Source organism: Pteropus medius, unplaced genomic scaffold (assembly GCF_902729225.1).
Source record: "Pteropus medius unplaced genomic scaffold, Ma_sr-lr_union100, whole genome shotgun sequence".
Lineage (NCBI taxonomy): Eukaryota > Metazoa > Chordata > Mammalia > Chiroptera > Pteropodidae > Pteropus > Pteropus medius.
In genome coordinates, this window is record NW_024351543.1 from 225,222 (window position 1) to 369,400 (window position 144,179).

General features: G+C 36.1%; 3 protein-coding genes and 1 pseudogene across 23 annotated transcripts in view; 1 reads left to right on the forward strand and 3 right to left on the reverse strand.

Annotated features, from left to right (window-relative positions):
- The window catches only part of CFAP44 (cilia and flagella associated protein 44), a 112,168-nt gene extending 64,125 nt beyond the window's left edge, over nt 1-48,043 (reverse strand). For 2 of the 4 annotated variants that reach the window (XM_039842997.1, XM_039842995.1), the window contains exons 1-15: nt 47,937-48,043; nt 40,627-40,766; nt 37,281-37,436; nt 36,598-36,757; nt 35,036-35,198; nt 31,168-31,270; nt 26,076-26,292; nt 24,309-24,423; nt 21,490-21,654; nt 19,449-19,604; nt 18,962-19,009; nt 18,270-18,369; nt 17,609-17,703; nt 14,229-14,438; nt 13,502-13,612 (exon numbers count right to left, since the gene is read on the reverse strand). In XM_039842997.1, the coding sequence (XP_039698931.1) occupies nt 13,502-13,612; nt 14,229-14,438; nt 17,609-17,703; nt 18,270-18,369; nt 18,962-19,009; nt 19,449-19,604; nt 21,490-21,654; nt 24,309-24,423; nt 26,076-26,292; nt 31,168-31,270; nt 35,036-35,198; nt 36,598-36,757; nt 37,281-37,436; nt 40,627-40,726 (1,899 nt within the window). In that variant the 5' untranslated portion in view covers nt 40,727-40,766; nt 47,937-48,043. Of the gene's footprint in view, nt 1-13,501; nt 13,613-14,228; nt 14,439-17,608; nt 17,704-18,269; nt 18,370-18,961; nt 19,010-19,448; nt 19,605-21,489; nt 21,655-24,308; nt 24,424-26,075; nt 26,293-31,167; nt 31,271-35,035; nt 35,199-36,597; nt 36,758-37,280; nt 37,437-40,626; nt 40,784-47,936 lie in introns of all 4 variants that reach the window. The other 2 variants (XM_039842996.1, XM_039842998.1) reach the window with 2 other exon arrangements.
- Nucleotides 48,044-53,057: 5,014 nt separating this feature from the next.
- Nucleotides 53,058-111,792, reverse strand: SPICE1 (spindle and centriole associated protein 1). Of its 17 annotated transcripts, none has more exons than XM_039843019.1 (18): nt 111,680-111,792; nt 103,769-103,867; nt 101,144-101,191; nt 97,741-97,884; nt 93,488-93,590; nt 92,352-92,458; nt 90,275-90,393; nt 74,354-74,496; nt 74,009-74,146; nt 73,380-73,645; nt 71,679-71,810; nt 67,510-67,654; nt 66,381-66,605; nt 60,706-61,196; nt 58,865-59,045; nt 56,613-56,715; nt 55,541-55,628; nt 53,058-54,321 (listed from the first exon to the last, which is right to left on the reverse strand). In XM_039843019.1, exons 2-18 carry the CDS (start codon nt 103,865-103,867, stop codon nt 54,268-54,270), a joined length of 2,586 nt encoding a protein of 861 aa, XP_039698953.1. In that variant the 5' UTR covers nt 111,680-111,792; the 3' UTR covers nt 53,058-54,267. The 17 variants fall into 17 exon arrangements, 16 of the variants coding, with proteins under 16 accessions (XP_039698953.1, XP_039698949.1, XP_039698954.1 ...); XM_039843015.1 differs by having other exon boundaries at nt 101,144-101,209; XM_039843020.1 differs by having other exon boundaries at nt 111,676-111,792.
- On the reverse strand, nt 109,705-109,822 carry LOC120586855 (uncharacterized; annotated as a pseudogene).
- Nucleotides 111,793-125,407: 13,615 nt separating the features above from the next.
- Nucleotides 125,408-144,179, forward strand: part of LOC120586635 (SID1 transmembrane family member 1-like) — a 20,765-nt gene continuing 1,993 nt past the window's right edge. Inside the window, exons 1-2 of one of the 2 annotated variants that reach the window (XM_039843029.1) lie at nt 125,408-125,643; nt 125,854-126,421. In XM_039843029.1, coding sequence (XP_039698963.1) covers nt 126,212-126,421 — 210 coding nt within the window. In that variant the 5' untranslated portion in view covers nt 125,408-125,643; nt 125,854-126,211. The remainder of the gene's footprint in view (nt 125,644-125,853; nt 126,422-144,179) is intronic. The other variant, XM_039843030.1, reaches the window with a different exon arrangement.

Below are 144,179 nucleotides of genomic sequence, written 5' to 3' on the forward strand. Positions count from 1 at the left end.
AGGGAATATGGGGCATTCTCCACAGCTGAGGTGACACTGCCCCTCACAGATCCAAGATGCCCTAGTAGAGCAGGTAAGAGAAAATAAAATCTTGTGCTTCAGTACCACCTTTTAGAAAACAAAAGAAAAACCTCTACTTATCGACCTGCTAAACAGTGAAGAGTCAAATACTAGAAGGAGGAAGAAAGAGGAAGGAGGAGGGAGAACACCACCAAATTAAAATAACAGACAGAAACACAAGGACAAAGAAACAATGGAGACACCGAGCTATCAGAAAAAAAAAAAAAAAAAAAGATGAAATGGCTACATAGAAACCGAATATTCAATAATCACTCTAAATGTAAATGGACTGAACTCACAATTAAAAGGCGCAGAGTAGCAGATTGGATCAAAAAACAAAACCCAACTACTTGCTGCCTTCAGGAGACACATTTCAGCCGCAACAAAAAAAAGCTCGAAGTGAAGGGGTGGAAAATGATACTACAAGCAAATGACACCCAGAGAAAAGTGGGTGTAGCATACCAATATAAGATGAAATAGATTTCAAAATAAGAAGGTAATAAGAGGCAAAGATGGACATTTTATAATAATAAAGGGGACAATACATCAAGAAGACATAATACTTAATATAAATGTGCCCAACTTGAGATCGCTAAAATATATAAAGCAACTACAAACAGAACTAAAGGGAGAAACTGACAAAAATAAAGTTATAGTAGAGACCTAAGTACGCTATCGACAACAATGGATTGTTTCCTCTAAACAGAAAATCCGTAAGGAAACATCAGCCTTACATGACACAATAGACCAAATGGACATAATCGATACTTACAGAGCTTTCATCCCAGAACATCAGAATATATATTCTTCTCTAGTGCATAGGGAATATTCTTAAGGATAGAGCCTATGCTGGGGCACAAAACTAGCCTCAACAAATTTTAAAAGATTGAAATCATACCAAGCGTATTCTCCAACCACAATCTTTTGAAATTGCAAATCAATAGCAAAAATGAAAGCTGGAAAAAACACAAGTATGTGGATATTAAACAACATACTACTAAGCAACAACTGGGTCAAAGAAGAAATAAGAGACCAAAGATACATAGAGACAAATGAGAATGACAATATGACATAAAAATTTGGAGGATGCAACAAAAGTGGTAATAAGGGAAGTTTATAGCATTACAGACCTACCTGAAGAAACAAATATCTCAAATAAACAACTAAACATTTCACCTTAAAGAACTAAAAAAAGAACGAATGAAGCCCAAAGTCAATAAAAAATAATAATAAAAATTAGAGAAGAATTAAACAAAAACGAGAACAAAAAGACAATAGAAAATATCAATGCAACAAAGAGATGATTCTTTGAAAAGATTAATAAACTTGACAAACCTCTGACTAGACTCACTAAAGAAAAAAGAGAAAAGACTCAAACAAAATCAGAAAGGAGAGATGTTACAACACACCACAGAAACAGAAAGGACTATACAGGATTACTATGAAAAGCTATTCACCACCAAATTTGATAATCTAGAAGAAATGGACAAGTTCTTAGAAATATATAACATTCCTAGACTGAATCACGAAGAATTATAAAATCTAAATAGACTGAACAGTAAAGATATTGAAACAATCATCAAAAACTTCCCTGAAAGTAAAAGTCCAGGACCAGATGGCTTCACCAGTAATTCTACCAAACATTCAAAGATTCAATACCTGTCCTTCTGAAACTCTTCCAAAAAATGGAATCAGAGGCAATACTTCCTAATTCATTTTATGAGGCTAACATTATCCCAATACTAAAACTTGGCTAAGGACAACACACAAAAAAAGAAAATATAGAACAATACCTCTAATGCATCCAGAAGCAAAAATTCTAAACAAAATACTAGCAAATTGAATACAACAGTAATATTAAAAAGATAATTCATCATGATAGGGTGGGGTTATTCCAGGGGCACAAAGATAGTTTAACATATGCAGATCAATTGTTGTGATATACCACATTAACAAAAGATAAAAATCATATGATTATGTCAGTAGATGCAAAAAAAGCATCTGACAAAATACAACATCCATTTATAATTAAAATAATAAAACGGGTATAGAAGGAAAGTACCTCAACATAATAAAGACCAAACATGACAAATCCTCAGCTCATATATTCAATGGCAAAAACTGAAAGCTTGTCCTCTAAGATAAGGAACAAGACAAGGATATCCACTCTCATCACTGTTATTTATTCAACATAGTACCGGAACTCCTAACCAGAGCGATCAGGCAAGAGAAAAAATAAAAGGCAAATTTTATTTTTTATTCCCAAATTGGGAATGAAGAAGTCAAATTGTCACTTTTTGCAAATGACATGATTCAATGTATAGAAAATCCTAAAGACTCCATCAAAAAACTATTAGAAACAATAAACAAATACAGTAAAGTTGGAGAATTCAAAAATCAATATACAAAGATCCATTGTATTCCTATATACTAACAATGAAATATAAAAAAGAAAAGAAGAAGACAATTCCATTTGCAATTGCAACAAAATGACTAGAATACCTAGGAATAAACTTAGCGAAGGATGTGAAGGACCTATACACTGAAAACTATAAGACATTGAAAGAAATTGAAGACACAAAGAAATGGAAAGATATTCTGTGTTTATGGATTGAAGAATTGACATAGTTAAAATGGTCACATTACCTAAAGCAATATACAGATTTGATGCAATCCTCATCAAAATCCCAATGGCATTTTTTCAAAGAAATAGAACAAAAATTCCTCAAATTTGTATGGAACTGCAAAAGACCCCAAATAACCAAAGCAATCTTGAAGAAAAAAAAGAACAAACCTGGAAGTATCAAACTCCCTGACTTAAAATTATTCTGCAAAGCTACGATAATCAAAACAGTATGGTATGGTATTGACAGAAAAACAGACACACGGGCCGCCAGTAGAACAGAATTGAAAGCCCAGAAATAAACCCACATGTATATGGGCAAGTAATTTTCCACAAAGGAGCCAAAAACATACAATGGAGGAAAGAAAGCTTCTTCACTAACTGTGCCAGGAAAATAGGAAAGCCACATGCAAAAGAATGAAACTAGACTGCTATCTGTCACTATACAAAAAAATTAACTCAAAATGAATCAAGACTTAAATATAAGATCTGAAACAATAAAATACATAGAAGAAAACATAGGTACTAAGCTTATGGACCTTGGTCTTAGAGAGGATTTATGAACTTGATACCGAAGGTAAGGGAAGTAAAAGAAAAAATACACAACTGAGACAACATCAAACTAAAAGCTTCTGCACAGCTAAAGAAACAATCAACAAAACAAAAAGGCAACCAATGGAATGAGAGAAGATATTTGCAAATGATACTCCCAATACGGGGGCTGAAATCCAAAATGTATAAAGAACTCATACAATTCAGTAACAACAAAAAGACAATCCTATTTTAAAAAGGGCAGAAGACCTGAACAGTCATGTTCCCCAAAAAGATATACAAATGGCCAACAGATCCATAAAAAGATGCTCAACTTCACTGTTATAAGGGAAATACAAATCAAAACCACCATGAGATACCTCCTCTTCACACATGTTGGAAGGGTTATCATCAACAAGACAAGAAATAACAAGTGTTGGAGCCCATGTAGAGAAAAAAGAACCCTCATACACTGCTAGTGGGAATGTAAATCAGTACAGCCACTATGGAAAACAGAATGGAGGTTCTTCGAAATTTAACAGAGCTACCTAATATGACCCAGCAATCCCTTTTTTGAATATTTACTTGAAAATTTTGAAAACATTTATTCGTAAAGGTATATGTACCTCTGTGGTCATTGTAGCATTATACACAGTAGCCAAGACATGGAAATACCTAAATGTCCTTCAATGGATGACTGGATAAAGAAGATGTGGTACAAATTTACAGTGGAATACTACTCAGTCATAAAAAAGGATGATATACTGCCATTTACGACACCATGGATAAATCGTGGGAGTATCAGGCTAAGTGAAATAAGTCAGACAGAAAAAGACAAGAACCATATGATCTCATTCATATGTGGAATATGAAACAGAAAGCAACAAATAAGCAAACAAATAAACTCATAGACTCAGACAACAGAAGGGTGTTTACCAGCCAGGGAGAGGATGAGAGAATATGAAAAGGTAAGGAGGTCAAATATGTAGTGATGGAGGAAGACTAACTTTGGGTGGTGAGCACACAATGCAATAAACAGATAATGTATCATAGATTTATACACTCGAAATTTACATAATGTTTTTAACCAATGTCCTCCTAATAAACTTTCTTAACCCATTTCCCATTTGCCCCAAGAATACTTGCCAGTGGCACTTGTGGCTGCAGTGTTTACCCCAAGATACCTCACGGATTGCAGTCCTAACCTTATCCCCAATGTTTGCCATGAAATATCTCACTTTTATTATTTTCACATCGCTCTAGTATATCGATAGTCTTAGGAAGCAAATGATATCATTCTATTTATAGCATTCTATTTTTAGTAGTGGTATTTCCATTGACAAAATACAGTAATTTTCGATCACTGAAAATGTCAAATCCAAGAAAACGTAGCATTTCTACGCATGATGTTAACGTCATTCTCAAACAGTTGTTAGCTGAAGATTAATCTGATGGATACAATTTATGTATACATTTCTCTTATATTAGGATTAGAGACAAGTTCTGTTTAGAAATAACTCCAAAAACAGTTTTTATATTTTATGTTCATATTGAAAACCAGTCAGATTTTCTTCAGCCTCAAAGAGTGTGTTTATGTAAAATTAAATTAGCTGGCACTGAGCTGCATTTTTTTCTAAACAGGAAAAGGGTTAAAAATTATACTTTGTATAAAGGCAAAGCTAACTGTTATATTTCTCTCCCCAGCCCCAAACAGATACAACAAATGCTAAGAGGTTAATGTGCACCCTTCTAAATTTTTCTCCTCAGAATAGAATTTTTTTTAAGAGAGTAAAAGGGTAAGAATAAGACTAAGAAATTCTAATACCTACGTGATCAGGGTCTGAAAGAAAGTGTGGGGGAACAAAAGGAACATTAAGAAAATTGGCTAAATTTTTTCCAAAATTACAAATCAATGGATTCAAGCACCTAAATACATCAGAATAAGACTGAATGACAAAAACGTAGAAAAAAATCCTTAACAGCCAGAAAAGACAAATTGCCTTCAAAGAGTAATCACACCAACAAGTGGCAGAATCAATGGATGCTAGGAGACATTGGAATGACATCTTGAATGAGCCGAAAGAAAATTACTGCTATTTAGAATTCTGTGCCAACAAAGAATATCCCTCAATAATGAAAAAAAATTCCAGAAAAAAATAAAAACTGAGAATTTACCGATAGCAAACCTGCAGTAGGAGAAGTTCTGAAGAATGTATTTTATACAGAAGAAAATATTTCCAGATGCAAGAAAGAATAAAGAGCAAGGAAGTGTTCAACATGTGGATAGTTCTTAGGAAACACTAATTGAATATATCTTGTGAGATTTTAACATATTTATATTTTTAAATCACACAAGATATTGTTATTTGTAAAATACACGACAATAGAATATCACTCCAGAAGAAAGGTGGTAGGAAGATCCTGAAGTGGTTGTATTGTCTGGGAAGAGAGTAAAGAATTAACATTAAACTTTCTTGAGTTAAGGACATGTTAAAATGTAAAGTAACCACTGAAAGAATAGAAACAGATATTTAACTTCCAAACTAGTAGAAGGAAAAGTAGAATGATTTTTTAAAAAATCACTTCAAAAGAAGGTAAATAAGGCCAGAAAAATAAAGAAAATAAAGGTCAAAAAGAAAATATAAGATGGTAAATTTAATTCAAATCATACCAGTAATTACATTACTTACAAATGAACTAAATGCTTCAGCTAAAAGACAAAAGTTATCAATTTGGATATTTTTTAAATCCAAATGTTTACAAATGACACACCTAAAACATAATCACTAGAGATGAAAAGGTCACTTCATACTAATAAAGGTTTAATTCACCAGAAAACTGACAATTTAAATTTCTATGTACCTAATAGCATGGCTTCAACATATAGAAAGCAAAATGTAATCGAACAACAAGGGAAAAAATATGCAATTGAAACAAAAGATTTTTAAAACATCTCTAACGAGCAAATAGTAAATCAATAGACAATTTAACTCTACAAATAAAAACTTAAGATAATAGACATGCACTAATAGAAACTGCACAGACTTTTAAGAATACATATTCTTTTCAAGCACATGAAGAATATTTCTAAAATTTACCTTTATCATTTTCAAAAGATTAAAATTATATAGTTTATTCTCTAACTAAAATACAATTAAGCTAGACATCAGTAATAAAAAGCTAACTAGAAATTCCATGTGTTTCAAATTTTAAGAGAATATTTCTAAATAGCCCATAGGTCAAAGGGGGAAAAAAATGAAACTGAGAAAATATTTTTAACTGAGTAATAATGAAAATACTACATTATCAAAACTTACAGGATGCAACTAGAGCCTACAACTGTGTAAGGTGCACAAAAGATGTATATAAAGAAGATTAATAATTAATGTAAGTATCGATTTCATGAAATTAGAAAAAAACAACAAAATAAACCTTAAGAAAGTAGATGCAGGAACATACTAAAAGAATATAAATGAAAAAAACATAAAACAGAATAAAATAAAAAGTTCCTTGAAAACATTAATAAAATTGAAAACTTCTAGCAAGATTAAGCAAGCAAAAGGGAGAAAAAAAGAGAAAGAGAGAAAGAACAATTAACAAATATAAAAATGAAAAGAAAACCACTACAGATTCTGTGACCATTAGGATATTATGAATTTACAGACAATACATTTGAAAATTCAAAGGAAATAAACAAGTTGATACATAGAAAGATGCTCAACATAATTAATCATCGGGGACACGCAAATTAAAACCACAATGAAAGATCACCTCATACCTGTTAGAATGGCTATTATCAAGACAAAAAATGCTGGCTAGGATGTGGAGAAAAGAGAACATGTGTGTTTTTGGTGTGAACATAAATTGGTGCACCCACTATGGAAAACGGTATGGAGGTTCCTCAAAGTAAAAATAAAACTACCATATGATCCAGTAATCTACTTTTGGGTATTTATCCAAAGAAAACAAAAACACTAATTTCAAACATTATTTAAAATAGCCAAAAAATGGAAACAATCTAAGTGTTCATCTCTAGATGAATAGATAAAGAAAATGTGATATACATATAGTAATATTATTCAGCCATGAAAAAAAAATCTTGCCATTTGCGACAACATGGATGAAACTTGAGGGTATTATGCTAACTGAAATAAGTTGGACATAGAAAGACAGGTATGCTCTCACTAATATGTGAAATCTTAAAGCAAAACAAAACCAAGCTCATAGTTACAGACAACAGATTGGTAGTTACCAGAGGTGAGGGGTGAGCAAAATGGGTGAAGGGAGTCAAAAGGTACAAACTTCCAGTTATAAAATACATAAATCATGGGTATGTGACATATGGCATGGTGACTATAGTTATTAATACCGTATTGCATATTTGAAAGTTACTAAAAGAGTAGATCTTAAAAGTGCTCACCACAAGAAATAAAATTTTGTAACTGTATGGTGGCAGGTGTTAACTAGACTATTGTGATGAAGTTAAGCATCTTTGTATGGATCTGTTGTCCATTTGTATATAATTTCACAATATATACAAATAATGAATCATTAGTTGTACATCTGAAACTAATGATGTTATATGTTAATTATACTTCAATAAAAAAAAAGAACTAGATCTGAAATATCACTATAATCATTAAATCAATTCTTTAAAATCACCTAAAAAAACTACCCCATGCTCAGATGGCTCCACTACTAAGTTTGCCAAACATTCAAAGTTCTAAAATAACACAAACTCTTGAGGAGAATAGAAAAAGGAATATTTTCTAACTCATCGCAGGAGAGAGAATAACCTTAATAACAAACCTGATGATGAACTACGAGGACAGAAAATAGCTCAATCTCATTTATGAACACAGATGGAAACTCCTAATAAAATGTTAGCAAAGTGAATTATGAAAAGTTTGCTAAAACAGCTAGTTCAAGACATCAGAGAGAAACCAGTACAGCCACAACTCTAAAGGGCACGATTACAGTGAGAAGGAAGCTAAGTGAGGGAAGCCAGCCATTCTCTGCAACTTTCCTAAGGATATTGACCAACTTACTGCATGGGACCTAGAAGCCAAACAGAATGCAGTATCCTAGACTGCAGGCATTCTTTTAGAGTTGAAGAGACAAAAGTCGAAGTTCAAAGAACAAGAAAGTTAAGACTCGAGGGGACATGATCCCAGAGATAAGAGAAATGCAGAAAAGTGAGCCTGACATTCTGTTGGGCCTTCAGATTTAAAGCATTTACATAACCCTAAACTGCATCGGAACAGGATTTGTTCACGTCATGCAAGTAGTCACATTTGTTTTCAATTTAACTTTCAGTTTTGAAAGATACTGCCATTGTGTATAAAATTGGGAGTTGGGAGTTATCTTCTTTTAGTACTTTACATTTCTAGATCTATTGAAATTCTACTCATTATTTAAAATCCTCCTACAAAGAATAACTCAAGTCTGAAGAATAAGAATAAGGCCTTTTATTTTTTTAAATGAAATCAGAAATACCTTGATTCCAAAACTGGCAAGAGCATTACAAAAGGGGAAAATCATCACTGTTATAAACTTGGATGCAAAAATCCTTAATAAAATATTAGCAAAAGATGTGTGTGTGTGTGTGTGTGTGTGTGAAAATACAGTGCCAAGATGATGAGAGAGGTCATTTTAAGCAAAAATCAAGTTCAAATCATAATGTATGAAACAATGAGGAACAAAGAAGATAAAGAGGAGACAGACTTAAGAGATGTTTAGGATGCATAATCAGTATGGTTTGGTGAATCACTGAGGGGCAGGGAGATTAGAGGTAGGGAAGAGACTAGAATGACTTTCAAGATTTTCTGGTTTGGGTAACAGAGAGAACAGTGGTCCTAGACTACAGTAGGACAAAAAACATCTTAGAGAAACTAATGGGTTACATTTAGACACCTCGAAATACCTTCAGATATTCAGAAGATTGCCAAGTTCTGTCAAGTCTACCTTCTACATATCTCTTGCCCAGTCTTTCGTACCTGGTCACATCTTATCTGGAACACAACTGCTTGAGAGATTTGCCCCACTCTCCTCTGTAACTTCACTCTGCTACCAAAGTGATCATGGTAGTGACTATGGTTGTGTGTGTGCTGGTGAGGCACACTTATGGGAAACACTAAAAATAATGGGCAGAAGCTTAATGTATTCAGGCAGGCAGGAGGCCTGGCCTCTGAGCTGATGGGGGCTAACAGCTATTGCTATTTAGACAGTCGAAGTGGGCAGCATATCAGTTACATATGGTAATTTACCTTTTTCCCAGCTTTATTAAGATAATTGATATAATATTGTGTAAGTTTAAGGTATGCAGTGTGATGATTTGATACATGTATATATTGTGAAATGAGAGTAATCTACTTTGACATTAGTAATTCCCAAGTACTAGAAATACAAGGGCTAACTGCTAGCACTGCTTATAATGACTTTTGAATTATGTTGGAGGTTTTTGGTCTCTTATGCCTACTTTTTATTTTCTTAACTTATTTTGAAACAATTATTCACAAGAAGTTGCAAAAATAGTACAGAGAGTTACCATATACCCTTTACTGAGTTTCTCCCATTGGTTACCTTTTATGCAACAATATCAAAACTAGGAAATTGACATTAATATAGAATATGTATATAGTTCTGTGTTATTTTATCACATATATGTAGATTTGTGTAACCATCCACAGCAATCAAGATGCAAAACTATCCCACCACTGCAAAGATCTCCTTTGAGCTGACCCTTTATAGTTGTACCCACCCCCTTCCCACCCACCATTCCTAACCCCTGGCAAATATCTGTTCCTTTTTTAACTTTATATCTAGGGAAGTGATTGAAAGTTGGACATAATTTTCTATGCTGTGATATAAATGTTCACACCTTAACACAGAGCTTCCTTTGCTGCTCTCATTCCTTTCCTCTAAACCACTGTATCCAACTCCTCTCCAATTCCTGAAGATTAAAGAATAGTACATAATAATTACTTATGTTTACTTCTCCCTTTCTTGATATTTCCCTGCTTCATATTCCCAGCACATATTGTCTAGACCACTAATATTTGTCACCAATTCTCTTGTGGAATCTTGTATTTTTCTATTACAAAATTATTAATTTTTAAATATGTGTATTCTTTTCTCCTTCAGAAGAGACTGTTTTGTACTGCATATGACTCCATTGCCGATGCCTAGCAAAGATGAAAGCAATGATTAATTTTAAAAATACTTTTTCCAGGGGGGAGGGAAAAAAATGGCATAGATGATAGGGGCTCTGTTCATCCCTCTGGCAACCAAATCAAAGCCGTGATGGAAACAAGGAGCAAGCAGCAAGGAAAAATTGCCTAGTATATAGATGAACAAGCCATACAACTAGGGAGAAATCCAAGAAAGCACACTGCAATGGCAGAAGGTAGGACAGGGCAAGGACGCAGGGCTGCCCATTCCCGAGTGGCTGAGACAGAGGCTGAGGCAGTGGCAGCAGCAGAAGCCTCTAAAAGGGGCCGTGTCCACAAGCAGAATTTCGTGGTGATGGATCTGCTGGCTCTGAGTACCAGTGCTGATTCGGCTGTGCACAGGGGGCACCAGGAACTTACAGGGAGACATTGTCAGAGTGAGGGCCAAAGCGAGACTCGCTCTGTATAGAAGTGTCGGTGATATCCATTTTTCCCTGTTGAGCTCTCCCTACTCCCAGTGCACGGACACAGCGCCGCCATATCCCCAATGTCATCAAACTGGATAACAGAGGTCACTCCACCCAGAGGATTCCCTGAAACCCCACCTCCCCCAACTCAGCACCCCACCCAAATCACATCCAGGTATATCCTCAGTGAGTCAGGTGCTCCTTGCTGAGAAGTACCAAGACTCACCCTGGAGGCAGCTGACCTCGGTTTCTGGTGTGGCCTTTTGAGGCAAATATAAACACAGCATTGAGGATTCCTTGCTGAATCTTAACAGGTGGCCCTGGAGGAGCAGAGGCTTGGGCTAAATTTGGCCTGCAGCTAAACCCCTCTCAGGACTGTGCCACTGGACACCTACTTCACAAATCCACACTAATAAGACCAGGGGAATTAGGTGCTTTGCTTAGTACATAGAAACAGACACGGAAAAGCAGCCAAAATGGTAAGACAAAGAAGCAGAAACCATATGAGAGAACAGAGCAGAGATCCAGATATAATGGAGTCAAGTAATCTAACAGATGCAGAGTTCAAAACACTAAGATACTCAATGAACTTTTGAGAAGTGTAGATAAATTCAGTGAGAACTTCAACAAAGAGATAAAAAACATAAAAATGAAAATGGAAATTATAAAAGAGAACCAGTGTGTAATGAAGAACACATTATCTGAGATGAGAAGTATATTAAATGGAATAAATAAAGGAATAAACAAAGTGAATAAAGAAAAGGATCAAATGCCCTATCTAGAGGATGAGAAAGCCAAGGACACTCAATCAGAATGGCAAGAGATAAGATGCCAAGACTATAAAAATAATTTAAGGAGCATATGGGACACTATTAAGGGTCCAAATACCCATCTGATTGGCATAACTGAAGAAAATCAAGATATTGAACAGCTGTTTGAAGAAATAATGATGGAAAACTTCTCTAACCTGGTGAAGCAAATGGACATAAAACCCCAGGAAGCTCAAAGAATTCCAAAAAATCAGGGATTCAAAGAGGCCCACACCAAGACGCATCATAATTAAAATGCCAAAGGCTAAATACAAAGGGAGAATATTGAAAGCAGCAAGAGAAAAACAGATAGTTACCTCTAAGAGAACACCCATAAGGCTGGCAGTTGATTTCTCAAAAGAAACTATGTAGGACAGAAGGGCTTAGCAAAAAATATTTGATGTGATAAAGACTCAGGATCTACAACCAAGAATACTTTATCCAGCAAAGTTATCATTTAGAGTTGAAGGACAGATAAAGAGCTTCCCAGACAAAAATAAGCTAAAGGAATTTATCAACACTAAGCCAGTATTACAGGAAATGTTGGAGGGACTTCTTTAAGAAGAAAAAACATATACCAAAAACAGGAATAAAGAATGGTAACAACTACATTCCTATCAATAAGTATCTTAAATGGAAAAGAATTAAGTGCTCCAACCAAAAGATAGAGTGGTTGAAAAGATTAAAAAAAAAAAAAAAAATACCACCTCTACATATGAAAAGGAAGGGATTGGAAAAAGATATTGCTTTGATAGACCTAAAAGGAATTTAAGTCAGACAGAGAAAGATAAATACTATATGATTTCACTTATATGTGGAATCTAAGGAATAAAAAGAACAACTAATCAAAAACAGACTCACAAATATAGTGGACAATTTGGTGATGGACAAAGGAGAGGGGACTTTGGGGGGCTGGGAGAATGGGGTGAAGGGTTAAAGAAGTACAAATTAGTAGCAGATGGATGGTCACAAGGATGAGGAGCATGGCATAGGGAATGCAGTTAGTATTAATATGTTGGCTGGGTAGAAGGTCAGGGGAGGAAGGGAGCAAGTAGGGGGTCATTTTATGAACTATATAGATGTCTAACCAACGTACTGCATACTTAAAACTAATTAAAATAAATTTTTAAAAAATCGAAAAAAATACTTTTTTCTAGATACTACTGTATTTCATAGGCTTTTTCTTTAGAAGAAAGAGCTCAAAATAGATTAAAGAGGTTACCCCAATATTCCTGACAGCACTTCTATGCAGTTCATCAGTATCATTATTATCTTCCTGGAATCTAATACAGCACTAGTTTAGACATTCAATCACTATTCACATGACTGAATTATCCTATGCTCAAACTTAGGGAAATTAGAGGCTTTAAACAAGATTAGTAATCAATACTGAATCACCAGTTGTGGTTAGGAAAGAGGCGACGGAAGAAGAGAAAATGGAGGTGTAATGGGGACAGAAGAGAAGTAAAGAGATAAGGATGAGGACAAGTACACTCAAAACTTAGAACTGAACTTCTGAATGTCAGAAGGACTAACAAACCCAAGTCAACACGTTCTGTCATGTGTATCTGGCTAGAGGCACCATTGTTGAAGCAAAGCCTGATATAACCCAGTGTTTTGAGAGGGGACTGTGGCCAACTAATTAGAGTATGGGAGATAGAAGGTAGAGAAGGGGATGAGGAATTCCTGAGGGTGCTCTATTAGCCAAGCTGAGCAGCATCCTGGTCCCTCAATGCGGGATGCAGAAGTAGGGCTAATAATTCCACTTGCTGCTCTTTCTCTTCCAGATCATTTCATTATGTAGTTGAGACTTAAGCATGAAGACAAATAATAATTACTTACATGAGAGGCTGTAGACCATACTAACTGGCAAACAGGTCCAGGAGTAGTAATAAAACCAATTGGTTTATAATCCTTTTCCACGTCAAAGAAGAAGACAGTTTTATCTTTACTCTAAGAAATTGAGAAATGCCCACCAAATACATATTATGAAATCTATTACATAGAGTAACGAAACATTTACCAGCTACAGTTTATCCACCATACACTTATACCTATAATGGTCACATATCCCAGGTTATTCTGGGAAAGTTCTTATTTCAAATATTTACTTCTTTCTCCCCATGAGAACACTTGATAAATCATGTATTCCAGTATGTGGTTCTGAAAAAATGATCATCATCTCTTTACATAAGATTATTTCAGAAAAAATGCATATGTTCACCTATTAATGCACTGAGAATTTACCTGGTTATTCGCTTCATTTATTGAAGTTCTATACGTATATACCTACACTATAAAATATCGATTATACATAAAACATCTTGCATGATTCTCAGCTGAAATTTTCTATCCATTTAAAATAAGTGTTAGAACTCAATTTGTAAGAATATTTGTAAATATCATGCATAGACTACACTAAAAGAATATGACTACAAAGAAAGCAAAATATGGATATGTTCTCAGATAGGAGTATCAACAAATAAGGCATCATTAAATAGGAAGACTAATAAGAGGCTAGGTTAACCATGAAAGTTCAACAGGAAACAAAAAGAAATCTATTACTCACCCCTGTGGCTAGAATTTCTCCATCACGTTCATAAGCTAAAGCAGTGATATGAGCAGTATGGGGTTTGAAAACATATTTCAAATGAAGATCTGCATCCAAAAATTTCTTCCGTCCTGCAAAAATTGTGAGCCCTTTTGGATCATAAAGTTCAAGAATGCGAACAACCCCATCTTCGAATCCAACAATAATCTGTGCTCCAGTGTAGCTTATCTTGAACAAAAATTAAATACAAGGGATATGAAATTAGTTAAGAAAGTTTTCCTACATAATAGATATCTCTGTATTTTATTTAGGCTAATTTAACATAGACTATCCATTGGTAATTCCTTGTACAACTTTCTGGTAACCTCCATCTATTCTAGGACAGATCCTATCACTGCTGACTATGAGACAGGTACACTATGGCAATTCAAACACTCGATGAGCAAATGTGGGTGGAGTGTCTGTCTCTCATGTGACAGGCATCTATCACCAGCAACCCAAGTGTGAGAATAGTCTCAACCTGTTTTCACAGAATTAATAATCTAATGGAGATGACAGACATTAATCAATCACACAAATAAGTGTGGAATTATGAACTGAAATAAGTAGTAAAAGAAACATATTCTGAGAGCAAATAACAAAGAAAGCTGATCTAGCTGACCCTCCTTAAAGAAGAGATGGTGGAGCTGAGATCAGAGGATGCCCAGGAATTAACAAAGTACAGGAAGGTGGGGGAAGCACTCCTCAGAGAGGATATAGCTTGTGCAAAGGTCATGTGGCAGGGAAAAAAGCAACTCATGAAAAAGTTATAGTTTGTCTAGAGCAAATTGAGTGAGGGAGCAGTGCTTCCACAAGGAGCTGGAAAGGGAGATAAGCAGGCACCAGGTCACAAAGTGGCTTACATGTCACATTAGGGATAGTCTTCATTCTGAGAGCAGCAGGAAGTCATTAAAAGGTTTTTAGTTGGGGGTTGGGAGTAGGGAGGTCTCATGATCAGATTTGCTGTTTCAGAAAAGTCATTCTTGCTGCCATGTAGAAAGTAGGTCTGACATGGCCTAGATAGGATGCAAGGAAAGCTTTTGGGAAGCCTTTGAAGAAATGGCTGCTATACTCCAGGAGAGTGATTGTAGTCACTTGGTCTGAGGTGATGTAGTGAAGATGATGGATATAGACATATTTTAGTAAGAAGTATAATAACCCTATTTGGTAATAAGTGGGCATGGGGGATGAGGCAGAGGGAGGTGTCAAGAATGACTAAAACATTTACTGAGACAGGAAACTCTGGAAGGGAGTCAGGTATACATGTGGTTTGTTGTTGCTATTGTTTTAGAGTGAGGGGTAGCTGGGAGTGAGCAGAAAATCATGAATTTAGTCTTGGACATGTTGAGTTTGAGGTACCCTAGAGATCTCAAAATAGAGATGACATATAACCTGCAGCTTAGAGAAGAAGTCTGGGCAGAGATATAAACCTAGCAATGTCTGAATGTACTAAATCTTTAGTCTTAAAAGGCATTCAGGAGAAAAACAAAATCCCTATTATTCTTTAGAGCCGAGTGATCATCCCTGAGGCCAGGCAATTATGAAAATCTTGGGAATAAGAAAACTACACCACATTCAATTCCAATTGAATGTTGTTAATTCAACAAACATTTACTAAGTGTCTAATGTACGTGTAACTGTAGAGGCACTGGAGGTACAAAGAATAGTTATGGTTGTCACATGAAGAGCAAACAGTCAGATGGAAAGATAGACAATAAAGCAAATAATCTTAGTATGCTGTGATAAGTACTATAAGAGGGGTGTATGCAAAGTCTTTAAAAAAAAATGAATAGCAGAGGAAGGAGTTCTTAGCTCTGTTTGAAGGTGGGGTCACAGAGGGCTATGCAGAAGAGATGATGTTTGACCTGAGCTGAGTTGTAAAGAATGATGCGGAGTTTTCCAGAAGGCAAGAGAGCGTTGAGAAGGGGCATTTCAAGTCTAGTATAATATCCATATGATCATTAATTTGATATAAGGCTGAAAATGGAAATATTCTATGGACATCACACAACCATCTGAATAAATGATTCAATTACTTAGGCTGTATTTTAAAGACTTCAGGTAAGAGTGTAAATAAATTAGGATAAAGAGTAAGCCAGGTTTGGTAGTCTGCTCTGTGCTTTCTATTTGTTCTAGCCTCATCATTGTTCCACCTCTATTCTCTGGCCTGAATTCCCCTTCTGGTCTTGTTCCCATTATGAAATTCCCCTCCAGTCCAGCCATCTCCATATCGATTTTGAGCCTGAAACATTTTCTCTTTGATTTCAACTCAAAATGGTAAGGATAAAACATTCCCAAAATACTCCCAAGACATTTTAAAAACATGACTACAAATTCTTTGACATGCCTCCCATGAAGAGATGGGGTTCAAGTGCCCCCTACTTTGAATCTGCTTCACCCAGTGGATGGTAGAAGTGACGTTATGTGACTTCTACCACTGAGAAGGCCAGCAGCTTCTGCCTTGTTTGTTAGAACACTAGGTCTTGGAGCCCTGAGCTGCTGTGTAAGAAGTGTGTGAATGCCCTGAGGCCAGAATGCTGTGATGAAGCCCAAGCCACACGGAGGCACTATTATGTAAGGACTCCTGCTGACATCCCAGCTTGGCCCAGCCTTCAACACAAGTACCAGACTTGTAATACAGAAGCCTTTAGATGATTCCAGGCCCCCACCATCCAAGTGTTCCCAGTTGAGACCCCAGACCCTATGAAGCAGAGATAACCCATCCCTGCTGCCACCCGTCTTGATTCCGAATCTATAAAACATATGAGCAAAATAAATTAATTGCTGTTTTATACCACTACATTTTGAAGTAGTTTATTATAGAGCAATAATTAGAACAACTCCATCTCTGCCTAATTTTTTCCCATGGCTCTTATTATCTAACGTATCACATATTTTACTTATTTTATTTATTGTCTGTCTCTGCCTTCTGTCTCCCACTCGAGTGTAAGATGTGTGAGAGCAAGTATTTTTGTCTTTTTGCTCATTTGTGTTCCCAGAATCAGAAACAAGGCCCAGCACCTCATAGGTATGCTGGAAATAGAAATGTAATGAATGAAATAACAGTCAAAGGAATAGAGGACAGATTCACAAAGTTCTATTGGTTGATTACTGTGTAACATGGAACTACTACTAATCTGCAGGTGGTTTAAAAATAGATTTTCATTAAATCAGGACCAAAACCATAACAATAGCAAGGTCATGATGATGTCTACCACATTCTAAGTGAATAAACTGACTTAAAATTTTTATTCTTCTCTAAAATCCAGAGTCAGAAAATGTCTATATTTCCAAGAAACGGCACTGACATACTATATCTACTAATAGAATCTGGGAGAAGTTCATTATAATAAACTTACCAGTCGGGGTACCCAAGCAAGAGCAGTACCTCCTTGTTTGAATTTCACATGAGACAAAGGAGTTTTGCTAGCAAAATCATAGATTCGAATAGAACCTATAGAAAGACAGTTTTAAAAGAAACAAATGTATACATAATCCCTTTTTAAATAACTTTGGCTCACTTTACATATTGAGAATTATAATAAGAAATTTCTTAAATAACTAAATCAACTGATAATCCAATAGCCCTTCTTTAGTCAAAAATTTCTATGGATACCTTCAATCATTGATAAACATGAATAAAACATGAAAAATAAACATGAAAAAAGTCATTGGAAATTGCTAAACATGAATAAAAAAGACAATTGATGATTGCCTGGTGTATCTATTTCTCCTTGCATGATCCCCATAGATTCGGCATAAGAAAAGAGATGGAAATAAAAAGAAAAGCACAAATGTGGATAATTTTCATGAATGACTTACTGTGTCCTTATTTTAATCTTACTATAACCACAGCTGGTACATTTTGTGCCCTCTCCCTTCCACGAATACTTGCCTCACTTGCACTAAGAGGCTTCCCTTTTGGAAAAATGTTCAAATGCTTTCAATCAAATACATAAAAAATGTGTTGAAAACAAAACAAAAAGGCCACATATATTGTCATTAAGAGTTCTTACTTACAGTCCAAGCTAGTAGTGGCCATGAGGTAAGTGATAGGCGAGACGACCAAGGCTTCGATGGCTCCAGAATGGAAGTAGAAGAGGCATTCTGGATCTTGGGTCTGATAATAAAAAGACAGAAATTCCAACAGATGTCAAAGAAAAGTTAACATAGAATTAAGGTCAAGTTTAAAGAAATGCAAATAAAACTCTGTAACATATGTATGATTTTTATCTGATTAGAACTTTTAAAAAAAGCATAATAGGTTAGAAATAATGTTAAACTTTGGAATTAGGAGAAGTAGAGTACTGGCTTTGCAGTTGATGGCTGTGTGATTTTGCACAAGCCACTTAGACTGCCAGTTCTCGTTTCTTCATCAGTAAAATGAGATGACAGCAACTGCCTGTCTATTAAACAGGGTAGCGATGAGATTATAAATGCAAATGGCTTATGTTTATGAAAACTGTAAAGCACTATATAATGTTAGCCACTGTTATTGCCACTTTTCTGGTAATTTTTGCTATGAGATAGGCCTTTAATGTAAAAAAATCATTACAGAGAAAATATGAATTCTCATGAATCAGATATATTGAGCAAGTTTTTGATGGGAGCAATGATCAAATATGGAGATAGATAAAATATCTTTTAAGTAAGAATAACAAAGATTTTAATTATGAAAATTAGAAAAAAAATAAGAAAAATAGGCAACTTACGATATTTGAAAAACTAAGGTCAAGCTTCCATATGGCTCCATTGGCATCCTGAAAAATTAAATGCCTAATAATATTTTGTTTTATCATTTTGAACTTATGTCAAATTAAAATAATTTTCTTCCTATGATTTAAAGTAAGGGCAAACAATAATACCAAAAGCTTACTTGTATTTTAAAGTGCAATTGATGAAAGCAACTTCTGTATATCTTAGAACACAACCATACAATAAGTGAAGCAATCTTGTTATACTTATAGTTAAAAATAATTAAAATGTTCCTAATAGGTTTTTTGTGTATAAAATATAGGTTAATTAAAAATTTAGGAAGTCTTCATTCAGGTATCAATAGTAGTCTTAATAATAAAATGAACTTACAGTAATGATAACTTATTATTTTAGTGCCCTCCCCATCTATAAAATGATATTATATTATTTTAGTTTTGTGTCCAGATAACTTTAAAAGAGCAAAAAAAGAAGACTGCAACTCACTTGAGCCAACCAAAAGTTATGTCCGGTTTCATTCATTTTTATCATAGAGAAGAGTTTGACATTCTTGTCTACTTGAAGTTCATTAATGGGCTCAATCTCTAGCAATCCAGACTCATCTATAGCATCAGCAGTGTCTATGGTCTCAAAATCCCAAATCTTATAAAATTAATAAGAAAATACTTTAATCATACGGCAGTTTCTGAATTTATATTTTCTAAGCCAGAAAAGAAATACAAAGCAATTTCTTTATATTTACAGAGATTTGTGACTAAATACAGCTATAAATAAGAATTCTAATTTGTCCAAAGAAATCTGTATTTCAAGGTCTTTCTGCACATAGAGTGGCCATAGGAGTAAATGGTTTGCTTGTTCAATAAGACATCATAATAAGCCTTGTTTTATATATACTAGTTAGCTCCTGGAAGGGGGAAATAGACCTTCTTGCTTAACAATTCAAGCACTACCTTAATTATAAGCAGAGAAAGTATAGATGATGTCTTCATCAGAAAATGTTTCTCTTACTTATCAATTTAAACTGTACTATTCAGATAAGGATTGTTGTTCTTGGGATAGGAGACCTGAATGCTACAGGATGGTTGAAGGAACACATTTCCACCTCGCATGACAGAGAGATCCAGATGGACCTTTCTCTGTGATGTGCCAAAGCCCACTCCGGATGGTTCTGTTGACACACCCTGCCATGTTGTCCTAGACTCAATAACTTAGACTCTGAGAAAGTAACTTCAAGGAGAATTGGTGTTGTCCCATAGATTAGCCTTGTGGACAAGAGGCCCAGGTCCCAGGGCCCAACTAACACCTGGTAGTTGGGATAAGTTTTTCCTAAAGCGTGAGAGCTAGAGATTTACAATGTAAAGAACTGTAGAGATGAGAGTGGACTGTGAAAAGGAAAGTAAGCTTAGAAATCAGCAGTGTCCATGAAAGGTGAAGGGGTCCTCTGTGAAATATTTAACTTCTCTTCAGGATTTCTTCCACTGGTATTTTGACATTTTGGGGTAACATATCTTGGAATGATTGTGAATTTATTGTATGATATAATAAAGGACACAAAAGATTCTCAGAGTAATGAGTAAACTCTAACAAGATTAAATTTAATTTGGTAATTGTAAAAAAATTATACTTAGGTTCAAAAAGCCAATGGTAAGAGGGCAGACTGTGGGAGAGATATGGCCTAAACAATGTATTAGACATATTAAGCTCAACTAGTGTCAACTTAATGGGCTCATTAAGAATGACCAGGATATTAAAAAAAAATACAGTCTTTTTTCTGATAATACTTCTTTTTTTTTCTGATCATACTTCTTAAAGAATATCCAGAGAACACTACCACTTACAAAAGGCCCCAGAAGAAATACATCCAAGGGGACTACAGGATGGTTGAAGGAACACATTTCCACATGACAAATCAGGACGCTCCAGATTTGCTAGCAATAGCAGGGTACACATGCAGAGGTGTGGCCGTAACAAGGGAGACTTAGATGCTGAAGCAACATTCCAGCTTAGCTAACGCTATGGGCAGAAGAGTGTCCACAGGTGAGGACAAGTGAGTTTACTCGTATAAGGTGCAACGAGGCAGAACCGTCCATAGGCAAACCCTCTCAGCTCGCCTTTGAGTATATTTCTGATCAGTAGCCCCAGTAAAAATAACTAAGAAATGTTTAGCATTTTTGTTCCTAGAAAATGACCTATTCGTATAAGGCATTTTGGAAGGATATCTGTGATCACTGTTTATATTGTGCTAACATGGGCTTTCTTTTGAAACTACTATTTCAACAGCAGAATTTAAATAACAAATGGTCCCCTCAGAAAATTTTGATTCTGAGATACTATAAATTAATTTTGACTAGAATTCAAATATTTACAAGAGAAGCATTATTTAAAATGAGTCAGCCCTAGGACTAAATGACCACTGATCTTCTTCATAAAATAAACTTTGTGAGAAATAAAAATCTGATAGAACCAACTAGGTGATTCTGCAAGGCTTAGATGTGGGTGCTACTGTCTAAGTGTCAAGAAAACTTACCCTAATGCATCCATCTGACCCGACAGTGATAACTTCACCCTCATCCAGCATTATCTGGTTGATGGGACCCTGATGACAACTTATATTTCCAGCTCGACAGAGCTCGACTTTGATGAGGCCAGCTTCCCAAACCAGCATGTTGCCCCATTCTGACCCTGAGAGAACCTTGCAGGTGTGCAGAAAGGAAGGAATGTGCATTAAAACAGACAAATACATATATTTATGCCTCAAATAGCAGGTGAGAATTATTTTTAAAGATTATTTTCTTGACTATGAAAGTAAAACATGTTAAATACAGAGAAATAAAATATAGAAATGAAAACTCACTACCATAGAAACAACTACTAATCACATTTTTTATGTATTTCCTCCTAGTGTTATGTACTGTTGCCATTATTGTGACTAGGCTGTATGCCGCTAATAATTTTGCAAACATATCCATTATATATTTCTTTGAACATCTCTTAAGGAAATAATCCAAGAACGGAATCACTGGGTCAAAAGTTAGAGGTATGTTTAAAATTCTTGATAGATGAGATTCAACTTTTTAAGTGTGATAATATGAACTGTTATGTTTGATAAATTGTGAGACCATTATTGAACTCAGAGATTACACATAACAATATCCAATTTTGAACAAGGATACTCATCTAGAACCACCTCCTGAATTAATCCATTTAATCCAGCACTTCCCAAAGTACATAGCACCAAACACCAGTTCTTAGGCTGTTTAACAAGTGTTACCAACTAGGTAATACTAATGGGGTACTGACTCTGTGCCAAGCATTGCTGGAGCACTTTGCGTGCATTAAGTTATTTAATTCTAAAAACCATATAAACTTGGTACTTTTACTGGGGACGCCATGTATGGTTGTGCAGGTTGGGCACTTTATTTTCCCAGAAGAGAGTTTTTCTCTTTGCATAAAGGAACCATATGGGCCAGTGGAAGCCCCTACTGTTTTCATGCCCATTTTACAAAGGAAAAAAATGAAGCACAGAACAGTTACTATCTTGCCCAAAATTACCCAGAGGAGTCAGGATTCTAAACCAGGCACTGTGGCTCAAAAGCTCCTGTTCTGACTACCACTGCCTCGGAAGACAGATGCTAGGATAAACAAAGTCAAACAAATGTATTTTCTCTAGGACCTCTTGGACGCTGGAACACAAAATTACTCACTGAGCATCAAGAAGATTTTCGCGATATGAAGGAATTAGACCAAGAAAGTCTTATTTTCACAGAGCTTCTGTTTAGAGTAACATTCCATGAAATGCTCCATGGGACACCTAGTTCTTGGCAGCCTGCTCTAGGAGTCTGCATCCCCACCTCTCTCTCACTTAAAGTAACTTAGGACCTTAGTCTTTTCTGCCTCTTTGTCTACCTATTCTTATCTATTCTACCTATTTTACCGATTATTAAGCTCCAGCCAACATGTAGTGGAGTCTTTATTTATATTTGGTTTCTCCTGTCCAGTGACTAAAACCACCAAAAGTCACCAAAGCCTATAAGGCATCCTTTCTGAAATGTCATTCATGTCTAACTTTCCTCTTCTATTTGTCCTGAGAAAAGTCTAGGCCTTTATTGCCTCTTCTTAGAATAAAGCAATATGTTCCTTCTTAGCTCATTTCCTTGACTCCAGGCTTTCCTTTTAATTTGCGTGGCATTTTGTGGCCAAATTTATTGATAACTTCTCTTATTTACAACCTTACACTTCCAAAATATAATAGTTCTGCCTGGTTGTTATACTCTTTGTACACTAGGACCCAACCATACTTCTCATTCTAATTTCCTAGCATGAATGCTTTATTCTAATTAGCCCTCTAAATACCTGATATTCATTTCTAACACTAAACATTTCTTTTTATGTCTCTCTTATTTAAAAAGGCTTCTTTTCTCCCCTACATCCTCACAAACTCTACTGAACCTTTTTAAGATAGATCTCATATCATGTTTTTAATGAGAGTTGTATTATCTTTATTTTAGCTTAATTCTTACAGTATTCAGAATTTGAAGGTGGAATGATTTACAATCATCTTATAGGTTTGGATATATTATAGGTTAGCCAGCATCCAACGCTTATTTCCTCCTATATGTCATGATTTCAAATTGAGACTATCCCAGGAGGTAGAAGACTAGACCATTTGGTTCCTCAGAGTAATATTTGTATGCTGGCCTTTACTTATGATTGAGATGGTCACAAATAATATTACATAACTCATCCCAATAGGAAATCAAATACAATATTAATGGAGAACTGATTCTATAGTCAATATGTCTATAAATTTTGTAAGAGGAAGAGAGGGAGTAAACTAACAATATTTAAGAATAAACCAACAGATTAAAGTTACAGGTTTGAGGTGTTATTGTAAAGTGGCTCAATCTTGCTGAACAATAATCTGATAATAAAAACAAAAGCCACAAGACAGAATATAACCTTGAGCCTAGTAAGTCTTCTTGAAGCATCACAGCACAGAAAACACGGGAGAAAAATGAACATTACAAACATTGTAACTCCATGACATAATTAAAAATGATAAGTATGTCACTATGTTAATATAAGAAAATGTTTGTATACTTTATATGTGTGTATAATATTTAGTAAAAATAACACAAAATGATATGTACATGTGGGTTATAACAATTTCATACAAATATATTAATTCAAATTGATTATTTGAAAAGGCAAAATTAAATGTCCATTATATTCACAGTTATAGTATCTCTTATTGCTAAGATTGACAGTGCTTTTTAGAATGTATAATGTGTTTTCATATGTCACTTGAAAACAATTTTATTATTGTAGAATAGTGGCTGTATTCACCTTCCCATCCGGGAGCTCCATATAACCTTCTATATCAGTAGTGGCTGTTTTGCCAAATCGACCTAGTGAACCCTGAAGCTTGAGACCAGTGAATGTTAGAGCCATTTCCCAGAATCTGCAAAACACAAGAGTGAACGTACCTCAATGACTTTTTAAATTTTAATATGACTCAAGAATTTACATATTTCATAGTCACATATATTTCATTTATTCATCTATCTGATTTATATGTATAAAGTATCTACTCCCTTTCAGGCAAAGTTCTAGGTAATATGAATTCAGCATTGAGCAGAATGTATTTTAGAGCTGTGCTGTTGTAAGCAGGAGCCATTAGCCAAGTTGAACTATTTTAATTTAAATTAATTAACTAAAATTTAAAAGCCAGTATCTCAGTGAAGCCAGTCAGTTTCAGGTGCTCAATAGCCACATGTAGATTGAACTGCACAGAACATTTCCACCCTGGCATAAAGTTCTACTGCATAATAATGTTAACAGGATGTAAAAGTTTTCCCAAAAATTCCAGTTTACTTGTTGTGTAACTTAAGTGATTTTCTTGATCACACTGTGCCTTCATTTTCTCATATATAAAATGGGAACACTAGTAGCACCCATCTCATAAAATTGCTGAAAACCTCTTAGAACAGTGCCTACCTAGCACATAAAAGCAATCAAATGATGTTAGCTATTACTAACACTTTCTTATTAATAGTCTAAATGAATGTACAGTCAGAATGATGAAAACCATGTAGAAAAAGAATCTGGCCTGAATATAGATAATAAAAGGTATTGACATGACAATAATATGAAGTCTAGATGACCAACATCCTTCTCTGAGACCACAGTAAGTCTCCTGATCATTCGTTTCCATATACTCTGTATTTCCTTTATAATAGCTCTCCATACATGAAATTGTTCAATGTTTATCTTTCCCCAAAGATACAGTGCACAGAAAATATGCACTTTACTAAATGATGGGAAAATGTAAGAAAATGGAAATTTATAGCCTATAGCTAGCAGAGAGTTACTTGAGCATTTCTCCAATATTGCATTTAAAAACCTGTTCAATTATTCTATATTTCTAATGAATGAATAAGATGAGGTTTCATTGAAATAAGAGAAATGTAGGGTAGATACAATCATCTTTCATAAAGAGACACTAGAATCAAGTTACGGGCAGCTTGAGGGTGGTGGTAGAAGCTTGTTAATAAATGCATGAGACAGGATGGAACAAAAATAAGGACAAAATCATTCCATCCTGGACATCGACCAGGGTATGATATAGTGAAAAAGATGTGGAATTTAGAGCCAAAGCCCTGATATCGAGAGACAGCTCTGCTACCATTCAGTATTAAGGGATCTGTGTCAGGAACGATTCTGTGGTAATTGTTTTAAAAAGAGTTCAGAGATGTCAAAATGCCTTATCCATCATACAATATTGCTATGGACAACAAATTTAATAGTGAATTTGAAAGCTCAGTATGAATGTGGAAACACCATGCCAATGTTAAAAAGACATTATACAAACTCTTCTAGGAAATGAAGCCTCCAGAAGGCAGCAGGCTAAATTTAAGTCTTTCTATCTGTGCGGTCTGCAGTACTAAATCCCCATATCAAATTAGAAGAGCTACTCTACCAGTTAACTTTAAAAAGAATAATTTAAAAACTATCCTACTGTTAACATCAGCAAAAATGGCTCCAGCTGGTCCATCCTCTTAGACAATACCCTTAGGATAACCTACTAGTACCTGTATCAGTCAAACGACCTACTTGATGTGGCCTGATCCCGACGTAGTAAGCTGCTCATCATTGTCAGGATTGAAAGTAACCTTAAAAACCTCCTGGGAAAAAGCTTTGGTCCTCAGTATAGGCTGTTCTTCTTTCCAGTTCCAGATGGTCAGTGTGTGATCAGGGTTGCCACCAATAGAGGCCAGCAACGTCCCATCGCAGTTGAAGTCCACATAAGCATAGGCCAGGTCAGTCCCATCTGAAAGGATGAATGTGAGTCCAATGAACAGGGGCAACATTTATTTCATTTTCAAAAGTGTTTTTAAAGAAAAGAAAACAGGAGTAAGAGAGAATGTGCTCCCTTGATGTGGTGAATTGATAGAAGACTGCCAAGAATCTTCTAAAAAATAATTCTAAAATCATTCATCACCCTTGGCTTTAGAAAGCATCGCATGATATGAGGTGGGAGGGTGAATGAATCTTAATCATATTTTGCATGAGAAAAACACATTGAAAATATATTCCATTGTATGCAATGAGGGAGGGGACACAAAAGAATTTAGCAAAAAGAAATCAATCTAAATTTAAAATTTGCCACTGGAAAAAAAAAAATCACAAAATAAAAATTGATGACTTCAGGTTTCTGGTTACACATGTAAGGAGCTCGTCCTAACAACATGACCCTGTCCTAACACCAAGTTAAAAGTTGAACAGACTGAAAAATTACTTCTTCTTGAATACATAAGAGAGGGAAGGACACTGGGCAAATGGCTACTCCCAAAACTGAGACCTACTGGCAAATACAGGGATGTGCAACTTACCGGAACAGAGACTCAAGGACAGGAACAGCTGAAACAGTGGAGAGAGCCAGTACTGGGAGTAGTAAAACTTGAACTGTAACTGATGAATTGCTGAAGGGTCAGTGTGAACAAGTCTGAGAGTTAAAACCTCCAAGGGGACCCCGTAATAAGGTGGCCCCAATAATATTGTGCGATTTACCTCCAAGAGCTTGACCAGGTTCCTATAGCAAGTATCTAGAAAAAAAATCGCTTGGGCTTCCATCAGGGGGAGGAGAAAAGGAGCAGTTCAGAATGTCACAGAATACCTTGTTCTCCTTCATAAGCCCTGCCCTCAGGAAAAACTGATTAACCAGAGTCTAAACTGTGGGGTATTATGGAAATGTAACTGGCATGGGGAAGGAAATACAGGCATATTCATTTCATTGAGCTTTGCTTAATGCACTTCACAGATGTTGTGCTTTTTACAAATTGAAAACAAGCCCTCCACCAACAAAAAGATTACAACTCGCTTTATTGCAATACTTGCTTTATTGCAATGTTATGGAACCAAACCCACAATATCTCCAGGGTATGCCTGTATCCAACTCCAGCCCACTCAAGCCATCTTGTCCCACCCAAAGAAAGAGAAAAATACTGAAAAACATTTATGAAGTTCACAGTCCAGAAGCATAGGCTCAATAAAAAGTTAAGACCTAATCACAAGACTATAAAACACTTCCCCTCCTCCCACTCCTTACCTCCACATTACTAAAGTCCTATCTACACTTCCTTTTACCCAGTACATCATGTCTGGCTATCAAGAAAAAAATTATACAGCATTCCAAAAGGCAAAAAACACAATTTGAAGAAACAGAGCAAGCATCAGATCCAGACATACTAGAGATATTGGAATTATCAGATCAAGAATTTTAAACAACTATGATTAAAATGCTAAGGGCTCTAATAGAGAAAGTAGAAAACATGCAAGAATTAATGGGCAATGTAAGCAGAGAGATGGAAATCCTAAAACAGAACCAAAAAAAGAGATGCTAGGGATAAACATACACACACACACACACACACACACACACACTAACAGAAATGAAGAATGCCTTTGATGGGCTTATAAGTAGACTGGACACAGCTGAGGAAAGAATCTCTGAACTAGAGGGTATCTTCACAGAAACCTCTAAAACTGAAAAGCAAAGAGAACAAAGTCTGATAAAAACGGAGCAGAATATCCAAGGACTATGGAATAACCACAAAAGGTATAACAAACGTGTAATGGGGATACCAGAAGGAGAGGAAAGAAAAGAACAGAGACATATTTGAAACAATAACAACTAAGAATTTCATCCAAATTAACATCTGACACCAAACCACAGATTCAGGAAGCTCAGAGAACAGTAATCAGAATAAATGCCCCCAAAACTACAGAAAATGAAAGATAAAAAAAAAATCTTGAAAGAAGCCAGAGAGAGAAAAAACATTTTACCTACAGAACAAAGATAAGAATTAACCCAACTTCTCCTCAGAAACCTTGCAAGCAAGAAGAGAGTAGAGGGAAGGGATTAAGATGTACAAATTGCCAATTATAAAAACAGTAATGGGGATGTAAAGTACAGTTTAGGGAATACAGTCAATAATATTGTAACAACTATGTATGGTATCAGATGGGTACTAGACTTTGTAAGGTATTTAAATGTCTAATCGCTATGTCGTAGACCTGAAACAAATATAATATGGTATGTTGGGCTTCTAATCAAGATGGCGGAGTAGGTAAATGCCGTGCTTGCCTCCTCTCACAACCACATCAAAATTACAACTAAACTATAGAATAGCCATCAATGGGAGTCGTCTGAAGTCTAGCTGAACAGAAGTCCTACAACTGAGGACACACAGAAGAGGCCATCTCAAGATTAGTAGGAGGGGCAGAGATACGAAACATGCTAGTCTCACACCCACGTGTGGCACTTGAGAATCGAGAGAAATATCTCAGCTGCAGAGGTCCCCATTGGAAGAGCGAGGGGTCTCGGCCCCACAGCGGACTCCCCAGCTCAGAGCTCGAGTGCTAGGAAGAGAAGTTCCCACAACTTCTGGTTGTGAAAACCAGTGGAGACTATGGCTAAGTGAGATGAAGGGCTGTGGGACTCACAGACTTTCCTCTTAAAGGGCCCACTTGCAAACTTACTCAATGACAAACTCAATCACTCTGAGCTCCAGCTCTGGGGCAGCAGCTGAAAAAGCACCAGGGACATACTGGGAGGAACTGAGTTGTCTGGCTTCATGGCAAGGGCTAGAGAGGTGGCTTTCTCCCAGACAGAAGTGCTGGCAGAGAGCATTGTTCCTTTGCTGAGCACCTCCAGCCCAGCTTGCAGACTCAGGCAGCCACCATATCTGAGTCTCCATCAATGTAGCTAACACTGGTCGCCCCGCACTGGTGATTCCCTGAGACCCCACTCCACCCAACATGCAGGCCCACCCAAGCCTATTCTAATTGATTTTGTATACAAATGGCCTGTCTTGGCTCATGCTGCAGACTTTCTCAAAATTTCTCAAAGGTTCACAAAACCTAAATAGCAGCGACTGTGCCCCGTATCTCTTGGTGAGCAGCCCCAAGCCAAGCACTAGTGGTATCCAGCCTTGGTTTGCGGTTTGGCCTCTCAAGGCACTTCCAAGCCCAGTGTGGGGACAACTGTCTGCACATTGCTTGGTGGCTCATGCCAGGTGGCTCCCAGGCAGGGAGTGGGGGAGATAGTTGAAGGGGAGAGAGAATTAAGAGGTACAGATTGGTAGTTACAAAGTAGGCATGGGGATGTAGAGTACAGCATGGGGAATATAGTCAGTAGTATTGTAATAATTATGTATAGTGTCAGATGGGTACTGGATTTATCAGGTGATCACTTCATAAGTTATATAAATGTCTAATCACTGTGTTGTACACCTGAAATTAATATAATAGTGTATGTCAACTATAATTTAAAAAGAAAATACAAAAATTTAAAAATAAGTTGAAAAATATATGTCAACTGTAATCAATTAAAAAATGTTTTTTCTTTTTTTTTTTTTAAAGAAGAGACTGGAGTGAAATATTTAAACCATTGAGACAAGAAAAATGCCAACCTAGAATTCTGTACTCAGTGAAATTATCCTTCAAAAATGACAAATAAAAACTTAGATGAACATAGAGGAAATTTGTTTCCAGTAGACATGCCTTGCAAGAAATGTTCAAAGAAGTTCTTAGAGGCCAGAAACTCAGATCTACACAAAGAAAGGAAGAGCATCAAAGAAGGAATAAGTGAAAGTAAAATAAAAACTTTTATTTTTTAATTTTAATATAACAGATAACAATTTGTTCAAAATAATAATAGCAACAACGTATTTGCTTATATGCATGCTTATATATAAGAGAAATGAATGTAAGATTGTATATAAGTGAAATAAATGACAGCAATGACACAAGGGACTGAAAAGAGGAATTATGATTATTTTGTTATTATAAGGTATTCGCACTAACTGCAGTGGTATACAGTTATTTGAAAGTGGACCTGGATTAGTTATATATTACAATCTCTAGGGCAGCCATGAAAGAAAGGTAAAGAAGTATAGCATATGCTAAGAAAGGAGAGAAATTGAATCATATAAAATGCTCACAAAAGGCAGAAAAAGAGTGGAAGACAAAAATAGGAACAAAGAACAAAGACAACAAATATAAAATAGTAACAGTATGGTAAATGTTAATCCACTGTATCAATAATCACTCCGAATGTCAGTAGTCTAAATGGACCAATTAAAAGACAGGGTTATAGCGGATCAAACCACAAGACCAAACTGTATGTTGAATATAAAGACCATGTAGATTAAAAGTAAATAGATGGAGAAAAATATACCACACTAACACCAATCAAAAGAAAGTAGGAGTAGCTATATTAGTTTCAAACAGATCAGACTTCAAAGGAGAAAAAATTATCAGGGATATGATGGACACTACATAATGATAAAGAGGTCAGTTCTCCAAAAAGACATAATAATTCTTGACATGTATGCCCCTAACAACAGAGCACCAAACTACTTGAGGCAAAAACGGATAGACAAAAATTACAGGAAGAAATCGATGAATCTGTTTGGAGACTTCAACATCCCTCTCTCAGAAATGGGCAGATCTAACAGGCCCGCCCTCCAACCTTCAGATCTGCCAGTGCCAACAATTGCATAAGCCGATTCCTTTAAATAAATCTCTGTTCTAACTACTACCAGTTGATTCTCTGGAGGACCCTGACTGATACAATAATGCTACATGTTTCCCAGAATGTTAACCTTGCACATGTGTATTTTAAAGATTCTACTGGACTCACCTCGAAGGATTCTATAGGGCTTCAGAGAAGGATATTCATAGATGATAATCTTTGGGGAAACTCCTTTTTCAGCTACTGTGAAGTAAGTTTTATCGGGGTGAACCTACAAAAAATAAAATCTCACTAAAATCATAAAACAAATATTTTCATACAGTCTTATTAACATAGTATTTAACAACCGTTATTTTATAATTAGTTTATTAGGACCCACTCCAATAGAAAACTCAAAAATGGGCATCTTAGAAATATTTGATGATGATTTAAACTGAAAACTAGAAAAATACTCATTTTAAGTTTTACTCTCATTAATAGTCATATCTAACTCAAAAAAAAATTTTAATTGCCATCAGAGGAGCTAGAATAGTGATTCTCAATCTTTAGCATGCACCAGAATCACAGATTGGAAGCCCTACCACTGGGGTTTCTGATTCAGTATATCAGGGCTGAGGCCCGAGAATTTGCATTTACATTTCTGACAAGTTCCCAGGGGATGTTGATGCTGCAATCTGGAAACCACCCTCTGAGGACCATGAATTTAGATGAATTGTTTACCCTGCATATAAATCAATCTAAATTTTTTTATAGAAAAATTTATGTTTCCAGAGTAGTTTTACATCCCAATTTTTAAAATTTTGCCTCAGACAAACTTACCACAAATGAATGTAAACTTATTAGAAATGAGAAAGATACAATATCTCCAAGCCAGACACAGAGGAAAATATAGTAAATATGCCCTGGAAAAATTAGTCACATCAGCATTTCAAATGACAGCCATATAAATTGGATAGAATTGTATGTTTATTTCTGTTATTTTTGTTCACTGGTAATGTGCAGGAAGGGTAGCCAAACGGGTAACCAAAAAATGAAAATAAAAATAAGCTATTATAAGAATAAGCTACTTAAAACACATACTGTACTTATAAAATTCTATTTTCAGTTACTGTTTTGGATCTCCTGATTACATACCTAAAAGGACAAGCTTGGTCCTGATATAGATTGCACAGGAAGTCCTGGCACTCAAGATAATGTAGCTCTTTTTTCTTCCCTCCATACATGTGGCAATAAGATCTATGATAGGCTGTCTTCCTACTGGGAAATTGCCTCTTATTCTTCCCCTCAAGTAAAAACCTATCACTTCAGCTTGAAACAAGGCTTGGGTTTATAGAATGGACACTCAATAAGATAATGATAACACTTAAAAAAGGTAACACTTATTGAATGCTTACTATGTGCCAGACACTAATCTAAATTTTACATGAATTAATTCTCTTAAATTTCACATCAACCTTATAAGCTTGTATACCATTATCATTCCCATCTTATTGATGAAGAAACTGAGGCACAGAGAGGTTAAGTAACTTGCTTGAAGTTCTACAGCTGGCAAATGTGGGAGACAGGATTTAAGCCAGATGTTAGGGCCAAGAAGCGAATGGACCTAACATACAGGAGATATCAAGGACTTAGGGGGAAATGAGTTAAGACTATATCTTTCTAGATCTCCATTTACAAAGGAATATTGTGTAGGATATGTGGTCACAGAAATGTGAATGGGGATTCAGGCAAATCTTTTACCCTTCTAGGTTTTATCTGTAGTAAGTGAAAAAGTTTCTGCCCTCTCAGATAGGAAGCTGCTGTGGGGTTGTATTTTGGTGTTTTGCTTTATTTTTGGTGGAGACCTGGAATTTGTAAGTCATTTACTCTATATTCAGTATATAGATTCACCCTATCTTTTCTGGAAGATAGTTATATGCCCCCAAAAGACATTTCTCACAGGTTTTTCATAACCATGCAGAAGTCTTTCTCATCCACAAATGGGTAACTGTTTCAGAAAAAAATGAAGTGACGTGGGCAATGGAGGAAAGGCCCCTGTCACTATCCAGGTACCGAAAAGGTCCAGCGCACAAGGAGAAAAGCCTTGGGGACATACAACTGCTCAGAGTCCAGGTGGATGAGGATGAGAACTAGCACTCTCAACCACACTATTCCTCTAACCACTGACCTCAGACGAAATTCTTGTATAACTAAACAGAAAAATAGAAATTTCGAAACTATTATTGGCCATGAAGTGATAGAAAAATAAGTGATAGCTAGATGTTGCTCAGTTCTCTAAAGATGGTGTCGACCTCAGGGCTCACGACACCTCAAGATGGCCTCTGACTGACTTCCCTCCACAGAGCACAAGACCGTCACACTGGGGCCGTGAATATTTATTTGCACAAAGCTAGTACCACAGTATTATGTATTTGTATACAACTAGTTTTGGGTTTTTTTTTTTTTAATGCTGTTTTGGTCTCTTTAGATGGATTTTAAACTCTCTGAATTCACAGAGTTCATGAACCCTTCTTCATTTAAATCCCTACATGTTCTGACTAGTGTTGGACACTGAGTTTTATATAATAAATTCTTGCTGAATTCATTAAGTGGTCTTAAAACAAACTCTTTGAGGACAGAAACTTATCTTGTACACATGCTATATATAGACTAATAATCAAGTAAGGAACAAACATGAGAATATCTTTTACTCTTCCTATTTCCATAGCCAATAAGATCTATTTGTGAGCTTCAGGTTTTCCTCACCTTCATTCCTATTGCCCTGTTCTTGCTTCACTCCTCAGATCAAGAATCCTCAAAACCTCCTCATTCACTTTCACTTTTAATCTAAGTGTCCTATCAGGTTCCAGGTTATCTAATCAAAAGTATGTCTTACTACTCCCTGATAACTTGGCCCAGTCTCTCTGCTGGAGACACATCAGCCTTTCTGCTGGAAGCCCTCTGCCTCAGCAGGGTGTTCTGAAGTGGGCCCTGTACCTTCTAGTTCTGTCTGGTCTGCTCACCCTTGACAGATCATGTCTCTTCTAGAAACCCTCTTTAGCGTCTCATATAGAACTGCTGCTTGTGGGAGCCCACATCCTCCTTCCCCACATCACCCCACAAATCATAATCTGAACAGATGCCCCTCTCAAGACACCACAGACACCTAGAAGTAACCCCTCAGGCTGTTTGTTACTGGTGACAGTAGATCTAGGGGACACCTACTTTTAAAGAGCACAGAGTAGAAAAACAGCCAAAGGAAAAAGCTCAATCACAGGCCAACTGTTATGGAGAGGTCAGGTAAAATATAGTTAAAAAGGTATTCTTCAGATCTGGCCACCAGAGGTCTATTGGTTACCTCAGTAAAGACAATTTTAGTGAAGTAATGGAAACAAGACAGCAGAAGCTTGGCTTTGAATAAAAGATCAAAATTCAGTGGATAAAGAGAATGCATGGTAGGAGAGGGGGCTTTTAAAATGAGAACAAATTGATTCACAATGCTTTTATGCTGAGGATGGAAAGCCTAAGGAAGTAGAGGCTGAAGATATAAGAAAGAGGATGACCGATGGAGACAGACAGCTGAGCAGGAAGAAAAGACAGGCTCCAAATTACACACAGCCCTTTTGTCATACGTTCGAAACTACTGAATGTACATCTATACTTCATCTCCAAATGTTCAATTATATACTTACATTTTATTTGGCATTTATCTCTAATTATTATTTGAATTATCACTTGTGTTATTCATATCACTATTTTTGCAAAATAGCAAACAGCATTCAATGTAAAAAGCCTGCATGTCTAACTTCCATAAGTCCCAGTGTCTTTATCTGCAAAATGGGATGATAATATTACGAATATAATATTGTAATATTGCACAGAGATAATGTCAGTGAATATTGTGTTTGTAACCACTGAACTGAGAGTGCCTTAGAATAAAGATTGCCATGCATCTCATGTGATCCCACAACACCGTGCATGGGATTGATACCTACCTGGCTGGTCCACAGAACAATCAAAAATAGATAGATTTTATTCTAAGTGACTAAAGACATACCCCAATAACACCAATTCCTCTACCACTGCTACTTCGCAGGTAGAACTGTTCCTTAGTTTTCAAATTCAGAAGGATCAGCTGGTTCCCAGCTATGTACGCCACTGTATTGCTGTCCAGAAGTTGTAGGTTGGCCCGCCTTCTACAGTCATAACCAAAAGAATGTCTGCGAAAAAAATTGCTAAGGAAACAAAGTGGAACAACATAACCATCCTAGAGACAGAAAAAGTAACATGAAATAAACATATTTTTAAAATCCATACTCGGGTAAAGATTCAAGGTTGAAGCAATTAAATTTTACTCTGAAACTCAGAATTTTTTATGTATTAGCAGTGCAATTTTATTCTTAAATTAGGTGTAAAACCCTCATACTATGATTTAGTTAGCATTTTAAATTTCTTAAGAGAAAAATCACATGGGGAAGCTTTGTCAAAGTACGTAAGCCCAAGCCCCTCTGCACATGAAAATAGGTCCGGCAAGGTATCAGGGCATGTGTATTTCAGGAAAAGCTTCTGGTAACTCTGACATACCACTCTATTTGAAAAAAATAGACTAGAAGAAAACTAAAAGCATAACTTTTGTCAATAACTTGTTCAAAGGAAAAAAAAAAAATGCCCCCAAGAAAGAGAATTCCAAGTCACAAGAATCAGGGTGAATTGGTTTTAGTTACACCAAGGATTGAAATAAAGTTAGAAGCTATAAAACAACATGTTCTATTTCTATCTAAAAAAGCAAAATTGAGTCAGGAAGTACACCTTCCTACCTCTGTATGCACACCTTTCATAAGAGGCCAGTCAGTGGTGAGGGCTAGGCAATGTGGTCGTAACCACTGCCCATCTGAAATCAGGCATACTAAATTGCTAGCCAAGGGCCTTAATGAAAATTGTCTCCTAACTATCTATGCCTTAGAAACCTAACACTATAAAGCAATGGTGAACACTAAACCCCCTTGTCAATCATCCCACCCTTACATTTCTTCACAGACTCTTATGCTCCAGACCAATTATAGCCTGTTTTTGTGCCCCACTTCCTTGGGGATGTCTTCTTGAATAACTCATCTGATAAATAATGTGAATGTACTAATGCTTGAAAATGGCTACATAGTATTTCGAGAAGGGAAATTAATGATTTTAACTTGATAGGCATGAAAAAAGGGATGCCAGGCTGGTAGAGGAAGTAAATGGAGATAAAACATAATTTCTCTTTATGTTTACTTGATATCAAACAAAAGTTTAGTTTAAATTAAGATCATGCATTTCTATCTCACCTTCTCTAAGGGCCAAGTTTCTTAGTATTACCTGAGGCAGGGTTTGCAAACCTTTTCTACAAGGGGCCCGGTAGTAAATACTGTTGGTTTTGTGGAACAGATGAGCTCTATTGTAACTAATTCTGCCCTTGTTGTGTGATGGCAGCCATGTAAATAAATAAGCGTGGCTGTGTTCCAATAAAACTTTATTTAGGAAAACAGGCAAGAGGCCAGATTCGGTCCACAGACTATAGTTTGCCAACCCCTGACCTAAGAAGCTGTAATCCCAAAATTATACATCTGTAACTGGAGTGGATACACCAGTGTGAGAAGATCCAGCGGTATGTTCGAATCTGGAGTCACAAAGGGCATCGAAACCAACTCCTTATAATCATAGAAGAAGCTCTGTGATATTTTCTTCTTAACTTCCTTTTCTGCCTCTTCTTCAGCTGAATGAGGGGTTTCCATATACTGAGATTCTAAAAAGTTAAAATATTTTAACTAAGAAGAGTGTCTAATGAATCTTAAAGTTGTATTTCACAGAGACAAAAGGAATGTACCCAGCCCGAAATACCCTAGCAGTATGTACCACACTACTGGCCCCGAACATAGGCTGCCACCCGCCAGTAAGCACAGGAGGAAGAGCCAACATACTTGTGTTCATCGGCGTGAATGCTGAGCTTGGGTCATGGTTTCAGCAGTATCAAAGGGCAACTCCTACTCAGTTCCAAGGGAGAGTTATTTTCACTAATCTGGGGCAGAGCACTTCCGAGACCATCCCACTCTCCAGAAAACAGAACACGAGAGTTCTGTTTGTGAGCCTCAGAAATGGAGAATACAACTCCAGAGCTCCTAAACTGCTGTACAGAATATATTCTATGCTTTCCCTTTTACCACCTCCACACATTCTGCAGATTTGTCTTTCTATGGAACAACCGTTCAATTTGGGCAATTTATTTTTAAAACAGTGACAATTGCTGGTAGAAAACTAATAATACTTACTTCCAGTGCTTTCCACATAATCATCTTGAATTGAACTTGAACTTCTTTCCAAATGTTCCACATATGAGTCATCCTCCTCTACATACGATTCTTCCTCTTCGGAAAATGTTTCATTTGTGGTATCTTCTAAGATTCTGTCATCTTCTTTTATAGAGGCTATTAAAATTATTTGTTTTAATAATTTCTAAATTTTGAATTAAGCATTTTCTTATTTCCAAAGTAGCTACTACTTTCAATTTATTTGTGCTCTAAATTTAATTTCAATACTCAAAATGTCCTAGAAAACTCATTTTATTTGGTCACTCATAACTTTACAAAAAAAAAAGTTTTTCCTATGTGATTAATCTCCATTTTCACTTTATTTCCACTCTATTTCCTATCACTGTATACTTTACAAGAAAGTAAAAGATAAAGAAAAAAAGATCGATTAGTATGCTGCTATCATTTCTTCCATTTCTTACCAACATTTATTAATATATAGTTGCTTCAGGGATTATAATATATATATATCCTTAACTTTTCACAGTTTACTTAGTTAATATTATAATAATACATGTCTTTTATCATTCAATAGAACAATTAGTCAATAACTCAGTAAAGACACAGATGTTCTGAACAACACTATAAAACATGACAACCTGATATTTATAAAACACTACACCTACCAATATAAGGTACACATTCACATACACATGGGCCATTCACCAAGGTAGATCACTTGCTGGAACATATGATAAGTTTCAATAAATTGAAAAGGACTGAAATAATACAGAATATGTGTATTCTTTGATCACAACAGAAGTATATTAAAAATAAATTATAATAAAATATCTAGAAAACCTACAAATATTCAGAAATTAAATGACACACCTAAAATAATATATGGGTCAAAGAAAAATCAACCAAGAAATTAGAAAATACTTCAAACTAAATAATAATTAAAATAAAACATATCAAAATGTGTGGGATACAGCTAAGGCAAAACTTAAGAGAAATTTATAGCTTTTACTATACATATAAGAAAAGAAGAAAAGTCCAAAATTAATGACTTAAAGTTCTACCTTAAGAAACTAGAAAAAGAAAAGCAAAATAATAATAGAAATAATTTTTAAAAGAGGGCACAAATCAGTGAAATAAAAAGTGAACAAACAATAGAGAAAATTAGCAAAGCTAAAATCTTATTCTATGAAAAGAACAACAAGATGGATAAACTCCTAGCTAGACCAATCAAGAAATAAAAGAGGGACAATACAAATCTTCAATATCAGGAATAAAAACAAATCCTACAGAGTTATACCAACAAATTTTTAGAATAAATGTACAAATTCTATGAAAGAGACAAACTTACCAAACTTACCATAAAAGAAATAGACAGCCCTCTATTTATTAAAAAAATTGAATTCATAGTTAAATTTTTTTCCAATAAGAAATTGATAGGCTCAGATACTTCACCGGTGAATCCTACCAAATATTTAAAGAAGAAATAATACCAATTCTACACAAAATCTTTCTGAAAATAGGAGAAACTAAAATACTTCCCAATTAATGATATGAGGTCAGCAATAATTTAGTCCTTTGATAAGAATTAGCAGAAATGCTAGATGATTTAACTAGTACTTTTGTCCAGAATTTCTTAATAGGATTCAGTTATAACAGAAACTATTTGTTGAGTAAGGCAAGAGTCCACTTTAATCTCACAGCTTAGGTGGAAAACCAGGAGGTAGATTCACTCTCCATGAATCCTAAAGGCTAGGAAGAAGTTGCTCAGGTATTTTACCAAAACTGAGAACAAGGCAAGGTATCCAGAAAAAGAGAAAAAAAGAAAAAGCAGCTACCAGGTATGTGGCTGAACCAGGACAGAGACCTCTTTTCACAGCACCAAGGTAGAGGATTTCAGAGTGCCAGCAAATTACTTCACATTTTTCATTTGTGATCCTAAAACTCATGATGTGTGAACTAATTTATGAGCTGAGCACAGGGCTAGGCTGCACTTGATAAGGCCTGCCCCCAAGAGAGCTGACACAAGAAAGAAAGATGTTGAGGCAAGGCTAGACAAAGGATCATTATCATTCTACCCACCCATCCAGGAAAATGCTACAAAGGACCGTAAACCGAAAAGCAGACAATTTGATGTAGAAAGTGGAGAAAAATGGAAATGGAAAAACAAAGAAAAGCGCACTAAAGTTTTTGAGGAGAATGATATAATCATATATTTTGGAAAGATAACTCTAGGGGTGGCATGGAGGGAGACTTGATCGGGAAGACCTGAGTGGAAATCCTTGTTGTAAGAGTCCAAGCAAGAGGAGATAAACATCTAAAATAAAACTTGGTATGGAGTAATCATGAATTTACGAGACATGTCTTAGATTAAAAGAATTTAATATAAATTTTGTGAATGAATTGATTTACCCAGGATCTTATCTTCTCTAGATGAATAGTCAGACTTAAATTTCTGAACTACATTCAGGATTAGAACTAAAAAAGTCAAGATTTGGGTGGCCCCATAGTGTAGTGGTTAGCACGTCTGCTTTACACGCAGAAGGTCCTGGGTTCACGCCCCAGGTGGAGCCACGGACCATACCCTGGGTGTACCAGCCCCATGCCCCCCAAGTGCACCGGGGGTGCCAGGCCTTGGGGGTCCCAGGTCCTGGGGCGCCAAGCTCCAGGGACACACCTTGAGCACATGGGAGGAGACACTCCGCCTTCAGAGATCCAGTTCTTAAGGGGAGACAGCAACATCCGTAGGTCAGGGGTGTAAGTAGGGGGAAAGGGAATTAAAAAGGAGGGAAAAAATGTCACGATTCTACTAAGATACCTAACGCCATGATTCCCAATCGGTAAGAGTGAGCCACTTTTTTAAAATCCTAGGACAAAATTCTTCTCTTTCTCTTCTATTTGCAGCCTATATTATTCTTCCACATGTTATCCAATTTAATCCTCAAAAAGCTCACAATTAATATTTTAATGAGTGAGAAAATGGAGCCTCTATATTCTATCCAAGATCACACATCTCTAAGTGGTAGACCCAGGACTCAAAACCAAAGTCCAGCTCTCTTCCCACTGCACTGTATAAGAAAAGTCCATTAAAGACTTTGTAGACCTCACAAGAGAGAATAAGACCAGATACACAGGTAGGTAATTATCAACACAGAATTGTCTGTGTGGCAGAGGTTGGAGATAAAATGATTAAAGCACAGACTCTGTTCTTCAAAAACTTAAAGTTGTGTAAGGGAGTTATAGAAGTAAACCACTTCTGCCATATAAACTTAGATATGTGCTCTTTAAAACTAATTTCACCTAAATTTAATAATAAAAAACCTAAGCACACAGTATAATCTTTACTTACATCTTGGTGCAGACTGCGAGGACTTCAGAGATTGCCTTCTACTACTCCTTGATCTGTCTGATTCCCTTCTATCGGTATCCTGATCATCTGGTTCCTTCATTTTGTCTCAGAGCAAAATTGAGACAGAGAAAGGGATAAAGCTGTAAAACAGAAATCACTAACAGATTTTTATCCCCTAACAGAGTCCACAAGCACCAAACATCATGTGTATAAGTAATCATATGCTTGCACAGTATCTGAGATGACTTCACCAGCAGGAGGGTCCACCATCAGAGACCTCGGCAGAACAGCAAAATCTAGTCAGATACTCCCTTTCTCCAGGCAAACTTGTCGTTGTGGTGCCCTCTGGTTTTTCAGAGGTCTGCAGTGAAATACCATCCAAGTCATCTTTTCCCTAAATGCTCCACCATTAAAATAAACCCCCCTCCCCACCATCCTTCCTTTGGCTAATCCTCTCCTCTTCCTCTTCTCATCATCAAATTACCCCAGTGTTACTAGCCAATTTCAATTTAAAAATACTTATTGAGGGCACCTACCATGATTCAAGTCCTACATTAGGCACTGAATTACAGTATTGGATTAGAGAGCTGTGACCCCTAACTTTGTGGAGCTTGTTGTTTAGAAAGACGGATATTAAATAAGCAATTAAATATAATGAGTGCTACAAAAAGGAAAGAAAACGGTGCCGTGGGCCTGTATATCAAGAAGATAAACTATGCCTGGGTTTCAAGGAGAGCTGTTTGAGACACAGGTGATGAGTAGAAGTTGGTAGGGCATAGAATGGGAGGAGTATGTTAGGCAAAGGGAACTTCAGAGAGAGGGTTGTGTCTATGAAAACAGTCTATTGACTTTGAAGAGGAGGGAGGTAGCAGATCATAAAATTGTCTCTCTTTGCTAAGGAATTTAGAACTTATTCCTATGGTAATTGAAAGCCACTGGAGGGTTTTAAGGAGTGGAGTGACATCATAGGTGTCCTCCGTCCTCTCTATTGCAGCTGTTCCTGGATTTAAAAACACCTACTTGAAAAACTAAGAATTGATATACCATATGATCCAGCAAATCCCTCTACTGGGTATTTACCCCAAAGACTTGAAAATCACAATTATTTACTAATGGAATATGTATTAATGGAATATGTATACCTATTGGGCATTGTACAACTTTTTAAAGCTTGGAATCATATTGGACACCATCACTCTTATACCCTATTCCACAATAATTTTTATGCAGTATTGCTTTTTGGCGTAGCAACTACCAAAAAGTCAGCTTTGTGAAGATATGACGTCATCAAAAGGAATGTACCTCAATCTAATGTTGAATCTGTGAACTGCCTCAAGCTAGTAGTTCACTGGTGCCTGACAGATGTTAAGCATCAGTGTTTCCCTCAAAAATTTAAAATGTCCTGTGGTTACTGGGTATTTACCCCAAAGACTTGAAAACTCATATCCCAAAAGATATTTGCACACCAATGTCATAATAGCATTATTCATGGTAGCCAGGACATAGAAGCAACCGAAGTGTCCTACAATAGATGATTGGCTAAAGAAGCTGTGGTACATATATACAATGGAGTATTACTCAGCCATAAGAAGAGATGAAATACTGCCATTTATGACAACATGGATGGACCTCGAGATAATCATGCTAATGAAATAAGTCAGACAGAAAAAGTTGAAAATCACATGATATTACTTATATGTGGGATATAAACCTAAAAGCAACAAATGAACAGTACAAACAAACAGAGACTCATGGATGTGGACTATAGACTAGTGGTTACCAGAGGGTAGGGGGTGGGGGGAGAGGGGAGGTAGATGGGGTAAAGGGGGTCAAATATGTCATGACAGAAAGAAATCTAACTGTGGGAGGTGAACACACAGTGTAAACATACACATGCCTTACTGTTAAAGTGTATAGCTGAAACATTGGATTTTGTTTACTAATGTCACCACAAAAAAAAAAAAGTTAATTAATTTAAAAAAAAACATCTACTGTATCTTCCTTCTAAGTCCTTCACTTTTCTACATTAAACAGCCATGTTTCCTCAACATGCTTCTATGACATGGCTGGATAGAACAGTTCAACTTGGATCATATCTGTAGTTGGATTCAGGTGTGAATCCCAGTTTTGCCACATAAGTAACTAATTAAGCGTTACATCAATTCCTCAACTGTAAAATGGAAATAAAGGAAAAACTACTTATAGGGCTGCTATAAGAATTAATTGAACTAGTGCATTACTAATTTTCTGAAGAAAGACTAGTATGCCAAAAGCAGATATGACGCCACTGGTGGAGAGTGCCGTGTGACTGCTACCTCCCTTCATAGGGACACTAGGGTTCTCCCAGCTGTTCTCTTACAGCAGCATCATAATTATGCCCTCTCTTGACTTAGGGAACAACAGTACATTGTCCAAATGTTCTTCCTGTAAGCTATTATGAAGAAAACTATGTCCTAAGATGATCTGATGTTATTAAGTTTTATGTTTAGTACTTTGGAGCTATATTTTCTGGATTACCAAGATGACATTTTACCTTTTAAAAAGTGCGTGTGTCTGTGTGTGTGAGAGTGTTGCTTTTTTCTTTTTTTAGTTGTTGTTCTCTCCTTCCTCCCTTCCTTCTTTCTTTCCTTCCTTCCTTCCTCTCACCCGATGCCTGCTGGGTTTGGGGAAAGTAGCAAGATCTTTTAAAATCTAAATTCTATCACCTAATACATTTCCTATTTCTTCGAGTTTGGATACACAGTCTAACTTTCTATGTTTATACAAGTTGCTGAGTTAAAAAACAATTAAATAATTAATTATAATAACATTTTTTAAATAATGGGCATTTCAAGGCAATGTCAGTTATTGCAGCTTGGTTGCAGATCATCACGTACTGTGGGTAAACTTGTTCAGATAGCTACAAACATACTAAGTGCCATTTTCTTCCTTGCTTTCAAGGTTTTTCATAATTTAAATCAGTTCAATTTTCAAAACTTTGAGCGTATTTATATACAGATGGTATCACGCTAGACACTGAGAGGATACAAAAATGAGCAATGCAGAGCCCCTGACTTAAAAAGTTTACAATCTAAGAAGAAATTGACAGTTATCTATTAATATAGTCTTCTATTAAAATTCTCTTCTCAATCACTGATTCAAATCCATCTGTGGTTAAATAGAATTAGGATGGTCTGATAGTCAGGACTGAATTAATAACTATGGATAAAGATTTCCTTGATGAAAATCAACATTTATTGGCAGGAAACTAAACTACTCTCTAAGTTGCCATGGTGCAGGTCCCAAATAAGTAGAGGCAAGACAGTCACTCAGATTCATCAACCAAACTGAACTGATATTGTGAAGAATTAAATAAAAACCTTTTTGTCTTCAAGTTTCAATAACACTTTAATCTATAAACAGGCACCGTTTTAGTTTTCTATTGCTGTCACACAAATTTAGCACCTTAAAATAACGCCCATTTATTATCTCACAGTTTTGTAGATCAGAAGTCCAGGCACAGTTGTGACTCAGCTGGTTCTCTGCTTACAGCCTCACAAGATCAAAATCAAAGTGTTGGCAGAGCTACCTTCACTTCTGAAGACTCTGGGAAGACTCTATTTCCAGGCTCACTACTGAAGACTGGGAAGACTCTATTTCCAGGCTCGTTAGGTTGCTGGCAGAATTCAGTTCCATGTGGTCGTAGGACTGAAGTCCCTGTTTTCTTGCTGGCTGTAGGCCAGGAGTTGCTCTAAAGCTTCCAGAGGCCTCCTGTGTTCCCTGGTTTTTGGCCCTCAAAGCCAGCAATTATAGGTCAAGCACATCTCACTGATTTAAATCTCCTTTTCTTTTCTACTTCTTACCAATAAAAGCTTCATGAGATAATTTTTTGCCTTTTAGTCTTCTCTTTTCTAAATATATTTATTTTTAATATACTATAACTGAATGATAACTGGATATATAGTCTAATATAAAGCCTGTAAGACCTAATAAATTTACTCATAAATTGATCATAAGGTGGGTAAGAAACAATTATAGTAAGTGAATCACTCTATAAACAAAGGAATTGAACCACAACAAAAGGTAAATTGGTATCAAGACAAAAGCACCACACTTTATTCTGTGCTATCATAAGCAATATATTCCTCGCGTGTCTAATACTATTATGCGAAAGCTTTAATATCACAAATGCAGTTAATGTCAGGTCGTATACAGTGTGTACAGAAAATACTGGAACCCAAGGAATCTAAGCTAGTGAAAAATACTGAGATCCTTTCTTAGTTTTTCTGGATCATTAAGATGACTGATGAATTTGTAAAAGCAGTTCAGCAGATCAGGGCGCCTGGTCTCCTGGAGATTATCAGTATGATTGGTGAGATGGAAGGAGGTGGTTTTTGTTTGTTTTGTTTTTGTTTTTCAGAATGAAGGGACTGAGAAATTGTTTTGAAAACTGATGAGGCTCTGGAGCCCGAGGGACTGGGTTCACATTCCAGTTAGGCCTCCTTTTATATGTAAAATGGGGATGATAAGGTTATCTGGCAGTTATTGTAAGTATTAAATGAGATCTTTTACATCTATAGCTCTCAATTCTGGCTGCACCTTTAGAAAAATCAGTTGGAAAACTTTTTACAACATACCATTTTCAGGGTCTGCTCTCTGTGCAGTTCTTTTGTGCAGCCGAGGATAAGAACCAGGGTTGAGGATCATGGGTTTTTATAAAGCACCTCATAGGTACTCTAAACTAGTAGTTGTTTTTACTATAATTACTTCATATTCTCTTTTATACAGCTAGAGACCAATATATATGATCATGGAATCTTCAGAGTTAAAAGAGATCTCATCTAGTCCAACCTCCTACCCAATATAAGCCACATATCTATAACATCAAACCCAGCACCACTGGAAAAGCAGTTTGATGTGTTGATCAGGCTGAGAGTACTGGCTAGAGTCAGACTCGCTGGATTTAATGCCAGGCTCTCTTAATTGCTGAGAGGCATTAAGTATTTAACCTCTCTGTGCCTCAGTTTTCTCATCCGTAAAGCACAGTACCTACTTCATAAGGTTGTTCTCAGATCTCAGTGAGTTAATGCAGTCAATAAAGCTTAAAGAACAGTGCCAGGCACATAGGCACTCAGTATGTAAGATGGTTGAAAGGATGAATGTTTTACTTCCTGAATAAATGAACAAATGAAGGAACGTTTCAAGAGATGATCAGTTTCAATTTCAACATTTCAGGTAAGAGGGCGAGCAAATTCTGTTAATTCTCAGCTCTAGTTCTTACTAAGTTCATTTTATATTACACTAAAGTCTTCGTCCCTGCAACTTGAATCCATTTGGCCCCCGTTCTTCCGGGGACACATAGAACAAGTTTTTCTGTGTACTATTGCCATTCAAATAATTATGGCCAGTTCACTTTTCTCCCCAAATCCTTTCTTTTCCTAACTAAAGCATCCCAGTTTTTTCACTTATTCCTCACTAACATGGTTTCAACTCTTTTCAGCATCCTGATAGCTCTAGAAATTAAATCCTAATGCATCCTATGTGCCTCCCAATTTTGTATTTTCTTTGAAGGATCTGTACACTTTACAGAAGAGACAAACTATCACTTTTCCTGTTGGGGACGTTGAACTCCTTTAAGGCAACCTGATAGTACATTATCTTGGGAGGTGGGGTTGGGGCAGGCTCATCATATACTGACTCATCATATACTGACTCATCATAATTAGTTTGTGACCAACTAGAAAGATTGAGCCTTATTTGTGTGTTCTTAGTCATGTCCTAAACAACTGAACTAGCTAGGTTTAGGAGTCTATTTGCAGAACTATCTTAAACCTACTTACACTAGATTCAGGCTCATTAGTCCAGCTTTTGGCTAATTCTGTTAACTAACTCATTAAGTAGTTAACTTAGCAGACTGTCATGTTTTGAGTCAATCCTAGGAAGTGTAAAAAGAAAAATTATAGCGCAGTGATGCAGAAGGTTATCTGGAAGCCAGACAAAAAGCTCCCGAGGTGACATAACTCATATTCATTCACTAGAATTCAGGGTCAGTCCTCACTCTTACAAACTTAAACACTCCACCTCAGCAGTGGGCCAGAGCTGGTCACGTTAAGACTCACCGAGATTGTTGCATAAAAACACTCAGCTTTTACTTTACAATGTGAAATACAACTGTGGAAAGAATAATAATAGCTCATGTTCTCTGAATGTTATCCATGTGCAAAGCACAGTTCTAAAGATTCTATGCATACCGTTTCATAGATTTCTCAAAACAACTCTGCGAGTTAGGTACAATTTAAGATGAGGAAGAAGAGCAGTCACTCTTTGAATTCTTCCCTCTCACCTAGTGCATACAATGGGTTTGGAAGTCTTGTTGCCATGTGTACAGTTATTAACTAAGCCTTTTGCATTCATCCCCTTCCTTCTATTCCCACTGTCACCTCCCTAGTTATGGTCTTCATTGTCTCAGTTCTACCAAACCATAGCCTCATGTTTTGTCTTTCCCTTCTCTAACCCATTCTCTACACTGCCTCTTGTATTTCTAAAACACAGCTTTTAATGTGCTGCTCTTCTTTTTAAAAGCCTTTAATGGCTCCTCATAGCCATAGAATAAGAACTCAGGATTTCTTGGCATGGCACAAAGGTCCTTCATGTTAAAGTCTGTACCTCATCTCCTGTCACTTTCCCCCTCCCTAATTTCTCCTCAGCCCCTTCTTCTCAAAAGTTTTAGTCAGTAGCCACCCAGGACAACTCACAATTGACTGGATACACTGAATACTTGTACGCTACTATATCTACTTGTATGTAACAAGTATTTATAGTGCACCTACTATGTGTCACCCATGTGTTCACACTTTACCTGTTCTATCCTATTTAATTGTAATAAGCATTACCATCTTCCTTTTTAGAGATGAGGAAACTGAAGTGCAGAGGGCAACTTGCCAAATGAAACACAGCTAAGTGGGGCGGGGGCAGAGGGGAGGTGGCTTTCTTGACTCTGAAAGCCAGGCACTTTCCCATCAGACTCCCTGCTTCTGGCTTAATACGGTTAAACACCTACTCCTAATGCCTGTCCCCGCCGGATTATGAGCTCCTTGCAGGCAGGAACTATGTCCACTTTGTATCCATAGTGTCTAGCTCCTCGCCTGCAAATGGTCACTCCACATGTTTGTTGAATTGATCCAAAGGACTAAAATATATGTCTTAGCAAAGCCTAAGGGATATTGGTTCAGCCTAAGAGAAGTCCAAGCGGGGTTCACTGCTCCCTGACTCGCTAACAGATTGAAGGGGGAGGTTCTAGGAACTGCCCAGCTGCCGGGGTCCAAACTTACCTAAGGCACCGATCGCTGCCGGGCGTTTGTAGTCCCAGCATCTGTCCAAGATCTCAGTTTACTGCGGTTACCACGGCGACGCCGTCCCACTTCCCGGTGAGCGGAGACCGGCGGGCCACGAGGCGCATGCGCAGCCCAGAGGCCACGAGGCGCATGCGCAGCCCAGAGGCGGCGTGCCGGGAACCCGCGGCAGTGCCACTGGGGCCTTCAGTCTTACTTGCCTTTTGGTCCTGGCTATTTCGCTGCCCATGACTCAGGTTCACAGCCAAACAGAAAAGCCCAGCATTCTACCATTGTATTATTTCAGTTTAAATTTTATATCCAGTTTACATAATTATTATAATTATCCTAAGGATGTTATTTGATAGTTAAACGGAATGACTTTTGAAAACTTTCAGAGTTACCTGCCCAATAACAAAAAATGGCCCAAAGGAGCCCTGACCGTGCACTATCATCAGCAAAGATCCTTTGCAGGCGGGGAGGCTTTTTTTGTTTTATTTAGTTAGTTATTTTACACTTCATTATCTCTGTTGACTTTTTAGAGTAAATAAGATTTTATGCTGCGAGCCCCCTGCAGGGCGCTGGGCACGCACAGAGTAAGCACAGAGTATACAGCCTAGCTAGACAGATTTCTAGCTTTAGCAGTTTGCTCTTTCAAGTGCTCAGTGGTACCTCAAACTGATTTTTAAATAACTAATGTTATAGTTATAAAACATTGTTTTATTTTTATTTTTTAACTTTATTGGGGTAACATTGGTTAATATGATTATATAATTTTCAGGTGTACATTATCATTTGACATCAACATAGTCTATTGCGTGTTTACCACCCAAAGTCATTTCCTTCAGCTACCATATATTTGAACCCCCTTTATCCACTTCACCCTCCTCTTACCTCCTTTTATTTGACCCCTTTTACCCGTCTACCTCCCACCTATCCCCACCACCTATACCCTCCCTCTGGTAACCACTGGTCGATCGTCCATGTCCATGAGTCTGTTTGTCCTGCTCATTTGTTGCTTTTGGGTTTATATCCCACATATAAGTGATATCATGTGATTTTTCAACTTTTCTATCTGGCTTATTTCACTCAGCGTGATTCTTGAGGTCCATCTATGTTGTCGCAAATGGCAGTATTTCATCTCTTCTTATGGCTGAGTAACATTCCATTGTATATATATATATATACCACAGCTTCTTTAGCCAATCCTCTATCGTAGGACACTTAGGTTGCTTCCATGTCCTGGCCACTGTGAATAATGCCGCTATGAACATTGGTGTACTAATATCTTTATGGATATGATTTTTTAAGTCTTTGGGATAAATACCCAGTAGAGGGATTGCTGGATCACATGGTAGATCAATTCTCAGTTTTTTGAGGAACCTCCATACTGTTTTCCATAGTGGCTGTACCAACCTGCAGTCCCATCAGCAGTGTATGAGGGTTCCTTTTTCTCCATATCCTCTCCAACATTTGTTATTACTTGTCCTATTGTCAAGTAATTCTGTTAGCTATTCTAACAGGTATGAGATGGTATCTCATTGTGGTTTTGATTTGCATTTCTCTAATAACTAGCGATGTTGAGCATCTTTTCATATATTTGTTGGCCATTTGTATGTCCTCTAGGGAGAAGTGTCTGTTCAGGTCCTCTGCCTATTTTTTGATTGGATCGCAAAACATTGTTTTAAAATGGCTACTATATCGCAATAATATGTGACAAAGAACTTTGTATCCATAATATATAAAAGACTCATAATCCAATAAGAAAAAAACTAACCACTTAATTTTTTAAATGGACAAAGGACTTTGAATACTTCACCACATCAGATATATGAGTAGTCAATAAACACATAGAAAGATACTTAACAGTAGTCCTGAGAGATGCATACCACAGTGCACACACTCCACACTCACTGGAATGGGTAAAACTAAGAACTGCCAGCACCGAATGAGGATGTGGAGTAACTGCAACACTCATACACTGCTGTTGGGAATGTAAAATGGCACAATCACTTTGGAAACCTGTTTGGCAGTTTCTCCGAAAGTTAAAGAAATACCACGCCATTCTATGCCTAAGGTATTTACCCAAGAGAAAAAAACTTATGTTCAAACAAAGCCTGTACAGACATATTCATAGCAGCTATATTCACAATAGCCCCAAACTGGGAAAAACCCAAATGCCCATTGACAGGTGAATGGATAAATATCTATACGATGAATACTATTGAGAAGTAAAAAGGAAGAAACTGATATAACATGGATGAATCTCAATTATGGCAAAAGTAGACACAAAATAGTATGTGATATATGATTCCATGTATGTAAAATGAAAATAAATCTATGACAAAAAGCGGATTAGTGGCTGCCTAGGGCTAGAGCAAAGGGAGGAACACACTGCAAAGAGACAGGAGAAATCTTTTGGAGATTAAGAAATGTGTCTTAATTGTAGTGGTACTCTGTATTTACAACTGCCAAAAGTCAATGAATTATTCTCTTTAAACAGAGATAGTTTATTGTTTATAAATTATTTCTCAATAAAGACAGAATAGCTGTATTGTATTTTGTGTTTATTGGTTTCCATAATGTCACATGACAACTTCCCCAAAACTTTATACCATGCATTGGTTAGTAATATTGTTCTCTTTAGGCAAGCATTGTCCAGGATTAAAAAAAAAAAAAAAGACCATTATCCTTGCTACTATTAAATGGTATATCCAGGGTGTCTAAAAAGTCAGAAAACATAGAATAAACTTACTTTTAAATAGAACATTAATTACATTTTCAGATAATATGCCCAATATATTTTCTTTCAACCTCCAATATCTTTTCGGGTGAAATACCTTGAAATTTAAAACACTGGGTCCAATTGTTAACCTGGCAAAAACACAATAAATTCACTACAGAATGTCTTAAAATCTGGAAACACAGAAGAAATAGTTTTATTTATACACCAAAAAATTGGCAGTCACCATTCCTGAATGTTTATTGAGTCAGATCCTGTTCTTAGCATATTTATTTACATATATTTACCTCACTTAATCCTCATAACCCTGTGAGAAAGATATTATTATTATCTCTGACTTTCAAATGGAAAAGATAAGATTAATTTGCCCAAGGGATACAGCCCAAAGGGCAGAGGTGGCATTTGAATCCAATCTTTCTGATTCCAATACTTGCACCCTTAGCCATTATGCTGTATTAGTTATTTCTATATTAGTTCTTTCTTATAAATTAGAAGTCCAATGATTATTTTAAAAAAGAGCTTCAAGTCCTGGCTTTAGTTCTTACAAGTACTATGACATTGGCAACTTACTTCACCTCTAGGGCTCAATTTTCTTCTCTATAAAGGTGGGTAGGTGGCATTTAACATCTAACTCATAGGTTTACTGTGAAATATGAGATAATAGGGACACTGCAGTTTGGCACAGTGCCTGCCACAGAAATGGCTCAATAAAAGATAGCTATTATTATTAATGGTGCTTCCATACCACACACACTGCAAGGTGGCAGCACAGCATAGGCTTTGGAGAAAGACTGACTATGTTCCCATTGTAGTGTCACCACTCCCTAGTTGTGTGACCTTGAAAGAATCCTTACCTCCTTGTACCTCAGTTTCTTCATCTGCAAAATAAGAATAACAGTACTTATCCTCATAAAGGTGTCATGAAGTCATGTAAAGGGGCTATAACAGTGCCTGGCACTTAGTAAACAGTAAATTATTGTTAAATTCTCCTAACCCAAATGATTTCACTATACAGAGTGAGAATGATTATATCACAACTGTGGATTTAATTATTGATCTAGTTTCTCTCCCGTGCTGCAATTTGGAGAACTATGAATTCTATTAAAGTTTAGCAAGTGATTAGCAGTTTTCTGGGGCATACTGGTGAAGTTATATGTTATCCAAAAACTTGAGTCTAGACACAAGAAACACAAGTAATCTGAGTTTGGACTCTTAAAGGAAGTACAAAGTGCTGCAGTACTTACACAGTCAAATATAGCAGAGATTCACCTCTCTTCAATGCTATAGATCAATGTTTCCCAAACTTGAGCCTGCATCAGAATTACATGAAGGCCATATTAAAACAGACATCAGATTTCTGATACATAGATCTGGAAAGGGCCCAAGAATTTTGATTTCTAACAAGTACCCCAGGTGATGCTGATGCTGCTGGTTGGGGTTCATACTTTAAGACCCACTGATGCAGTTGGCTCTGAAAGCTGATAAAGAGGGCTTTTAAATAGTTTAACTGTTAACCAAAACCAAACATGCATCAATATATGATTTGGGGATGATAAGTAATCTTTGTAATGATTTTTCCCAGGCTTGGCTGTACGCCAGAATCATCTTAGGAGATTTTTAAAAAATACTGAGGTTTGTGTCCTGCCCCCAGAGATTCTAATTTAATTGGTATGGAGTGAGACTTGGGCATTAGGAATTTTAGAAGGTCCTCAGATGACTCTAATGGCAGTCAAAGTTGAGAAGCATTGGTTTAGAAGACCTAGAAAAGGCTCTTTTCTCTACATCTAGTATTCTTGGAGTTTTTCAATCTATTTTTGGACTTTATCAGCAAAAACAAACATGAACAGGATGAGTACTTAAATGTCAGTCCCACAGGTTGCCAGTGAGCTAGTGGTAAAAGTTTTTGACAATGGTTCTCAACTCTGGCTGCACATTAAATCACTTTGAGCGACTTCCCCCACCCCGCCCAGCCCCAGTTTTGCATTGTGTTTATTACTTCATTTAAGTAGGGATGAACTGAGGGGGCTCTCTAAGGAACCCCTATTTTTTTTAATTTATTTATTTAAGTTAGTTTTGAGTATACAGTACATTAGTTAGACATCTATATAGTTAATAAAATGATTCCCCCAATTGCTCCCTCCCTTGCTTTTTAAAATACCATGTCAAGGGCTCACCCACACCCCATAGTCAGTGTGCCACTTTTTAAATGCTCCCAAAGTTGAAAATTGTGGCTTTTCGGGTTTAAAAAATATTAGATTTAAAAAATAAAGAGCCAACCAGCTGGAGAATATTAAAGAAAACGCATGTCAAAAGAATATTCACAAACCAAGCAGATAATCTAACTTTCCAATAATATAGGATAGGGGATAACACCAAAATGGTTTATATCCCAGACAGGGACCGTTATTTATTAAATACAAAGTTTCAAAACACGCAATACAAATGGAAGAATCTGCAATAATGCAGATGAATACAGAAGACTTCACATAAATAAAATCAGTAATATCAGAAGAAATTATTATTTTTTGCCACCACGACAATGAAGAGGCTCAAATAAAAACTGCGAATGACACTTCTAGAACAGTGACTTACAATTTCAAGAGGAGGGAGGTTGTTGTCTCAGAAAGCTCTCCAAGTACAGAGCTTGAATTTGCTTTCCCCACCCCACTCCCACCTCACTTAGGTTAAGAATTCCTGTCACAGAGCTGAGGGGCAGAGATAATTCAAAAAGTAAGTTTAAAATAGAAACCAATGTCTGAGAGACAAACAGGTGCCTTGAAGAAAAACTTACCCCGAATGCTTAGTAGATTCTGGGCTAGGAAAATTGATAGCAAATTTTGGTATTCAATTCTGTTTCAAACTCTAAATACACCAACAAATCATTGTTACTGCATTTAGACATCCGAGCTCTACGATCATTATTTATTTGATGTACATTACCACTATTGATGACATTTTCACATCTAAAGACTGCATAACAATTTTACAATATATACAACCACTCTTACTTCCTGAGGCAAATATAAACAAATAACCCCATGCCTACTTTTTAAAGCTAAACATTCTAGTTGATGGAAAAAGTAGTAGACTACAGTGACTGGTCCCAAAATAAAAAAAACAAAGGAAGTGTTAAATTTTTCTGAAAACCAAACTTTAATCACACAGAGGCTTTTTATTTCAAGTCACATGCAAAGCAACTTAGTTCTTCAGAAAGAAATAAAATAAAAATAAATAGATCGACATTTAAGATACACTAGATTTTTTAAAAACTAAATAAAGATGATAAAATAATGTACTACTCGGAAAACCTTAAAATACATATGAAATTATTAGAATCTAAAACTTTAATTTCCCTAGAGTCAAAATTTTATTCACAAAGAGACTGTAGGTTGTTCGTTAGTTGGAACTCTATTTTAAAAGGTCAAAAATAAAATAACTGCTTTATTTCTTTGTTCTATTAGTACTAAGTCACAAGATCTTTGTAGGTTTTATCTGAAAGAAGGACATTAAATACTTGCAAGGAGGAGCAGGGACAGGAGAGTGAGTTCTAGAGTATATTACTGAGAACAAACTAAAACTCAACTTCACTTATGACACATGGGTAGAAAGAGCAAACCATCCTTCTTCATTCTGTTTCTCAATCTGTTGAACAAAGATGCAAAAAAGATATAGAAAGTAATCAGAAACATAAGACCATTCAAGATTTACAATTATTTAGACCAAGCACATAGAACCAAAGTTATCCTATGCCACTGAATGACCCTGAAAATAAAATCGCTACTGGCAATATTTATTCTCTAACAGAGACACTCCAAAATAACTGAATCCTTGAGCAACAGATATCTTTATTGATTTAGGAGACCTAATTTTTTTAAAAAGGGTAAATCCAGTGCTTTATACAAATCATAGGTACAACTTTTAAAAATAACAAAAAGAATTAGTTGGGCTTGTAAATTAAATTTGTTACTAAATTCCAGAAACTAAGGGCAAATTAGATAAAATAGTTTACTTTAAAGCTTTTTTAGAATATAATTAACAGCAAGGGACAAATCTTCTAGTCCTGGACAACTAGGATATTTGAGCCTACCAATTAATTTGGGCTGTAAAAACTCAATTGTTAATAAAACACTCACTATTTGGTCTAATTACTAAAGTTAATGGCAAGAAGAGCAAAGAAAACTCCCCCCATTTCAGACAGTTGTTAGCTCAAGTTTGCAAGTATAATGTTTATGATTTTAAAGATATCTTCAAGTTTTGCTTTGACTAAACACTTAGGGGAACTATATTTTGTTATATTACCAACAAAGAAAAATGTTTTTGGCAAAAATTGTGGATATATTGTAAGATGCTTAGTTTCTATACATTCCTATAGCAAATCAGAACGCATGAAGACTATGTAAGACATTTATTTATTCTTTGTGCCATAACTACTCTAATCAGTGTCACACTCAGATATGAGACACCGGGGTAAGTGACACATAAAGTGACTGGCCTCAAGGCTCCAGCTATCCCAAGCTCCACCCAGCCACAGCAAGGACTAAAGGAACCAATATCTCAGTATACCTACAGCCTATTCAAGGCACACCTGAGATGTCCTGCCATACTACTTGGGAAGCTCTGTCTAAAACCAGTAAGTTCCAGTCTTTAACAGCTGTTGAAATCCTACTGAATTTTATCTTATTCCTTAGTTATCCTAGAAAACAAAAGAAGTGTAATTTGTTTTTCTAACAAAGTTGAATTAATATTTTTCTTGTGAGAATTTTCTATCATCTTTAGGATAACAGGAATAATAAAGAATGGAAATCACTAAACATCCATCCTCACCCTCCTGCCCCTTCACACATTATATTTGATCACATACCTTTGCTCTTGGATTAACAGGTGTGAATCGTCCACTTCCCGAGGTGGCGTTTAATGGAGAACAAGAATTACTAGTAGCCCCTGAAGATCTATTTGTGAGAAATAAAAGAGAGTGAAAGAGTGAGAGAGTAATCTATCATTAGTAATCTTCAAAAATTATTAAGACTGACAATTCTCAATACTGGCAAGGGCTTGAAAAGAAATGGCTGACTTAGGTCCAAATGAGATCAAATATTTGTAACATATTTTTACCAACCTAAGTCTTTTTTTTAATTAATAGACTTTGTTTTTTTAGAGTAGTTTTAGATTTACAGAAGGACTGAGTGTAAAGTACAAAGAGTTCCAATAAATTCTCAACCTCTCCTCCCTCCCCAGTTTCCTCTATTATTAACACCTTGTATCAGTGTGGCACATTTATTATAATTGATAATATTGATACATTATTATTATTAACTAAATCCATAGTCTACATTAGAGTTCATGCATTGTGTTATACACTCTATGGGTTTTGACAAATGTATGACATGTATCCACCATTACAGTATCACACTGATAAGTTTTTAGCATTAACACGTACAGGGGAAAAAGGCTGAGGTAATGGAAGAGAATAACAAGAATTGGAGCAGCTCAGTGCAATAGGAGCCATGTAGAGTGGAGACAGAAAGCCGAGGACATATTTAGCGTCAGAATTTACCAACACGTGACCCTAGATATCAAGGCAAATCACACAAGTAGTTCAATGAGCTTCAGTTTCATTATTGTAAAGAAGGAAAATATTACTGGTCGATTTACCCACCCTCATTTTGTAATCCATAAATCATTCTATATTTGTGCTATTAACTGATTTTTGTTTTCCTTAGCCAACCCATGCTTTTCTACTTAATGAAGGCTTGTTCCTCGTGCCTCTTCTTTTTCCTCCAAATTTCTCCTCTCCCATTACTTTATTTTCTCTACATGGGTGAGTCTGTCCAAACCTAAGTCAGATATTATGCACTTTCTTGTTTCACAAAGGGAATAAAACACATACCACATTCTTGATTTTTTTTAAGTAACTATTCACATTGCAACCCTACCTTCTTGTATTTATCCCACTGGTAGGAGAGATAGTACTGCATTTTGAGCTTTCTGAGGCTTCTACTCCTGGAATAGATACCTCAATTGTCCTCTTTCCTCCTTCTAAAATATAAAAATAAATATTAGTTTCATTACCTTTCATTAAAATTAAAATTAAAATTTTTAACTTGATTTCTATCTTACTGCAAATTTTACATTATAAATTTGGGAGTTCTTTCTATATTTTATCATTATGGCCCACAGATAACACTTGAAGGATTTTTCAACAAATGAACTGTGAGACAAGAAACATTAGTTACTAGTGTCAATTCAGTAGCATGCCCGTTCATAGAGAGCCAGAATCTTCAGACAAGTAGTATCATGTCAGATCTGGAAGTGAAAAACAGAAATTAAGAGCTAGCCCTAAAGAACTTGAAATTTTTGTCAAAAACAGCTTATCTAAAGTTTTCCCAAAAGAAGGAAAAAGAAAGAAAATTTCTGAAGTAAAACTTTAAGTCTTCTTAGTCTATCACATTATTACTGTTACTGAAGACATTAAATAGGAAGGGAAAGTTAGCTGAAGAGCTCATACGGCCAATGGCAAGTAGAATTATGTATATTTTCAATTTTCAGAAGTAGGTTATCAATCAACAAATATTTACTAAGTATCTATGAATGAAAGGCTTCATGTCTATCCCAGACAGTTTCACAGAGGCTCCCATGAATCACTGCTTTAAATCAGTGATTTCTGGGCTTTAGGGGGTAGTGACACCCTATTTAATTTTATAACATATACCTTGGTTCCCTAGAAAATAAAAGAGTTTCTGCATGGCATATGATTTACTTTTATCTTTAGCATTACAGCCCACAGAGGTTCCTGTAAAACCAAGAATTTTACTTAAGAAAAGAGTGGCAAGAACAGTTACAAATTTACCGATTTGCTTTAGAACTTCAGACAAATCATATAACCTACATGCACATCAGTTTATTTATCAAACAGCTTTAATATCGGTTCTGTCTATTCCTAAGGTGCGTTGAGGACTAAATGAAAAAACAGAAATAAAAGTATTTTTTCCTTAAAGAACTACTGAAACAGAAGATGTCTCATTTAATTAAAAAATTATTCTTAAGCGTGATCTGCTATATTTTTCTCCATTGTACTGAGCAATAACTGACATTATCCCATACATTTATTTGATTATTTCTTTATTGCCTGCTCCCCAATCTGGATACTAAAGTAGTCAAGCTGAGCAGGGACTTGTCTTATTTGATGCAGTATCACCAGTCTCCAGAACATGGCAGGCACGTAGTAGGTGATCATACATATTGAGTGATTTAAGTTACTCATTCTAATCAGAAGTTGCCTCTAGACTTCATGACTGAAGAACAGCAGACAAAGTTCTCATTTGAAGAAGTCTAGAATAAACATGTCCTCTTTTATTTTTGGGGAAATGCATTATCTGTCATCTCCAGTAATTTCCAAAAGAGTCTGCTTTCTCAGTCTGTAGTTTCAAAAAGGAAATAAGTTCTGAGAGAAAACATCTTATTGGCAGATATCTTAAAGGTAACCCACTTCGATCAGCCAAAGGACATATGAATCTTTCTGAAACACCAAGATTCTTAAACACTTGGAATACACCACTTCCTGATACAGAGCTTTTTCTATTCTGGGCCACTAGAAAACTCTTAGATGGGGCCACAATCAGTCTCTGTAGCTCTACCCCTTAAGGATCTTAATAATTCAAATTTTAGCTAAAGCACAACTTGAGATCACCTTTGTCTCATCAGTACCTTTTTGAATGTGAATACTATGACAACTAATTTTCTGGTTACTGTTCTATTATTTAGAATCCCCTCTAGCTTTTCAGTCCTAAATGTAACAACAAAAGTTTAATTTACAAATAAAAATGTTTTAAATGATTTTAACAGAATAATAATTTGTAATTTGTTGCTGATGAAATTCTAAATTCTCATTCTAAAGCTTATATTTTATAATTAGTTGCAGCATATGTTCTAAGTGAATCATATACTGTAATGAGTCTCATTTCCATGTACGGCAACTTAGAAATGCAGACACCGAAGACTACAGCACGCATCACAAGAAAGCTTTCTAACAGGAGACTGGCCTTCTAGTCTTATCTCTATATACTGATTCTGTAATTTAGTCTGTTTCTTTCTGTGTAAAATTAAAGGCACTGAATTATATGCTCTCATATAAAAACTTTCTAGCTTTTAAACTGTCTACTTTTTAAATCATGAATTTGTGACCAACCAGTCCAAGCTCTGAGAGGTGACTGAATAGGTGATACTGGTGGAGAAGGATTCAAACCAATAAGTTTCTGCTGCTCTATTAACTGCAAGAGTTTTCCACGAGCCTCCATACTCTGCCGGTTCAATTCTGCAATCCGTTCCTCCATACTACTTGGTGTTAGGGGTTGTGCTGCTGGAAAATTCTTAAAAAAAAAAAAAAGGCACAAATTCCATATTAAAAATAATCCAAAAATTTCTGACTTTTTGTAAAAATAAACTTTTCTACTAAAAGCCAACAAGTTAAGTATTCATGGCCCTTGCTATTTGCAAACTTGAATAGTGGATGAAAAATTGAATTTACAAGTCACTTAACTGAAAAATTAGGGCTTAAAGTAAAGGGATACTAATCTTTCTAATATTGGTGTCACGTAAGTCTTCCAGTCCCTCTGTCCACAGAGAGTGACTGTGAGATGAAACTTTCCCACATCTTAGTGTTTACTGAACTGCACAAAAGATCACACAAGCAAAGACACTATTTCTAGTGACCTGGCTTTTAAGTAACACACATATTAATGCCAGATCCGGAGTATGAATCACAATACACAAAGGAGAATCTGCTGCAGTTGAAAGAGATGCTTCTATAATTATAATCTTCATACATGCACCATGAATTATTTGGCAAAGGTTTCTAGGAACCTTATCACTCCTTCTGACTGTATGTCAGCCTCCCTAGGACACGTTTGGCCTAAAGTATCTGATTCAGGACAGTTAGTGACTATAAAGGAATATAAGAGGTTAAAAAAAAATAGCCACTGAAGGAATATAAGTTAAATTTGAAAATTCCTTAAAGAAATATATTATTTCATTTAGCTAAATATGTCCCTTTGGGAAAAAAACAATCCTTAATAGAAATCAGCAATTCAAAGCTTATGCTCATTAGTTTAAAAAGAGATAAGCAAAACAGTATTAATTAAAGATCATTTTATAATTCTAATGATAACAAAAAAGGCGGTAATATTAGACTGTCATCTCGGCCTGATCTATATACTAGTTAGAAAAAGAGGCAAGCTCAATTGTTAACTCTGTTATCTTTTTTAAACTAAAGAGTTATCTGTTTCAATAATCTTCAAAATGCTACAAACATAGAAATGTTTCCAGTGACTCAAAACTAAGGCAATTCATACTTAGATACATCTGTACTGATGGATACTGCCTACTCCTAATACTCCTTCCAGGCTCCTCTTCAGCCAGTCCCTTCTGACTACTATTTCTGTTACTCAGTACCCATATTGCCCTTATTCCCCATGAGCCAGTGCTGACAGATGTGGCCCTTATCCTCTAACCTTACTATCCCTCATCTCCTAGCCTTCCTCATGGAAGCCCTCGGTCCACCATCAGTAAAGCCCTTATGGAAACAATCACCCCTGGAAACTCTGATCCACGATGCTGCCAGGTCCTTCCAACTGCTAAAACTCTGTTCTGTCCCCTATCAGAACCTTGACAGGATCTACTGTGGCTTATAAAGAAGTAAAAGCAAGTCTCGCCCATCACTGTGAACAGCATGAGGATGGGTTATAAACTTCATTCCTAGCTTAATTTTAGCTTTCCTATACATTTTACCTTTGTCCTCTTTTCCTCATCCATTTCTGATTTTTTATTTTACGCTTTTTTCTTTTATTGTATGCACGCTATAAACTGACAAATAACTTCCACTTATTTTGTAATGAGGACATGACAAAACATAAGCCATCTAGTAGCAGTCAAAGATATCCCGGATAACTCCTGGAAAGAAGTCTCTTAAGATGTTCCACCAATGTACTTAAGTTCCTATATGTCCCTAGTCAATCTTTAACTGGTACTCACAGCAGTCATGTCACTTGTATGACTTGTCTCCTGTTTGTTTAACTCCCGAAGTCCATCCCCTTGCTCTCCTCCTGGCCCAATAATATTATTCAGATGTGCCTTGATAGCTGAATTCTGCAGTGTCAACTCAGCGATTCGTGCCATGATGTCCTTTCTTTGTATTAAAGCTTCATTTGTCCTAAGCTGTTGTCCATCTCCCAAAACTGAGGGCCCTTCTGAGAATGTGGGGTTTCTTGTCTGCTGAGTATCTGAGTGGGAATTGCACAGGGGCTGTGAGAGGCCAACGACAGGCGCCTGGGTCTTGTTCTCCAGATCTTCTCCCATGTGAGAGACCCTCCACCTCTGAGTGAAGAGATGACTCTCCTCACTTGAATTCTGAATATCTATGCTTATAGGTAAGGTCTTCTCTTCCCAATTTTGTTCCTTCTCAATTATTTCCACTGTTGGAGGAATTCGTGGAGCAGGACGAGTTTGAACAGTCCTCCTCAATACTGTAGATAAAATTTAAAAATAACAAAAACATGTATTATTATTTAGCCATAGATTGTATTACAATCATCATGGTAGTTAAAGAAGTATTTCACTATTTCTTTAGAAGGATTTGGCTTCCAAATATCTAAATTATTTTAGCGGGGAATATACTCACAATGCTACCTCTAACGATCAAGTTTGGAGACTTTGATATTCCTTAAAGCTTTATCACTATCCTTGTGAAACTGCCTGCCAAGTTCACATTTTAATATGTATATTAATTAACATCTGGGCATCCTGGGGGTGGAGACAGTATAGATAATTATATAACTGAAGATGATCAGAAAAGGCATCTCTGAAGAAGTAAAAATTTTAAATGATTACATATGTGGCAAAAAGTAGAGCAAAGAACATTACAGGCAGAGAGAACGACATATATGAAGGCACAAAAATAGGAGAAAGCAAAGAAAAGAGGCCAGGGTAGCTGCAGCATAGCAACGAGGGGAGAACTGGAAAAATATGAGATTGGAGAGGCGTGTGAGGGCTATTTATTGCAGAGGTTTTTAAGCCATGTTAGGAATTTGCTAATTTAATTCAAGAACAATAAAACCTGGAGAAATTTTGGCAATGACTCAATTTACATTTCTTAAATGTTATGGATAGTTAAGAAGTGCAGGAATGGAAGAGACCAGAAAGCAACTTTGGTAATCTAGAGGAAAGATATGGCAGCTTTGACTAAGGTATGTTGGCTAGAAAGATGGAGAAAAGTAGACAAATTTGAGAAAGATTTTGGCAATAGAACTGAAGCGATGAACTAGAAGTGGGGGGTGAAACACACGGATCCATGCACAACTGAAGTGATGGTGATGCCATTTACTGAGATGGAGAAGATAAGAACAGATTTGGGGGAAGGGAGGTTATCAAGAATTCAGTTTTGAACATGCTAAGTTTAAGGTGCCTTGTGGTTCACTCATATATCCATCCAAGCAAATGGATACATGGATCAAAACTCAAGAGAAATATCTAAAACTAAGATCCAAAACTGTAAGTCACTGGAGTATAGAAAGTATTGGAAGCCATGAGAATGAGTGAGATTATCTAGAGAGAAAGAATAGAATGAGAAAAGAAACAGTACCAAAACATGAAGAACTTAACATTTAGAGTCAGGTAAAGGAGGGGAAGCAAGCAAAGCAGATAGAAAGGGAGCAGCCAGAAAGATAAGAGAAATATTACAAGAATGTGGTATCAAGGAAACAAAGAGGGAGTGGTTAACTGTGTATAATACTACTGCTGAGACCTAGAAACATAAGGACAGAAAAGTGCACACTGGACTTAGTAACACAGAGGCCACCAAAACCTTTAGCAAGAGTAGTTTAGGTAGAATGACTTAATTAGGAGTAACTGGAAGGACAGATGCCTCAAGTTCAAGATTATAGAGTACAACTTTAGCTTACCTCCTTTCACTGATAGCAAGGAAATATAAAAGTAAATATAAACCACATCGGTAAAAATAATGGTCTGGGGAGATGCATTAGCAAATTAGATATTTCAACACATTTCTAGAAGACTGAGAGTAGATGGGAAGTGTGTAAAAGTATGAAATTGAGCAGAAACCACAGTCCCGAATATATTTCCTCCGTCCTCTCTATTGCAGCTGTTCCTGGATTTAAAAACACCTAGTTAAAAAACTAAGAATTGATCTACCATATGATCCAGCAATCCCTCTACTGGGTATTTACCCCAAAGACTTGAAAACTCATATCCAAAAAGATATTTGCACATCGATGTCAGAGCAGCATTATTCACAGCAGCCAGGACATGGAAGCAACCAAAGTGTCCCACGATAGATGATTGGATAAAGAAACTGTGGTACATTTATACAATGGAATATTACTCAGCCATAAGAAGAGATGAAATACTGCCATTTGTGACGACACAGATGGACCTTGAGATAATCATGCTAAGTGAAATAAGCCAGACAGAAAAGTTGAAAATCACATGATATCACTTATATGTGGGATATAAACTTAAAAGCAACAAATGAACAGGACAAACAGAGACTCATGAACATGGAGTATAGACTAGTGGTTACCAGAGAGTAGGGAGTGAGGGAGAATGGGGTAAAGGGGGTCAAATATAGGGAGGTAGAAGTGGGTAAAAGGATCAAATATATGGTAGCTGAAGGAAACTGGACTTTGGGTAGTAGGGGGCGGTAGAAAGGGTAAAGGGGGTCAAATATGTGGTGACAGAAAGAGGAAGTGAACACACAGTGTAAATATATATATGCTTTATTGCTAAAGTGTACGGCTAAAACATTGGATTTTGTTAACCAATAGCACTGTAAAAATAATTAATTAATATAATTTTTATATTAATTAATTATATATATATATATATCTTCTTTTTAAAAAAGCACATTCTTTTGTAAACAAGAGAGTAAAAGCAGTCTGAAACTCCAGGCAAAACAAAAATTGAACAAAAAAGTCACAGTATAAATATAGGACAAAGATTCTGAACAACTTTAACTAATTAAGTGAACAACGAATTCACCTTGATCTTCATTCTAAGAATGCTTTCCTTTCTGTTGGCACAAGATTAACAATAACAACAGATCGAAAAAGAAAAGGTGATTGTTAGTTGTTCTCAACTTTCAGTATCCATCTATAGATAAGACCCAGAAGACATAATTATAGTAATGGCACAATGTAAATGTTATTAAACTTGCTACTGTAACAGGAAAGGCAGAGTTGACTGGTGGTGGGAGGTGGAAACACAGGAGATGTAGAAGGAAGGGAAGGGAGCTAGTATTCTCATCTTACATAGTGGAAAGCCAAGAAATACACCCTGAAGTTAATGAAAAAGAAATAGAAAGTATTTAAAGTCACAAAGTTAGGCATTAGATGAATTAAAAATAAAAATATAATTACCCAAATTAGATAGAAAAGGGAAGTAGGTGTTAATTGAAATGAAACCCTCTTATTTAATAAGGAAGAGTCTATAATAATTGTGTAAAGTTGATATTTCTAAAAGAGATGTATAAATATTTTATATTAATTATGGAGACTACCTCCAGATAAACAGAATTCAGTTTGAGATAAAAATGATTGTCTCTTGATGTAGGCCTATAGTGAGGAAGAAAGAAACTCTTGCATGTGCTTTTTTTCTCGTTAACCACATGGAAATAGGAATTAGAATTAACACTTTAAAATAAAGAATAAATGGGATATAAGAAAATGAAAACAGGAGATTATATATAATATATTACTCTTTCAAGAAGTGTGGCTATAAAGGAAAGCAGAAATGAATTAGTAGCTAAAGGAAAATATTCATGATGGAAATTTAAGAATATGTGGTAGCCTCTGGCTACATGTGGCTATTCATATTCAAACTTAAATTAACTAAAATTAAATAAATTTTAAAATTCAGTTCTTCATTCTCACTAGTCACATTTCAGGGGCTCAGTAGCCCCATGAGGCTATTAGGTAGCCACCGCAGTGAATGGAACAGACATAGAACATTTTCATCATCACAGAAAGTTCTACTAGACAGAGCTGTCTAGAGTATAACTGAACGTTCATGAAGTATCTTCCATCTTTATTTACATGTTCAATTTAACTGAATAAGTCTTTACATGCGAGCATTCTAAACAAAATCCTGAAAAATGTAATAATAAAACTTTATCAATTCAGAATACATATTCAAAGGTAGTTCTGTCTGCACACTATACAAGAAATGTGCCATGTCATTTTCCGTGCAAAACCCTCTGAAAATACTAACAAAATGTTGTCTATAGCAACATAATTTGCTTTAATGAACATTTAGTATATTTGTAATCAGAGTAAAAATATTTATAGTAATTGTTTCTTTAAAATAATGTTAAGCTATTTTAGTATCACCAATTAAAAACAATTTACAGTATCTCAAGAGATTAGATAATAACATGCAAATATTTGAAAAATTACTTTAAGAAATGAAATTCTAACCTGAACAGAAACCAGATTTGATATCGTATTTCCTAAATCACCAGAGTTAATAATACTTTCTAGTCTTCTAAAGAGGAAATACTGAATCACAAAATTATAGAGCTGGAGGGGCATTAAAAATAAAGGAAAACTGAAGTCCAGAAAAGGTAAGTATCTTAGCCCCATGCCTCCCATCTAATCATTGGATGGGGAGACCAGGACTCTCACACTCAGCCTAGCACTGTCTCCATACACCACGCAGATCTGACAGACTCTACCTTTGCATTACAAATGCCAAAACAATTTTTATAATAGCAAAGATTTGTCATTTTCCTCAATCCCTGATGGCCTCTTCATGTTCTCTATTGAAAACACACATAAAAGTACAGAAAATTTGACAAATTTGTATATCTCAATAGCAAAAGTTCTTCTGTCCCCCTATATAAGAAGATAAACACTATTTTTAAAGAAGTAAAAATTTAGGGAAATTAGGGCTAACTAGTATTTTTCTAAAAACTTTTGAGGAGATCTGTAGTCGTTTTTTGATTGAAGAACTCTTTTGAAAATGAAATGAAAGCTATAGCTACAGAAAAATGCACATGTGGACAAATGAATATAATTTTCCAAACAATAAAGTAGTCCACAGAACTTGTGAAAACGACCTATAAACTCTAAGAATTTCCGAGCTAAGGATTAACAATAATTATTTTTAACATTTTATTCAAAACTCATAATATGTGCTTCAAAAGTGACTCTAAAGCTATTTTTAATTGTCCATAGACTTTCATTATAAATTTCCTTCAACTGACTGAGCTAAAAAGTTTTGATGAGAAAGAGGTTAATCGCCAGATCTGACTTTCAGTTCTCTCCTTTCCTTGGTTAAAATTTCATTACTCTTTGGAGAATAATCTCCACTCGTTTCTTACTCTTTCCTAGGCTCCTGGACCATAGGGACAAATGGGATTCCCCTTACTCCGTGTCTTAATGCTGAAGACTTTGATCTCTTGATCTGAGCTTAATGTTTACAATTTCTAATGAAATAAATATATAATAAAATTCAATGTCATATTTCACCATAGGAACAACATGCACGATATAAACTACCCAATCTTCCTTCAGCTTAAAGGTTATATATGGTTATCAATATCTTTTTTAAATTCTGTTTATCAGGGAATAATGAACACAATAGTGTCAACACATATCAAAAACAACTACCACATAACTTAGAAGAAGCCTGCTCACCATCCTGCAGAGGAGAGAATTCTGAGTTGCTCTTCTGCCTGGGTGGTGTTAACAACACAGCTGGCTCAAATACATGTGCTGGAAAATTGTTGGCTAGATTCGCACTGTCTGGGGGGTTTGGCACCTGAGACAGTTTAACAGGCAAGTCTTCCTGAGGGAATTCAAGCATGTCTTCCCCTCGGAACATCAATGGCACGGATACATCAGCATTTACAACTGGATCCTCTGAAGAAGATGAGAGGCTATTAATACTTAAAGGAACTATGGGCACATTTCAGATATTTATACTTAAATGCATCTCCATAGAGGGCAAAATCATGTGACTTCTAGAGCCTTCACTTTTTAGGCCATATCCTCTTTTACTAGTAATTCAAAGACAAGACTCCTGAGGGGCCAGTGCTAGTAAGAAATAGCTGTTTTTGAGAAAAACAGAGGGCCCCTAGCCATTGAAGACCTGCCCTAGCCATTGAATTTATCTTATGCAAGTTAAATTTTATTTAGCCACTTCTTAAAATCACTCCCAACATGCATAATTTTCCACATAGAGATGCTCGCCAAAGTATTACTTAGAAGTAAAAAACATGAGAAAGCCTAAATGTCTTATTCAGCCTATGGCATATGATGGCATATGAGGAGAAAAAAGGCTTTTACAACATTGCCACAAACAAACAAAAGTTATAAATTTCTAAAACTCACTATATTTTTTTCTTTCCAAGACTACCTTTTCTCCTCCTAAACCTGGGGCATCGTGATGGAAAGTACTGGAATTAAACTCCCACTGGTCTAGGAAGTTAGTTCTGCTACTTCCTATTTGTGTGATTTTGCTAATTTATCAACTCTTACTAAGACTTAGTTTTCTCATCTAAAAAAATGGGCATAACAATAACACCTACCTTATAAGACTATTATGAAGATTAAATGAGATAATGCATGTAAAACACTTAAAACGTATCTGGCATAGAGCAAGTATCCAATAAATATTGGCTGTAAATAGCAATGGCAACTGTAGTAGTGTCATGCCGTATATGCATAAATAGCCAATAACTCCATTTAAGTTGACAGTTTTGTTCATTTGTTTACTCCATAAGTATTTTTAAAATGTCAAGCTGGGATAATAAGACCCACTCACCTGGATTGTCCATAATTCTTCTACTCATGGTTCCCCTTTCTAATGCCAGACTTTCTTTATTATTTATCACAGGACAGCTCTTAATGGCATGTGTGAGCGATATAAGTTGCTCATCTGTTGTGACCATGTACTGCTGAAGTCTAGCCTAGAGAAAGAAGAATGAAATAATATCATTGGCATATCAAACATCAAATCAGCACCTAGTTGTGTATAACTATATCATTATTTTAAATACTCTAGAAATTTCAGACTTTCATTCAAATACTAAAACAATGCATTCATGAGAATACATAATTATAAATATTTTTAAAGTCTCATGATAGAGGAATTGTTAAATAAACCATAGAATATTGTTAATTAATAAATACACTGCTACAACAATAAGAATTAACCTTTTTATAGGACTTCTGACTTACAAAAACTCTTTATATAGATATCAACTGACTCTCAAAATACCCCAAATGGCAGATACAACAGGTAGAGGAAACTCAAGAGAATATTACACAGGCATTTAAAGTGATAAACATGAGCACTATAAAAATTTATGGTAATATATATAAAATAATGTTAAGGAAAAAAAATTATATACACAGAAATTTTTCCCAAATTCCACACTCATATAGCCAATGGTCTACCCAACATCTCCATCTAGAACTCACATAGGCTTCTCAAATGTACAAAACCAAACTACTCCTGAAAATTCCACCCCATCAATAACAATAGCACCCTTCTGACGGCTCAGTCCAAAACCTTGCAATCACCCTTCACGCTTCTCTCACATATTCTCCTTTACCCCATATCCAACCCATAAACAAATCCTATAGGATGTCTTCAAAATATATTCAGAATTTGGTCACAACCTCTTCCATTTCCAACCTAGACCAAGTTGCCATGTTTCATCTGAATTTTTCCAATAATTCCTATCTGCAATAAACTGCTTCTGTGTTTAACCACCTAGAGTCCCATACTGTTCCCAAACTAGGTGGGGGCACCAGAGTGAACTCATTTTATTTTTTAATTTTTAATTTTATTATTATTTTTTATTAAGTTTATTGAGGTGACATTGGTTAATACAATTATATAATTTTCAGGTGTACGTTATCATTTGACATCTGTATATTCTATTGTGTGTTTACCACCCAAAGTCCAGTTTCCTTCAGCTACCATACATTTGATCCCCTTTACCTACTTCACCCTCCCTCTACCTCCCTATATTTTACCCCCTTTACCCCATCCTTCCCCACCCCCTACCCTCTGGTAATCACTAGTCCATTGTCCATGTCCATGAGTCGCTGTTTGTTTGTCCTGTTCATTTGTTGCTTTTAGGTTTATATCCCACATATAAGTGATATCATGTGATTTTCAACTTTTTCTGTCTGGCTTATTTTGCTTAGCATGATTATCTCGAGGTCTATCCACATTGTCACAAATGGCAGTATTTCATCTCTTCTTATGGCTGAGTAATATTCCATTGTACCACAGCTTCTTTAGCCAGTCACCTATCATAGGACACTTCAGTTGCTCCTGTGTCCTGGCCACTATGAATAATGCTGCTATGAACATCTGTGTGCAATTAACTTTTGGGATATGGGTTTTCAAGTCTTTGGGGTAAATACCCAGTAACCACAGGACATTTTAAATTTTTGAGGGAAACACTGATGCTTAACATCTGTCAGACACTAGTGAACTACTAGCTTGAGGCAGTTCACAGATTAAACATTAGATTGAGATACATTCCTTTTGATGACGTCACAGCTTCACAAAGCTGAGTTTTTGGTAGTTGCTACGCCAAAAAGCAAAACTGCATAAAAATTATTGTGGAACAGGATATAAGAGTAATGGTGTCCAATATGATTCCAAGCTTTAAAAACCTGTACAATGCCCAATAGGTATACATATTCCATTAATACACATTCCATTGTTATTTAATCATTAAAAATGTATGACATTAAAAAAGTATGACTTTTTCTATTAATTTACATGTATCATTTTTTTCCAAACAGTATCTAAGTTGGTAAGACACAAATACTTGTTAAGTTGTTTGAACCTAGCTACTTAATAAATGGAACTATTGGGTATTTCTTTTGGTCCAGGGATGTCTTGAGACGCCAAGAGCACCATAAACTGAGAAAGGGCTTTGATCTCTGATCTCAACACACCAGCCCAAAGTGATCCTCTTAAAACCTAAATCAGATCACATCTCTTCTCCACTCAAAACCCTTCAGTGGTCTCCCATCTCACAGCATCGTCACAAATGAACAAAGCATAACAGCCCAAGTCCTTATCAAGGCTACAAGACCCCATGTGATCTGCCTTATCTACTCTTGTGTCCTACTACTCTCCTTTTCTAACATTCCACTCCTGCTACACTGGTCTCCTTGATTTTTTTGATCCCAACAGCCACACTCCTACCTCGAGACCTTTGCATTTGCTGTTCCTCTGCTAGACTGCTCTTCTAAGCTATCTGCATACTTGCCCCCTCACCTCCCTCAGGCTTTCACTCAAATGTCACCTCCTCAGACAGGCATGGCCTATCCCATTTACAGCTTCCCATCAGAGGTGCCTCTTCTGCCTCTTAGCTGCTTTATTTTTCTTTATAGCACATATCACCATCACCATCTAATTTATAATATACTTCACTTTTTCTTTTTTTTTTTTAAGATTTATTTAGCATATAAGCTCCATGAGGGCCAAGATTTCTTTTTTTTTCACTACTGTATTTCCTGTACCTAGAACAGTGCCAGACCCACAGTAGTTATTCGATAAAAATTTGCTGAACTAATTAGTATGTTTTAAAACTGCCCATTTTCCCAGGAGAATTGAAAATATATGTTCATGGATATACTTGTACATGAATGTTCATAGCAGTACTATTCATTCAGAATACACAAGAAGTAGAAAAATTCAAATATCTATCAACTATAGCATAAGCAAATATGGTACAGCCATATAATGGAATATACTGGGCGATAAAAAGAAATGAAGTGCTGATACATGCTACAACATGGATGAACCTTGAAAACATTATGCTAAGTGAAAGAAGTCAGATACAAAAGACCACATATTGCATGATTCTATTTATACAAAACATTTCGATTAGGCAAATCTATAGAAACATAGACCTGTGGTTGCCAGGGGCTGCAGAAGGAGAGAATGGAGAGTGATTGCTAATGAGTATTGGGTTTCTTTTTGGGGGTGATAAAAATGTTCTGGAATTATATCATGGTGCTGGTACACAACTCCGTGAATATATACTAAAAAACACTGACTGTTCACTTTCAAGGGGTGAATTAAATAGTACGTGAACTATATATCAATTAAAAAATTACATAATATATATCTACTGTCCATTGACACAAACACAATTTATCTATACTATTGCTTTTCTAGTCACTTTTGGCTAATAAATAAAAGTAGTAATAACTACCATTCGAGAACAAAAAGATAAACAAAACTGCCTCTGTCCTCAACCAGCTCATAATTTTGAAGACAGGTGCACATGTATGTGTAACACAATTTGGTAAATACAATGAGAGCAACATCCAGGGAGTATCGAACGTGCACAAAGGAAGACTATTTAATGCAGCACGGAGACAATAAGGTTTTCTATAAGAAATACTGTATATGTCAAAAAAAAAAAAAAGGAGTAATTAGCCAGACAAAGGGCAAAGAGGACCTATCTTTGAATATAAATATGAAGTTACTGTAAACTTTAAATGGCATATGATTGCAGAAGGGTTCCTCCAATGGTATCCTCTACTGTCTTGAAATTAAAAGTAGCTATCATTAACACTCATTTCACATTTTGACTGAACTACTACAATACTGGTAGTTATCATTTAAAAATAGCTATCATAACACTCATTTCACATTTTGACTAAACTACTACAATACTGGTAGTTATCATTTAAATGTAGATTCTGTTTTCCCCACTAATTAATACGTTTCTTAAAGACAGTAGACTTACTCTATATACTATTTATAGTCCAAGTTTCTACTATAGTACCTCCAATATAATAAATGTTCAATAAAAACTACCATTGATGATAATAAAGAAATATAAGTAATCACATCAGCACAAGGAAACCAAAGGCAATTAGAAGAAATCTCACACATTCTTAAAGATGTTTTATAGTAAACACAGAAAGTTTGGGATCTCATCTGAGTACCTGGGTAGCAGTATTTTCCTCTCTAAGAAGCAGAATTTCAGCTGTCAGAGCATCAATGAGCTCTCGATGATCACCTAATACTTGTTCCAGTTTCTGCCTTGTCTCTACTTCCTTACGCAGTTGGAGCTCACTCTATAAAAAAAATATCAAATAAACTCCCATCGATAGCATCACATATTGAAAACTAAAAGTTTCTACTCAAAGTTGTCAAATATGAGAACACTTACAAAGTATATAGTATGTGACAGTAATGAGAACTAAATATTGAAAACTAAAAGTTTCTACTCAAAGTTGTCAAATATGAGAACACTTACAAAGTATATAGTATGTGACAGTAATGAGAACTAAATACTTTTATTAAAAGTTTTGTTTCATTAAAATGTGCTGCTTTATCCTCTTCTTTTCTTTAAATAGAATGCAATAAACAGAATGCTATACAGAATTAAATAACTACAATTTCTGTAGAAGTAAAGGGAAGTAGAAATACATATTGCTTGAATGCACAGACCATCTCTAGAAGGATACACTGGTATCTGGCAACGAGAGCTGTCTACAAGGAAGTAAACAGGTTAAATAGATATTCACTGTGGGAATCAGGTTTTTCATCATATACCCTTCTGTAACTTTGAATTTCGTAGCATGTGAATATATCACCAATGCAAAAATTAAGTCTGTTAAAATACAATTTAAAATAAATGACAACAGATTCAAATAGTTGAGCTTTGTAAAGCAAATAATTAGCTTAAAAGTACATGCTTCTAAGCCTATAATACTTTCCGAGAGCCAAAAGTACACTCCTAGACATTCTTGCCTTAAGCATGGAAGAATGTTAAAACTTTCTTAAGTCTGACAGTACAATAAATCTTTCACTATAAAACAATTTTAGGAAGATAATTCCAGAGAAACTGAAACATCTGAATTAGAGTGGTGAGCCAACTTTTTTAATAATTAAATTTCCTCACACATTTTTATATTTGTTTAAATTTAAATACATAAAAAGTAGTTTAAACAGATTTTTTTAAAAAGATGAACTACATAATAACTCTAATTCCACAGCATTCTGAGGACTGATTATTATTCTCAAATGAATTAAAGAAACAATTCTTGCTTGTCTTTTAAATTATTTTCACAATAAAATATCTCCCACTAAGACACTAAGCAAAACCCAAGTTACCAGTCATACAGATAACATGAAGGATTTTTCCAGTCTTTGTCTACAGATTATAGGAATGCTACTCTTCAAATTGAACTAAAGTGGGAGTAGGAAGCAGAGAAAAGCAGTAGAATGAGGACGTTTAGTAGTTCTACTTAATCTATAATACTGAATATTACTGCTAAACTGAATTTTACTGTGCTAATATTCAGTTAATACTGAATATTACTGCTAAACAGTAATATTCAGTATTAGCACAAGATGTTTTATTTATAGCTGATTTACTTTACTAAGGTCATATTAAAATTAACATCACTTACCTGAGCATGTATCAACATGCTGGATGATACATGAGTCAGCATGTAGAGAGAAATTAAGAGGATAAACCTTTATTGCAGATCATCTAAAACTGAGCTATTTTAAACAAAACTATTCAAATCTGACCATATTTTATTCAGAGGTTGCAACCAAGTAAGTATAGAGGAAAAAAACCCACACATTTCCACCAGCACTCTGAAGAGGTGATTTTAATAACTTCACACTCTTACCTCTTTAAGGTACCGAACCAGGCGACAGAGGGAGCTCACCAGCGACAGAGTAAAGCCTGTAAGACCCTGACTGCTCTGTGGTCCCTTGACCTCACGTCCTGTCCACCGTTCATATTCTTCCATTTCATGTTCTACTTCATGTATCATGTGTTTGAGGACATCCAGGCTGGGATTATTGCTATTCGATAAGTCTGTGGAGGCTGTGCTAGCTGATAACATGGTATTCTTCTGCTTGGAAGGAGAATGCAAATCCGGTTTTCTTTCCACTGATAATGACAGAAGTCATTCTATTTTAAGATCAGGAAAAATTATACTAGAAAACTACTAGAAAAATCTTTGACTGTCATCCACAATTGATAAAAGGTTTTTATAGAAGTTATCACCATTTTCTCACAAAAAAATCTATATAGTTTAAGCCAGGTTTATACTATCTACAATGAATGTTCTAGAACCATCTTTCTACAGAGTTACGTGGAATAAAAGGGGGCTTCTTAACTACCATAAAACAAATTCTTACTTAGCTGGATCCAACGGGATGAGTTTAAGGGAAAAAAATTTACTAAGACATTAAGATAGCTGTATCAAGTTACATGTTTAATAATTTGTCTTCGTAAATTAAGAGACTGAACCTTTATTTGACAGTTGTTTTTGCTTCCTTGAGTTCAGCACTTGTCCCACAACATGGTTCGAGTCTAGAGACTGGATAGATTCTTCAGGTTGCAGCCTGGTGCGGACTCTCCTGACAGCATTGGTAGCATTCAGAGCAGCTAAAAGGAAGAGTATTTCCAAAAGTATCTCAAGTGAAAGAAAAATGCTGAAAGCATTTCAAGTGACAGATCAACCAGTATTTTACTCAATTAGGCTAAGACAGTCAAAACTCAAATAACTCAAATTGCTTTTAAAATTACTGTGTTTAAGAACATAATAAAGCAAGCTACTACTCTGTGAAAAAGTAATACAATGAAAAAACAAACCTTTTTGTTCCTGTGATGAAGGGGCAGGTGATGGAATTCCTGGAGGGCTTGTTATTTGTGACTGTGTTGCTATTTTCTGCTGAATATCAGTCCATAGTCTATTAATTAAGTCAGAATTATCTTCCTTTAGTTGGTGGAGAAACCTATAAATTATGGGACAACAAGCTACATTAGAATAAGTGTTATGATTTAAACTGTTAAACTGTTTACATGTTTGATTTGAAGGAACTTTTCATAATTCATAATTAAAAACATATTTTGCTTTAGTCGGTCTTCTTAGTGTTAGAAGGAACCATTCCATTTCCCTCCTAGTTTCCCGTCCATGTTGGCTCCTAAAGCAGGAACATTTTGCTCTTTCTGAAGTTTTGTGCTATGGGCCCCATCCTCCTCTCCCTTTCCCTAGATAAAGTACATGGCTTGGTCCCTTTCTGGTGTCTCTCCTACTTAGGAACCTAACCTCAGAGCATGGTCTCTGCTCATCACTGAAGTACAGTGACTGGAGCAGACTCTGCCCTGTGTGTTGGGAGCAAGAAGTGGAAAGAAGAGCTGCAGTGTAGGTTAGAGAGCTATGCTTTTTTCTGTAATCATCTTTATCATCGATAAAGCTGATATTTTCATCTCCAGTTGTTTATTTCTCACTTGGTCTAGACTTAAAAGAGCTGGGCAGGGGAGCGGGGCGGGGGGGTGGGGGTAGGCAGGTAGGGGGTGCGCAAAAAGCAGGATTAACCCAAATGTCCAGCAGCTGATGAATGGATGAGTAAAATGTGATATGTCCACAAAATGAAGTATTATGCAGCCCTAAAAATTAATTAAGCGTTACTATATCTACAATATGATGAATCTCGAAAACATGTTAAGAGAAAGACACCTGAGACAAAAGACCACATATTGTATGATTCTATATATATGAAATGTTTAGAATAGGCAAATCTATAGAGAGAAAATACACTAATCTAATAGATTAGATAGAGCTGAAGGGTTTGGGAAGAAATGGGGTTTGACTATTAAAGAGTATGGGGTTTCTTTTAGGAATAATGCAAATATTTTAAAATTGATTATAGATGGAACAAATCTGTGATACACTAAAAATCATTGAATATTACACTTTAAATGGGTGGACTGTATGGTATATGAACTACAAATAAAGTTGTTACTAAAAAACAAACAAACAAACCAGGAAAAGCAAAATTTCATTTAGTGGCTCCACAAACCTTAACCTAATAGAGTTACTTTCAACCAACCTGTGGGCAGCAAATTGAATACACTTCATAGTTGCTATAAGGCATATTTAGCAAAAGGTCTATAATGTAGTCTATTCATAGGGGTCCAATTATCAAAGCATCAGAAAGACTCCTCTGCAAGACAAGTTAGCTCTAAATCCAGACATCAGGACAAATCCTGAGAAAAGTGTTGTAATAAGATTTCTGTACCAACTGGGAAAATCCAAAGCAGTATAAACTCACGTTACTGCCCTTAATGTTTATATTTTTAAGAGTCGGATAATGTGAAAGAATAACAAGAAAAATAATACAATACTATCTATGGTAGGCTTAAGAATAACTTCCTAAAGTTACTCACTCCCTAATCCTTGGAACCTTGAGTGTTACCCTATCTGACTAAAAAGGGATTTTGCAGATATGATTAGAGGGAGGCAGAGGGAGAGTCTGACACACATAAGAGGAGAAGGTGATATGAAGAGAGAGGTAGAGATTGGAGTGATGATTGAATATTCTCAGCCTGTCCAATTTATTAGAAAAGCATGTTCTAGAGAGAAGGGCATGTATATACTGAACAACATTTTTGCTAATCTAAAGAGATTAGGCATCTGACTAATGAATCCTCTCAATGATTCTCAGCAGAAGCCAGCAATAGAGATGGGATTATCAAAAAAAGATCTGTGGAAGACCTCTTGTCTAATGGCATGCATGAACATGAAATAAACAGGAGGCCCATAAGAACTTTTGAGAATGTCATACCAGCAGATATACTTCCAGCTTGGACTAAAAGGGACTGAGATAAGATGAAATGAAGGAAGGCTGTCAGACTCCCAAAATTCTACAGACAGAAACTGGCTGATAAAATTACTCTGCTGCAAATATAGGCTCCAAGGAAAAAGGATAACTTCAAGGCCAGAGCTGTAGGTTTGAAGGTCACATCTACAGGCTCAGAGGCCAAGGCGAGAACCAAAGACACAGAAGACAGAGCCATGGATCCAGATGGTAGAGCCTTAAGCCACAGAGGATTATTACCAGGACTTGAAACCTAAAGAAATTTGCCCTGCTGGGTTTCCAAGTTGTTTGGAACTGGTGACCCCTTTCCTCCTTTGAACTTCTTCTTCCTTTTAGAATAGAAATGATAATTATTATCCTATGATATCCATCATTCTATCTGAAAGCAGATAACTTGTTTTCAGGTTTCACAGGATCATACACAGAGGGGAATGTTGGCCCAGGATGTATCATATCCAGAGTCTCACCCATACATGATTTAGATGATATTTGTTTTAAGTTGATGGTATTTAGATGAGACTTTGAAGTTGGGTACATGCTGAGACATTAGGGGATAGTGGAATGGACAAATGTAGATTTTGCATGTAAACTAGTATTAGTGGGTGGACTGTGGTAGGCTAAATAATTGGTGATTATAAGTTAAGGATCTTGTGAATGTGAGTTTGGACTCTAACTGTAATCATGTATATTCTTATAAAAGAGAGGCAGAGAGAGATTTTGACACACGCAAGAGAAGGTGATGTGCAGAAAGAAGCAGAGACTAGAGTGATGCAGCTATAAGCCAAGCAAGACCAAAAGCCATCAGAAGCTAGAAGAGGCAAGGAATTGATTCCCTTCTAGAGCCTCTGGAGGGATTGTGGCCCTGCCAACACCTTGATTTTGGTCCACGGGAACTGATTTCAGATTTCTAGACTCAAGCACTGTGAGAGAATAAATTTCTGTTGTTTTAAGCCACCAAGCATGTAGCAATTTGTTACAGAAACTCCAGGAAACTAATATACCACCTGAAATTTATTTGGCAACATTCAGTTTAAAAGCTCAAAGTACTTTCTGTATATTATTTTTGAAATATGAGGAGAGGAAAAGTAATTTAAAGTACTTATCTCCCTCCAAAGACAATAAACTCCCTTAAATCTGAAACTCTATTTTATTCATTTGATTTATTTTGGGTGGTGCTTCAAATCCAAGCTCCTTCCATTTTCATTGATGACCATTTATCAGCACCAATTCTGTTTTATAGCAACATCAATTACAACAGTATTCAAAAAATATATTTCATATACAACTTAGGAATTTCCACATCTCTAATTTACATCCCTAACATACAAACCTCACGCAACACGCAAAGGAAGCTGTCCATGTATAATGGAAGCGGCAGTTTTCCTTGTCATTCATTTTGTGCCCCTTGAGATTTCCCCCTCTCTCTTTTCCTTCATTTTTCCCAGGGATGTCTCTAACATCACCTTTTCCTCTCCCAACCCAAGCCTTACTTCTCTGCACACAAAGACCTGCAGAAGCGGTAAGGCAGCAGCAAAGGAAAAAGTGAGGGAAAAGTGAAGGAAAAGCTTGCAACCACTGCTTCCTCATTTGGAATGCACTGACCCCCATCAATGACTCATGGGAGGCTTTTGAGGACTGGGTTAGGGACTTGTTTATTATTGTTTATTTCTCTATGAGAAATCTATTTCAAACCACAAGACACCTTAGAGATCATATTTTCTAGCTCTCATATTTTACAACTGAGGAAATAAGGACCCACAGATTATCTAACTAGTAAATAACCAAAGGCTTAGTCTCCAGGTTGCAAGTCTACTGTATCTTCTAATACCACTCAATAGTTAACAAATAATATTTTAAGACAGAAGGTATTCGAAAGTTGGAAAGTGATTGTTCTCACAACTAACAAAATAAAACTAACCGTAACCAACCAAATAAAAAAACAATAATTTTTGATTCAAATGTGAAGGATAAAAATAATTCTGTACGAGATTAGCTATATTTAGGTTCTGAAAGGAAAAGTGCTTAAAAGATGATATATAATTCCAGGTATTCCTAAGAAAATGGTGACAACTAAATTTGAATCACTCTACATATCCTCCAAAATACTATACGGTGCAGAAAGGACAGCACATAAAACAGCACATAACCAATACCCTCTATATTATTGGAAGACAGTGATAGTACTAAAATCAAACTATCTGTAAGTAAAAAACAAACACCAAATTCCAACAATGATATTTCTTGAGCTCCTGTCAGAAGCCTTTGCAGGGAAAACAGGGAAGAAGAAAGCTGAGAGCCTATTGGTGACAAAAATCACCCCCAGAAAGGAAAAGCCCATTCTAAGTATACAATACTTAAAAAAAAAAAAAAAAAAGGTGGGGGTGATCACAACACTACCAAGAAGTGTACAGGACCCAAGGTGATGGTCTTCGAAAGGCATTGCTTGTTGGGGAGAAGGGAGTGAGCGCCTTTGGGAGACTGAGTGTTGAAGAAGAAAAGAAGCAAGAATACTTCAAGACAAAAGAGAATAACAGTATTGGAGGACAAAGCACCATTCACCAACCAATGCTTTAAAAACAAAACAAAAGGCACCCATTAAATAAACCATGCTACACTATAATTGAGAAAAAAGCCACCCAAACTCCCAACCCTCCCCACAAAATGTACAGATTAAAACAGTCTACATTTAAAGGCAATATAACAATTTAAAATTGAAATATATAACAATATAATAATATAAAATTGAAATTGAAATCTTTCGGCTAATGAAAATCCCCCCAAAAAGCAGAAAAAAAACTATAACACAATACTTTAAATAAAATTAAGTATATTTAAATAAGTATTTGGAACTATATACATATATATCTTGAATCAGAAATTCCAAAACTAAGATCAGAAATGGACAAAAACCAGGAAGAAACAAAACAAGAATTTATAAAACTCAGGAAATGGAAGAAAAACTATCTCAGAAATAAGATTAAATTACTACATGTCCAATGGAGAATTGTTAGATACACATTTAATAACAAACTTGAAGAATTATAGGAAAACAACAGAAAGATTAAAATTAAGATCAAGAAGAATAATAAGGATTAGAGAGAAAGTACTTGAAATGGAAGACAGAAAAGATCTCATATATTTAAAAGGAGTTGGGGGGCGGGAAACAGTGATATTGAACTAATATTTAAAACTATAATCCAAGAAAACTTTTCAGAAAAAAAAAACGAATCTGTGTGTGAAAGGGCCAACTGTGTTGGAAAAGGAAAAAGGAAATAAAATTTAAATATAAAAAAAAAAATCAAGTCACTGGGCAAAAATGCCAAATTATCTATAAGGATAAGAAAATTATCCTAGCATCAGATTTCTCAAAAGCAACATTCAAAGCAACTAAGAGTGGAATAGCATTTCCTTTCCTTTTTTTTTCAAGAAAGTTAAGGAAACAAAGTATGAACCAAAGATTTTTATATCTGGCCAATTTGTTCATCAAATACGAAAGCTATAGAAAAATTTTTAAGTTTTTAAGAACTCCGGAAATACTATATTCAAAAACTCTACAGCATAAGTTTTATCTAACTGACAGACCAAATCAAGAACTAACTAGGGAAACATCATAAAAGGACTGATGATGAGCTTTAATATATTTAATTGTAGCTCTAAGACTAATACAAAAATGAGAATACATAGGAAGAATAATATGTAAATTTTTATGCTCTTTGAAAGCAAAAATTTGCAGCTAAAAATTAGAAGAAAATTGGAGAGAAAAGAAGGGAAAGAATGGAAATATAGAATAACTTATTTGTTGCATAGGCAATAGGTGAAAGTCAAAAAACACCGTTTAAAACCAGCACATCAGCCTGAATATAAGATCTGAAACAATAAAATGCATAGAAGAAAACAGGAACGAAACTCAAGGACCTTGGACTTAAAGAGGATTTTATGAATTCGACCTCAAGGCAAGGGAAGTAAAAGCAAAATTAAACGAATGGGACTACATCAAACTAAAAAGCTTCTTCTCAGCAAAAGAAATTGTCGACAAGGTAAAGAGACAACCATCAGAATGGGAAAATATATTTGCAAGCAATGCCTCCAGTAACGGCCTAATATCCAAAATATACAAAGAATTCATATGACTCAATAACAAATGATCCAGTCAAAAAATGGGCAGAGGATCTGAACAGACACTTCTCCACAGAGGACATGCAAATGGCCTACAAACATATGAAAAGATGCTCAACATCGCTAGCTATTAAGAGAAATGCAAATCAAAACCACAATGAGATAGTATCTCACACCTGTTAGAATGGCTATAATCAGCAGGACAAGTAATAACAAATGCTAGAGAGGATGCGGAGAAAAAGGAACCCTCATACACTGCTGGTGGGACTGCGAATTGGTACAGCCACTATGGAAAACAGTATGGAGGTTCCTCAAAAAACTAAGAATTGATCTACCATATGATCCAGCAATCTCTCTACTGGGTATTTACCCCAAAATCTTAAAAACTCATATCCAAAAAGATATTTGCACACCAATGTTCATAGCAGCATTATTCACAGTGGCCAGGACACAGGAGCAACTGAAGTGTCCTATGATAGATGACTGGCTAAAGAAGCTGTGGTACATATACACAATAGAATATTACTCAGCCATAAGAAGAGATGAAATACTGCCATTTGTGACAACATGGAGGGAACTCGAAATAATCATGCTAAGCGAAATAAGCCAGGCAGAAAAAGCTGAAAATCACACGATGTCACTTATATGTGGGATATAAACCTAAAAGCAACAAATGAACAGGACAAACCAACAGAGAGACTCATGGACATGGACTATAGACTAGTGGTTACCAGAGAGTGGGGGCTGGGGGAGAAGTGGGGAGGGAGATGGGGTAAAGGGAGTCAAATATTGGGAGGTAGGGGGAGGGTGAAGTGGGTAAAGGGGATCAAATATATGTTAGCTGAAGGAAACTGGACTTTGGGTGGTAAACACACAATAGAATATACAGATGTCAAATGATAACGTACACCTGAAAATTATATAATTGTATTAACTAATGTTACCCCAATAAATTTAATTAAAAATAAATAAATAAATAATAAAAATAAAAATGAAACCAGCATATCTGAAAGTGAAAGGTTAAATAAGAAAATGGGATTAAGGCTACATAAAAGGTAGCAAAGATAACTAACTGGAACAAAATTATAAACTTCCTTAATACCAAAAGAAATTTTTAAAAGAACAGCCAAAAGATATCACATATAGAAGGAAAACTATAATGACACATAATACTATAAAATAACAAAGTTAGTGTCAAACATGGCAACCTATCAATAAATGTTACAAGTTATTTCACTAATTAAAAAGATTTCAAGTTGGCTAATAAGGCAAGACCCAATTCTATGTTGAATATAAGAGACACACTTAGTACACAATGATTCAAAAAGACTAAAATTAAAAGATGAGCAAAGATGAACTAAGTAATTAGAAACAAGAAGAGATTTCATTCCTGATATCAAACAAAGAATTAAAGCCAAAAGGCATTGAATGTGACAAAGGATACTTTCTAATGCTAAAAGCCAGAATTCACAATGAAGATATACATGTACCAAAAAAACAACAACAACAACAACAACAATCACCTTCATAAGGATGGAGGTGACTACAAACAGAATTAAATATATTTCAATGTCAAGTGCAAAAAAAACCCAACACAATAATATTAAGAGACTTTAATACAGTATTCTCCATTTAAGAGAGGATAAAAATAAGAATACAAAAGAAGTAAAAAATATATAATCAATGAGATAGGTCTTATGGATATACACTAGAACTGTCTACCTTGTTAATAGAGAATATACCTTCTTCTAAGGCACACACATGGAACATTCACAAAAATTTGATCATACATTAGGTCACAAAGAAAACATCATTAAGTTCCACAAGTAAAAATATTACAAAGCACACTCTTAATGCAATATAATAAAACTAAAAATAATAAAACAAATAATAATAATAATAAAGAGGCTCTATCTGGAAACTTTTTTTAAAAATCTTTTTTAAAAACCCTAATTTTAAATTTATCTTAATGGATATTCTTTTTAAAAAGAAGGTAGTGCATAAAAGTCGGAAAACACAGATAAACAAAAATTGGAAAATAAAACTTACCTGTAATCCCAACCAAACCAAAATATGAAAAAATATTCAATTGTTACTTTTCTAGAATTTTATATAATTTTTTAAAAAATTACATAGATATTATTTTAAAACCTGAAATTTTTGTTAGTGGTATACCATAAACATCTTTTATTATCAATAAATATAGTATAACATCATTATTAGTGGCCGCACAGAATTATCATTGGCTGTACCTCAGTTTACTCAACTAATCTTCTGGATATTTGAATCACCTTCAGTCTTTTCTCTCTTTTTTTTTTTAAAAAAAAAAGCTATCGTGAACAATTTTAGCTAAATATTTATATCTATCCTTAATTATTTTATTCTTTAAGTTAATTTTATTTCTCAGTTAACAGCTGACATAGTGTTTTGTTATTTTAGAAATTAGGTAATTTCAGTTAACAGTCTTCTCTTTAAATTATCTAATTTCTAAAATAAAAAACTAGATAACAGAATATACAATACATATTTAAAGCAGTGTTACAGAAAAATTTATCATCATGTATGTTTATCACTTAAGAATGAAAAATAAAAATAAATTTATTAAATTTCCAACTCAAAATGCTAGGGGAAAAAAAGGAAACAGAAAAGACAAAAAAGGAAATATGGATAAAAGCAAAACTTGATGGAAAAGAAATCAGAAAAATAGTAGCTCTAATTAACAAATCATTATCCTGGTTCTTTGAAAATTTAACGAAGTAGACCAACCACTAACTAATCTAATTTTTAAAAAGGGGGAAGGACTAGAAGAAATAATGAGGGAAGATAAGCACTGAGACAGAAAACATTTTTTAGACATATAAAGATTATTTGCACACCTTTATGAAAATACATTGATACACTTATGTAAAATAGATAATTTCCTAAGAAAATATAATTTACTAAAATCAACTTGAGTATAAATAGAAAGTTTAAATAATCCCATCTCCATGAAAGAAAGTTATTATGGCATTTCCTTGCAAAAAAAAGTACCAGGCTCAAGTAGTTTCACAGGGGAATTCTACCAAATCTTCAAAGAATAGATAGTCCCAATGTTACAATTGTTCCAGTACTTAAAAATTAGAACCTTTCAGATGTTTCTTATGAAATCAAGTATAACACTGTTACTTCAACCTGATATTCTATATTTTTAAAATTTTTTAAAAAAATATCACTTATAAGTATTAATACAAAAAATACCAAATAAAATATTACTCAACATGATAATATTAAAAATAATATTCCATGACCAAGTGTAAATTATTTCAGTTATGCAAAGACAGTTCAGTATTAGGAAATCAATAATGTAATGTACCATATTATTAGATCTAGGCAGGAAAATCATATGATTATCTCTATAAACGTTTAAAAAGTCTTTGACGAAATTCAGTACTCATTTCTGATAAAAATACTCAAGAAGACAGGAACTGATAAATATTTCCTTAGCATTGTTTAAAAAAAAAATTAAAAACCCTCAGTATTGAGGCCAGCATCTTACTTAAAAGGAAACAGTAGAGTCATTTTCACAGATCAGAAACAACGCAAGGATGCCCATTATTCCCAGTATTATTTAACACTGTTCTATAGCTACTCCAGTATACAAAAGTCAACTAGAAGCATAAGACTTAGGAACAACTAAAACTATATCACTTGCAGATGACATGACAGAATACTTTTTAAAAAACCTACAAAATCACTGCTAAACTAATTCAACCAAGAGTCAAGAAAGTAGCAGGATATCAAGATAATACACTGAAATCAATAGCCTTCATAAACACAAACAATAACTAATTAGAAAGTACAATGGAATAAAAAAACTATTTAAGAGGAATAAAAAATATAAGATACTTAAAAAGAAATGAGTAAAACCTATATGAAAAAAACTTCATTAAAATATTCTTCAAAAACAAAAAAGTAGACTAACAAATGGATGGAAAAACATATTTTGTTCTTGAATAATAAAACTCAACATAGTAAAGATATCAGTTCTCTCTAGTTAATTTATTAATATAACAAAAATATCAGTAAGATTTTTTTATGAAGCTAAATAAGTTGATACTAAAGTTCATATAGAAAAATAAACATGTTGAAATCATTAGGAAAACTGAATAAAAGAAGGCAATGAGGATATTAAAACACTATCAACTCACTCTACTTAAAACAGTATGATATTAAAGCATGACTGAAGAAGCAAGGCCAATGGAGTAGAATAGAAAGTCCAGAAATAAATCCAAGTACATACGGTAATTTATGTACACAGGTAGTATCTCGCATCAATGGGTCAAGGACAGCCTTTTTAACAAATAATGTTGAAGCATTCTGATACCCATTTAGGAAAAGATAAAAACTGGATCCATGCCTCATACCATATATCAGAATAAACTCTAAGTGGGTCAGAGAACTAAATGTGAAAAATAAAACCACAGAAGTATTAGAAAAAAATATGAGTGAATTCCTCTAAAACCAGTTTTAGGAAAGAATTTCAGAGTATGAGTCATACAAAAAAGAAAAAAAGAAGAAGAAATAGAAGAAATTAAACTATATATGTAAAATAATTTTTGCTTGATAAAAAAATATTATAGCAAATTCAAAAGACAAATAACAAACTAGGAGAAATTATAACATCTTACACTGGTAAAAGACTAATATCTTCAATACATAAAAAATGCTTACAAACTAAGAAAAAAGGAACCAAAAATCCTAAAAGAAAAATGGGCAAAAGACACAAACGGACAATTCACTATAATGTCTTTTAAATTTATGAAAACATTTTCTATTTTACTCAGAAGAGAAAGTCAAACTATACTAAGATACCATTTCTCATCTATGAAATTGGCAAATATCAAAATCTGACAACACTCTGGTACAAGCACTTTGATGTACTGCCAGTGGTACTGAAAAATACTATAACCCTCACAAAGCAGAATTCAGCAATTTTTAAACAAAATTACATAGCATTTACCTTAACCCCAAAATCTCACTTCTAGTAATTTCTGTAAATATGAGCTTTCAATAATATAAAAATACATATTCACAAGTTATTCCCTGTAGCAGTTTTACAATTGAAAAGTACTGGAAACAACCTAATGTTAAGGGTGGAAAATTTTCAAGTGAGCAAACTAGCTAAGTCAGCTACAGTGAAGAAATATCTTTAGATATCAGAAGTTGTCCTATTTGCTTGTGTGTGGTTTAGGAAGTGTATTGTATAAAATATGTAGATGGCCAATGTCTGCTTCTGTAATCCATTTACTTGTTAATTAAGGGTGTTGTTCCAGGCAAAGATATGCTAAAAGCCAACTTCCACTTCTGTAATCTGCTGGCTTGTTCAGGAGACCACCAGGATATGGTCTTGAGCTTTATCAGCTGCCTGCTCTGAAAGCTCGGGGCTGATCTCCTCTAGCCCTGCGTGGTAGAGAGTCAGTCGCCGGCCGGCTAATAAAGGCTCATAATTAATCTCAATTGGCTCCGTGGGTCTCAGAATCGTTTGCGCCATAACACTAAGTGCTCATATATATAAGAGAGTGGTCAAATAAACCTGATATATTCACACATGTAGTATCATGGAGCTGTAAAAAAAAAGAAGACAGTAGAAGGGGAGGGATAGGGAGAGGAGGAGAAGAAGAAAAAGAAATCTCTATAAACTTAAAAACTGCTTAGGGGTGATTTCTGGGATATATTTTTAAGTGATAAAAGTAAATATGGTACACTATCTCTTATGTAAGAAAGAATAGAAAATAATAAGATATGTATGTATCAGCTTAAATTTTCAAAAAGAAATACAGGAAGAATAAACTAGAAACTAATAAAACTGATTACCTATGCAGTTAGGGTAGATGAGAACTGATTAGAAGGAATACAGACTAGGTGACACTAACCTGAAAATAGCTTATGTAGTTTTTTCAAAAGGATGGAGGGGAAATATGAAAACTGAATACAAACAGAAACAAATAAACTTAATTATTCCAAATCAATAGAATAACTTTTAAAACATCTACAAACAATCTTAGATTGTACTTAGTAGGTTTATTTCTGTGGTGGTATGGAAGCAGCAATTTCAAAACAACTTTTTATGTATTGCAGAATTGTATATGATTAAATATATTGTGTAATGTTTGGAGACATGTTTTTCAGTGTTAAAGAAGAGAGATACAAACATGATATGGGCAAAGGCTAAGAAAAACCCAGTAGTGTTAAATTGAACTTAGAGATATCGGTGTAAACTCATGATTTGTAGATAAATAAACAAAGAAATAAAAATGAATACGGATATGTATATGTATACAACTATAGGTGTGTGTGTGTGTGTGCGTGCACACCCGTGTTGAAAGGGCCTAAAAGCAATGACATGTCAGAGGGATTGAGCATACCAAATACCTAGATCTCACTTTCTAAATACCCTTCTTCAGTAAAATAAGCAAGGCCTTCTTGACTAAATGGCTGATTCCACGGGAAAGTTAGAAAAAGTATAATATAAACCTGGAACATCACGTTGTGCCAGAAATTAAGTGCTTAAAAAAATGATAGGGATATGTCAAAAGGACATGAGAATGACTTGAAGAAGCTCCCACCGGCCAAATCTGTGACAAATGAACATCAAAATAAATAATAGAACAAATTATAATTCATTGTAGAAATCTGGAAGACATCACTTTAACAAAATGATCAAAGTTTATACCACCAATAATGGGACCAATGATATCATTGTCTCCTGAGGTAATGCACTGAGAAGGACTCAGCATCACTTCAAAGGTATTCCTGTCCAAAATGTATAACCCAAGTTCAATTACAAGGAAATATCACTATAAAATAAATGGCCCATACTTCTTCGAAACTATAAATGTCATGAAAGACAAGGAAATGCTAAAATTAGTTTCCAGATTTAAAAAGATGAAAGAGACACAAAAACTAAATGTGATCATAATTGGTTCAATATGGTCTTGTCTAACAAAGACCATAAATAATACTAAAGGGACAGTTGAAGAAATCTGAATAAGGTCTGAAGAAATCTGAATTAGATAATAGTTTTGAATCAACGTAATTTATGATTGTGATCATTGTACTGTGATGGTGTAAATGAAAGATCTCATTCTTAGGAAACACCCACTGAGATACTGAGAGATAAAGGAACATAAAGTATGCAGCTTACTCCTGAATTCTTAAAATGTATAAGTGTACTGTGCATGTGTAAATACACAAAGGAAGAAAATGATAGAGCAAATATGGACAATGTTAACCATCAATGAATCTAGGTGAAAAGTATACAAGAACTTTTTATACTATTCTTACAACTTTTTGAAATTATATCAAAATAAGAACTTTCTTAAAAGAAGAATATACTCAATTAATAAAAAAGATGATGACACAAAACATAGGAAATGGCCTTGAATTGCTCAACAGAGGCCTTGCAGTCCAGGAGAGAATGGAATGATACATTCAAAGTGCTGAAAGAAAGAAACTTTACCAAGAATACTTTACCCAGGAAAGCTGTCTGTTAGAAATGAAGACAAGATAAAGACTTTCCCTAATAAACAAACCTAAGGAAATTCATCACCACTAAACTTGTCTGACAAAAAATGCTGATAGTTCTTCAAGCTGAAATGAAAGGACACTAATTAGTGAAATGAAAACACACAACACACTGGTAAACATAAGAATATAGTCAGATTCAGACTACGTTAATACTATAATACAGTGATATGTTAACTACTTAACTCCAGGATAAAGGTTAAATAACAAAAGTATTAAAATAGCTATAGCTGCAACACATTGTTAATGGATACACTATAAAAAGATGTGAATGGTAACATCAGAAACAAAAGGGGAAAGAGTAAAAGGATAGGCTGTATGTGATCAAAGTTATCAGCAGAAAATAGACTGGAATAAAAATAGACACAAAGGCCAATGGAACAGAATCAAGAGCCAGGAAAAACCCTGACATAAAGTCAACTAATATTTGACGAGGGAGTGAAGCCTACTCAATGGGGAAAAGATAGTTTCTCCAATAAATACTAATGAGAAAACTGTATAAACAAGTACAAAAGAATGAATTTGGACCACTCAAAAAAATTAGCTCAAAATGGATTAAAGATTTAAACATAGGATCTGAAATGGTAAAATTCCTAGAAGAAAACATAGAGGAAAAGGTCCTTGGCACTGGTCTGATGACAATTTTTTTGTTATGACACCAAAAGCATAAGCAACAACAAAAACAAAAATAAATAAGTGGGATTATATCAAACCACAAAGCTTCTGCATAGCAAAAGAAGCACAACAAAATGAAAACGCAACTTACAGAATGGGAGAAAATATTTGTAAAACATATAGCTGATAAGGAGTTGATATGCAAAATATATAAATAACTCATACAACTCCAGAGGAGAAAAAATGAACAATCCGATTACAAAAACAGGCAGAGAAACTGAATAGACATTTTTCCAAAGAAGACACACAAATAGCCAATAGGTACATAAAAAGGTACTCAACATCACAAATCGTCAGGGAAATGCCAATCAAAATCACCATGAGCTATCATCTCACATTGTTTAGAATAGCTATCATCAAAAAGTCAAAAGATAGTAAGCACTGGCAAGGATGTGGAGAAACCTTTGCACACTGTTGGTGGAAATGTAAATTGGTGCACCCATTATGGAAAACAGTAAAGTGGTTCTTCAAGAAATTAAAAATAGAACTACATACGATCCAGCAATCCCACTTCTGGGTAAATAGCCAAAGGAAATGAAAAAGACCCCAGGACCTCAAAGAGATATCTGCATTTCCATATTGACTGCAGCATTACTCACAATTGCCAAAATATAGAAACAACCTAAGTGTCAATGAATGAATGGCTAAAGAAGACGTGAGATAGAACAGATGGATGGATAGACAGATACACACAATGGAATATTATCCAGCCATGAGAAAAAAGGAAATCCTAATGTGTGTATGAACCTTGAGGGCATTTTGCTGAGATAAGTGAGACCAAGCAAGACAAATACTGTATCACTTCTATGTGGAATCTAACCCTTTCCCCATTTAGAAAAAAAAAAGTGCAGCTCGCTGCCAGTGTTAATTTTACATCACGCGTAGGAATGCTACGTTTTCTAGAACTTGACGTTTTCAGCGATCAAGAATTATTATATTTTGTAAATGGAAATACCACTACTAAGAACAGAATACCATAGGTAGAATGATGTCATTTGCTTCCAAAGACTACCGATATAGTAGAGTGATGCAAAAACAATAATAAAAGCAAGATATTTTGTGGCAAACTTTGGGGGTAAACACTGCAGCCCCAAGTACCACCGGTGAGTATTGGGGCAAATGGGAAATGGGCTAAAAAGGCTCAACTCCCAGAAACAAAGTAGGATCATGGTTACCAGGGGCTGGGGGGAGAGGGGAAGGGAGGGGAATGAGAAGACATTAAAAAGGTACAGGCTTCCAGTAATAAGATGAATAATTTCTGGGGGTCTAATGCACAACATGGTGATTATAGCTAATAATATTGTATTATATACTTTAAAGTTGCTAAGTGAATAGATCTTAAATATTCTCACCACAAAAAAGAAATAATAATTATATAATGTGATGGAAGTATTAGATAATGCAATGGTGATCATTTTGCATATATAAATGTATAAAATCAGTAAGTTGTACACCTTAAACTTACACAATATTATATGTCAATGTATCTCAATAAAGCCAGAAAAAAAACAGCTATAAAAAAAAAAGTGTTGTAGATATTTATGCCATATATACATACCTGTCTGCATGCATGGTAGACTGAGAATTTAGAGAGTTATCTAATTCATTCTCACTTTCTTCTGACTGGCTGTTAACAGTTTCTTCTTCTTCTTCACCATCGTCTAGTTCATTAAGAGCCTTTCTCAACACAAAAATAAGAATAAAACCACAAGTTAGTTATATATACTCTCATCTGTTCTTTTTGCTATAACAGAACAGAGGTCCCTCTTTCTAAGGATAATCCCTCCATGTGTTTTACAGCCCAAACCCTCTCACCTCCTCCACTCCATTAATTGCCCCTTCTCTCTTCTGCATCTTCAACTTCTCTCTCTGTTCTGGCTTCAGCTCATCCACATTTAAATGAGAGCAAGTCTCTCCCATCTTATCCTGACCCTATATCCCCGCCGCCTCCCTCCAGCTACGACCTATCTTCTCTCTTTGCTTCTCCACTCAAACTGCTCTCTGCAAGGTCAACATCACCACACTTGTTCCTAAATCAAATGGATATTTTTCAGTCCTTGCCTTCCCTTATTTCTCTGACTCATTAGATATTAATAACTACTTATTTTTTTCCTTTAAAATCTTGATACACTCTTCTTTTTGTTTCTATAATACTATATTTTCTTGGTTTTTCTTCTATTCTTCTGGCCATTCCTTCCCAACCTTTTTTTGGTTCTTCTTTTTCTACCCTTCCCTTATAGATGATGTGATTCAAGGTCCTCCCTTTGGACCTTTTCTCCTCTCATCTGACTCACTTTCTGAATGACTTTCTAATATCAAAGCTGCAATTATGAGTCAATGCTATTAATTTCCAAATCTCTGTCTCTACTTAGATCTTTCTTAAGCCCTAGACATTTATATCCAACTGGCTAAAAGCCTAAAAGATATCCCTGGTAAAACATCCTACACATATATACTCAACATGTCTAAAAATGATCATTTCCCTAAGTCTCTCCCATCATTCTTCCAGAAACCCTGTTCCTGCCATATTACCTAGGACCATAAACAGCATCACCATCTACTCAGATGCTCAAGCCAGCAACTGGGAATTATCTTTCCTTCTCATTTGTCAGCCACCTTGTTAATTCTGTTACTTCTACCCCTTTTTAATCTGTCAATCTATCCCTCTTCCTCTATACCTTCTTCCCTACTGCCACTACTTTCTTTGGGTCAGGTCCTCCCAACTTTTCACTAAGATTCCAACCTAAGTCTTTTAACCAGATCCTCTTGCCAGTCTTGTCCATCTTCCACACCACAGTCAATTTCATCATGACTGTTCCTCTTAAAATTCTTTAGTGGCTCTACTTGTACTTTCTGTTCCTTCGCCCTTCATGACCTAGCTCCTCCCTCTCTAATCTCATCTCTTGCCACTATGCAGCCCTATGATAGAGACCATGATTATCTGAAAGCTAACTTTTTAGTAAGTGCCAAAATATAAATGATTTTTTGATAGCAATATGGCTAATAGGTTGTGGCTATTTAAAAAACGTATAACATTCAATTTAATTGCCTTTGTAAGTACAAAACAGTATACTTAACAAGTCTTTAATCATTCTCGATCTTGTATTCCCTAGGATCATCCCTCTAATTAATGATTCTCCTTTTTTCAAAGAAGATATAAATAACTAAGAAACTGCATTAAACAGGTACTGAGTCCTAATCATTCATGAGTTTTATTTTAGTATTAAATTCTTCCTGGGCTTTTAAAAAAATGTTACTATCTCAAAATTCTACACATTTTGATTAATTAAGAGTTCCAATTAGGTTAGGATGCAACTGGGTAATGTTTTACTACTATAATTTCCCCGTGTAACTGGTCAATAAATTCCAAGTTTCCTAGTAACTACCTTTTAAGCATACTAACATATTAGAAGAGATTAACATTCAGTGAAGATCTAGTACACGGTATTATGCTAGGCTCTTTACATAACCTATCTCAGCTGATCCTCATAACAACTATAGCAGGTATAGCATGTAACAAAAAACAAAAAACACTTTGAGCCAACTCAGATACCTTAAGAAATCAACTCAAGATCAAATCAACTCAAGATCAAATACCAATAAGTAGCATTGTGGCTGCAAGTAGAGCACATTACCTGAGGCTCTATGACAGATTCACTAAGAATAGCCTGGGTGACAGGGTCTTGATTTACCACAATGGGACTTTGAGAGGAATCAGGAGCCATTGTTACATTTGGAAACCCTGCAGAAGGAAAAGGTCATAATGATTTTGTTTCATTTAATTAAAGTGACTTCATAAGCACTATACACTGCCATAGGTTTGTGTCATCATATGAAAATCTTTAACAATAGCAGCTCACATTTACATAGTACTTACTATATGACAGGTACAATTCTAAATGCTTTTATATATATTAAATCATGTTGCTCTCACAAAATCCTATTAAGTTGTTACCATTATTATTTTAGATCAGTAAGTACACTGAAACTCAGAAACCTGCAGCAACTGGCCCAGAGTCACACTGATAAGTGGCCAAGCCAGGATTCAAACCTTAAACTAAAAACTAATGATTTCTTTTTGGGGATTAAGATAAAGAATGGATTCTAAACAAATTAAAGTGAATAATGCTGTATATCTGAGAAGAGGTGAAGTTCCTTTTAGAGAGAGGCTGAAGTTGCTTTAGGTTTCAAATTAAGCTTTATTCAAATTACATATAAACACAAATACTTTAATTATATGATAATTTAATACTAATAAACTAAAAATTAAGTTGTATTTTAAATTATAAAATCTTATACATTACATCAGCAGTCCCCAACCTTTTTGGCACCAGGGATCAGTGCTCCTATGAGAATTTAATGCCTGATGATCTGAGAGGGAGCTGAGGCTGTGATGTTAGCATTGGAGGGAGCAGCTACAAATACAGATGAAGGTTTACTCGCTGGCCCGCCACTCACCTCCTGCTGTGTGGCCCAGTTCCTAATAGGCAACAGACCGGTACCAGGCCCGGGGGTTGGGGACCCCTGCATTATGCCATAAAATATAATAACAATTTATTTTTCCTTAGCTGAGTAATTTGTAATAGTTAATATTCTTAGTGAAAAGCAAACAGATTATAATGAATCTATGCCTAACAACTTTTGCTATCCGCTCTAGAATACCTATAATAAAAATAATATGATGCCTGAAAAAAGATTTTAAATTCTCCCAAATAACCAGTTGTGAACCACAGTTAGTAAGAAAAAGAAGCTTTTGTTTTGAATATTTTACCTGTGCGCCTACGAGGAAAATCAACAAACAGATCTTTTGCTGCAGCCATCAAATGATCAGATTTTTCCAATACATCTTGCATCTGGTATTGATCAGAAAGAATCTAGACATATGTTAATAATAAATATTATTATTCAGAATAAATAAATAAATATACACACACGCACGTACACACGCATACACACATACACTTATCAAATCACAAAGGAAAAGTCCATACAAAGGCAGAGAGCATAAAAATAACCATAGGTTCACTACCTTACTAAAATCCTTCAGTGGAAATATTCTTAAGAACCAGTAGATGGGGCTATTACAATAATTAGTGGATTTCAAATGCTTGGCTGCAATCCTGAGAAATAGATTGTTAAATAGTGGCCCAGTACACACCCACGTAAATGTAAACATATAACAAAATAAAAGTTTTATTTAACCTTAATATTTGAAAACCGTTTTGATATTTTCTTTTTAGTTTCTACTCTACTTTTTTTAAATGATGGTTGTAATCTACTAACGATTTCACAATCCATTAACAAGTTGTGATCCACAATTTGAAACATACTGTTTAAAGTTAAGAATCTTTGAGCCATAAACTCAGAGGTCTCAACCACTAAAATTACTGCATAATCTACTAACAAGATCACCACCCACAACTTAAAAAACATGATGTAAGATATGAGTTTGGAGGCATTAAACAAAAATTGTTGCTCCTTTCTGTATTTATAAACAATTCGGGTTTTTATCCTGAAGGGATGTGAACCCAAAAAATACCATTACAGTAGTACCTCTGATTACACAATTTCAACTTAGGAACTTTCATATTTACACAGGCTAAAGTAAAAGCAAGTCAACTCTACCCACTACCACCAGATGGCATTCTTAAGTTGAAAGGAGTCTCAAAATTGGAAACTTTCTAGTTTCCAACACTGACTCAAATGAATAAGACATCTAGTAACAAATGCTCTTACCAGAATTTCTCTAGACCATGTAAGCAAATATATAATATGACTTCAGTTACTGCTTTAAGACACAGAGAAAAATAACAAGAGTCACATTCTGACTCTTCCCCCTTCTTCTCCTGCTATGGCCAAGCAGGTAGACTGACTGGCTTAATTGGTGAGAATAAAGTCCGGAATTTATTCCTTGTACAAAGAGTTAAGCTTTGGAATGGTATTAGGCAAACAGTCTATTTGGAGCCAGAAGACAGGGATCCTAGGCCCAGCCAAAAGATACTAAGCAAAATCTGACCTTTTTAGTTTCCTGAAATATAAATGAAAATATAACCACCTCCCCAACCCCACAGAGGTGTTAAAAGGATGTGTACACACTGAAAACCTGTATACCACTCTAGAAATATTTGAGAATGTTGTTACGACTTAAATTATATTATGCCATGCACTAAATTTCTATTCCTGGTTAGCCATCTTGCAAGTAGGTACAATTAGAGCTTAGAAAAGAGAGCAAATGGAGCATTATAATGTATCGCACTAGAAAAATTGCACAAAGTATATTTCTTAATGGTAGTTTTAAGTGTTTACTATGTTTTAAAGAAGCATGGACCTCTTATTGAAATAAAGATTGTGGAGGAATAATTTTATCATATCAAGATCTGATGTCAAGTATAATGAGATCTCCAGTAAAGCCACTGCCCTGCTGCCCGCTGCTAGTCTCTGCCCAGGCTCCTTGGAGCAGATGGGTTGAGTGGCCAGAGGTCACTGTATTGGCTTTGCTTTGCTCTTTATAGATTTATCACTCCTCTCTGATAAAACTCATCCTCTTGATAGGTAAACCAAGCTCTATGAGTATGTATGACTTCCCCAGAGGGTCCGCAGAGCACAAAACCAAACTTATGAGATGGTATACATCTTAGATTTTCAAAGGATCAGTCAAGATCCCTTCAAAAACATTATCAAAAATTTATCCTAGCACTTTTGTTCTGTGGTAATAAAAACCAGATGGAATTGGGAAATTATAAAGAGATGTGAGAAGTTATTACACCTTTGGAATTTATAAAATCTCTATCACAGCCTCCCTTTCTCTGATTTGGATTTGGAAACTTATTTTATTGATTCTCATAACATGAGTGCATCACACGAAGAATGAATCTAAGATTATGCTGGCCAAAGGACTTTACTCTTATTTTATGTTAATCTCAGAGCCTAACTTCTGGGGGATGGATCCTGGTAGCTCTAATACATGATTAAGCCTAAGAAGATAGCCCAAGGAGGCTTCTTCATTTGCTCACATCACATCCCTTAACAGAGTCGTTACAAATTTAGCAACACTGAAATAATAGATGAGCATATCTCTTGACTCAGTAATTCTACTTTTAAGAATTTATCCTACAAATATACATGTACCCAAAAACATATTCAAGGATATTCGTTATTTATAGTGGCAAGGGTAGAAACCATCTGTAGGTGGCAGACACTGCTACTTATCTGCTAATATTCTTTCTTTCCATTTTCTCTTTAACAGCAGAACTCCCAGGTTTTAGCTAAGTACATAGCTAGATTTCCCAACCATTCAAGCAGGTAAGAATGGTCATGTGATATATTTTTGACCAATAGGATATAAGCCAGTCCTGCTTCCTTCTGGCTGGGAAACAGCTAAAGGAAGCTGAAACAGCTATTCTGTACTGGAAGTCATGTAATGAAAGACATATAAAATGCAGACAGAGCCACTACCAACTACCATTTACCTCTGAACTGTTTAGTGAGAGAAATAGATTTCTATTTTATTTAAATCATTCTATTTTGGGGTCTTTTGTTTTTTCCAGAAGCTTAAAGTATACTTTAACACACAACCTAAATGTCCATCAATAAAGCACTAGATAAATATTTAAATACTGTGGTACATCTGTATACTACCTGGCCATTAAAAAGAAAAGGTAGGTTGCTAAGTACTGACATGGAATAACCTCCAAGATACATCATTAAGTGGAAATACCTGAACCCTACTAATGGCAGAGGTTCTTAACACTGGCAACATATTTAAATTACATAGGAATTGTCTAAAAAACATCTAAGTAGGCCACATCCCAGGTCTGCTAAATCAGAATATCTGAGTATAGACGAATTTGGGTCCAGATATACTTATTTTTTAAAAGAAGTTCTCACCATGAACAATTCTAATGTGTAGTCAGGGTTGAGAAACACTAGAGCCTGAGGAAGTGGCACTATAGAAAGAAAGCAGAGAAATTTCACTCATCGTTTCTCACCACTCTTCTGTTAATCTATACTTCTACCACATCTATTACTTGCATAAGAAATTCAGAACATGAGCAGGAGTAAATAGGGAAGGGAAACAAAAGAGTCACCCCAAAGAGGGTGCCTTTTTTCCTGGCCAGATGTATGTTCATAGGCCTTTCACTGAGAATTACCATATAACATTTAAATGTACGTGACTTATTCAAGATCACCAAAAGATACTTATCTGTAAGGAACCATTCTTTCTTAATCCACTGTTCTTTTTTTAAAGCTCATGTAAACATTTATTTGGTAAATATAATTCTTCCTGATGATTTATAAGATCAAGACTTTCACATTTCACTAAGAAGCCTAATGAATTCCTCAAGACAGAATGTGATTTAAAGCTGCCTTGAAAGATCACCCAGACAGCCAAATGGCATAAGCTTCAACACCGAACAAGAAGCAACACTAAGCACATTTCTTTCACAATGATTTCAGCCCAAGAAAAAGAAGAGTTTTTTGCCATAGCTTTCTCTTATTTCCCATATTGTTTATTTGGACACTTCTGATTACTTGTCCGAACACCCTACATCTGGTATAAGATTAAGCCAAAAACAAGTGGCTTACTAACTAACTTGCTGGACAAACACACAACATTTTTTGCAAAGTGATGTAACAGCACTGCATATGAACTGAGAAAAATAATTATAGCAGCTTATATATACTATAATGCACTAATTACGTGCCAAGGACTGTGCTAATCACTGTAGAAATCTCATAACAGTATAATCAGGCAAATAGTGTTAGTCCCATTTTAAAGATAAGAAAATTCAGGCTGAGAAGTTATAACTTGTTAAAGGTCACATAGCTAGTAAGTTGTAGGGCAGGAATTCAAACCACGAAACTAGATTCTAAATGTCACTGCTGCATTTTTCCAAGTCCATGTGTAGATCATTGAATAAGGCTGCAGTCATTACTGGAATCTCTCCAAAATCAATCAGATTTGAGGGAAAAGAGAAATTATCTCTTGTCTTTCTAACTCTAAAAATAGCAGTTTAGCGTTACCTCCTTCATGATAGACAATCTCCTTTTCTCAAGATTAGAAATTTCCGGTTTCTGCTTCTTCCATTTTCTCTTCAAAGCTTTTTCTTGGAGTTCCCAGTGTACTAATGACCTATTCTTTGACTTGTGTATTTCATGACGACGTATCTATACAGAAAAAAAGACTATTAAAGAATGTGTCAGGAACAAAGAAATTGCCTTTCAGATGGTAGGACCACCAAATATACTTTCATCTTTTTTTATTTTTTCTGGTTCAACATATGTATATTTATTTATAGGCATAGCCAAAGTTTTCAGTCTTCTAAATTTTCAAAAAAGATGTAAAAAGTATCTAGAACTACTAGACCTAGCTAAAAGATGAAATGAAAAGTATATTAATTTCTATTTCCTTTGTACTAAACTATCCAATAAACTAGTATTTTTCAAAATATATGCTAGGACTCATTTAATGAGTTGTAAAAATCAATTCGTGGGTCAAAACCAATGTATTTTAAATAAAATAGAATAGAAAATAGAAAATATTTTGACACATTACACATAGTAAATTGTTTTATTAAATTGTTTTATGAAACTTTTCAGTTACCTATATGTGTACGTGTACTACACACACACACACACACACACACACACACACACACACACACACAACCTTAATGACTGAGCACAATGTAAAAGGTACAAAACTCACTGAGTCATCTTTGGCAAAGACACACCCATTACATGATACTCATACACCACCACCAAGGACTAACAATGCAGTGTTTTTACAGCCCTGCGATGGCTGCAGGTAGAGTGGGTCACTGGAGATGAGAAACTACAGGGAAGTAGAATTCCTGAAGCAGTAGCAGAGATATGAGCCACAGCTTAAGAGTTAAAGGAGAGGAGTTCGCTGAGGTAGCTAGAGAAAAAAAGCAAATACTGACTTTATTATTCAAAACTATGGATATGAACAAAATCTGTACGGCATTTGACAAAATTTACTGCTGAGTTTTCACCGTGTAAATAAGAAATCAGTTCATTAAGAGATTAAGAACTAAATACTATGTAAAACAATTCCGATTAGCAAAAATCAAATGAAGATGACATTTTTAAGACAACCAGGAAAACTTGAATGCGGATTGGGAATTAGGTAATGCCAAAAACTTACTACTTTTGTTAGATGTGATAATGGCATTGTGGCATTTGCATATGTAAGCAAATGTCTATACTTTTTAAAATAGAACCTGAATATGTAGGCACAAAATTATATGTTCTCTTGGACTTGCTTTAAAATGCTTCAGTGAAGTGAGAAAATACTATGATAAATGAAGCAATTATGTTAAATTTTAATAACATTTTATCTGAGTAAACAGTATATGGGAAAGTGCAGTATATGTCTGTGCTTTCACATGTTTGAAATTTTTCATAATTAAAAAAGAATTAAGTCAGTCGAGCATCATTATTATTCTCAACGAACATTTAATGAGTGCTTACCAGGATTAAGATTCCTAGATCCACAAAGACATGGAAGATATGGTTCCTATCCTTCAAAAGCACTTAATCTGCCCAGGAAGACTGGGCATATATATATAAAGATCAACGATATGCATTAGATGGCACATACTCAATGCCTTATACTGAGGTACTAAGTATAACAACAGTTCAGAAGAGATACCAAATGTTGGGCAGCTTCAAAAAGTAGAACTTCAAACTTACTACAAAGTTATAATCATCAAGAGTGTGGTACTGGCAAAAGGATAGACATATATCAGTGAAATAGAATTAAGAGTCCAAACTAAGAACAGTCTTTTTTAAAAATGGTGCTTGGCATACTGGATATCCATTTGCAAGAAAATGAAAGAGGAACCCTACTGCATACTATATACACTATTTAACTCAAAATGGATCAAACACCTAAGCATAAGAGCTAAAACTATAAAACTCTTAAAAGTAAATCTTTGTAAACCTTGTTAAATAATGGTTTCTTAGATATGATACTAAAAGTATAAATGACAAAAGAAAAAAATAAATTGGACTCCATCAAAATTAAAAATTTTTGTACTTCAAAGGGCATTATCAAGAAAGTAAAAAAACAACCAAAAGAATGGAAGAAAATATTTGCAATTCATATATCCCATAAGGAACTTGTATCCAGAATATATAAAGAACTCTTACGACAATAAAAACACAAATAATTCAATTTTAAAATGACTAAAAACTTTAAATAGACATTTCTCCAAAGAAGATACTACAACCAATAACGACCACTAAGCGCATGAAAAGATGTTCAACTGTTCAACATCATTAGTCATTAGAGAAATGCAAACCAAAACCACAATGAGATTCCACTTTACACTCACTAGGAGAACTAAAACCAAAAAGATGACAATAACAAGTGTTGGCAAAAGATGTGGAGAAACCGGAACTGTCATACATGCTAATGAGAATGTAAATGATGCAGCCACTTTGGAAAACAATTTGGCAGTTCCTCAGAAAGTTAAGTAATAGAAATATCATAGGACATAGTGATTCTACTCCCACGAATATACATAAAAGAACTGAGAACATATGTTCACACGAAAACTTGTACATAAATGTTCACAGCAGCATTATCCACATAGTCAAAAAGTGGAAACAACCCAAATGTCCAGAATAGGCATATTCATATATAAAGTAGATTAGTTGTTGCTAGAGATTTTTGGGGAGAGAGTGGGGGTGGGGCATAGGAAGTCACTGTTAATGGATTCAGAGTTTCTTTTGGGAGGGTGATGAAATGTTCTAAAATTAGAATGTGATGATGGTTGCTTAACTTTGTAAATATACTAAAAATCAATAAATTTTATACTTTAAAGAGTGGATTTTATGGTATGTTGAATTATATCACAATCAAGCTGTTTTTAAAAAAATAAAAACTATACTACAAACTTAAAAAATAAAGTAAGACTTGAACTAGGATAAGAAAGGAAAGTAAGATTTGGAGAGGTTGAGAAGAAGGTAGGGAAACTATTCCAAGTAAGAAAAATAGCATGAATTGGGGCTCAGATGTGGAAATATAGATGCCCTGGTTCAAGGAATAAATGACTACATTAACTAGACTAGTATGTTTGTGTCAGGAAGAAATAGTAAATAATGCTGAAAATATCTATAGATAGGAAAAGATGATAGATGTATACAGGGCAATACGGGACTAGAGAGATTTCAACTGTAAACCAAACCTATCTAATGAAATTCTAATACATGCTAATTAATATTCTTAGGTAAAATCAGGAAGTACAGAAGATATGTTTTATGATTTTATATAGACTTAAGCAAGATTAAATATAACTGAATGACTTCCAAGAAGTGCCTCTGGTTTCATTTCTAAAGGTTAGAAACCAAATATCAAATAAAATATTAAATAAATTTTAACTTTTGATAATAAACTTACCAGATCTTCAGGAGTTGCCCGATGAACTGTTAAATCATTCACAGTACTCTGCAAAAAAGAACTTTCCTTAAAAAAAAGAAAGGATTCTTACAAATATTAGTATTTAATGGGTGTTTTAAAATAAGATTTTAAAGTTTATTTACTTTTGAAATAGGAATCTTCATACACAGCTGATGGGACTGCAAACTGGTATAGCCACTATAGAAAACAGTATGGAGGTTCCTCAAAAAACTAAGAATTGATCTACCATATGATTCAGCAATCCCTCTACTGGGTATTTACTCCAATGACTTGAAAACTCATATCTATAAAGATATTTGTACACCAATGTTCACAGCAGCATTATTCACAGTAGCCAGGACAAGGAAGCAACCAAAATGCCCTATGATAGATGACTGGCAAAAGAAGTTGTGGTACATATATACAATGGAATATTACTCAGCTATAAGAAGAGATGTAATACTGCTATTTGCGACAACATGGATGGAACTCAAGATAATCATGCTAAGCGAAATAAGCCAGACAGAACAAGCTGAAAATCACATGATATCATCTATATGTGAGATATAAACCTAAAAGCAACAAAGGAACAGGACAAACAAACAGAGACTCATGGACATGGACTATAGACTAGTGGTACCAGAGGGTAGGGTATGCGGGGGGTAGGTAGATGGGGTAAAGGGGGTCAAAAAAGGGAGCAGGGGAAGGGTGAAGCAGGTAAAGGGGATCAAATATATGGTAGCTGAAGGAAACTGGACTTTGGGTGGTAAACACACAATAGAATATGTAGATGTCAAATGATAATGTACACCTGAAAATTATATAATTGTATTAATCAATGTTACCCCAATAAACTTAATTTAAAAAGATAGATAGATAGATAAATAGATAGATAGATAGATAGATAGATAGATAGACAGACAGACAGATAGTTAGATAGACAGATAGACAGATAAAGTTTATTCACTTTCTTTGTGTAATTTTCTTATAGGAAAAATTCTCTTTAGACTAAGTTAAAAAAAACTGTTTGAAATCAGTTTCAGTTTGTTTTTTTATGAAATTCATTTTCCTTTTTTCCAAAAGCCTTCTTTCATTAGTTCAAGCTTTCTGTACCTTTTTTTTACATGCCAGAAGGCTCTCAGTTAAAAGACTATATTTAATTAAGCATGCTACGCTCCAAAAAATATTTCTTTGAAGAGTTAAAGAGTTTGATTCATCACATTTTAGCAAGATAAAATTCCTATTTTAAATTGAAATAAAATTTTTTAATATTTTTACATAATATATATTTACATAATACATAAAACAAATGTATTTAAATTGAAATAATTGTAAATTGTTATTCAAACTTATTATCATACTTTTTTCACATTCTTCAGAAAGTTATATCATACCTATAAATAGATATTGTTCATATATGTGTATTTAGGTGTGAGTATGTACTGGATTTTAACGGCTGAAAATGAATTGAAAATCCTGGGATCAAAAAGTCTTTCTTTTCACGAACCAGTATTCTCAATTTCAACATTAATATGGATAATTTTTAGATGTCTTGTAGAAAATAACAAACTATTTTTAGGTCTCTTACCAAAAATAAAGACTAAATTCACCAAGCACGCATACATTATACTATAAAAACAATGAACAAAACAGGGTAGTATATAATTCAAATGAGTATTAGATAAATTTATTAATTTTCAAATTGTATTCAATGGAATAAAGCACTTCTAAAGATTCCTAAAAGATAAACTGTGATCACTATAGAGACGTTCAGTTTGTGATCATGCAAACACCTTAAGCATAGAACATAGCATAATAAAAGATGAAGTTTGTATAATGTATAATCTAAACACAGAGAAATCCCTGTCCCATTTCCAAAGGTCATCAGTTTGTCCAAGATAACTGGCTACGACAGTTGGTCGCAAATCTAAAAGTCCCTGAGATCCAAATTAGTCCCTGACTAGTTACTCCTAAAAACAGGAAGTACAGGCACCTAAAGTCTCCTGCTCCAAACCCAAATACTGGGCTGCAAAAGATAAAAATGCCCTTAGTTAATACCAGGCAGCATTCAGGGTAGAAGCCAGGGATCATGTCCCAAGTACTTGAGACTTGTTTAGTATCTTAAGACAATCTTTGTACTGAAGTAACCAGCTTTTGGAGGTGAGCAACAAACAATGTGAGGGGTAAGAGAGCAAGGATCACCCAATTTTTCAGCCAAAAATGCCACTCATATGATTATGGTATCACTGGTTGCTATGGGCAAATCTAAAAAAGAACCACAAAGATCCAGACATCAGAGACACTGGTTGTAGTTAGAGTGGCCTTAAAGCAGTGAGTTCTCAAAGTAGAGTTGGGGGAAGCGGGGGAGGTGCTTTTAAAACACATTCCCCATCCCCTCAAGATTCCAGTTCCTCAAAAGAAATAGAGGTTACAGCCTGGACACATGTATTCTAAAAACAACTCCGCCAAAAATTCTGCTCTTTCCTCCAAGACCTAGGCTGTAATATGCCCAGAAACCCATCCCACTCTATTACATGCTGAGCCCCACTGAGAGCACCATGCTGAGTGACGAGCGCCATTCCTCCAGAGTAATGTTACATTGCTTATCATCCCACCTAGACTTACATCCCATTCTTGCTTCACTGGTGATTTCTTCTTCTTTACTTTCAGGGCTTTCCTTCCTCCTCCCCGGGGACAGTAACGGTTCACTCTGACAAATGACATCTAGGAGTAATAATATATCAAAATTTTAAAATATAAGAAAAACTAGTAATTAAGCATCACCAGAGAGGGAAAAAGAGATCTAGGAAAATAAATTTTAAAACATGAGAAGAAAATTTTAAGCATAATAAAAGGAATAGGCTACCAAAAGACTTGGTTCTTTCACTTCACAATTAATAGAAAATTGATACTGATAACCATGATAAAAGAGGTTTCAAAGCAATAACTTGTACATATTTGCTTAATTAAAAACTCTAGGAATGCAGAGCACCAGGACAGTAATCAAAAACTTTTTCATCAATTATATAAATTCACAATTAATAGAAAAAATGTCAGTCATATGCTAACAGTATGAATACAAGAGGAGGAGGCCAAAAGAGAACTGGAGTTCTTTTTTAAGTATTCTAACATTCAAATCACTACCAGATACTCATGTCCCTACCTTAAATAAAGGTAGCTAAATTTTAGAGAACAAATGAGTTACAACACCATTTCTAGTCTATTTTTCACATAATACTAAATAGAAGTGATTATTAACACTAAACAAGAATTTGAAAACTGCCAACATTTGTTCAGCACTCTTAAAATAGGAATGCTAAAGACACTGGACTAAACATTACACAAAATTAGAAAAAGACTCAGTCCCTGAACACTAGGATTTTACAAGACTTATATATATAGCTTTTAAAAAGCAACACATATACATGACTCCTATTCTAGAACATCTTTATACACCTAATCACAGAACTTTCAAGCTGACTCCCTTACTCCAAAATTATCATAAAACAAAGACTCCAGTATTTTCTTTAAGTACATATTTTTAAAAATCATTTAGTCTACTGTAATAAAGATGCCTAAATCCAAGTGTTTCTCAAGTGTGTACCCTCAATCCTCTTTGCTTTCTGTCCTATCTCACTCTTACCAAATTTACTCTTTAAACACAGTATCTAATTTCAGGGTTTACAATGCACCAAAGGAGATAAATCATATACGACTTAGAAAATAACACAAGTTTTATGATGGTGCCAGTGATGGTAGTGATGATGGTGATGATGATGACAATGGCGATGGTAATGATGGCATTAGCTAACATATACTAAGTGCTTTCTACAGGTACTGTTCTAAACTCTTCCCACATATTACCCACTTTAATCCTCACGATAACCTCATGAAATATTTACTATTTATTACTCGTTTTGAAGATAAGAAATCTAAGGGACAGAGAGTTAGCCAAATGTGAAGGTCATGCTGTAGGTGTAAATAAATACCATTTTAAAAATATGAAATGAAAAAGAAGTCCAAAACAAACTACATTTATGGTCAGTTTATATTCAACAAGAATTCCAAGAAGCAATTCAATGGGGGAAAGAACAGCCTTTTCAATAAATGGTGCTGGAACAACTGGATATCCTTTTGAATAAGAATGAGGTAGGACCTCTAACTTAAACGTAAGAGCTAAAAGTAGAAAAGACCTAAAAGAAAATATAAACATTAATCGTCATGAACCTTGGGTTAAGCAATGGTTTCTTAGACATGACACAAGCAACTGATGAAAAAATAAATTGGGACTCCTTCAAAATTAAAAACTTCTGTGATTTAAAGTACATCATCAAGAAAGTAAAAAGACATCCAAAGAATGAGAGGAAATATTTGCAAATCATATATCTCATAAGGAACTTGTATCCCAAATATATAAAGAACTCTTAAAACTCAACGATAAAAACACAAATAATCTATTTTTTAAAGGGCTAAGAAATCTGAATAGACATCTCTCCAAAAAAAAGATACTTCAAAGAGCCAATACATACATGAAAAGATGTTCAAACATCATTTGTCATTAAGGAAATGCAAATCAAAACCATAATGAGATACCACCTCATACCAATAGAATGTTTATATAATGAAAAAGATGAAAATCACAAGCATTGGTGAGAATTTAAAGAAACTGTAATCCTCATATACTGCTACTGGAAATGTAAAATAGTGTAGCCTCTTTGGAAAACAGTTCGGCAATTCTTGAAAAAGTTAAACACAGAGTTACCATGTGAACCAACAATTCTAGTCCTAGGTAAATACCCAAGAGAATTGAAAACATATGTCCATGCAAAAACTTGTACATGAATGTTATAGCAGCATTATTCTTAATAGACAAAAAATGGAAACATCTAAAATGTCCACCAACTGATGAATGGATAAATAAAATATGGTATACCTATACAATGGAATATTATTTGGCAATATAAGGAATGAAGTACTGATATATGCTATAACATGGATCAACCCTGAAAATATTACACTAAGAGGAAAAAGCCAGAAACCAAAGGCCATATATTGTATGATTCCATTTATAAGAAATATCCAGGAAAGACAAATCCATAGAGACATAAAGCAGATTAGTGACTGGCAGGGTCTGGAGGGAGGAGGGAATGGAGAGTGACTGATAATGGACATGGAATTTCTTTTTGGGGTGGTGAAAATGTTCTACAATTAGATAGTGGTGATGATGGCACAACTCTGTAAATATACTAGCCCCCCCTTCTCCAAAAGGAATACATTTCAAGACTCCCAGTGGCTACTTGAAACCATGGTCAGTACTGAACCCTTATACATACTTTTCCTATACATACATATATATGATAAAGTTTAATTTATAAATTAGGCATGGTAAGAGATTAACAACTATAATAATAAAATAGAACAATTAATATACTGTAATAAAAGTTATGTGAATGTGATCTCTCCCCAAAATTATCTGTAGTTTTCCATTTAATATTTTCGGACTATAGTTGATCGTGGGTAACTGAAACCCAGAAAGCAAAACCATGGATTAGGGGAGACTATTGTATACTAAAAACCTATTGTATACTTTAGAGAGGTAAATTTCATGGTATGTGAGTTATATCTCAATTAGCTGTTATAAAAAAAATGAAAAAATATAACAATTGTTTAGAAAAAAGCTTTCTAATGTATCTTTAACCACTTAGATCTTTACTCTGCAGAAACAGAAAAATCAAAATGTCAGTAAATCTATTTGGTGAATTATGCACTATTAAAATTATATTAAAGAATATCAATAACAGGAAAATACATAAAAATTTAAGTGTAAAAAGTTGAATACAGAACTCTGTGTATAGTATATTCCCAATGATTCAATATACATAATTAATAAACACTTATCTGTGCTAAGAGCTTCACATTTAATCCCACAACCCTATGAAACATGTACTTTCTTCAGATAACAGTGGTTAAGAGAAAAGTCTGAAACCAGACAGTCTGGGTTTACATCCCAGCTTTGCCACTAAGTAGAAAATGGAACTAATTAAATATATAAGGTGCTTAGAACCCTTGTCTAGCACATACTAAATTGTGTATAAGGATTAATGATGACGATGTCAGTAACAACAACTATTAACCTCCTTTCCCAAATGAGGAAATGGGGCTTAGAGACATTAAGTATATTGCTCAAAGTCACACAAATAATAATGGACAGAGCTGGGAACTGACACTCAAAACCAAGTCTGACTGACTAAATATAATGCACTTCTAAAAAACATTACTAGTATTGAGTTATCTCTGGTCAGTTCTATATTTTCTAAACTTTCTATAATAAGCCTGGGTTACACATAAAATAATTCATTTCAAGTTACATTATTTAAAATATACTTATTCAGAGGCTGAAATTCCACCAGCCTCAATTCTGAAAAATCAACCAAGAATGTGAAGTATGCAAAAGCAGTTAAAAGGCTCATATACTTGTTTCCTTCATTGATGAGGCTATCAATAAAACAATATCAAAAATTTATGAAAATCAGTATTTTTTATCATAGCTATTTGTATACCAATGGTGACTTCTGATGGTAAATACAGTGTATCCAAACAAAAATGCTTTTCTTAAGCAAAGTGATAAGAAAATTAATATAAACAATTGACCAAATACATGAGTACTATTTGGGTGAATCTGAAGTTATCAACATGCACATAAGAAAATGTAACAAACAAAAACAGTAGTTAAACTAAGGTATATACTATGGTCTGAATGTGTCCTTCCAAATTCCTATGTTGAATCCCAACCCCCAAAGATGATGGATGGTCTTAGGAGGTGAGGCCTTTGAGAAGTGGAGCCTTTGGGAGGCTGGGCCCTCATGAATGGGATTAGTGTTCTATGAAAGAGGCTCTAGAGAGATCCCTGTCCCTTTCACTATGGAAGAGACAGCAAGAAGGTGCCAGCTATGAACCAGGAAGAACATGATCATGCTGGCACCTTGATCATAGATTTCCCAGCCTCCTGAACTGTGAGAAATCTATTCGTTGTTTATAAACTACCCAGTCTCTAGTATTTTGTTATAACAGCCCAAATGGACTAAGAGAGTAAACGACTGTTGCTATTTTATTTTTCCACTTCACTTTGGCCCAGCAAAGCTGGGATGACCCTCAATGAGTCGTGCCACTGTATAATCCCTTAACCTTGAGTTCAGGCAGGACCTGTGACTGGTTTGGCAGGGGCAGGGGGTGGGGTGGGGGGTATATTTTTTCTTATAATTTGTTTTATCCAACAAAATAAGTCAAATGTGAGGAGATGTCATTCATGTGATTACGTTATATTATACAAGTCGTACAAAGCAGCAAGAGATTCTCTCCTGCTGGCCTTGAAGAAACAAACTGCCATGTTGTTTATGACTGCCTATGAAGAGGGCCATGTGGCAGGAAACTCAGAGAACTGTGGGTAGCCTCCAGCAGAAAGTCAGTAAAAGGCCGAGATTCCTCAGTCAGACAGCCACAGAGAAATGAATTTTGCCAACAACCCGAGTGAGGTAAGCCTGGCAGCAGACTTTTACCAAGTTGAGCCTCCAGATGAGAATACAAACCACCAACACCTCAGTCACAGCTTTGTGAGACCTTAAGCACAGTCCCCAGCTAAACCACATCCAAACTCCTGACCCACAGAAATTATGAGATATAAATGAGTATTGTTTTAAGCCACTAAGTTTATGGTGATTTGTTTTACAGCACAGGAAACTAACAGACTGACCAACTCTAAATTTCAACCTGTTTACAGTAAGATCACAAAGGTATAATTAAGCTGCTATTCCATCTCTGGACTGCCCTTCACCAACAAGAGAGGCATACTTCCTGAAAGAGAGGCATACTTCAGCACTTTTGTTTACTAAGTCCCAGTAACACTTCAAGCTTCTATAACATGAGGACCATCTTTGCACTGAGAAGTGTTCTCTTCATCACCAATAATGGTGACCACATTTTTCTTAACCAAGGATCAGACTTTGTGATCTTAACAAAGGGACTGTGTACCACTTATAGAAACCAGATATAAAGGAGCTATAGTTTACATGCTGGCATGTGAGACTATAGAGATATTCTGATGGTATAAAGTGCTAAGGAGTCTAATAATAAAATCAGCACAGCCTAGAAAATCTAGGCCTGTTTAGAGAAAATCTAAAATACTAATAGCTTCCTAATTGCTAAAATTATTGGTCCCTTCTTATTTCTCAGGCCTTTCCAGCTCTACAGACTCCCACTCCTGGAAGTCTCCTCTCCTTTGGTTTCCATGATACTCTTTCTTCTGGTTTCTCCCCTAGTCTTTTCTCCTTTTGTTTGCAGCCTCTATTGGTCCCTGCTCCATACCATCTAATCAAGGATCTTTACCCAGTTCATCCCAGTGCCCCTGTATTTTCACTGGACACCCCCTCTCTTTATCCTATAATTGTTTGGGGTTTTAATTTTTTTATTTTTTTATTTTTTAAGCGAGGCAACCCTTGGTTGACCTCACAGATTGCAAGGACCTTGTCAGTTTACAATCTCTTTTTTTTATTTTTATTTTTTTACACCTACAGCACCTGGTCTTCATGGTAGTCTACCATCCAAGTACTACCCAGGTCCAACCCTGCTCAGCTTCCGAGATCAGACGGGATCAGGCTTATTCAGGGTAGCATGGCTGTAGACTATAATTGTTTTTGAGTCTACCACATGCCAGACACCAGCAGGACACTGGAGATAAAACAGGAAACAAATCTAATACGGTGCCAGCTCCCCTGGAGCTCACTTTCTAGATTACCAAGAACTTCAGATCCTCTCACCAACGGGGAGTTCACATTCTCCCTCACTGATCTCATCCACTCCCTTGAGTAAAGTTATAAATGCACTGAGTACACAAACTGTGAAAGGAGTTCCAAATTAAGGATTCACGCCTTTCTTCAAAACATCAACAGTTCATTTCCAACTGCCTTCTGTATACATCCCCCAAATATCTCAAATACAGCAGTCAAAATACAGCTTATTACCTATGCCCCTCTCCCTGCCAGCCTCTAGTTCTTGATATATAATTGGCTTGTTCAGTAAATGTCTGCTGAATTCAGCTGAACTTATAGAATTACCATGCTTCTAGTTGCTCCAGTTTAAAACCTTCTTGTATCATAGCCAGATACCAGAAGCTATTCATTCTTTCTCGAAAATACCTCTCATCTGTGCCCTCCTCATCTCTACTACTCATGTTTTTTCTGGGCTTTCATTATTTCTCCTGGTCTGCCTTTCACTCATGCACTCACTCACTTCATCATTCATATTATTTCAACAAATATTTTGAAAGCACATGCCAAAAGCAAGGCACCAGATACAGCAAGAAAGAACAGTCCGCAGAGCTTAGAGTTTATGGGATAACACTTAAACGAGTAATTGCAATAATAGCATATCGTAGGAAGTGAATTCAGTGTCGTTGAAATACCTAACTCACTCTACATAGCTAGAAAAGGCCACTTTCTCCCTCGAATTCCCTCAAAAAATGTTTAAGCAGAGGGCTAAACTATGAATAAAAGTTAGAAGTGGGGGAAAGAATGCTGGGTGTGGAGCAGGGATTTACAAAGTGTGTGAGTTCAGTTTGACTAACAAAGATTTGAGAAGATGAGAAGCTAGAATGAGGATTTTTTAAAAAGCAGAGGCCAGATCATGGCCTTGTGGCCACAGCAACTTGAACACTATCCTAAAAACCTACTGGAAGCCACTGAAGGATTTTAAGCAAAGAGTTATGATGGGATTTAGAAAATCCACTCTGGCTAGTGGAAAACTGATCAAGGAGAAACAAGGCCTCTTTCCAAACACTGTCAATCCTACCCAAATAAAGGGCTAAAGTACAGCTCAAAAGATTTTAATAGCTCCTCCCTGCAAAATGGATTCCAACTCAGCTTAGCACTCAGATACTCTCTTCCCGTCCCCTTCTCCCCGGTGTGGCCAAGCTGACTTTTCTTTCCAGTCTTTTCTCCTCACACCTCTCCCACACATCCTAACACAAAGCTCTCACCTTTACCTTCATATATAGTTCCATTCTTTACGCTCTGCTTGGAACACCCTTTCAGACTTTCATCCCCACCTCCACGGCGTTAGTTCCGACTCGCTCCTCAAAACTCATTCAAGCGGCCCCTCCTCAAAACCCTTTCCTAACCAGATATCCAATCGACTTAAATGACCCTCTCTGTCGCCGAGTGCGCTTGGTAGTCGTACTCCCACTAGACTGTAACTCCTTGTAAATTCTATACAGAAGTACCCGAAAGCGGTGCACTGGCTCCCACTCGGGGTGCTCCTAGAGGGCACGCGCTAGACACAAACACACCCAGGTAACGCATCTTGACACGCAAATACACTCTCAAAACACAGAGTCGCAGGCGCGCTGTCTGTAGTAAGGATCCTCTACCCAGGTGCTTGGATCCCGAGGGAACAGAAAGACGCCGTCACCTTTCCCCCCGCGCTGCAGCACGAACAATAAGGCTTGGTGGGGCTACAGGACTCTGCCGGGTCAGTACAACCTGCCTTGCCGTTTTCCGACTGTTGCCTCCACCACGACTAAAAACCTCAGGTTTCAGAACTGCTGGGCCCGCCACAGGCTAACGTAGACCACCGCTTCCGGGATGTTGCCTAGGTTACCGGAGCCCCGCCCCACTCCCCTGCGTATTTCCGGGAGGCCAGTGCGCAGGCGTCCCCCAAAGTCTGGCATGGGCTGTGGGACTCAAAGGTTCTTGTGTGTTTTACCTTCGTTCTGTGTACCTGGTACAGGGTTCCAGGCAAAGATTTTGAGGGTAGGCATGTAGCATTACCAGTTTCTCGTAAATTATCTAAAGGAAAGATATTACTCTGTACACCAAGCTTCACATATCACACTTACTTGCTTTCACCTCTATTTATTTTTAAATGTTTATTACCACCTATCAATGTACCAGAGACTATGCTAGGTTCAATGGAGTCTAAAAACAGGTAAGGTCCTTGTCCAGAGGAAGCTAACTGCATAGTAGCAAACAGCTATCAATGACACGAATGTGTCATTAAAACTGTGACAAGTGCTAAGAAGTAGGCATACTGACTAAACACTAAGCTTATAGGAATATTTGAAATGTATTTTGGAAAAGCTGGAAAGCAGGGATGAGTAAGCTACCATGGAAAGGTAGAACACCCCTACAAAGAGAGCCTCATGCAAAAGTGTGTGGCAAGTGCCAGGGATGGGGAAAAGTCCACTATGTCAGGAGTTCAGAGAACAGTGGGAGCTTGGTGTAAGAGAGGCTGCCCTAAGAGGCTGGACTCAGGACAGGCATAGCTAGGTAGGCAATTTTAAGTACTTTAAGGTTTCGTTCAAAAACAGAGTTAATTTGCTCTAATAAGACTTCTTTTAGCCTCCGGTTTTCTACTGTGAAGACACATCCATATATGGATCAGCATACACCTATTCAACACCTAGATGCAAAAAATTAAGGAAGTTTGATGTAAATATAGTAAATGGTCAATCAATACAATCATCCTCTACATACATCTCCAACTCCCTGTCTCCCTCTGAGTTACTGTAACATTTGGCAAAACCATAATCCTGGCACTCCCAATACTGTACTTTCTAAGTGCCTGCACCTTTGGAGCAGAAACTGGAAGAAGAAAAACACTCCTGCAGGCTTTAAGTTCATGATTACTAATTTTAAGTGAGCCCCTAAAGACACCTAAAGACCATATTATGGTTTTGTGCTCCATTGATTCTCCTACCCTCCTAGATGACAACTTTATACCTTCTCACATGCCCAAAATATCTTCCTCTGTGCTCAGTCTCAACCAGTGACCTTGCTTTCTACTTCGCTGACAACATTGAAGCAATCTAAAAAGAACTTCCATAAGTTCTCATCACGAATTCAATCATCCTACCTGCATTTTTACCCAGAAACCTGCCTTTCAGAAGCTCAACAAAACCCAAACACAAGGAAAATAAAGAACATTACATCAGCGTATATAGTAATCTAGAAGGCAGCAGGAAAAGAAGACCAAATATGAGATAAATTGACTTCCATTAAAAAAGCTATAGAGATAGGTCTGTTGAGGGTAGAATACTGTAAACGACACTCATTCATATGGTCACCAGGACTCAGAGCCAACTAAACGGTATGTAATACACACACACACACACACACACACACACAAAAATCAAATTGTTCATAATCAGTGATAAAGAAAAAATCTTAAAAACAGCAGAAAAGTAAAAACATTTCAGAGGAACAAATCTAAGGACATCATATTTCTCATTAGGAACACTGCAAACAAAAAGACAGTAGAACATCTTAAATGTATCGAAAGAAAAAAAACTATTAACCTTGAATTCTATATCTGTCAAAAATATTTTTAAAATGAGGATGAAATAAATGTTTCTACATATAACTGATAGAATTTATCACCAGCAGATCTTCACTATGAGAAAAATGTTAAAGTAGGTACTTCTAGAAGAAAAATATCAAATAGAAATCTGGATCTACACAATGAAGAACACTGAAATAGCTACAGGGATAAATACATGACTATTTCTCTTATTATTTAAATCTCTTTAAAAGATAATTGACTATTTAAACATATAATAAAAATGTATTTTGAGGTTTATAATATATGTAAAAGTAAAATGCATGGCAATAATAGCATAAAGGCCAGAGGAGAGAAATGGAAGTATATTATTGGAAAGTTCTTATACTACCCCTGATGCATTATAATATTGCTTGAAGGTAGACTGTGATAAGTTAAAGATGTATACTATAAACCCTAAAGTCATCACTAAAATAATAAGAGTTATAGCTAAAAGAGATGATATCTCTTAAAAGAGATATTACAAGAGATTAAAAATAATCGATTAATCTAAAAGTAGCCAAAAAGGGTGCAAAAAGGGCAACATGATAGATGAGAAAAATAGAAAACTAACAGCAAAATGATATATTCATATTAATTATTCATTAAACACCGAACGAAAAGGCAGAGTTTGTCAGGTTGTGTTTTTTAAATTGCTGCCTATAAGAAAAAAAAAATACATTAAATATAAAAACATGAGTAAATTTGAAGTATAAGGATGGAAAAAGACATCATGCTAACACCAGCTAGAGTGGCTTTATCTATATTAGATAAAGTATATTTCAGAGCAAAATATATTACTGAAATAAAGATCATTTTATAATGGTAATGGGGATATTAAATAAAAGTACATAACCATCTTAAACACTTATGCACTTAATAAGAAGGTTTCAAACTAAATGAAGCAAAAACCGATAAAATTTCAATATGAAATAAAAAGTCTACAATTATAGTCAGAAACTTCATTGCCTCTCCCTGAATAATTTATAATATAAGCAGGCAAAAATTTAGCAAGGTTATAATAGACTTGAACAACACTATTGTTCATCTTGACCTGATTGACATTTATAGAATACTAGTCACAACCAGTAAGAACACACATGCATCTCAAGCAAATACACAACTTATAGCAGGAGGGACAATAATCTTGACCATAAAACAAGTTTCAATGAATTCAAAAAGATTCAAGTCATCATAAGTATGTCCTCTGACCACGATGTAATTAAATTAAAAATCAATAGCATAACAATTCTTGGCAAATACCTCAAAATTTGGGGAAAAATAATATACTTCTAAATAAGCCATTAATCAAACAAGAATTCAAAATAGAATGTATTTTGAACTCATTAAAAACAAAAATACAGCATATCAAAATTTGCGAGATGTAACCGAGAATAGTACTTCAAGAGAAACTTACAGCACTAAACACCTATATTAGAAAAGAAGGTCTCAAATCAATGACCTTGGCTTCTACCTTCAGTAATTAAAGAAGAGCAAATTAATATCAAAGAAAGAGAAAATAAATAATGAAGATTAAAGCTGAATCAATAAAACAATAAAGCAAAAGTTATAGAGAAAACCAATGAAACTAAAAGCTGAATCTTTGAGAAGATTAATTCAATTGATAAACCTCTAAATAAGTTGATCAGGGAAAATTTACATGTAAATTACCAGTATCAGAAATGATAGTTGATAGGTTCTACAGATACTAAAAGAATAATATAATATTTTGAACAACTTTATGGCAATAAATTTGACTGCATAGATAAAACAAACTAATTCCATGAAAGACAAAAATTACCAAAGCTTTCTCAAGAAAAAAAAAATGGATAACTTGAATAGCCCTATCAATAGTAAAGAAATTAACACTGCAGTAAAAAAAAAATTAATAAATTTTTAAAAATCTTTCCACAAACACTCCCCTCCCGCCCAAAAAACAAACAAACAAAATAAACAAACAAAAATGCACAACAGGCCCAGATGGCTTCACTAGTGAATTCTACCAAACATTTGGGGACAAAATATCACCAATTCCACACAAATACTTTGAAAACAATTAAGGAGGGAATACTTCTTGACTTACTCTATGAGAACAGAATTACCCTGATACCTAAACCAGAGAGAGGCATTACCAGAAAAGAAAACTACAGACCAATATCCCACATGAATATAGATAGAAAAATTCTTACCAAAATTTTAGCAAAACTCATTTAGCAAAGTAATCATGTTGAGTGAAAGAAGTCAAAAAAAAAGAAGAGTACATACTGCGTGAGTCTATTTATATAAGACTCTAGTAAATAAAAACTGACATAGTGACAGAAAACAAACCAGTCATTGCTTGGGAATGGACAAGAAGCAAAGAGGAAGTAGAAGAGAGATTTAAAGGAGCAAGGAAATTTTAGAGAATGATGGACATATAGGTAATGGTTTCGTGGTGTGTATGTATGACACAGATGATATGTATGTTTTAAATATGTGGGATTTGTTATGTGTCGATTATACCTCAAGAAAGCTATTTATTTAGGTCTCTCTAAATGGTTTAAATATAAGCCAGATATATTCCCCAAACCATAAGATGTCCTGCTTCTATTTAGCTCACCTCCATCTTGTCCATCCCAACTTCTAATCAGAGTATTTCTGAAGCCTTCCCTTTATTTCGCTATAAGTATTTTCCACATCCTTCCTGTTTTTGAGTTTCTACCAAATCTAAGTGATGGTGGCTCAAATGCTTCCTATATCAAACTCTGAATAAATAGTCTCTGTTTATTCTCATGTCATACATAACTATTGTTTCCATAACTACTTATATTTTTATGATATTGATTTTTCTTAATATTGGAAAGATTCTCCTTGAGTACTACAATGAGATGAATCATACTTTTTGTATTTTTTAATTTTTAAAATGCAAAAGTACCTAAACTTGGATATAAATCATATGGATCTCTGGTTGGTCGTGAGAGACAAAAAAATAGGGGAACTGTCAGTTATAACCAAATCATGGCTGTTCTGGGCTGATTGTTTGCAGATGTTATGATTTGGCTTCCTGGACTGATTGCTGCAGAGACTGTGGGTCAAATTCTATTGCTATGTATGGTCTAGCCATTGTGTGTTTGAATATTCAGTCTCTCAGTCCCTCATTTTGGTCATTCTCCCACTTGTAAGAATTTGATAATTCAAGAAAGGCTAGAGATCCACATCTTCACCGTTCGAGATATCTAGTTGTCCCCATAATCAACTGTATTATAAGATCTTCTCGACCTTTTTTATTGTTACATCATCATGGCAATCATCTGACAAAAACAGGTACACAAAAGCATTTAAGACTCTAAATAGAATAGAAAGGACCAAAATTATGGCCATTATAACAAAAACAATGACAATTAATATTCTCTACGAGATATTTCAGAACCAGGAACCCCAATTGCTCAACCCAGTCCTAGAGAATAAACCTCATAAGACATGAGGATCAAATTTACAGGATCAAGAAGCTTTTTACCTAAGACAATGCATAGCTTATTTTACTGTGCCTGTTTTATTAATCCAATAAGTAGTACAGATACCACCATGTCTAGCAAACAAGAAATAAAGAGGATTGTCTACCATTGTTCACATCAATGACTTAAGACTGATCTGTATTCCATCTAGAGCTGAGGTGATATTAACAATTTCTTTCAAAGTTAATAAGTTTCTTATAGTCTTTTCTGTTTGTGTAATTTTCACCATTGAGAAGACTGGTCTGATTGTTAGGATAAACAAAGAATCAGTAACTCCTCCAGATAGAGTACCTGAGCAGTAAAGGGTGCCTCCTTAAGGAGCTTGTATCTGAGTCAGAATTTCCATCCTTGGTGGTTTATAGAATTAGAGTTTCTGTGTATAAATAAGTCTTGGAATACTATTACTAAAGTGTATGAAATGTTAGTCTGAGGCAAACAAGACCATGTGTCCTGCCTGCAAAGAAAGTAGTAACCTGTAGGGGCACATGGAGATCCTTAAAAAAGATGTTGATCAAAATCTGAAGAAACAAGGCTGTACATATTTGGATTTCTATTAGCCTCTTGCAGGTAGCAAAGTATTTGGCCTATCACCCTACAAAGGTTGTTGAATTTAAATTGAGAATTGCTTGGGGTCTGATAAATAGATTGTAATAATTGTACTTTTTCTGAGAGAAGGAAAACTAGCAAAATCATAGGTTAATGTGTTTCAGTTCACTTGTTCATGTAGGTGCAAGTGGAACCACCACTGGCTATAATTCCCTATGATTTCATTTGATGAGTGTGGAATAGTCTAGAGGTTTTTATAGTGAGGATCCAATGATAGATGGCATATCCAACAGTTAGTGAGATTGAGGGCAGAGGCGACTATTTGGGATAACCTATGAATGGTGTTGGAATGAGTATGTTTTGACCTAACAATTACAATAAAAAAGGGGGAGAAAGAGAAAAAAGGCCATTAAGGATAGAAAACACTAGTGGTTTACATTAAATGAGAAGGAGAATGCTAAGAAATAAGCAAGTCAAAAACAAAACAGGAATCTCGTCCCATGTATTAGGTGGAAGCTGTCAGTTATCTGAGACCATGTGTTTGTTCCAAAGGTCTTAGATCCAAAGACAGGCTGCTTCTAGAGGATCTCTGAGAATCCTCAACATTTTGGTCTCCTATTGGAGTAGCCTGCCAGTTGTATAGAATTCTGAGTTGTTTCTTTAGTTGTAAACGTGAAATCAAAGACTGATTTCCTGAAGTTTCACTAATTTGTTTCTTGTTAATAGTACCTGATAAGATTTCTTCCAATGACGTTTGAGAGCAATTTTACCCAATGTCTCTTCCAATAGCTGAAGTTTCTTGGCCGATAATTATCAGGAGTCTATTTAAGTAGTATTATGGGAAACTGGCCTTAACTTGTTCATGATAGAACTAGGTATAGTATGTGACTCCCTTTTTTGCATGCAGCAGAGAAGAGTCTAATATCAGGGTAAATTTTCTAAATATTTGGGCCTTCTGATTAAGTTCATAAAGATATAACTGATGTGTCTCTAAGGGAATGGATCATATGGCCATATGAACTAGTCTGAGTACCTTTTGCCAAGAGAACTCAAGGATTTCTGAAAGTTTTGCTAATTTTAATTTAAGGACACTATTAATTCTTTCACCTTTCTAGAAGTTTGTGAGAGGTGAGGACAGGACAGTTTTTGAGAAGGGGTAATGTTTTACAAAGTTCTTTTATAGTGCCTTGGTCACTGGATATGAAAGTTGACATATCCCAGGTTGGAAACACAAAATCAAACAGCTTTTTAGAGACTGAAAGGAATATTCGGCAAAGATTTTCAGCAAATAAATGCTTCAACCCTAAAAATAAACAAATCTCATGGTGAGTGGGAGCTGTACAAAATTCACTTGAAGTTGTCCAAGGGGTCCTTGAGGCTTTGATACCTGGCCATGCCTCATCTTTTCAGTTTTTCCAGGATTATGTTCACAGGTAAAAGATGACCCAAAAATAATCTCAGCTATCTTTTTAAAGTTTCTTCATCAATGTCAATTCAAGATAGTAAGCAAAAGTCCTTATCATGACAAGTGTTTTCATGGAGAAATTCAGCTAATATCCACTTAAAATCATCTGGTGCCACCAAATGGATATCTTGAGAGTGCCAAGCATTACCTGAGTGAAGGATACGCCACATTTTTTCCATACTTCCTTTTCAAATCAGGGGCTAAATGTGGATATTTGATAGTAGCCTCTTTGACTTAGTCCAGAGACTTATCCTTTGGGGGTTAAGTATCATAACCTTATAACATAACTGTGGTTAAGGCTACTTATTTGGCAAAATGATCTGTTAGAGCATTTCTTTTAACTTCCATATTATCTCTAGTGGCATGGACCTCAGTCTTTACAATAGTCATCTCACTGGGAAGCAGAAGTGCATCTAAAAATTCCTTAACTTGCTGTCCACTTTTGATGGTGGGGTTCCACCAGAGGCAAGAAAACCTTTTTGTTTCCAAAGCTCAGGTACTACTCCAGAGTATACCTGCCATCTGTATATGTGTTTACTCTCTGGTCTTTGGCTAGTCGACAAGCTCTAATAAGTAGGGCAAATTCTGCCATCTGGACTGATTTTACCTCAGGCAGAGGACTATCTTTTAGAGGGGTTAGATTAGTGATCACATTACAGATAGACATAATTTCTAGTTTCCTTTTTGAAGTATGATCCATCAACAAACATTAGGTCAAAATTCTCAATGTGAATCCCTAATAAAGCTGAGCAGTACAGAAAGTTCCCTAACTGAAGTAAGATAATCATGAGGTTCCCTTCTTCCAGTAAGGGCAGGAGAGTGGCAGGGTTCAGGGGTTGTGGCAATTAATAGTAATGTGAGAGGAAAAGAAATTCACAAGAAGTTAATAAACTGACTGAAAGTGCTGTATGTTCTTAGTCAGTAGTCAAGTCTGTATTGCATGAGGAACCATAAGGGCAAGCAGGGAGCCTACAATGAATTCAGCAGAAGCATCGACAAGTTTTGCAGTGGCAGTATTGCCCTGGGACAAGGGGTATCAGCCTTTACTGGATCAAGGGTGAGGCTACAGTAAGTGATGGGTGTTTGATGGTTTTCATGAAGCTGAGTTAAAACCCCAAGGTCTGTTCAGGATACTCATGCACAAATAAACAAAAGAGTTTTTTGTTGTTAGGGAGCAGGCTGTTGAAGAGCCTTCTTCAGATTATATATGGCTTGTTTAATACTTGGGCTTCCAAAAGAAAGTAGTTCTCACTGAAGACTTAGCCATTTCATAAAAAGATGTCACAATCTCAGATAAATTTGCACCCATTGTCTGAACTATTAAGTTAGACATAGACATCATCTCTATTGTAGTTACATCAGGAGTCCAGGATAAGTTTGAATAGTCTATAGCCTGTCATAAGAGAATGTTTTCCCCTCCTTAAATAGATCATGACTTAAATTATGAACTATGTTTTGGCAAAATTATAATTTATCTTTTTTGAAGTCGTATGCCCCTCGTATGCTGCTAAGGCTGAGAGCAAGTAAATGGAATCTTTTTTTATAGGTTTCTCTGTACAAAGTAGAATATTGTCCATATCTTATATCAGAATTGAACCACAAGAGAAATACAGATCTTTTAGTTCTTGATAAAAGACCTAGGAAAAATAGGAGGGGGCTTCAGCGAACTCTTATGGCCTAGCTGTTCACGTATAGTATTGTCTTCTCATTTGAGGCAAAAAGATGTTTACTGTCTTGGTATAGGGACACACCAAGAAAGGCAGAGCAATAATCCACAATAGGGAAGCAGGTGTTTTGGAGAAGAACTGATGATGGTATTTAGTATTAGGTACTAATGGAAAGGGAGGAATACAATTGTATCGATGTCCCTGATATCTTGAATAAATCAATATCCTTGCCCATTTGATTTATTTACTGGCAGGACAGGAATGTTACAAGGGTTAGTGCAGGTTATGAAAAGGCCTTTAGATATAAGACCCTTGACTATAGATTTGAGGCTTTTCTTTGTTCTAGTGTCTGTCTTTGAGAAAGTTTGGATAACAGTTTGGTAGAATCTATCTGAACTTTAATAAAGTTCCACTTATTTTTCCTTCGTCACTGGGAATTTTAGCCTCTAGAAGGTCAGGTATAGTGTCGAGATCTTCATCTGGAGTATACATCGAGTACAGTGGAGAAAAAAGGTTTATATAAAGCAGACGCAACTTGATTATGAATAATGTAGACAAGTCCTCTGAAATCTCAATAAATAGTCCCTCTGGTGTGCATTTAATATTACAGTTCCATTTGCAAAGTATATCTCTCCCTAATAAATTTGTAGGGGTGATATCACAGAGCAGGAAGGAATGTTTTTCAGTCAAAGATCCAAGGGTTGTAGTTAAGGACTAAGAGATAAGGAGAAATCTGTGAGTTATTTGAAATACCTACCTCTCCTGTGCTATGTTTACTCCAAGGAAGAGATTGAGCAAAGATAGAATGGCTTAAAGGATTAGTATTGTTAGAAGGTATCTTTTAGTTTATCTCAGAATCTCCTATAGTTTCATCTTTTTATTTGTTTGCATGATTAAATTACATATCAATTAACTTTTATTGGAAATGTTTTAGGTGTGGCTTTCAGGAGACTTTGACCTATTTTCTGGCCTTTTTTGACCCTGTGGCTTTCTGTGCAAAGAGGAGTCAGATCCCTCTCCAGATCGGTCCAATCGGTTTTTGTCATCCAAAATTTAGCATCTGTGGTTCTGAACAACATATGTACAAATTGATACAGATCAGGTAACCCTGGGTCATATGCGCCCAAATAATTCAAAATTGTTCTATGAATATTTGCTGGTCTTGCTTGGGTTTAGGGAAGTCCTTCATTACACTTAATTTAACTCAAGTCCAAGGTTTAAATTCTACAGTTGCTTGCAATCCTGGCTCATGGGAGGGATGGATCCTTAGAGGAAACTGGCATTTGGGGTTTTTAGGAGAGTTTTGGGGAAAAGGAGGAGATGTAGAAGGAGAGAGATCAGAAGGATAAAGGGGAAAAAGAAGAAATGGCTGCAGGGAAGCAACTGGAGGACAGGACGGGGAGGACTTACTATGGAAATGAGTCTAAGTTGTTGTTTAAGTTTGCCAAATTGCTCGTTAGCTTTAACCAAAGAATCTTTTAGTGAAGTAATTTTGAACAGAATTTAATCAGAAGGGCTCTGCAAACCAATCAAAAAATGCTGCCCATTGGGTCTGAGAAATCTTATTCTCTTTCTTTTTAAAGGCCCTCTCCAGTGAACGATTTTGTTCAAGTCCAGTGTTCCACACAGTGGCCATTGAAGGCCCAGATTATACTTGGTGAAGTTATGTCATTTGAAACATAGGGGCAAGAATTAGAATTGTAATGAGTAGACAGACATAAAAGAAGCAGGAGTTTTTCTGGAAGGAAGAGAGGAATTGGACTTAGCTGGCCCCATAAGAGCTGGCAACAGTCAGTTGAAAGGCATACTTGTTTACTTTTTGTTGAGCTCCCAACTGGTAGTAGCTGCCTCCAAAGGCAGACCCAACAATTTTCACCTCCAGGCAGGTGGAAGACTAAAGAGAATGCTCTCTGTGAATCAAAGTCAAACTCTCAGGATGAAAAATTGAGATAACCTTATCTGGTTTTATTGGTGACCCAAAGCAAAGTTTAACCTGAAGAATACCAGTCCAGTGAGTCCAGCTCAAACAAAAGCCTTAAAGGGCCTATGCCTGTGTTCTACTCTGTGATAACACTTTTAGACATAACATGAATTAGAAGCAGAAAAGAGAACAAAAAAGAATGAAAAGGGATAGTCTGATTTCACTAAAAATGCCAAACAAAGAGGAACCAGTAACAAAACCTGGTATCTAACTGAGACTAGATAGCCAAAGAACTCAAAAGCAAAGAGCAGAGTTCACACCCAGTGCTGACTTACCATGTCAACACATACTGCAAGTGGTAAGCACAAGATGCCTGGGTGGGTACCACACTGAGCTGAAGGTTGAGGTCCATGGTGACCATAGAGTAGACACTATCTTGGTGGAACCTTTAGGAAAACTAGGGAAATAAACAAAGACTGCCCAAATGAAAACAAACAGAGGGTACGTATTCAGAGCTTGCTCTAGCAAGCCTCCATTACTTGTGTTTGGCAGAGACTAAAAAGCAGGCGGGGGACTGGGAAAGCTTTGTAGTGAAAAAAAAGGAGGTTTTTAAAAATGCTCTGATTAGATCTTGGTGACACAAGGAAGCTAGAGACAGGCTAACTAGAAGCAGGGCTTTTTATAGTTTGGAGAGCATATTTGTCTTTCTTTGATCTTGTAATGGAAATAGGGGCAAAAATTGGGGAAGTTGGCAATCACTGACCAAGTCCTGACTGTACTAGACCATTTACTTTAGAGACTGTGGTTTTGGTTTCCTGGACTGGTTGTGAGTCAGAGGTCTATTGTCACATATGGTCTAGCCATTGTCCGTATATTCAGTCTCTCACAGTGGAAGCTTTGCATTGTAGATATTTTTTAAATTGATAATATTTTATTCTTTAGCTGTCGAACTAACTAGAAGTCCTACAATAGTTGGTCATGTAATGTTTTAAACTGTCTAATACATTTGTTAAGGGTGGAAATTTTTCAAGTGAGCCAACTAGCTAAATCAGCTACAGGGAAGAAATATCTTTAGATACCAGAAGTTGTCCTACTTGCTTGTGTGTGGTTTAGGAAGTGTATTGTATAAGATATGAAGATGGCCAATGTCTGCTTCTGTAATCCATTTACTTGTTAATTAAGGGTGTTGTTCCGGGCAAAGATATGCTAACAGCCAAATTCCACTTCTGTAATCTGCTTGCTTGTTCAGGAGACCACCAGGATATGGTCTTACGCTTTATCAGCTGCCTCCTCTAAAGGCTCGGGGCTGATCTCCTCTAGCCCTGCATGGCAGAGAGACAGTCGCCTGCCGGCTAATAAAGGCTCATAATTAATCTCAATTGGCTCCGTGGGTCTCAGAATTGTTCGCGCCATAACACACTTTCAAATACATTCTTCCCCTCTTTCATCCTTACAGCAGTCTTGTGATCCTGGGAGGTTAATTACCTAAAGTCATTCATTGGATTTGGGCTAGAATTAGGATTAGATCATAGTATAGAATGATTTGTAGTATATTATTCAAATTGTCTGGTATAGATATCATCTATACTGGCTTTAAAATATTTTGGGTTCTATACTATGATAAAGGATCTATTCCAATTGTTTCTAAGTTCATTGCTTAAAGGCATGATAAAGACTTAAAGGGTCTAAAGGGTCGTAGCTCTCTTCAAATACCTACAAGGCTGGGAAGAAGGATTAGGTTTATTCCTATGGCTCCAGAGTGCAGGACTCACACCAATGAGTGAAAGAGAGACAAATTTCAATTAGAATGTGAAGTATCTTTCTAATAATGAGACACTTGCTCCCAAAAGAAGGGGTCGTCTCATGAAAGAGTCAGTTCTTCATCTCTCCTAGTGTTGAGTAGGACTCCACGATTCTACGACTCTAGAGAGCTCTTGAACTGGACAGGTAGACTGACCTTGAAGGGCTTCATAAACTTCAGGTTTACGAAATTTTGTTAAGTTCTAAAAAGAGGTGTAGACATTTTAAACATAGCAGTTTAAAGTCATTCGAATTCAGGATAAAATTATGACGTTATGTTTCTTATAAACAGTGAGCTCTATTTTACACTTTACTACTGGACTCTTCTTTGAATTAGTATTTTTGTCTTTATGCCATACATTTTCAAGAAAATTTTTTTAAAAGTGAAAAGTGTCCTAATAAAAGATTGTCTAACTCAATTTTTCATCAGCGTCATTTTCTAATTGTGCAATTATAAAATTTTATACCAAACTTATTGCACTTATTTTTGAAGTTTTAATAAATTGTAGGAATTCAATAAGGTAAAAAAAAAAAATCCCTTTGAATGGTAAATGCTAGGATTTTAATCTGTAATCTTAACTGTTTGAACAAGATCTGTTTCTTCTTTGTGGCTTCTTATTTAACGTTCCTTCAGGTTGAACACAATGATATGCTTTTCTAGTTTACAAATAACTTGAAGCTGAAATAAAACAGTGAATCCTCTTCTACACTTGAATTGTGATTGTTTGATGTTCTCCAAGGACTTCCAAAGGATCCTCTTCTCACCTCAGCCTTTATTCTGGCTCTTTAACTGTTTAAATCAAATCCCCTAATTTCTGCCAGAAGGATATTTCCTTTTAGAGACGGGCTGTGTCTTTCTCTTTTAAAAAACAATACAGAATCTTGAGGAGTCTCTCACAATCTGAGAAGTCATTACAGAGTGTGAAGTAGGCAAGAGATTGGGTGGAAACACATGCCTTCTGCATAAATCCAGTTACTCTGAGTCGTCTTTGACAACTTCCGGGACCAGACTTCAGGCAGTGTTCCAAACAGTCCTCTTAACTACATCTATGTATTTTTTTTAGTGGCTGTACATATTTGCATGCACGTACGGCGAGCGAGAGAGAAAGCGATGACGTGAGCTCTCCTTGGAGAATAGGAGGTGATAAGGAAATAAAACAGGTGTCTCTGAAGGGGTTCAATTAGAGAAAGGAGAGAGAATTGAGTTAACCATCATTCAGATGGGCAGAAGTTCCCTGCAGGTAGCCGACTGGAAAAGAGAACTCGTGCACTCTCTTTGGGGACAGGCTCTGTTGCTTTCTATTCCTTCGCTTTCAGCCAGAGTGCACATTTATTTGAAACGGATTGAATTTCCTGCTCAGTGGTTGGCCAGGTTGACTCTTCAAGACTAGTGGATATTTATTTTTAATGTCTCCCTCCAATACCTTTTTTTTTTTTTTTTTTTTTTTAAGGTTTAGTGGGAAGCAACCGGTCGAAATTCTGGCTGGGTGAGTGCGGGATTCTCAGAAATGAGAAAGGGAGAAGGAAACGATCTTAGAAGCCGGAGAGCAAAGCAGCAGCCCCCGGCCCCAGTACTTCTTGCCTCCCCTACCCATAGCTGGTGACTTCCCGTGGAGACCACCCGCGGCTGCATCAATATTTGATCGGCCCTTCTCCAGTGCGTCTCCAGCACTCGCCCGTGGGGCTTGCCAGGCACGCCCGCGCTGCGCTGCGCCGGCGCCCGGGCCGGCAGGAGGCTTTGGAAGAAGCGGCTCTGCGCTCGCCCTCTCTCCAGGGCGCTCTGCCTGGCGGCGGGGTGCGGCGCCCACCATGCGAGGCTGTCCGCGGCTCGCGCTGCTCTGCGCGCTGCCCTGGCTCCTGCGGGCGGCGGCACCCGGGCGCCCAGTGCAACCTCCAGCGCGGCGCCGCGACCCCCGCGACCCCGCCAGAGGCGCGGATTTCGACCGAGTCTACAGCGGGGTGGTGAGCCTCAGCACCGAGAGCATCTACTCCTTCAACTACACCAGCCAGCCGGGCCAGGTAAGACACTCGCTCCCCTCTCTCGACTCCCAGGGACTTGCCAGATCCCAGAGCTCCGTCGCTGCTTTGGGTCCCTTGGGAATCGACCTCGGGAGACCGCAGGGACCGGGAGTTGGGGGGCACTCTCGTTCCCTTTCTCCCTTCAAAGCAATCACTGCCTCGCCCGAGCTGCCGCATCCTTCGCAACCGCTTTCGGGGACAACTCCGCTTCATTTCGCGCCTCCCCTGGCCTGGTCCTGGGCATTTCTGAGCTTTCTAAGGCTCTGGTTCCCCGCACAGTCTGCGGTCCTGGCCCCCTGCTGGGCCTTTCTCTAGGAAAATCATGATTCCTAGGGTGGCGGAGGTAAAGGACCGCAACCGTGTTTCTAATCCCCTGAGGGGAAAATAACCTAATTTTATTGGGATAAGTCAGCCAGACCCTTCTATTTCATAACGCCTAGGGAGGAAGAGCTGCTCAAAATCTAAAATGGGAATGTGTGTGAATGGACGCTAGCTGTAGAACCTCTGTATTAAATAGTCACTTCCTGTGTTTCTGTACCATTGTCACGCGTATGTGCTTCAGAGAAGCCAAGAAGACCCCGACAGAGATGTTGGAACTGGCCCCTATCCCCCGATCTATGGAGATGTTGATTTTAAATAAGGATAGATAATTGTGCGAAAGTTCTAGACCTATTTCTGACAAGAATTGAGGTGAGACAAGGGGAGGAAATGACTGTTCCAGCAACTATCTCTATGACACATATACTCTGATTATATAATGTAAGAAAATGCATACAGTTAGCCTTTTTTCCCTTAGTATGGTACCCTCTGGGGCGCAAAGAAAAGAAAAAATTCTCCATTGTACCTGTCTCTGGATCTTCTTTCCATGTAAATGAGTATATGTGTCCCTTACTACTCTAGCATTCTCTACTCACAGGGAAATTCCGGAATTGATGATTGGGATACCATGATATGCTTCCCTCTCTAACTCTCACTTGGGATCAGAACTTAGAAACCTGGTAACTTCGGCAAGTATTGAGCTGGAGGGACTAATGTGCCTATCACCCTCTCAGACATCTGTGTGTATTTAGCAAGTTCTCCCTCTCCAGTCTGGCACTCATTCCTAAGGTGCTGTCACCATGGCAGCACAGCCCTGGCCCTGTCCTGTCCTCCACTGACCTTCAGGTCATGCACTCTAAAGTGAGCAGAATAGCTGTGTGCAGAGCCATTTCATCACAGACGAGTGGGAGGGGGCAACTTTTATTCTCCAAACCCCAAGTAAGTGACCTCTTCCTATCCGCTGTGTAGTACGGATCAAATGAAGTATTACACATGAGGTGTAATCAAATGATGTGCTCAAAGTAAGCCTTGACATCAGGCTTACAGTTTCTCACATTTCTGCTTAAAAATAGATTGACTGCTTTTAACTGCCATTTTGGCCTTTTTATCCTTACTATTGGGTAAGTTCCTATACTACAATACAGCATGGTTTGCACTGTTTGTCATTGGGATCACCTGCTTGACTTTCCTAGAAAACTGTGAGATATTGAGGACAAGGGCAGAATCATGTTCATCTCTGTACCCCAGCACAGTGCTTGGCACATAAAAGGGTTATTAACATTTTGGGGGGAAAATGATTAAATGAAGAAAGATTTAAAGAATATTTAAGCTAAAGCTAAATAAGATAAACTATATACTATTTTAATAGGTCGAAAGTGTGATATTATTTCAGATAAAAAATTTTTTTCATGAAAAAAGTTTATGAAAAACAAAAAATTTTTAAAAGTTCTGAGATTATGCCCTTTCCATTTTGTCTGTATGTGTGTTAAAATCAATGGTGATAATCAGTATTTAAAATATCTTTGCATAATATAATAAAAAGTCGGCCACCCCAACAGTCCCTAAAATTTTACTAGTCTGAGAAATACAGTTGGGGACCATGAGACTAGCAGATAATTCAAGCGTTTTAATTTTTTAGTGACAGTAAGCAATAATATAAACCAGATGTTCTCAAATCTTACAGCTTTCTGAGACCTCTCTTTAATAAGCAAATAAGACGGTGGAGCTCTCAACTCACTTACTTTAGAAATTACCCTCTTCTCCTATCCAATATTTCTATTTATTTCTCCAGAGATGGCATTTTTCTGATTTTCCCATCCAAACTATTACTCTGTTTCTATTAATAGCCTCTACTTTTCTTGGCCTCTTTTGCCCCAGAAACCCCTCCTTCCAATACCATGAAAATAATACTGTTGGATGTAGCAGGATTTTACTGATGGTTTGGAGTAACATAAGGAAATTGCAGAACACCACAGGATAAGTGATAGATTAAATCAGAAATCTAAGCAACACTGTTATAACAATTGATCAGCTATTTTTCAACACGGGAAATTTCAAGATGGCGGCACTATTTGGGGGGTCCTGGCTTGTCACCATCTTTTTGGCCACCTGCCACCCCAAATGCTAGCCTCCCACTTTTTAAATTTTTGTTACTCTCTCATGTCAAGCAGTTTGCCTCTATTTCCAACCCCAAACTCTGCTAAATAAAAATCTATGAACCCAAGAGCAGATGTATGAACCTAAGAACGTGACCATGACTTTCTTCCTTTCACCTGAGCAAGTCTTGGTCAGGGCTCTCTTCCCTGCAAGGGTCATTTCCCACCTACTCCTCTTCAGTGCAACAAAGAATTGATTTAGGAAAAAAAAAAACATCTAATTTTTCGAATTTTAATCTTTTTTCCTTTTTTCTTCAAGCCATTGTTATGTTTGCCATTATTTTTCTTTCAGCTTGGAAGAGAAAGGCTATTCTAAATTTAGGCTTTGGTGACAAGAGGAAGCTGCAGTGGGAGTCTTCCTCCTAATCTTTCCTGTCAGCCCTGCATCTTCCATACAAAACACTGTCCCAGAGAACTATTTAGCCAAGCATGTGTCATGCTAATTAGCTGGGCTCAGCACCAGGAAAAGTCTCACATGCCTTCCAGGCAGAGGGTAATGTAAATATGAAGTTGCCATTGAAAAAGAAAAAAAATACTGAAAGAATGGAGAGACTGGTTTAAATAATGAAAATAACGAATGAAAGTACAGATTAGGCAAGGTTCAGTTCACAGGGTGTTCTAAAACCACAGGACTGCAACAACACTAGAAGGAAATCACCTTGTTGAGAAAGTCACCGGGAATACGTTTGGCTAAGACAGAGGGCACAAAAGTAGATTTATTGGAAGTGTGAATACTCTTATGGAGACAGATGGCAGCAACAATCAGATGTTTATATTTGAACTAGATGGTGATAAGGATCCCTTAAATAAAAATCTACCCATCGTGCAACAAGATGTCTTTTCTGAGGCTTTCAGTAACAAAAATCATTGTTTGCCATAGATTTTTGAATTTGAAATGTTTTCCTGGAAATAGTTCTTTTATTTTGTTTATTAAACTGAGGCACTTATCTTTTAATAACATATACTTTTCTATACCCAAGGAACAATCCTTGGCTTTATTGATATCAACCAGTTGTTATATATCTATAACCAGTATACCAGCCTCTTGGATCCAGATTCAAAATGCCTATCCAGTTCTCGTGAACAATGAAATATATATCAGGATATTCCCATGGTAACTACTAGCTATATGCATCCCTAGTTATGTAGAAGAATTAAAAACTTTGATGTGATAGCCTCAGTTCTCCTAATCTAGTATGTACTCTCCCTGTGTTCTCTGTCGACTGAGGCAGAGAAGTCTGGTCTGTTATCCTCTCACATCTCATTAGCATGTTACCTGAGTGATTGATTGGTTTCAGCCAATTCAGGCTGTTATAACAGAATACCCTAGTTTGGGTGCTTTGAAAAATGAATATTTCTCATGGTTCTAGAGGCTGGGAAGTCCAAGATCAACGTCAGCAGATCTGGTGTCTGGTAAGAGCTGGCCTCCTGGTTTGTAGATAGTGCCTTCTATCTGTGTCTTCACATGGCCCAGAATGCAGAGGAAGAAGCAAGCCTCTCTTGTCTCCTCTTACAAGGGCACTAATCTCATCATAAGTGCTCCAACCTCATAAGCTTATTACTTTCCTAACCTCCAAATACTATCACATTGGGGATTAGGCTTCAACTTATGAATTGGGGAGAGGGGAGACCTCCCACATTTTTTCTGCGGCTTTGGAAATGGAGCATCAACGTGTCATAAGGATAGTTAGGACCTGATGTTACTGCAATTATGGGTCTGATTTTATAGGGGACACATTTTCTTCCTGCCTAGACCATGTGCTAAATTATATAATGGCTTCTGTAGGTATGTGCTATCTGGTATGATAGCCACAATCCATGTGTGACTAGGGAGCACTTGAAATGTGACTTGGTCACAAAATGAGATGTACTGTAAATATAGAATACACACCATATTTTGAAGGCAGTATGAAAAAAATAATATAATGTATCATTAACATTTTTTGATTATATTTTATGTACCAGATATATTCGGTTAAATAAATATATTAATAAAATTCGCTTCTGTTTCTTTTACCTTTTTAATGTAGCTACTAGAAAATTTAAAAACACATGTGTGGCTTAAATTATATTTTTATTAGACAGCAATTCTCCAAGTGCTGCACACTTTAGAGAAGTCATACATCCCACGGATAGCTTTGTTGGAGGAAATGAGGCTTAAAAAGGTCAATAGATAAGCAGAACTTGGATAGGGGCAAAGGGCTAAATATATAAGGCAGCTGTAAACATTTATGTGCAAATTTTTGTGTAGATTTAAGTTTTCATCTCATTTGGATAGGTACCAAGGAATTTAGTTCCTAGATCATATTGTAAGAGTATATTTAGTTTTATAAGAAACTGTCAAACTTGTCTTCCAAAGACACTGTATCATTTCACACTCCCACCAGCAACAAATGAGAGTCTCTGTTTTTCTACCACATCCTCATCTGCATCTGATGCTGTCAGTGCTTTAGATTTTAGCATTCTGATAGGTACAGAGTGATATTGTTTTAATTTGCAATTTCCTAATGGCATATGCTGTTGAGTACCTTTTTATCTGCTTACTTGCTATCCATCCACATTACCTTCTTCGATGAGGTGTATGTTCAGATCTTTTGTCCGTTTTCAAATTGCATTGTTTGTTTCCTTATTGTTGAATTTTAAGAGTTCTTTATAGATTTTGGACCCTTGTCTTTTATCAGATACAAGTTTTGCAAATATTTTCTCCTTGTCCATCCGTGGCTTGTCTTTTCATTCGTTTAGTAGTATTTTTTTTTTTTCCACAGAGGAAACATTTTAAAATTTAATGAAGTACCACTTAAGTTTTTTTCATTGATCATGCCTTTCATATTGTATCTAAAAAGCTGTCACCAAATCTAAGGTCACCTAGATTTTCTCCTATGTTATCTTCTGGAAGTTTTATAGTTTTGAATTTTATATTTAGGTTTATGATACATAAGGGGTTAATTTTTGTAAAAGGTATAATAATGTCTCTGTCTAGAATTTTTTTTCTTTGCATATAATGTCCGATTGTTCCAGTACTGTTTGTTGAAAAGGCCGCCCTATATGTTTAGTGTTACAGTATCATGTACGTGTGTACACGTTTACAGCCTGCCTTGAGCCAAAGAGGCTGAAGCAGCTTCTTGCCTGGAGCTCACTGTTCTTATCATCGTTCCCAATATTCCCTTCTGCAGTCACCACCTCTAATTTCTACCATTCTCTTGTTCTTTTTTATTATGTATCTATGTCTCTCTGCTTCTCCCTTCCTTTTGTCTTTCAAATCTTTTATGAACACTTTCAGCCCATTAAGGTTCTTCCTCTTTTGTAGTTGATCTCCTCAGGTTGTTTGAGGCTTTGCTACCGGCAAAGACATTCCTTCTTCTACATCTCAAGAGATAAGTTTTGTTCCTTATTTTCTGATTCAGAGCCCTGTTGAGGAATCTCAAATACTAGAGAGCTGGTCTCCCAATTTTCAAAGTTATGCTATAGAATTTTAATAATACCAATGGTGGAGGATAAAGAATATATGTTATTTGAGCAGTCAATATATATTTGTATTGACTTCACGTGCCATCATCTTGTTTATTCACATCAACAAGATTTTGTTTGTTAAGTCTACTTAGCTACAGAAGTGTAATTGGGCTTACATTTGAGATTTTTTTCTGTTCTTTTTTCCCATCACTAAAAGAAACATATAAAATATCCTCTCAAAACCATAAGAAAGGGAAATGTATTTTAAACTTAAGAGCTAAAAGGATCTTTTAAATCACCCAATCTCTTCTTACTTAACAGGAGGGAAGACTGAGAGCCAGTTAAATAAATTAACTTGTCCAAAATCATGCAACTAGTTTGAAGTAAAGGCTAGAACATAACTCAGGTTCTTCAGGATATTTCTTCAGGATATTTCTACTAAACTACTCTCCCTCCCCCATGAGCACATCTTTTTAACAACAATAATAAAAATAATTTTAAAATACCACAGTCATACTTCCACAGTCAGGTCGTTTGACCATGCAATTTAATAGCTTCATGTCTGACTCCCTGACAATTACTGAAAATTGAAGCAAGAAGTCTTTCATTCTTGTTCTCCCCCATGAATTGTCCAGGCACCCATTTGTCTGTGTAAGTCAGGCAAGCAGAGTTGACACTAAGTAAAACTGAGATGCTGGCAGATTTTCTTCAGTGTTTCTTGGAGCCATATCCACCCACCAACCATAATCTTACTCTGGCTCCCTATGGACCAAGAGGGCCAATCTTCATCTCTTTTGTATTTTATTTTCATCAGTGCTGTGTTCCCTTTTTATGCTAGACACAGGGCAGCTTGAAGACCCAAGCAGCAAGTCTTTATATTACTACTCTAAGACAGTATTAATCCTGAGAACTGGTATTTCTGGATCTCCACTAAACGGCTATGAAGATAAGCCATTGCAAACAGGAATAACCTACTCTTTTTGTCCCTCTAGATTTAACTGCCCTTTTGTGGACAAAGTGATTCACACTATTTTAATTAACTTAACTGGAAGCATATGTTATGCTCCAAAAAAAATTAACATGTAAATGCCCACAATTTTATTTTATCCTCTCCAATATTTGCAAAAGGGATCCTGTATTTGTCCCCTTTTTCCCCCTCACTCTATCTTCACCAGAGTGGAGGAATTACAGCTTTCTAAAAAAAGACAATGTTTACTTTGATAATAAAGAGAAAAAGTGGGGGATAAGGAGAGAGGCAAACGGAGTTTGCAGAGGGAGTTTGGGGAGGTCTGTGGACAGTAAGTCTCCAAGATAGCTAGGGGATATGAGTGAAGTAGACAGAAGGAAAGAGGATGTGGAGTCGGGCAAGACTCTTGGCTGCAAGCAACAGAAATCAACCAGCTAACATAAGCAGAAAAATAATTTATTAGAAAGATTTGAGTGGCTCACAAACCTGAATTACCAGGCTCAGACTATGATTGGGGACCAAGGCAGGCGGTGGGGGAATCATACAACATCTGGAAAACAGTAGGGAGATTCCACAAAAAAATTTAAAATAATGCTGCCATATGACCCAGCAATAACACTTCTGGCTATTTATCTGAAGAAAACAAAAGCACCAATCCAAAAAGATATATGCAATCCTATTTTCACGCAGCATTATTTACAATAGCCAAGATGTGGAAGCATCCTAAGTGTACATCAGTAGATGAATGGATAAAGAAGATCTGATATATATATATGTATATATATATATATATATATACACACATATACATACACATACACATACACACAATAGAATATTACTCAGCAATAAAAAAAATGAAATCTTGCCATTTATGACGTGGACAGATCTAGAGGATACTGTGATAAGTGAAATAAGTCAGACAGTGAAAGATAAATGCCATTACTATTTCATTTATACGTGAAATTTTAAAATAACGAAACAAATGAATAAACAAAACAAAACAGAAAAAGACCCATAGATACAGAGAAAAAGTGATGATTATCAAAAGAGGGGAGCAGGGAGATGGGAGAAAATTTTTAAAGAAAATGAAGATAAATGTAAAATACTTTTAGGGCTTAAAATAAAGAAAAAATTATAACAACAGCCTTGCCACAGGAATGGTTTGCTTGGGTTGTTTACCCAGGCACTACGACCTCCACTGCCATTAGACGTGGTCACCCCTGGACACTGCTGCCATGGACTCCAGTGGTGTCACCATTGCCAGTAAATTCTAAATTCTTTCTTCCTGTTTGTATCATTTAATCATCATTGAAAGTACCAAGTGGGAACGCCAACTACTCAAGCGTGGGTCATGTATCTGCCCTGTTTGACATCCATAGGCAGCCTTTCCTCTCACAAAACTCACACAAGGGGGTCTAATTGAGGAAGCTCCTCTAACTTAGGCCAGGGACTTGAATGCTAGGTAGCCCCCAAATCAACCCCCCCAAAAAAGTCATCATGGGGTGGGCTGCAAGGGCATTTGTTGAAAGACAGCTATATGGACCCAGACATAGATGATCAGGGATCAAGGTGTGGCAGGGAGGACAGCTGGACTCCTGCAGCCTTCCACCTACGCCCATTTAAAGAGGAACATCCAATCTGAGCATCAGAGAAGAATTCAAGTAACATATATCACCTCTGCCACAATGTTCACTCCATGGTTAAATATGGTTTCGTATGTCAACATGGCCTTCCCTGGGGCCACTTCTGCTGTCTCAAGAAATTTTCTTTGAAGATTTTGAAGAGGATGCTGTTTGCAGATAGTCGGTTTTGTCTCCTCTAGAAAGCAGTTTCCTTTAGGTAATACTGACATCCTGACAAATACTTACTTAAAATTATAAATGGCACCAGTCTGGCAATAAATACCACTCCAGGAATAAATAGCTAATAATCGTCAGATCATAACCCTTAACGATCATAACAATAAGTTTCTAGTGCGTTTCCATCTTCAGAACATTTATTAAGGAGGCCTCAGAATAGCTGGAGAAGAAAACTTGCCTGTGGTGAGATCACTCAGCATATAAATAAAATCCAGAGAATGGATCCTGAGTTCTGCCTCAAACTATAAAATAATTACTTTTCCCTGTTCTAACCTCTCATGGGAAAAGGACTGTAAGCAGGAGATAGGGAGAAAAAGACAGGAAAGATAGGAGAAAAGGAATCATGCACAGGAGATGAGCAGACTCTGCTACCTGGGAGGATGGTGAACCAGCAGTGCCACTGGCTCCCAGGAACCAAGCCAGGAGATGCCTAAAGACAGTGGGAGGTAGTGGGACAAAGAGACCAACGCAAAATCTGAGAAACTCTGGAGAGAGGGAAGATGGTTAGCTCTTGGAGGCAAATGGCAGCCCACAATTTAAAAGGCCATGAGTAAGGACTAGGTTGGGGGAAAACTTTCTCGTTGAGCTTTTTTTTGCCTCCCTCAGTTTGGCCTGGGCGGCTGCCTCCTAGAAGCTGGCTGGGTTCTATGGGACAATGTCTGTGGAGGCCAACTGGAGTGGAGAAGGATGACCACTGTGCAGGTTGATCTGCTGACTGAGCATTCCCTCCTTCCCCATGGCCTTTGCAAGGCGGTGCCAGATTACAACCCAGAGAGGAAGGAGGCTGGGTGCAATGTAAAAGTAAAATTGGATGGGAGTGGCCAGACTGGACTTCTAGGGATGGAAGTAAAAAAGGGGGTGGTCAGCTCAGAGGCCCTCCACCCTAAAGAGGTTTCCATTCCCATCTCCCTTCTCCTCTGAACTCTCCTCACATCTAGCCCCTTCCCTCCAGGATTCTCAGTACTACCCCAGGTAGCTGATGGCGCTCACAGAAATCACAACAGATCTGCAAAAGGAAGTTATAGGAGAAGTGAAATTGAACAACCTTTACCAAATGTAGCAGAATTAATACACAGAAAGACTTTAAAATAAGCAAAGTGAATAACCTCAAAGAGATATAAATAGAATATTGTTAAAATAAAGCAGGTTACAGTTATAAAGATGAACCAACTGGAAATCCTAGATTTTTAAAATAATATTGTTTACAAAAAAACCTCAGCAGGGGATTGGAATTAGCATGAACAACAGATTAAAGAACTGGAGGATCAGGCTGAGGGTCTTCCTAAAGAAGAGAAAAAAAAATTAAGAAATTGGGAGGGCAAAAGGAGAAGTATTGACATCTACATAATAGCGGTCCCACAAGAAGAAAACAAATTGAGAGAGATAAATATTTGCAGAAATAATGCTGAAGAATTCAGAACAGCCACTTCTCTGACATCTTGGGGTGTTTTTTTAGGACTTGTTAAAAGCTACAACCTTAGCTGGACTTCTTCATGTAAAAAAATAAATATTTGTAGGGCTATGTACTAAGTGTCAAATACATGTTTGATTCCAAATATGTCACAAATGACTCCTCAGACGAAACAAATACATGGAACAATTAGCAAATATTATGAATCATGAAGATATGATATAATTGAATGCTAAATTGGATGGTACAGTCCCTAAATGTTATGAGTATAAAATGCTAAGATCAGGGTGACTTAGCGTCTTCAGGACATACCTGACTTGACATCAGTTCTTGTGAGAACTGTCTAGAATAGTATTTCCCAAAGTGTGTTCTGTGGAACACTTGTTCTGTAGGATAGCCTTTGTGTTGTACATAAAAGGGGTTCCGAGTGTAGTGGAATCTGGCTGTGTTTTGACTGCCCAACATCTGAACCCCATTCCTCTATGTCTGAGTGACTTCCCCATTTCATGAGTCTCCAGGAAGAATCACTTGCACTTCAGAAGTGGCACTTGCTTTCTTATCTTCCCACGCTTCTCCCAACCCCCACCTCAAGCTCAGGCATGGTCTTATGGTCTCAGCGCTGCCAATCACATATGCTTTGCCCAGACCTTGACTTGGGTCCCAATGATGCAGGGAAGCAGCTGTCCAGCAGCAACGGAGGCAACAGTAGTTTTCCAAGGATGGCCATGGCGATGGGGCGGCAGCACTTAAAACCATCCAGAGGCTTTCTAGTGTCCTACAAGTAAACCCCAACCTCCCTAACACGAGTTATAAGACTTTCTAGGACTACAATGGCTCTTCATGAGCCTCATGCTCCAGCCAGACTGATTTTCTCTTAATTCTTCAAATATGTCTCTGGCCTTCTCTCTCTCTTCTCTCTCCTTCTCTTTCTTTTTGTCTCTCCCTTTCTCCTTCCTTATGTCTACTGCACCGTTCTCCTGTTTGGATATTTCTCTTGCTCTGTCCCACATTTTTCTGGCTAATTCCTACTCATCCTTTAGGAAAATTCTCCCCCTGAAAGTCTATGCCATGCACTTCCATAGGAACTTGAAGGTTAATGCAATGATTGATTTACTTGGCATCTCATGTGCAAACTTTTGATCTCAGTGAGGGCAGTGGCTATTTCTACACTGCTTAGTGACACATTTCCTGTGCCGAGAACAATGCCTGGCACAGGAGGGGCAGTCAAATATTTATTGAATGAACAAAGTTCATTCTAAAGTAGCTAGAATGCAGACTATATGCTGTTCTGCATTCCTAACCTGCCAATTATTATACCTCTCCTGTATTTTTCCATGTTTTTATTGGAATTAAAATTTTCAATATAAAATTTAGGTCGTAAACCAAAAGAGGAAAATTTATATAAATGCATTTGTGTCTCAGCTATTGTTGGCATAATGAAATTGGTAAGATGAGGTCTATAAAAGCAGGCTTCTTAGGAAAGAGCTCTGAATACGAAATGCAGAGAATTGAAAAGAATAGAGAATAAATGGCTCCCAAGAGGTAAACTGCTCTTTTCAATGAGATGAATGAGTTGTTCCAGGAAAGCTGGAAGCCAAGTTGTGAAAGACAATTAATATAGTACAGGAAATGGACAGTATAACCTTCTCCTTTGTCAGGGACAATTGGGCTTACAAGTGTGTCTCCATACATGGAAAAGAGACAGTCAATAACTGATTGATTGGTGAATATGCAGGAGTAGACAGCTCCAAGGCCTGGGTAGAACAGCTGTGCCTGCTGTCCCCCATGGACTAAGGAAGTGGATAGTCTGAATGTTACTATTCCCGTTCTATAGTTGAGGAAAGTGAGTCCCGGAGAGTTTCAGTGATTTATCCAAGGTCACCCAGGTAGTAGATGTGAGTGCCAGAAATAAAATCCAGGTCTACATATCTTTCTTCATTATGGCATAAGTTTACAAAGATGATTTTCCAAGGCCGAATCAGTAGAAGGAATATTAAACAGTCGCATCAATAACTACAATAATTATTTTAATGCTTATCTTTTAAAAAAGAAAAGTATAACCTGCGATTGAAGCTCAGTTCCCTACAATAGTTAGGAAAAGCTTGGAATAGAATGCTCCATTTAATAGGACTTACTTTCTAATAAAGGGATTCAGAATGGCAAGGCCACTTTGCCTAGGGGCAGCTGCTTTCTCACAACAGTCACATGATGACTCTCCCAGCAGGCCTGCCTTCACTCAGCATGAAGCGTCTTGGCAGGTGGGACTAAGTTAGAGATAAGCTGATAGTCAGGGAGAGGTACAAAGTCTTTCTTGGAGAATGACTTTATTGCTTAAAAATCCTATAACTCTAATGCTATGGGTTGATTTATATCTCCTCAAATTACAAGTCAAAGTCCTAACCCCAGGGAACTGTGACTGTAATCTTAATTTGGAAATAAGGTCCTTGCAAGATACTTATAGTTTGCTTTTATATATGTAGAAATAACATCTCCTAGTCTGTGGCTTGTCTCTTCCTTTCATGTATGGAGTTTGTATAGCTTCACAGTGAAACAGTAGAAGTTTAAAGATTTCATAGTGGAATGGTTGGAGAAGCCTATGTTCATAGTGAGGTTCAATGGAACCAGGGTCAAAATAATGATGCAAGCATGATCTCACCAAGAATTATATGGAGACTGTGACATAAGAAACTTAGGTTGTTGTCACAATTCTTCCATAGCTGAATATCTTTGGGGAAGTCACATCACTTCACATGTCTTGGACTCATCATCTGTAAAGGGAACCTTTGGACTAAATGGTATCCCTGACCACTTCTCAGATTTAAGGTTCTCTAACACTGAGTCAAGGTCATGCACATCATTCAGGCAGGACCTATGTGGACAAGCACAACTTCACTGACCAGCATCTGTGTTGTTTATCCAACTCGCCCACATGGGTAGCCACTTTGTCCTCCATGTGCCCACAGTACCTGCTTCCATTGTTACCATACTATCATCACATTATGCTGTTGGTAGTAACACTATTTGTCTCTCTAATTAGATCATGAGTTCCTCCAGGTCAGGTTTGCCTTTAGTATCTCCCCAGCACCTCCCAGAGCTCCTGACTCAGATAATGTTTGATGAATGATAGAGAGAACATGAGAGGGTAGGATGAAAGAATGGAAAGAGGGAAGGAAAGAAGGAAGGAAGGAAGGAAGGAAGGAAGGAAGGAAGTGAAGAAGGAAGGAAGGAAGGAAGGAAGGAAGGAAGGAAGGAAGGAAGGAAGGAAGGAAGAAGTGAGAGAGGGAGGAGGGAGGGGAGGGAGGGAAAAAGGAAGGAAAGAAGGAAGGGAGAAAGGGAGAAAGGACTAAAGAACCTAAACACCCCCAAGATCATAGATTTACTAAAACAGTTTTACATTAGGAAAAGGAACCATTAGCAAATACTATTGTAGCTATTTTACAAGTGGAGTCAATTTTTCAAGATCACATAGGAAAATAATGGTATGCTTAATAATGGAAATCAATCTCTGTTATAATCTGATGTTCCAACTAATAGAGCCTACAGTCTCATTACTTTAACAAAACCAAACTAGCTTTTAAATTAAACTCATATCCATTCTCTCTATGCAATAGAGCTATATTACTATAATTCTGAACTTTTCTCTACTGACATGTTTTAAAAGATTAAAAAGGGAGTCTCTAAGCTTTACAACCTTTCATTATCGTGATCTATATAATATAAGAGATGCGAGTACTTAAATAATTTTTTTTATTATCATTTATACCTACAGCACCTGGTCTTCCTAGGTGGTCTCTCATCCAAGTACTAACCAGGCCCAACCCTGCTTAGCTACTGAGATCAGACTTCGAGCTCGTTCAGGGTGGCAATAGCCTTAGGCCATGGACTGTGGCTCCACTGGGGTGTGAACCCAGGACCTTCTGCGTGTAAAGCAGACGTGCTAACCATTACACTATGGAACCACATCCTTAAATAATTCTTCTTCCTTAGCTATAATACAATTCTCCCTGTCATAAACAGGGAGAAAACAAGATCTAAGCATTGAAAATGCCCTGTTGTCATGACAACAGGAAGAAGCAACAGGAGGAAAAATCTTGGCTCTAAAGAAAGGTGTGTTACAAGGTGTCAGGGTCCATTATTCATGATCAATACTCTGTTCTTCATTTAGTTTTGCCTTTACACAGCTTACTTCACTGTCCAAATGTAATCCAATTTTCTCAGTTGCACATTAGCTTCTGGAAAGGCAAAGCAAATTTTAAACAGGGCTCTTTATCCTTTCCTGAGGGTAATGCATTATCTGTTCATTTTGAAAAGCTGCCCAGTGTCTTCTATCTCCTGCTTTAATATATTTTTTCAATTTATTATGCTAGTATCTCTGAGTTTATATTATAATTAGTAAGATCATTATTAAATAATAATAAAGAACCAGACCAGGAATAAGATTAGGGTATGGAGACCAACAGTAGAGTGGGGTAATCATGGCAGTGATATGCCTGTTCTGCTCTTCTCCCAGCAGACCTCCTTCCTGCCAGCCCTGATTCAGCACTAAGAGACACCAGCTTCCAGATGTTGATAAGTTGCTGACAAATGGGGTCATCCACCAGATGATTTTTTTGAAACAGTACTTCCCAAAGTATAGGCTCCAATCCATATGTATCAGAATCCCCCAGTGCGCTTGTTAAAAACTCATATTTTAAAGTTCTGTTCCTGATCTACTGAATCAGAAATGCTGAGAGCGGGTTTGAGGGATCTGAATGCTAAAAAGCACACTAAAATTTGAGAATCACTGCCTTAGAGTAAAGTGTGAAAAAAAAAATGGAGGGAAATCCCTTCTGGCACTAAGTAAGAAGGGAGGAGGAGGCTGAATCCTCTGTGAAGAAAAAGGAAGCAAGCAAGCTAAAGACGAAGTTTGCCTAGTTCACAGCTTTCCTTAGGTTTTACTGTAGTTCTCACTAGGGTAGATTTAAACCAGACTAAAGTGTGCTTTGCAAACTTATGCTGTATAATGCTGGTGAGTGTGTTACAAACCTCAAAAGTGCACCTGCTTCTAAGCTAATTCAGAGCTAGAAATGCCAAACAGGAAGTTTGCAGCTTCCTAGAAAAGCTAGGCAGGTAAATTAACAGTTAAAATACAGTGAGGTCCACAATGAAATACCACTTCACACCCACCAGGGTGGTTATAATCAAGAAGGCAGACAACAGCAAGTGTTGGCAAGGGTGTGGAGAAGTTGAAATTCTTATACAGTGCTGCTAATGTAAATTACCGGAATGTAAAATGACATAACTTTGGAAAACATTTTGACAGTTTCTCAAAAAGTTGAACATAGAGTTACCATGTTATTCAGCAATTCTACTCCTAATAATATATTCTCAAAATAACTGAAAACACATGTTCACACAAAAACCTGTATACAAACAACATGGTTTGTAATAGCCAAAAGGTGGAAACAACCAAAATGACCATCAACTAAAGAATAAACAAATGTGGAATATTCATACAATGGAATATTATTTATCAGTAAAAACAAATGAAATATTGATACATGTTATAACATGGAAGAACCCTGGAAACATTATGCTAAGGGAATTAGCCAGATAAAAAAGGGCATATATTATTCCATTTATATGAAATGTCCAGAACAGGCAAATCCATGGAGACAGAAATTAGCTTAGTAGTTAACAGGAATTGGGAGAAAGAGGGAATAAGGGGTGACTGCTAATGGGTACAGGGCTTTTTTCAGAGGGTGATGAAAATACTCTAGAATTAGATGGTGATTGCTTAGGTCTGTAAATACACTAAAAACTATTGAATTGTTAACACTGAGTTGTATGTGAATTATATTTCAATTTTTAAAAGCGACAGAAGAAATATCCAAGAAAAAAGTAGTAAATTCGACCACATTAAAAAAAAAATGCTTTGTGATAGTCTATAGGAAAAACTCACTTCTGTTTTCTTACGCTCACACCCACAACACTTCTGACACCAGATATAGGTTTTCCACACATCAAGCAATTCTGTGACACCAACTGAGTACCCTACAATTCAATTCAGTCCTGACACTATCTACTAGGTGTTAGCATCAGATCTCACAGGTTAAGGGTTTGGGGCCACAAGACCGCCCAACCACCACTTCAGACACCAACTACAAGTCCAGGCTGTCACCGATGCTTCTAACCAACCAGCTATAAATCAGAGGTTCCCATGACGCCCTCCTCAGTTTCAATTAATTTGCTACAGCAGCTCACAGAAAACAGTTTATTTACTAGGTTTTTGGTTCATTATAAAGGATATAACTCAGAAACAGCCAAAGGAAAGAGTTGCATAGGGTGAAGAGAGCAGAAGCTTCTGTCCCTGTGGAGTTTGGGTGCACCGCGCTTCCAGCACGTGGATATGTTCACCAACCCAGGAGTTCTCCAAAACCCCTAGTTTGGGGATTTTTATGGAGGCCTCATCACATAGGCACGATCAATCATTAGCTCAATCTCCAGTGCCCTCCACTTCCCAGAGGATAGGGATATGAAGCTGAAAGTTCCAACCTTCTAATCATGGCTTGATTGGCCTTTCTGGCAATAGCTTATATCCTGAAGATACCCAGGAGCCAAGCCAGAGTCTCCTCATTGGAACAAAAGAGGCTCCTATCACCCAGGAAATTCCAAGAGATTTTGGAAGCTCTGTTAAGAAACAGAGTCAAAAATCAAGTATTAGAACAAAAGATGCTCTTAGAGCTCTTATCACTTAGGAGCATCTTTTGGGACATAACCCTTTTGAGAAACAGCAGGTAATTGGGCATGTGGAGGGTTGGCAGTCAATTAAACTAGAGAAGGCAGTAATCAAGAAGAGCCTTGGGGATTCAAATTAAGGGAGAAATGATGGACTTGTTAATAAATGGTGTTCGGATAACTGAAGAGCCATATGAAAAAAAGATAAAATTGAAATCGTTTTTCACACCATATGCTAGTATTAATTACAAAAATGAAGCCATAAAATACTAGAAGAAAATATAGGCCTCAGTAACTAGGAATGGTAAAACTTTCTTGGCTCTGACTCAAAATCCAGGGAAAGAATTAAGAAATTTGGCTACTTGAATCTAGTCAAGCCTCTAGCTCTAACTACCAGTTTACAAGAAATTTAGGAGATAAAAGAACCAGTTTAACGACACCACAGGGCGCAATCAGCAAAATCTAGAATATGGATACTTCTGCTTTGTGAGTGGTTTTCTTTAACAATTAAATGTAAAAAAAGGAGGGAGGGGTATTTTTGGATTAAGAGACTCAAAAGACACATTAACTGAATGCAATGCGTGGATCTTGTTTGTACTCGTTTTTTAAAAAAACTATTAAAAAGGCAATTTTGAAACAAAATTCAAACACTGTGTGGATAATTGGATAAGTCTAAAGAATTATTAATTTTATTAAGTGCAATAACAGAAGTGTGTTTATGTTAAAAAGAGGCCTTACATTTTAGAGATATAGATTGAACTATTTACAAATGAAATGGTATGATCATTGATATTTATTTACTTTAATCCAGTAAGATGTGTGTGGGAAATAAGAGGTATAAATGAAATTAAATGGTATATAGATTAATAATTATAAA

Excerpts from the sequence above, each read along its gene's own strand:
- SPICE1 (XM_039843009.1), bottom strand. The coding sequence starts at position 111,197 with ATGGAACTATATATGAAGGTAAAG. Across the intron at positions 93,591-97,740 it reads GATTGTCTATCATGAAGGAG|ATTCTTTCTGATCAATACCA; the intron begins GTAACGCTAAAC and ends ACATATGTCTAG. Across the intron at positions 59,046-60,705 it reads ATACAAGTGACATGACTGCT|AATTTTCCAGCAGCACAACC; the intron begins GTGAGTACCAGT and ends TTTTTTTTTAAG.